Source organism: Spermophilus citellus (genome assembly GCF_964194105.1).
Source record: "Spermophilus citellus genome assembly, chromosome: 13".
NCBI classification, from domain to species: domain Eukaryota; kingdom Metazoa; phylum Chordata; class Mammalia; order Rodentia; family Sciuridae; genus Spermophilus; species Spermophilus citellus.
Window position 1 is genome coordinate 95,910,038 of NC_138193.1, and position 106,296 is coordinate 96,016,333.

General features: G+C 48.0%; 2 protein-coding genes across 2 annotated transcripts; one reads left to right on the forward strand and one right to left on the reverse strand.

Moving 5' to 3' along the window:
- Positions 1-35,354: 35,354 nt before the first annotated feature.
- Positions 35,355-86,660, forward strand: CIB4 (calcium and integrin binding family member 4; the record flags this gene model as incomplete). Its single annotated transcript, XM_081265394.1, has 7 exons — positions 35,355-35,408; positions 35,835-35,869; positions 45,657-45,753; positions 76,531-76,672; positions 83,906-84,015; positions 84,836-84,924; positions 86,503-86,660. The coding sequence occupies 7 exons, from the start codon at positions 35,355-35,357 to the stop codon at positions 86,531-86,533; spliced, it is 558 nt and encodes a 185-aa protein (XP_081121520.1). The 3' UTR covers positions 86,534-86,660.
- Positions 86,661-88,511: 1,851 nt separating this feature from the next.
- Positions 88,512-104,585, reverse strand: CIMIP2C (ciliary microtubule inner protein 2C; the record flags this gene model as incomplete). Its single annotated transcript, XM_081265164.1, has 4 exons — positions 104,446-104,585; positions 91,735-92,008; positions 90,422-90,534; positions 88,512-88,656 (listed from the first exon to the last, which is right to left on the reverse strand). The coding sequence occupies exons 1-4, from the start codon at positions 104,517-104,519 to the stop codon at positions 88,512-88,514; spliced, it is 606 nt and encodes a 201-aa protein (XP_081121290.1). The 5' UTR covers positions 104,520-104,585.
- Positions 104,586-106,296: the final 1,711 nt, after the last annotated feature.

A 106,296-nucleotide genomic window follows, 5' to 3' on the forward strand; every position in this document is an offset into this window, starting at 1 on the left:
AGCCCCGGGTTGGGCTTGGCTCTCCTAATGAGGAGAGAGGAACAACTGATCTTGGTGAAGTTGCTGTGGGGTCAGGCCTGCTCCTGCCCGTCACTAACATAAAGCCGAGTCTTTACCCCAAAGCTGCATGTCCTGCATCTGATGGAGCCCTTCTCCTAGATAGGGCCTCCTAAGTGGCCTCCTTCTCTCTGACAATGAGTACTGGCCTGTGATGAGCACAGTGGTCACTGTATATTGAGTTGTCCTCTGCATGGCTGTCTTGGTTTACATTCTCCCCAGCAATGTGTGAGATTATCCACTTCATCCTTCTCAAAACTTTTATTTTTCAGTTTTTCTGGTTTTGTCATTTATATGCTTCCCTACTTTCTACTCCTTCCCTTCATTTTCTCCCTTTTCCTTTCTTCAAAACCTCCTCCTCCTCCCCACACTTGGAGCAGGGACACAGGACAGACAAAGACATTACTGGGGTCTTAGGCAGCAGTGGTGACAGAGTGTGACCTGAAGAAAACCAGCTGCTATTCTCCAGCCTGGTGCATACATGTGTACACATGCATGTGTGAGCGAGTGTGCAAGAGGCTATGAGCCTTGGGCCTTTTTTATTTTTGGTACTGGGGAGTGAACCAGAGGAGCTTTACCACTGAACTACATCCTCAGCCCTTTTTATTTTTTACTTCAAGATACAGTCTCACTAAGTTGCTTAGACTTTCCCTAAGTTGCTGAGGCTGGCCTCGAACTTATGATCCTACTGTTTCAGCCTCCTGAATCGTTGGAATTACAGGTGTGTGCCACTGTACCCAGCCAGTCCTGGTCTCCTTCCTCTACTATTTCTCCCAAGTCTTCATGTTTCCCCTCCACTCGTCCTCTTTTCTACATTTGCCAAGTTTCATAGAATAATTAAAGCTAGAGAAAACCTTAGGCCCCCCAGTGCCCATGGGGAAACTGAGGCCTGTCCAGGGGAGCGAACACCTCCAGGCCTTGCAGCATATGGGCTGGAGCTGGCGTTCATGCCCAGCTCTCCTGACTTCTCAATCAGAACTACAAGGTAAGCTCCCTAAACTCACCCTCTCATTGTAAGAATCATGTCCCTTAAGACTGTCCTCTGCAGAAATTCTGGAGTGGCTGTAGCCTGTCTTTCCTGACAAACATGTGCTGCTAAAGAAAAAAAAGAGAATCTGGAGATATAGTCAACAGCCTCACAAATCTTGAAATCCTTCTTTGCAGGTTTATGGCTTCTGAGAAGCAAGCAGAGGCAGCCTGTTCTTAGCACCAAACACAATAATTATAATAGCACTTGCAATGATTAATCAGCCGGCGAGTACTGCGTGGTGCCTAAGTGTACATGTCAGTGTGTGTGCGTGTGTTTGTTTCTTGGGGTAGGGAAGAGGGCAAGAGAGGCAACTCTGCTCCTAGGGAACAGGCTTTAGGTGTCCTTCCCTCCGGAGGGACTTGGGTGGCTACCATGGCACTCTTCAGCAGTGTCATTTCTGTCTAGGGCTGCAGTTGTTTCTGCCAAGGGAGGAATCCTGAGTTCTGTGGTTCCAGCTGCTGGGCTCCAGACCATGCTGAGAGAAAGAAATTGACGAACAGGAGCAGGATCCAGGCCTGTCAACCAAATTAATGAGGGGCCTTACCAGCATGATGAACGTGGCATGGTGAGAGAACTTGGAATGTTCAGCCTGGAGAAAAGATGCGGGGGACATGTGAGCTGCCACATGAGGAGGGATTAGTTTTGCTCTTTGTGGTCGACAAGGAGCCAGTGATCTGTGGGGGTGATGTAACCAGCCAAGAGCTTTCAATAGAAGATGGAATATCTCCATGCCCGTGAAGAGAAATGAACTGCCCAGGATGGTAATAAGCTCCTGGTTAAGATGGATGTGAAAACATAGCCTAGTTGACCCTTTGGGTTGAGGCCATTTTAGAAGGATTCTAGGAGTTACTTCCAGGCCTGACACAAAGTAGGTCTGCAAGAAATGCCTTTGGACTTGTCTGATAGATGCATTGAGTTTGAGGCTGGACTAGATGCCCTTTGTGATTCCGTTGGGCTCAGTCCAATATTTTTGGAGCAGACTGTCTATGTGAGGCTCTTTGTTCCTCCAACCTGGAAATGTTGTCATTCCCTGGCCTCTGGCCACAGGAAGGGCAGCTCTGGGGTTCTTGCTGCTGAGCTTCCACTCCTCTGCTTTCTCTTGGCTCCCCCAAACCAAGCCCAAAGCCCATTCACAAACACCCTACATACTGCCACCTGCAGGGGTCCAGCATGTAAGGTCAGAGCAGGGTCCCTGGAGGCCCTGGCACTCCAACAGGGGAAATGGGCCTCTGGCAGGCCAATTAATGGTAGCTGATTCTATTAAGCAGATAGCTTGCTCCCAGCAAAGCAATTACACCTAATCAGCCCCTTGCAACAGTCCAAAGGGACAGCCATTTGAGCCAGACACAAGCATGTGCAGGAACATCAAAGCAGCCTGGGCACACCTGGCAGGCTCATCTAAGACTAGGGCTGCTTCCCAGGTGGTGACCTTGGCCCTTCCCAGGTTGTGTGGATCTCATACCACTATGGGGCCAGAGCATTGAGGAAATAGCAGTGAGGGAGTTCAAAGGCCGGGCTGAGACTTGGCTTTGCCACTAAGGAGCTGAATTTCATTGAGGAGGGACTTCTCAGGCCTTTCCTCAGTATCCATATCTGCCAAGTGCATAGAGTGGACTAGAGAAGATTCATTCCTGAAACCCTAGTCTAACCAGTCCAGTTGGTTTGGATTTTCATTCAGGTTAAAGTAAGCTGACCAGATAGATAAAAACATGTCTGAAATCTCCAAACATGGAAATGCATACTATTGGGTCTAATTATTCAGACTACCTTTGAAAAAATAATTGTAATAATATCTGTTAAAACATATAGCTGCCTTATTGATACTCAGTTTTCCCATAGAAATTTTATGAAATGTGTGTTCCCCAAGACACCCGGTTTAGTAGCTTCTGGGTCTCAGATTTGTCAGGGAAGTTAGGTCATGTTAGAATATGAAAAAGTAGGAAGAGGGGTTCTGGAAATTAGGGACAAGCAAGATGGAGACAAATGAGATACTGGCCATGGTTGGGGTATCTGTCAATGACAATTCAAATAGTATTTTCCTTTTCTAGAGGAAGAACTATCTGAAAGACTTTTGGAGCTGTCAGTATGTTAATTAGGGATTTTAAACATCAGTTCTTTCTGGTGCTAAAGTTCTGTGTTCTTTGGGCTGGTACCAATTAACTGGTGTGACTCAAACTTATCATCTGGGCATCCCAGAGGAAGCATCCAAAAGGCAAGAGTACCAGCTATGACCTTGGGTGAGCTATGGCTTTCTCTGAACCTCAGGGTCCTCTACTAGGATCTAAGGAGACAGGAGAGGTCCCATAGGACTTCCTCACACCGTGCTTGGGAGACTCCAGTGAGGTGGTGAATGAGAAATGAAGATGTGACTCATTCCAAGGTGACGATGTTGTTAGCAGTTGGGGCCCAGGGCCCCTGTCCCTCCTAGCCTTTTTCTCTGTTTTTATTTTTGTGACTGTGGCTTTGGGAGCAGGGTGGCCTTGCTGGAGCAGACCTTGGGGCCACCTGACTTCCAGCTCCTCTGGCCTTGGTGCTCTCAGATGGCCGGTGCCTGTGGAATTAGATGGGGGCCTTGGTCTGTCTTCTGAGAAGAGCCCTGGCACTGATTGGCAACCAGTGACCTTGCTGGGCCACATTCAGCCTTTGGGCCTTTCTGGGGGTTGGGAAGTTTATGAGAAGCAACCTTGATTCAGGACTAGGGTTGAGGAGAACAGATTCTCCAGATCTGTCTCAGTGCAGAAGAGAAGGAGGGAGGTGGCATGGGGGATACCAGAGCCCTGAGGCAGGCCTGGACTGTCCTGTGCCTGATGTTAACCATTTCCTCGGAGAGAAGCTATAGAGGAAAAAAACTACTTTATTCTGCACTTCCTTCTGGGAGTGATGGGAGAGAAAGCTAGCCTGGGAGAGTGTTAGAAAGCCTAGAGTCCCAGCTGAAGCAGTAAGGGACATGCAAGGTGCATGGGAGGGGTTTCAGATGATGAGATCATGGTCTCTCTGGTTTTGCATGGTCCTCAAAGCCAAACCAGCATTTCATGTCCTGCATGATCTGCCCAGCTCACCTCTCAGGTCTCATCCCTGTGACTCCCCTTAGGGGTCTTAGCTCCTGCCATTCTGTATTCTTTGCAGTTCTTCCACATGCACTAGGCTCTTTCTTGTCTTTATACCAGAAATACACATATCAGGGACATAGATGAACAGGCTTCATTCCTAGTTTACAGATGAGGAAACTGAGGCTCACAGTGAAGCAACTTGTCTAAGCTCTAACAGTTAAATAGATGGATCCAGGATTCAAACCAAGATCAGTCTGCCTTTAACGTCTGTCCTTTTCCTTCTCTGCCACATTCCTTCTCTAGAAAATCATGGAGGTTAGAGCCAGGCAGCAACAGGGAGAGGAGAGCAGACGGTGCTAGCAATGTTGGGCTGGCTCATAGAGTTTAGAATGAATGAGTCACATAAATGAATGAGTAGCTCAGAGAAGGAGCGGGATGGGCCAGGACCCTGCACCTGGGCTTACCCTACTCCCTTCATATAGGAAACAGGAAGAAACTGTGGACAGGGCCTAGCAACCCTAGCTCAAAAAGGGGCTGGGAGAGAGGACCACCAGTGAACAAGCTAGGGAACCATTCATGGTGGAGATGCAGAAGGGAGGACCAGAGCTGTCCAGGGCCTTGCCCTGACAGGGTACCCAGGCCCCAGCCTAGGCAAGGACTCAGGAGAGTTTCCATGTCTGTGCACAAAGTAAAGAATGCCTTTAAGCTGGGTGCCTGGGAGAAGACTGTTTCCACCAGGGCCTCTGGTGATCTGAAGGGGAAGGGATCAGCCGTCTCATAGATGAGGGTTGATCATGGCAATGAACGGAGCATGGGGCAGGGGGTACTGGGCTCTGTGTGTGTAGTTCTCTGATGCTCCAGAGATGGTGCTGTCCAATGATTCATGGAAACCACAGCATGTCAGGGAGATGGAGGTCAGCTGGGAAACCGCACTCAGGCGGAAGGGCACAGTGCCATCAGGGAGATGGAAAAAGTGATGTCGTTAAGGAACAATGTGCACCAAAGGAATGAGCTGTAACTGGCTGGATCTGAAAAGACAAGCGGGAAAACGGCTGCCAGAGGCCCAAGGGTGTCTGATGACGGCCTGACACTGCCCTGCAGGGGGGACAGACCCTCAGTCCCCAGGCTAGAAGGGACTTACCCTATAGGCTTCATGGTCCTTTTCTACCCCTGAATACCATGCCATGCAAACCCCTGGTCTATTAATAAATGCTTGATGAATTGAATCACGACAGGCCTCCTAGCCAGAGAACACTGCCCTGTTTCTCCAGAGCAGATCTAAGGAGGCAGCATGAGGCTGAGAAAGAGCAGAGTCGTGGGGTCAGCATGGTTGGGTGGTTCCTGCCCCTTCCCCTTCCCAGTGTGTAAGCTGTCTTCTAAGATGGGGCTCCTGATCCTCCTCGTGCAGGAGGTTGGTAGGATCAAGTCAGGCAAGGAAAACTACAGTCCCTTAAATTTGGATTGGTGTGTTGTGTCCCTCTGTTCCTTCCTTCCTGGATAAGGGGTGGAAAACCCACTCTGTATACCATAGCCCAGGAAGGAAGCCAGCCTGAGCCTTTGGAGATGTGGCAGGGGAAAGAGTTTCCTGTACCTGGCTGAGGGTGGGTGAGCTGTAGAAGGACTGGGGTGATCAGAAGCAGCCAGAGACTCAGCAGGCACTTAGAAGTTCAAATCTTGAAATGAGTGCCAAAGGGGACCTGTATGTGATAGGGGATTGAGCTGGTCTAAAGTCCCATTTAATAGATGAGGAAACAGAAGCCCAGACGACAAGATCCCAGGGTTAGCATGATCTGGCACTAAGGTCTGTCTGACAGCTCAAGTCCCCCATTGCTGAAAATTCTGATAAGAATAATCTCTGTGTAGCAAAGAGATGATGGAACCAATGATAATGGCTGGGAAACTGGATTGGAACAGATACCTGTGTCAGCCTTGGGAATCTGGAGAAATTGGAACCCATATTTTTGTTGTAGTCATAATTTCTGAGACCATGCTTAGTCCTGGGTGGGGCCCTCAGCTCACTTCTTGCTATGCAATGCCAAATTCTGCACAGGAGGATGCTCACCTGGAATTTGTGGATAGGGAGCTGCCTGACACTGGGACTTCAGACCATGTCCTGAGGATTGACTAGGGGAGAGAAATGGCTACACCAAGGCCTCTCTCCATTTGCTGAGCAACTTTCAAGAAATATACTCTCATATTTGCCTCAAAACTCAGTTTTAAGGGTACATATAGTACATATTTGGTCACACTGTCATCTCCATTCCTCCGGGAGGACAGATGGCTCCAAGGTTCTCTCAGACAGTAGATGGGGGTGGAGGGATACCTGGCTTATTCCCCACTACACACTATGGTCTGTGCATTTTCCTTTTCTTTCTGCACACGCCTCCTTAAGCAGCCTCAAAAGTTCCTCAAAGGGAACACTACGACAGGTTCCCTCAATAACTTTAACTGTAAAGCCTGCTTCACCTCCAGCCCTTTTGCTCTTGGGTCAAACCAACCTTCTCTCCAAAAGTGGGGAGAGGTTCAGAAAGGGAAGCCTCTGGCCTCCATATAGAGGGGGAAACTGAGGCATGCCTCTGACCTGAGCCTAGACCAGGTTCCAGCATCCCTGTCCCCAGGTCCAACAAGAGAGGCTTCGAGTGGTAGGGACGGCAGCAGGCTGAGAAGCACTGTTCTGTTTTCTTAAGCTCCCTGCTGGGACTGGGAACACCAAATCCTCTTTGAATAAAACAGAAAAGGGATTTTTAAAAAATCAAGATATTAACCTTCTGAAATTGGACACCCCCCATATAGAGATTAACTTCTTTCCTAAGCTTTTTTTTTTATTTCTATAAACATCTTAATTCATACCAACATCATGGCCAGCCTGGATTATAGCCGGATGGGGAGCTGAATGGCTTTGTCTTGGTCACACATGCACATGCACTAGCGCGCACGCGCGCGCGCGCGCGCACACACACACACACACACACACCTGGAGCAGCAGAAAGAGTAACAGAAGAGGAGTTGAAGAGCTGTGCTTTATTTCCAGCTCTGCCACTGAACCCTGGATCTCAGTTTCCTCCTTTGGAATGGGGATGGTTGGACGGGATGATTCTAAGAGTCCTGCCTGCCCTTTGGAGCTGTCCCAGCTGTATGGATGGGGTTCCCCTGTGTACTACTTCCCCTGCCCGTTTGTCTCAGAGCCTCTCTGATAGTCATAAACCTGGGGACACAAACCTGGGGGAGGCGGACAGGAAAGCACACGCTCTGGGGTCTGCATGATCAGCGCTGCTCATATAGCTATTCAGCTCTGCTGCGAATGGGACGTCACATGGGAGACACTGTGTGCGTCCCCGGGCAGCTGTAGGGGCTTCCTCAAATCTGCTCTTTTCCCTTTTGCTTCCCTCTTTTCAGTTTTTACCCTTCATCTGCCTTGCCCACTGAAGATGTCACTTCATATTTTCTGACACTGGGACTTCAAACAATGTCCTGAGGATTGACTCGGGTTCAGGTTTCCCTCAGCCCTATGTCACATGGCTCCAATCTGAATCCTCAAATGGTTCCCATTGCTTTTAGGGTGAAACCCTGGTTCTCAGTGTTCCTGTAAGGCCCTTGTGGAGCAGGTTGTGCCTACTTGCCCAGTCTGACTTTGAGGCCCTCCTGCCCTGCCCTGCCCTGCCCCTGGGTTTTTGGAGCCTTCTTGTAGGTCCCCAAACTCACCATGCTCCCTCCATGTTGGCCCCCATGTGAACTCTACTTCCTGTGATGGTCCCTTCCTCAGTCCCTCATGTCATGTTCCTCTGGCTGTCATCCTTCTCCCCTGGTGACAAAACACCATTTGAACTGAAAGATCTGTTGCATTATAAGCCCAAGAGTTTGGTCTCCCCACTAGACCACAGGCCGCAAGTGGGCAGGGACAGATTGGGACGCCTATTTTCTTCAACATGGTCCTGTGCACCTGTTTAATGCCTGGTTCCCAATAGGTATTTGTTGAATACATGAAGGAATGTCATTGAAATTTGCTCTTTAAACATACTTGAGATGGATCCTGTTACTTTCCGTGTAATCTGAACACAGACTTCCCTGAAATAGCTCCCTCTGGGTGGGCACCTGACCTTCCCTGAAAGTTCCTCCACTCCCCCGCCCCCACCTTTCTCTGACTCCTGACTTTCGAGATTCTCAAAACCTCATTTCTTTTTAAATCTTCCTCTGACCTACCAGCGGCATCACCCCAATCAAGCAACAGATTTTAGATGCACATTTTTCTTGTTCACCCACCTTCATTGACAAGCCCAGTCACTCCATGCCTTGATTTTGTTTTGGTTCTTGAGGCTGCAGCCAGCTGCAGTTATTCTCAACTCTTGATGGCACTGGAGAGGAGGGTCGTTGTGGGATAACCCTGACTCAGTGGGGCCCAGGACAAAAATGCTGGGTTTCTCCATGGTCTTGGGCCTGGGATAGATGGGGAGCCAGTGCGTTGGCTCTGGCTGGAGCAGGGTTCATGGGAATCCCTAGCTGACTCTCACCTTGGTCAATGTTCCTCAAAATATGTTCAAAAGGTTTCCTTGAGATGCTTCTGCAAAGGAAAGAATACTCTGCTCGGATACATCTGGGGAACTCAGTCCCACTCAGTCCTTGATTGCAAGCCACAGAAGCCAATTGTCTGAATTTAAGCTTAGAAAGGAGTTATTCTAAGGACATGAGGTAGCTCAAAGAATTTCCTGAAGGATCAGAAAATAAAGTTCAGGAATAAAGCAACTGGGAAAAGCACCCAAAGTCACATTGTAGCACTGGTTCCGGGAAGACCCCACTGCCACACAGGCACCTTAGCTTGGGCCACCAGCTCCACCAGCCCTGGAACCATCACCTCTGCTGTAGCCTCTGGAGACCATTGCCACACCCCAAGCCCCACCCCATCACTATGCTGGGGCTTCTGCTTCTTTGTATTTAATTCTTCTTTACAATAGTAGGTTAGCCACTTCCAGCTTCTGTACTGGGAGGCAGCCTCTGCCTCAAAACATAGGGGGACATCCTCAGACCTAGGCAGGGAGAGCAGGAGCTGGGTGGCCCAAAAGAATGACAAGGGTTCTTTACACTGTGGCCCTGATCTCCATTGCAATGCTTTAGGACAGGGATTCTAGAAGTGGCTGACCTACATTGTCCCAGCCCCTCTTGCAGCAAGAGGAGAGACCCATGACCTCATTCCACCAACCAGATGCATTCTCTCAGGCTTTGAATCAAAATGTCCCTTTGAGGACAAAGTCACCCCTGGTTGAGAACCACTGTCTAGGATTGGCTGGAAATCTGTAATCCATTTGTGGAACCAGGATTGGTTTAATCTGCTTTTCCAAATGGATTTAACCATGGGAAGCCTTTTTCTCTGATGCTCTTTGGCTTAGTTTCACAGGACTTATTTGGGGAAACACTGAGGACCTAGGTCTAGGTGTTTCTTGAGGGTAGAAGGTTGCACAGGTCCAGTGGTGCTCCAGGTCTTCTAGTCACTACCTCCTCCACCTGCCCATGTTCCTGAACAGGCTGGAGTCTCCCAGAGCCCAGCTTTGTAAAGGCCTAACCTCCAGGGAGTTGGTTGTGACTATGAGAAATATTCCCAGATCCAAGGGAGGAGCCTACAGGATATCAGTCGGGTTGTAGGGTCATTCTTCTTCCCTTAACTGTGAACTCACCCTGCAGACACAGGTATTGGCCTAACCACTAAGAATACAGCCTTGGAAACAAGCCTCCTCCTGCCTGTGCTTGTCCCCTGTGGCCCCCAGCACCATTTGACAAGGATCCCACAAGACTCAGGTGGGCTTCAGCCCAGTTGGTCTCCAATGTGCAGGCCCAGCCTCCCTGACCATAGTCCACACATTTTCACCAGGTCCATGCATGTTCACAGGTTCACCAGGCTCTGGATTCAGGGTCAAGTGCATCTGCCCCAGCCCAGAAAACATTCCTACCATGCATGATGGGACACAGGACCCTGAGGAGGAGCTGATAGAGTTGTCATTGACAAGACCATAGGTGCATGTCTCCTTGCACACTAAGCAGTCCCTTCTGAGGACTTCTGTGACCCAACAGTCTTCCCACAAATGGCTCAGTTCCTGCTTGAAGCTTCATCTTTGGACCTCCCTCATGTGGCTCATGGTCCCTTCCAGTGATCTTGGCTCTTAACCTTGGGGAACTGGTACAGTGAAAATAGAATGAAACCAGGGTTAGACAAAGCTGTGTTTGATCTACTTTGGGCATGTCACCTTTCTCTCTGAACTTCAATTTCATTTTCTGTGTAGATTTTTAAAAAGCACTCTCTTCTCCTACATGCCAGGATTCTGTATTTTAGGTATGACCCGTGGCTCCTGGGTGTTAGAAGGTAGGTCCCCTGATGCCTCCTGAAGAACTGAGGGCCCCATGCTTTGGGCCCCAGGGTGTATCTTCGTGGGGCAGGGGAGACAACTGGAGTATAAAAAAAGGAAAGAAAAAAAAAAGTCTGAAAAATGCCTTGGATCTCAACCAGCCAGAGGATGCGCCAATGGAAAATTCCTGCTATGTGTCAGAGGCCCACCTGGCCCGGGTGACAGCCAGCCAGACGCACAGGCCCCACTGCATGTTTAGACAGCACTTTCCTGCCCTGGCCAGAGATCCCCCTGGCCCTCACCAAGGCTTCTCCTGGGAAAAGGGGGTAGGGTGGTCTGGGGTCTTTGCCTGTGTTCAGCTGCCTGTATCTCAGATTCTGGGACTGGCTCGGGGAGCAGCATGGTGAGCTTTGATAGAAAAAGAGGGCAGCAGGAGGCTCAGGCCTGGCGCCTGCCCTAAGCCTACCTCTGTAACCCAGGAGTAGCTGTGTCCCCTCTGTGGGCCCCAGAATCCCTAACTTTATGGCATATTGAATGGACCTGAATGTCTACGGAGTCCTCACAGCCCAAACATCCTGCTGGATCAGATCTCCAATATCAGAGGGCTTCCTCCTCTGCCACAGCAGAGGCCAAGGTCGCTCATGAGCAGATCCTAGGGGAGACTCCAGCAGATGCCTTAGAGGCTTATGCTGTCCGTCAGAGGAAAGTGGCCACAGTTATCTGTAACTATGGGACTGACACTTTCCTGCCAGTGCACACTGAGGTTTGCTAAGGGTGAGGGCTATGGACCTGGGAAGGGCCAAGGGGAACCTGGAGCCTCAGGGTACAGTATTTGTACAACACCTTTGGGGGAGGTCTTTGAATCTAGGAATGCTCCAGAGAACACGGTGCATGTTCTTTTTCTGTTGGTTGGTTTGTTTTCCTATTCTCAGTGCTGGAGATTGGAGCCAGGGCTTCACACATGCTAGGCAAGTGTTCTGCCACTGAGTTGTACCACAGCCCTAGGCAGTGTGTTTTTTGGTTTCTTTGTTTTTTGATGCTGGGGATTGAACCAGGGGTGCTCTACCACTGAGCCACATCCCCAGTCATTTTTATTTTTATTTTTTTATTTTGGGACACGGTCTAAATTGCTGAGTGTTTTGTTAAGTTTCTGAGGTTGGCCTTGAACTTGCAATCCTTCTATTTAGGTTGCATGTTCTTACATGGGCTGGGCAGGTTTCTGGGCTTGACTGTGACTAGGATGGAGTGGTCCTCAGATTTGGCACAGATCCCTAGGGGAAAGAATTTAGAGGAGCCCACAACAGGTTTGAGCACGTTGGATAAGGTGGGTCTGTGGGTCTCCATCTCTTGGGAGTTTGATCAATCTGAGACCCTAACATTTTCCAGTCTGGGGAAATGGTCAGTTCACCAGGGTAATGCTACAGGGGAAATCCCTTGGTTAACCTGAAACCTGGCCTACACCACTTATTGGCTCTTCTCAGCCCAGGTTCCCATAGAGAAAGTCTCTCTCACTGCCTGTCACCACCCCACTTAGTGCCATGACATGAAATACCTCCCAGGGTCATCCTGGCTTCTGAACCCTGACTCCTTCTGGTTTCTGGTTTCTGCCCACCTGGGGACTGTTAACTCATGTTCTCATCCTGTTTTGGTCCAGATCCCCTCTCAAGCATGTACTTAAAGGGAAACTCTGGATGACGTCACACGCATATCAGGACGAGGTCACACTGGCCCACCTGACTTGCTATGGCTGGGGCTTGTACCAGTCCATTGCAGAAGGGTTTCCAGGCCTCACCCCAGCCTGCCCCTTGCTTCCATCCTTCTGTCTAAGGCTAGAGCTCTTTCTCCAGGTTCTCCCACTCACAACAAAAGAACGATCTCCTTCTCAGACCTTATGTCTATCTCTCTCAGCTCCAGGTTAAATCTTCCCTGTGCACAACCCAGCTACCTGGGGTCTCCCAGGGAGTTAGCTCCAGGAACATTTTCTTTCCAAGAGGCCAGCACTCAGGAAATCCCTTCTCCTGTTCCTTGTTCCCTGACAGTTTCCGACCCATATTTTCCCCCATTTGCATTCCTACAGCCTCCCCTGGGATCCAAGGCATCCAAAAATCTCTTTCTTGCCCCTCCTGAGGATCAGACTCAACACCACACTGTGTATCTTTGAAATCCCAGGATGCTTTAGGATGAATGACAGGACTGGGCATACAGGTGTGTAATATATATGTGCATGTGTGTGCACATGAGTGGACTCACATGATTTACCCCTAAAGAGAGCACAATCTCTCCCTCTTACAAAGGTCCTCAAAGATCCCCTGTTTCCCTTGGCCAGAGTTAGCCAGGTTAGGTGAGTACAGGTTCCAAGAGGACAGCTGAACGCCTTCTGTGTCATCACAGAGCAGGGCATGGCTTCCAGGAGCTCTGAGCCCTGCAGCAGGCTCTGCTGCTCCATGCTGCTTGAGTATCTGGAAAGGGAGATTGAGCTCTGAGTATTCTTACTGGATGTGGGGGGTGGAAGGCAGCTTAATCCAGCGGACAGGTCTGAACTCAATGGAATGATGTTTGAAAACAATCACTGGGTGATTGACTTACTTTTCCAGAGTGTTCCTTTGGTCTCACAGTTCAGGATTCATGCTGATTTATGGAGCACAGGATTCCAGCAGCTCTGGGAAGGCTTCTGGTTTCTTCTGGGCTGGAGCTCATGGGGAGAGGTGGAAACAAGGAACTGCACTGGAATGCTGGGAGTCAGGGGGCTGAGGAAGAGAGAGGCCCGAGGTGGGACCCCAGCAGAAGCCCAGTCATGCTTCTACCTGCCTTGGACCACAAACCTTTTGGCAAAGGTAGGTGGGATAGAAGCCCCAATTTCTGTTGCAAAGCAGGGCTGTGTTTGTTGGAGCCACAGAGAGACTATGTGTTCTGGGTACTCAATTTCTCTCATTTAACCGACGAGGAAACTGAGGACTCATGTAGGGAAAGCGGAGTGTGTGCCCAAGGGTCTAGCTAGAAAGTCATGGAGCCAGACTTCAAGCTCACATCTTCTAATCTGAAGTTGGTTCTCCCCATGAGTGCAGGCAGCACCCCTCAACCTCGGCAGGCAGCAGAGGAGGGCATAGAGCTTGCAGGCTTCAGGTTTGGCTTCCAGTCCTGCCTCTGCTAGTCAAATGTATGAATTGGTCCAGTGTCTGGATCTCAATTTTCTTATAAAGTGGTTGTAGTCAGTGATGCTCTGGGGCCAGTTCATTCGGGATCCTGAAAGCCAACTGTGAGTGTTTCTTCCCAACCTGTGTTTAGTGGCATGAGGTGGGCCGGCTTGAAGTAGGTCATGGCAGAACTGTGGCTACCACAGAAATGACCAAAGGTAGCTGGGTGTGGTGGCTCAGACCTGTAGTCCCAGTGACTCAGGAGGCTGAGGCAGAAGGATCAAAATGTTGAGACCAGCCTGGATAACTTACTAAGACCCTGTCTCAAAATAAAAAGTGAAAAGGACTGGGGATGTAGCTCAGTGGTAGAGTACTGCAGGGGTCAATCCCCAGTACTGGAAAGAAAAAAGAAATAAAAGGGCAAATGTTACAAGTCAAGACTTTCCTCCCTCTACACAGTTTGTTACACATTTTCCAGTAACCCCACATGTCCATCCTGGGGAAAGAGCATATACAAATAATCACCAACTTATATGAAAGGGTCTCACACATGTTGAAGTACTTACAAATATAGTCACTGACATTATTCAATAAGCAAATATTGAGGAGCCTGGCCTTCCCGTGGGCTGATGCTTGGGCCTCTGTGAGCAACAGAGTACTGGGATTGATGGGCCAGGGCTGGACCCAGCCTTGTAATCGTTATGACCTTGTGCAAATCCTCCCTCCCTTCCTTCCTCTCCCTGCTCATCTCCTCTCCAGAACCCTCCTAGGGATTCTGGAGAAGAAGCCAGTTTTGCTGCAGGTACCAGAAGTGCCTGGAAATTTCCATCCCTGGGTACCCCTTAGCCAGTGGGTGAGGGTGTGGGGGGCAGTGGGAGGCTGGGCCTGCAGAATAGCCTAAAGCTTCCTACTGCCGGGTTTTATCTGGTTCCTGCTTGGCCTCCTGCCCTCCCTGCCCCGTTTCCCCTGCTCCTGCCCATCTCCCTGGGAGAACTTCTTTAAAACATCCTCATCTCAGGAACAGCTCCTAGGAAGCCCAACCTGAGATATCTGCTTTTTTATTTTTCAACCACTTGTCAGTACTTGGCATGATGCCATGTCCCCTTTATTCTGCCTAGAATACAAGCCCACAGAGGCAGGGGCTTGATCAATTTTATTCACTCATGTATTCCCATGCCTGGAGCCATGTCTGTCACATAGTAGGTGACCACAAGATATTTTGTTGAAGAAATTTTCTCAGTTCTCACAATGACCCTGTGAAGGAAAAGTTTATCACCCCCATTTTACAAATGAGGTTGCAGTCTCAAAGAAGTTTAATGACTTATCTACATTGACACTGACCGTGTGTGGCACAGCCAGGATTCTAAGCTCTGCCTGTGTGACTGCAAACCAAACTCAGCTTTGAAACCCAATACCATGTTTTTAGTTTCCAGAACATTCCAGGATATTTTGTACCTTCTCAGTGCTTCTGAAACCGCTTCTTTTACAAAGATATATTCCTACTCACACTCTGAACTGACCACCACAGTGCCCTTTGAGCCCCTTGGCTCCCTGGACAGATTCCTTATGGTTCTTTCTCATGTTTGTTTTCTCTTTCTCTTCCTTGAAGTATGAGGGTAAGACTTAATCTTATTTATCTCTGCTTCCCTAGCACTTAATTTGGACCTGGTAGAAGTCATCAATCTGTGAATGTTTATTGCATGAAAGAAAGGAAGGAAAGCAGGGAGGGAGGGAGGAGAGGAAGATGGAGGAAGATGTTCTGCACTGGGAAAACAGAGAGAGTGACCCCCATATGGACAGGAAAGGTAGTGGGAGGTTGCTGTGGAAGCCAGGGGAGACTTCTTGTCGTGTGGTAGTGTGGAGACAGCTCTGATCAGTCACCCCTTTATCTTCGGGTCATGTTCTGGAGCAGAATGTAATCTGGTACCCTGCAGCCAGCCTAGTAGTCAGTAAGGGCTGAGTAAATGTTGAAGGAATGAATGATAATGTGGTATAAAGAATAAGACTCAATTTGGAGTCTGATTATAAGGTTCGAATTTGGTGGCCCCTTGTCCAGCTTTTTCTCCTCTTCCCCAGCAGCTGTTTTGGTCCAAGCATCATGTGTCTCTCCAGATATCACCTCCCTGTGGCTGTGCTTGGACAAGTTTTCTGTAAAGGGAACCGCCATTTCTGTTCTCTTCTGGCTTCAGCAGCCTTGTTGTTTAGATGGTAAACTCAGTCTCCATGGTTCAGCACAGGAGGCTCTTCCTGAGTGTGCAGTGATAAGAAGATGGATGTCCCCTGGGGCCAAATTGCCTGAGCTTGAGTCCTACCTAGATTACTCTCTAGCCATTTGGCTTGGAGAAAGTCACTTAATCTCTCTTTAACTATGTTGTCTCACCTATAAAGTGGGGATCATAACAGTAGTTACATAATTGGAACTTGTAAAGACTCATTGAGTTATTGCTTAGGATGTTCCCAGGTCTACACATGCTGACCAGCAAATGAGTGCCCTGTTTTAGCTTTTTTTGCTGCTGTGACTGAAGAATCTGACCAGAACAATTTTAGAGAAGGAAAAGTTTATTTGAGGGCTCATATTGCAAAGTGGCCAGTGCCCCACCAGTAATTTTTCTTGCGCAGGAAGGGATAAGCCACCTGAGAAAATAAAGTCTGAAATAATTAGCGAAGAAATGAAAGACAAAGTCAGAAAAATAGTTTTAAATGCAGAGCGCTTGATAGGTCCAGCCCACACAGGAGCTGGAGTTGAAAGTTAAAAAAAAAATGGCTCCTTCTTTATTTAAGAGAGAGCATCAAAAGCAGGGATAAGGTTTTAGAGGTGGAGTCTTACTTCATGATGTCTTGCAGTCAACAGGTTGATTGGCATCTTGGCAAGCCACACCCATCTCTGAGAAGCTGTGTGGCTACAGCAGGTCACCCCATCTCCAGTGCTGTGTGGGACCTGGCAGAGTTGAAGAGAAATTCACCTGTATCTGGGAGGTCTTAACCAGTGGGATTGCCACTGGAAGTTCCCAGATACCAGATTTTTCTATTCACTTGCTACAATGCCACACAGAGTTCACAGATGGCTCTCAACAGGCTCATGGTTTCAGAGGTCTTAGTCCATAAATAGCAGGCTCCATTCCTCAGGGCTTGAGGTGAACATCATGGTGGGAGACGGTGACAGAGGAAAGCAGCTCACATGTTAGTGACCAGGAGGTAGAGAGAGAGACTCCACTTGCCAAATACAAATATATATACCAAAGCATGCCCCAATTCCTACTTCCTCCAGCCACACCCCACCATTTCAGTTAATCCCATCAGGGATTCACTCACTGATTAGGCTGGCTATAACCCAATCATTTCTCCTCCAAACCTTCTTGCATTGTCTCACATGTTAACCTTTGGGGGACACGTCACATCCAAACCATAACAGCCCCTCTAGCTGATCCATCACCATTTCTGTACCACCCCCTCCACCACCTTTTGCCATTCATGTCCTCTCATGTCTGGGTAACTTTGTCCATACTGTCCCTTCTTGGAATATACTCTCTCCCATTCTTCTCCCTGGAAAGATTTTATTCATCTTCAAGTCTCAGTTCAGATGCTGCCTCTGTGTCTATTAAGTCTGCCTGGACTCTCCCAGGGTGTCCTGGGGGCTCCCTCCTGTGATGGCTGCATTGGAAACTGAGGCAATAATCTTATTGTGTTGCACTTGCCTGTTCATTAGTCTGAGTGCCTTCAAGTTCCAGGCCTGCTCCCAAGCTATTTAGCGTACTTCCCCTCATACAAATAGGTCCTGGTGAAGATCCAATTTTACCAAAATTAATCTATAAATTCAGTGACATCCCAATAAAAACTTAACAAGGGTTCTAAATTTACATTTTTACAAGCTAATCCTAAAAGTCATCTAGAAGAAAAAAATGGGGAAAATATCTAGGCAAATCTTGACACAGTAAGAACAACGAGAAGGGAATAGCCTATCTATAAACATTTACTATAAAGTGATCAATAGAGTGCTACTGGTATGAGAATAGATAACTTAATCAAAGGAACGGGAGTAAGAAACAGATCCATGGAAATCTAGTGTACCATAAAGGAACATTTTAAATTAGTAAGAAAGGACGAACTGTTCAAACTGACTAACTGGTTTGAGGACAATGGAGTTCCCACTTGGGAAAAAATTAAGTTAGATGTTATATTGGTGATGATTTTTCTTCCTGAAAAGAGAATTCAATTGCTTCAACAACCAGCAACAAACAATTAGAATTTCACATTAAAAATACAACACCATTTATATTAGTACCAGAAATAAAGAGAAGGGTGCAGGGCAAGAAAAGATAAACAGGCTGGCATATGTATAAATCTAACAAAATATGTATAGGATCAATATGAAGAAAACTATAACACTCTGATGAAGGAAAACTCTGATAAATATTCCATGTTCATGAACAGGAACACTCAATGTTATTAGACATCGGTTCTTCCCAATTTAATGTACAGACTCAACACACTCCCAATCAAAATCCCAACAAGTCATTGTGTGGATTTAAGCAAACTGATTCTACAGTCTGTACGGGAGGGCAAAAGACCTGGAATAACCAACACAATACAAAAGAACAAAAATATTCTTCAATAGATGGATGGTCAAACAAGCAGTGATACAAAAGTATAATGGAATATTACTCACTGACAAAGAGAATGGAGTTATCAAGTCTCAAGAAATCAGGGAGGAAGTATAAATATGTGTTGCTAAGTGAAAGAAATTAGTCTGAAAAGGCCATATGCTATATGATTCCAACTATATTACATTCTGGAAAGGGTAAAATTGTAGAGATAGTAGAATGATAAATGGTTTCTAGTGGTTCATGGGGAGGGGATGAATAGATAGAGTATGGGGCATATTTAAGGTGACAGAACTACTCTGTATGATACTACGATGGTGGATACATGGATGGCACCATACATTTTTTTTAATACCCACAAAATTGTACAACTCAGAGAATGAATCCTAATGTAAACTATGGACTTCAGTTAATAATAATGTGTCAACACTGGTTCATCAATTATAACAAATGTACCACATGAAAGCAAGATATTAATAGTAGAGGAAACTGTTGTGTGCAAGGTTGGGGTACAGTTGATAGATGGGAATTCTGTACTTTCTGGTGTGATTTTCTGTAAACCTAGTACTGTCCTAATAATATCTACTAAAATTTTATAAAGTAATTAATATACTTAGGAGAAAATTTAGAAGCAAAATTAACTGACAATAGTAGATTAATCATACATTCTGGGTTCCTCAGTTCCTTAAACTTCTAGTTTAAACTTGTCCTAATGTTCCTTCTGGATTAGTATTTGTCATTCTCAAAAGTGTATTGGGTCAGATGAATTTATTGGTCACCCTAGACAAAAGGTTATTTTTGCTAATATGTAAGAAATTCCTATAAAGGAACAAGAAAAAAAGATAATCCAGGAGAAAAGTAAGTAACATATATGAATAAATTTCACTTTTAATCTGTTTACTTTTAACCATATTTGAAGTGGGTTTCTCATAGAAAGTACATAATTGAACTGCAGTTTAAAGAAAAAAATCCAATCCAGTTGGAAAACTATACCTTTTAACTGGGATGTTTAGACCATTACATTTAATTTTTTATTACAGTATTTGAAATAGCTATATTAGTATACATACAGAGGAGATTTCAGAGTAAGAAATATTTCCAAGGATGAAGAAGGTCATTTCATAGAGATAAAGCAAACACTTCATCAAGAGGACATAATAATACCAAATATATATGTCCTAAAAAGAAAGTTTCAAAATACATGAGGCAAAAGAGAACTGCAAGGAGAAATAGACAAACTCATAATCAGTTTGAGATAGTAAGTCCTTTTGTCCTTATTTTATAATTTTCTATTTTTTCTATATGATAATTTCTTTTATTTCTTAAATGCTTACTCAAACTTAAGGTCTTTTTCAGATTAATTTATAATTTCTAGTTTCTCTGATATGAATTATCACATTTGATTAGCTAATAAGATGTCTATCTTGGCATTGAGCTTCCCCATCTGTTTTATAATTTTTGTCTGTGAACTCGTCTTCAACAGGAGTTATTTATTTTTCATGTGAGTTCTATAAGTACTCTGAATTATTAAAGCCTCCTTAGGGATAATTTCACTATGGTCTCCTATTCTTTTTTCAGGGAGTGGGGAGGAGAGTGTTGGCTTTTTTCTGACCCTCTGGTTACCAATTTCTGCTTCATTTCTGGTAGATAAATTTTTTTTAAATCACCCCTCTTTTTTTATTTCTCCTCCTTCACCTTCTTCTTTGTTTTTAAGCTTAGTTATATTTTAAAATAAAATTTTAAAAAGTTATACAACATCTCGCTGTTTGGAACAGGCTTGGGAAATTTCTGCATCTGATTTGATTTCGGTTTTGATTAGATGTCTTAATAGGGCTCCCACAGCAAAATCTTGAAGTCAGCCTTCACCCTCTTTCTGCTTCTTGCCCTTTGTCTTGGAATTATAAAATTATAATAAATTGGGGTTGTTTTTTTGAACTGAGAAATAAATAAGACTTTAGGATTACAAGTTGTGTATGCCTTTTTGGTGGAGACTAGAACTTGCTTTATGGGAGATATCCTTATGTTCTGGAATGTACCACTTAACTCTTTGAGCTCTATTAATCAAAGCACGAGTCTACCTGTTGGTCTTGGTAAGTATGGGAACTCACTGATGGGCCCTAAAGGAGATCACTTACTCTGAGAGGTATAGTACTTTAATACTATACAGTTTGTGAATTGGTCAAATTATGTCTCTGAGGATCATTCTATTTAGAATATCACCATCTCCTAATTTGGAATCAGACCATCCTATGCCTGAAATTACTGTGTTCTTACAAAGTTGTGTGGATTGCTCTGGGATCCTCTGCTTGTACAAGATAAGGAGCTGGGATGGAGAAGAATATGGGAGAGAAGTGCTCACTTCTCCAGCTGAGGTTGAAGCTGACTGAGGTGGTCCAACCTGGACCTGGGAGTTAGGATTCCACACGAGATGCTATTTTAACCTGACCCTCCCAGCTTTGGGGAAATGCCCTATAGGTATTTTTCTTGATGTTCCTATTATCAATGATATGGGCAAGAAGATAATTCTGACGTGAACAAGAGGGCTTGGATGTGAGAGGAAAAAACTACTTCCTCTGATAGAGTGGGGTGACTGAGACTTGGACTCTGAGGAGGGGGAAGTTGGGATAGGCCTGGCCCTGGAAGGAGCTTTCTCCTGAGGTGGGGAAAGAGCTTGTGAAGGACTTTGAAATGAGCTCTGGGACATGTGCTCTGGAGCCACTTCTGAGAACAAAATAACATGCACCCTGAAGAGTACTTCCTGTTTTCCCCAAGGTTGTAAGAAATTTTGTTATCTTGCCTCTGGCTGTAGTACAGAGTTGGGAGAAAGCTTTGCTTGTGCTCTGGGAGGAAGACTGAGACCTGATGGTTCTGGGGTACAAATAGGCCTGGGAGAGAGCTGGGCAGAGTGGTGGCCAGCGAGGCTGAGCAGGGAGCTGGCTGGAGCACACAGGGCTTGGCAGGCCATTTGAAGGAACTGGGCCTTATCTTGTAAGCTATGGGGAGCCACCACAGGATATTAAGAGAGATGGAGATGTGATCAACCTTGTATTACATAGAAAGGAAAAGCAGACTCTTTCAAATTTATAGACAGCTGCAGTAGATGTCTGCTGCTTTCATTTGCCCAGCACCTCTTCTGCCCCTCCGGTGACAACAGAACCCTCTCCCATGGGGAACATACCCCATGAGTGACTTGGGTAGAACTAATTGAAATCTTCCGCCAAACAGCGAGTGTGTTCATGACCCAGTCCAGGCCACTGGGAGGGCCTCATCGGGCCATGTGTGCTGCTTCAGGGACAGAACTGTGATTCAAGTTTGGCCCAACCAACTGGGTCTAGAACTTTCCAACAGAAATTCTAGAAAAGACCATCTTGTTCTGATGGGGTCTCTAAATGGACAGTATATGAATCTAGGGTTCCTGGTGAGCAGGGTGGCTTTCCGTCACATGGAGAGAAGATATTTGAGAGATGGCATGAGTCAGAGCCCTAAGGACACAGCTTGAGGCACAAGTCCAGCCATGGATAGTACTAGGTGCAAACAAGAAGGTGGAGGAAAGGACCCTAAGGACATTACTGCATTTCTAGATTCAGCCATCCATGAAACGTACTTGATCCTCCCTTTCACATGAGCCAATAATGTTTTTCTTGCTTAATCAACTTTGTTACATTTCTCGTACTTGCATGTTCTTCCTGCTTTGCTCTTCCTAGATTCAACAGCCTCAAGTCACATGACATCTGAGATCTCTTCCACCTTGTTATCCTCCTCTGGTCGGAGATATCCATGCTAGGTCCTTAGGAAATCTTTCTTTGTTTTTATTTGTTTTTGTACTAGGGATTGAACCCAGGGATGTTTAACTACTGAGCCACATCCCCAGGCCTTTTTATATTTTATTTAGAGACAGGTCTTGCCGAGTTGCTCAGGGTCTCACTGAGTTGCTGAGAGCCTTGCTAAGTTGCTGAGGCTGGCTTTGAACTCGTGATCCTCCTGCCTTAGCCTCCTGAGCAACTGAGATTACAGGCGTGCGCCATTGCGCCTGGCTCCTGGGGAAACCTTTCTAAGGGTTGTGTTACAATAAAGTTCATGATGGACTCTTTTCTGAAGAACTGGGATATAAGGTTGAATCTTGTGATCAGATGCTGCTGAGCCCTCTTGAGGGGTCTCTAGTCATGGCTACATATTATCTGAAGTAACCACACTTCTATAAAGCACAAGGGAGTTCTAGGGTCAGCACCTAGCGCAACCTCAGTTTCTAAGTGAGAGGGAAAGGAGCAAGAGGATCCCAGGGCTGCCCTGAAATAGAGATGAAACTACTCAATCATCTTAACTGGTTGTTAATGAGCTGATCCATAATTTAAAAGTAGCTTTAAGAAATGGCAAAAGGAGAGCCAGACATGGTGGCAGATGCCTGTAATCCCAGCTACTCAGGAGGCCAAGGCATGAGTATCACAAACTTGAGGCCTGTCTCAGCAACTTGGAGAGGCCCTGTCTTAAAATAAAAAAAAAGGCTGGGGGATGTGGCTCACTGGTTAACTGCCCCTGGGTTCAATCTCCATACCAAAAAAAAAAGAAAAGAAGGAAGAGAGGGAAGGAGGGAAGGAGGGAGGGAAGGAGGAAGAAGGAAAGAAAGAAGGAAGGAAGGAAGGGAGGGAGGGGGGGAGTGCAAGAGGAAGCAGATAGAAGGAGTACAAAATCAGACCCACCTGAACAGAGGTGGGGTGTGTGTGTGTGTGTGTGTGTGTGTGTGTGTGTCCGCGCGAGCAGCAGGGAATGGCATGTCCACTTCCTCCTGGGTTTCTGTAATCACTTTCATGAAGGTGTCCTGAGGACCTGGATTTAGACTCCTAGAGGATGACCCTCCAGGGCCTGTGGGGCTGGGCCCAACCTTACAAGTCCTGCTCTGTCTTTTTCCTGGCTGCTCTTTTCCTAGCTACTCAGTTACCCACAAAATTAAAATCAGATGTCTGTCATTTGGGTGCTCTTAAGTCTTATGGCCTTATAAGGCCACCATGCCTTTTAACACAGGGGAGGAGATGGACCAAGCCCTCAACCTGTCATACTGCGGGGACTTCGATATCCCATTTCTACTGAACTCATCTCCTTCCTTCCTCCTCCCTTTCTTCCTCTCCCTCCCTCCCTCCTGAGGCTGTTTTCTCCTTTGTCTTGTGTCAGGACAAGTATAAAACAGATCCTGTTCCTTGATTTCCTCAAAGTAGCCCCAGCATAAGGCATATGAAGCACATTTTTCCTACCTGTAATTGGGAGGGCTTGTGTATCCTAGCACAAAAACACCTTAAAGTCAAATATCAGCTGATTCCCTCTTCATGTCCCCACCCTCCCACTAGCCATTCCCCCTCCTTGAGGTTCCCCCCACCAGGCCTCTTCCCACCCCACCCCGACACTCCCAGAGCCTCATCTTTCTTTCTCCTATGCAGTGGCTCAGTCCCACCCCCTGCCTCAGCCTGACTCTGGGACAGTCTGTCTGCTCAGAAATCCACTCAGGACCAGTTTTAAAATTACTTTTTCCTTTACCACAATCAAATTATGAGTCTTAATTCCTTCCCCTACCAGCCTCTAAAGGCACGTAAAATCCATCCATAGTATGGATGCTTATAATCCTAGAGGCTCAGGAGGCTGAATCAGGAGGATCACGGGTTGAAAGCTAGCCCCAGCAACTTGTGAAGCTGTAAGCAACCTAGCAAGACCCTGTCTCAAAACAAAACATAAAAAGGGCTGGGGATGTGGTTCAGTAGTTAAGTGCCCTTGGGTTCAATCCCTGGTACTGAAAAAAAAAAATTCCATCCTCCTTTTGACATGAATCATGCCACACCTTTGGAGGGCAGAAGTAGCTAGAATGATTGCCGGTTGTTTAAATAGCAACTTTTATTTTTGATTGCTTCTCAAGAGATGCCCAGAGATGTCCCCACCAACCTTGCAGGTCTAGTTTGATACATCACCCCCACCTGGCCTCATCTTCTTGCTTATCACATGTCTATTCTCATCCTGCCTCTCTGTAGAACAGCCTTTCGGAAATAGCCCAAGCCCATGTTTCCTGCTTTCCTCTACCTCCTGAGCTAGACTGCCAGCCTTAAGCCTTGAGCCATAGGAAGGCCCTTCTCCTCTCCCAGCAACAGCTCAGAGCCCTCTGCTTTCCTGGGGTCAGTCCCTCTTGCCATTCTACCTGTGTGTGGCTGAGAGTCTCAGCATGTGGTTCATATCCAGGGCCCCTAACTTTGATAAGCCCCCAGCGCCCTGTGGGCCTAGCTCATGAGAAGCTAAAAAATATTCACCTGCCTCTGCTGTACCTTGGGCCCTGGAAGGAAGGAGTCATGCTGGAATTTGGTCTCCAAGATGTTGTACAAGCTGCAGACCTGATGTCCCCCTGCTTCTCATGCTGGACCAGAGAGTCTGGAAAAGGGCAGGGAGCCCTCAGAGGCAAGACTCGGGCCAGGATGGATCTCCTCTAAACTCCCTTCAAGTGGTGGGTAGCCCTCTCCCTTACTTGGGCCTCTTTCCCTCCCTGAAAACTAAGGGGTTGGACTCAGTGAGGCCCAGGGAAAAAACCCTCCTGGGAAGGGACCATCTTACCTCTGGAGTTCATGATGATATCTGGAGCAAGGTGCCTCACAAGACCAGAGGCTGTGCTGCCTGCTCCAGAGGGGTCAGGGCTGGGGTAGCTACTGGCCTGGGAGGCACAGGATGCTGGGTTCTGAGGAACTGAAGAGGCCTATGTGGCTGGGACGCAGTGGGTGAGAGAGAGTTACTCAGGATGAGGTTGGAGAGATAGGCGGACACCTTGGAGACCACAGTGAGGTGTCAATATTTATTCTAACTACAATGGAAGCCACGGAAATTTTCAGGGGGAGCTTGACGTGATCTATCCATGTTCTTAAAAGATCACATTCAGGCCAAGGGTGTAGCTCAGTGGTAAAGCCCTTGCCTAGCAGGCTCAGAGTTTGATCCTTAGTACCACAATAAACATAATATTAATAAATAAAAAGATTATGCTGCCTTTGTGTAGAGAATAAACCAGAGGGAGGTTCCAGTGGCCCCGGGGGCCCTGTGGGAAAGCTAGTGAAGGTGTCCAGGGGAGAGAGGAACATGCTTCAGAACAGGCTGATCAGCGGAGATGTGTGCATGGAACCAAGGCACATTTTGGAGGTAGAAGTAATAATTGTTGCCATTGATATGGGGGGTGAGGGTTCTGGAAAACTTGGACCTCTCAGCACCTAGTTAGGACAGGACCACTTCACTAGGACTCAGGTACCTGGCCATATGTATACCAGTGATTCAGCCTACCTCAGGGGGAGGGAGGGTTGGGTTGATTGAGGGCTCACCCAACTTTGCTTCCAACTTAGAAGGGACTAAGGTAGGAGCCTTGTGCCTTGCTCCCAATGGTGCTGGGAAGGGGAAGGACTGTGGGGGAGAGGAGTGGAAGCCTGTGGCAAGTAGTAGAGCCAGCCCCCCCAAGTGGACCAGTGCTGGGACAGAGCACCCCAAATACCAACAGCCTCTGAGCCCTCCACTTTTTTTCCCTGGCTGCCCATCCTCTGGGGTAGTGAGATTGGCCCTCCAATCTAGTTCCAAGAACCCTCTTTTCTAAAAGGGGCTCAGGGGGGTGACTTTCTGCTTCAGGGCTCACTGGCCAGGGCTGACAGATGACAACTCAATCAATTGGATTTGCCTGATTGGCACTCTTTGGGAATGGAATTAGAGGTGGGGTTGTGTGAGACAGGGGACGAGGGAGGAAAGCAAATAGGGGCTTGGTGTAAGAGGAGTGGGCCGTTTGCTAAATAAAATGTAAATCTGTGCTATGGTGGCTGCCAAGAAGAAAGAAGTGGCTGATGAAAACCATATGTCTCCGGGTAAGTGGAAGGAGCTCTGCTCTGTGCGCACGAGCACATGTTGAAGATGTTGCTGTTGGTCCTTCATGCAATGGAAAAATCTCCCATTTCAAAGAAAACAGTGTTAAGAGGCACTCTGAAACAAACCACATTTCGCAATTAAGTAGTTTACAAGGTCAGCAAAGGAAGGACAAAATAAGCCAGCTGAAAAGGTCTTGCTCAATGACAAAATTTGCTCAAAAGTTCAATGTTACAGGCTAAAACTGTAACTTAGGCTCATTCCATAGTGGGTTTTAAAAAAAAATTCTTTTTTTAAAATATTTTCATTTAGATACAGGGTCCCTTTGAATTTCTTAGGGCCTCACAAATTTAAAAAAAAAATCTTTATATTTTAAGAGCCAAAAAAGATGAACCTCGGCAGGGATGGAGAAGGAGATAAAAGTGTTTTAAGTGTTGGCGTGGTGATTGCATTTGCTGATATTTAAAAAAAAAAAGTCATTTTTTAAAAGTGTGAATTGTATTTTTACTTTTTCTAAATTGATCCTGAGGCAAACTAAAACCAAACAGACAAACATCACTACTGTTCACTCTTAGTCTAAGAACAGAGTTCTAATTTCTTCCTCCAACATTTGGGTTCTACAATGATGTGGTTCCAACCTGAATTTCCCTCCACTGAAGGCTGTTGCTGGCTGGCCCTGCCCCCAACCCTGTCCATCCTGTTTGCAGGCTGGGCCTGCGAGACCCTGTGGTCCCCTACTTCATTTGCCTTGTGATGCTCTTCCTACTGGCTATACAGAAAAAGCCCTTTTCCTTACTCTCTCTTTCTCTCTCTCTCTTTTGTACTAGGGGTGAACCCAGGGCCTTGTGTATGCTAGGCATAAGCTCTACCACTGAGCCCCATCCCCAAACCCTTGTTAGCTATTTTTTAAGGTTTTCAATCTCCAAATTCTACCCATTCCACTCTAATTTCCATTTGATTCTCTTGATTCCAGTTCTTCTGGAAATTTTCCATCTTGTCATCTATTTTCTTGACCATATTAATCGCAGCTATTTTAAAGTCTGGATCAGAAAAGTCCAAGATCTGGATCACCTGTGGGGCTGTTTCTATTATGGAGATGGTTTTGGGCTCCGACTGATGTTACCTTTCATCACAGAGGATTTATTTTTGCTTTCCGGAAAGCAGTTAGGGGAGCGGAAGGTCATCCTAATCCAGTCTGGGATTGAGCTGGTCTGACGCTGGCGGTTGGACTTTGTGAGGGCTGCTCTATTTCTGGTTCATCCTTCTTCCTAATGCATAACTTCTCTGGGGTTCTCACTGAAAATCTGGCTTGTTTTTCAGGGTCGTTTCTCATGGGTGGACCTTCAATTCTTGGTCTTCCAAGCCTCATGTTGGTGCCAATAACTGTGCTCAGTTATCCATCTTTTAGCTATACTCCACCACTTGGGTGGGTGCTAGAAGAAAGGGGCCTTTAACCTTGACACTGACCTGGTGTGCTTCTCTTCTCCCAGAGACCCTGGCCCTCAGGTCTTGCTTGCCTTGCAATTTGAGCTCCAAGTTTGTCTCCCAGCTCCCAGGAGATTGTCAAAATCATCCACTCAAGTTCTTGGTGTCTTAATCTCTCCTTGCTGCTTGGTCTTTAGCCCCTTGGTCTCCAAATCAGCATCTGAAGGGAAGAGAAGCATTGAATGTCGCCTCCATACATTTCCTCTCTCTCTGGCTCCTGATCTCTTCAGTTCTGGCTGTCTTCAAACAGATGGCTTTTGTATTTCGTCCAGCTCATTCCTGATGGGAGGACTGTCCTCTAACACAGGGCTCTAACATCCCAGGAAGTGAAATGCTCTGTCCACTGCATTCGAATGCCACCTCCCCGAGGGCAGGAACTGGTGTCTCCTTCCCCACTGGGATCCCTGGCTGAATCCCCATCCCCATAGCTTTAAGTGTCACCTGTGTCTAGACATTTCCAAAGGCCTGTCTGCAGCCCAGAGCTTGGTTCTGAGCTCTTAAGCCCACCTATCTAACTGCCCCTTGTCATTTTCACGTGTCTATCACACAGACATCTCAAACTCAACACGTCCAGAATCTTGTTTTTCCACCCAAATTTGCATTTCCTCCTCCCAGGCTGCTGTAGGTCAGAACCCTGAGGGTCACCATTGACAGTTTCTGCTCCCTCCCCTCCCACAGCCCATCTCCCAGTGTGGGTCATTCCACCTTGAGATGTCACATGAAGTCATCCAGTTCCCGCCTTCTTGCCACCACACACTGCTCCCCTCCTGCAGGTTGTTTCGCAGTCTCCTCACGGTTCTCCTCAGAGCCACATGGCCTCCTTCCAACATATTCTCCAGCCACCCTACAGCCAGAGTGATCCCTTGAAAACCAAAATCTGATTATGTCATTTCTCGGCATAGCACCTTCCAATGACTTTCCATTCTTTTAAAGGAAAGCTTTGAAGATAAACCCTCAAGGATCCTGGGGGAGCCTGCTGATCTGCCCCCAGCCCCCTCCTGGGCTCAGCTCTTGACCCACACAATGGCCTCATGGTTTTCTTTGTTTTTCCAGCATCTCAAGTTTCTTCCAGGGGATCCTTCCCAGTCTTCTCCTTCCTGGAGATACATTTCCCTCAGGTCTGGCTTAATGTCCCTCTCCTCAGAGGAGCCTCTCTGACTCCTGAGTAGATGACATAGCCCTGTTAGCTCACTGTCACGTGTCCCCCACTCTTTAGTCACAGTGCAGGGAAACTACACAACCACTTGAGTGATCATTTAATCCATTTCTCCCCTACTGCCTTCTAATCTCCTTGTCACCACTCCATCCCCAGCATGAACAAAGTGCCTAGGACACTTTAAAAGAGTCTTAAGTAACTTTTTTTGAATAAATGAACATAAGACAAGGACAGCAGATGGCCAACCCCAAATCCCAGCCACCCAGCAGAGACAGACTGAAAACACTCAGCAGAGAGGGTGGCAGGGAGCAGACTTTAGTTAGCAGGTGTCTAAGAGTGTAGCCACAGAAATAAGAAATTCTAAACCGCTGTCTAAGGCAGTGTTCTTTATTGCCTGGTGGAAAGCACTGGCCAGGGAGCCCACAGCTCTGGGTTCCAGTCCCAGCCCGGCACAAATCAGGACAAATAGCATTTTTATAATGCTTCAGGTTTACAAGGCATTTCCACCGATAGAATCTCATTAGACCAGCTCTGTGACCTCCAGCAAGCAGCTTTTAGAGACCTGGAGGGACGGAGGAGATGGGCCAGGTTCCCAGAGCCAGTTGAGCTGTGGTCTCCTGCCTGTGTTCTTAGGCCTCAGTCTGCATCTGTAAAGTAAAGGTGCTGTGAACTGATGTCTAAGGTCTGTCTGTGAAATTCTAGAATTAAGAATTCTCAACTTTTTTGAATAAATGAACCAGAAAGCAAGTGTTTGGAGTCTCCTTTCACATCAAATAGCCATCCCCACTTTCAGCACAAGTGGCAGGGCAGACTCAGCAGAGGCCAGCAATCCCAGGGCTGATGCAGCATGATGTCACATGAAAACGGACCCAGGAACAGGATGTTTGTGTGGATTGTTTGACAGCTGACCCTAGACAGCAGGTAGGAGGCTGAGAGAGAGGCAGGAAAGAGGGAAGCCCGGCTGGGCATCCAGGTGTGTCAGGTGCCCTCTGCCTCTAAGATCCTGACTCTTCCTGGACCTGCTAAAGCCACAGAAGCCCTCCAGAGCTGTCACCCAGCAGTATGGGCAGGAAGCTTTTCTCCACCAGCTCCCACCCCCACTGGCTGCAGCTCTCCCTGGAGTGTTACTCTGAGCTTCTGGGATGTTGTTTACCCATGTGATGTGGAGCTGTCTTAATAGAGAAAACACCAGGCCAGAAAATGAAGGCTCAAGAATCCTCGAGGCAACACTGTCAGTGGGAGGCGGATGAAGCTCACATGGACCCACCCACCCAAGCCGCAGTGCTTGAAACCAGAGTGACGTGGGGCACCCTGGGTCTGATGCAAGATGAAAAGGGCAGGGTCACCCCTGTCCAGAGCCCAAGAACATTTCCTTCCACATGCCCACCAGTCCTCCCTGTTCTCTGTCAAGAACTTGCATCCTCTTTTCTGGGGAGATTTTCTGTATCCTGGGCCATTGGAACTTGGGCATGTATGTCGGGCAGTCTGTGTCAGCAAAGCCTTGGGAAGCAAACAGCAAGGCAGTCCCTGAGTGACAGCTGGAGTGGCTGCTGTGGTGGAGGTAGCAGAGAAGCAGCCGGTGACATATGTGCCTCTCCCCCTGTGCAGTGAGCAGGGTTCCCTAGGGCTGGCAACTGGGATGCTGCTGGTGGGGACACGCTGGCCAGCCTCCCTGGTGGCATGGTGCTTCCTTTTGTCCTTCTATTATACGCCCCAGTCTCTCCTTCCCTCAGCCTTCCCTTCAGACTCCCTAAAGTCTGGTTTATTGATGGAACATTGACTGCTTTTCAGCCTGCCCCCCCCCCCATGCTGTAACAATTCTACTTTCCCTTCCCCAGGCAATGCAAATGGGAGACAAGAGAGAAACTGTGTCTTATGGGAAGGTGGGGGAAAGGACACAAAGACTGAAATTTCAGGATATTATCTGTCCATATTCTCCACACCTGGCCTTTTGGGTAATATGCGCATGCGCTATGGGAGTCCATCGGGTCCCATTTAGCCCCGGGAAAGCGCTTTAGTGAGCTCTGCAACCTGTTTAGGCCCTCTGCGCCCTAACCCTTGTGGGGTTGTGGGAACTTCTTGGTTACTGCATGCTGCCATCCAGCCAGGGAAGCCAACAGCCCTGCTTTGGGCATTCCCCTGCCGCTGTGCACCTGCGATCAAATGGTGCTGGAGCCGCTGCAGCGTGCGTAGGAGCCTAGAGGTCCCTTTGCCTCTGCAAAGCCGGCTCCAGTGCCAAGTTCTCTGTGCTCCAGGACGTTTCTAAGCACCATGGCCCCATCTTTGGGTAAGGAGCACAGGGCTGTCTCGCTTCCTCTCTGCGGTCTTCATCCTCTCTGTCCCGAACTACTAGGTGGCCCTGCCATTCTCGAGTCCAGGATGTCCCCAGAGAAACCAGGATGTGCTCTCCCCTCAGGCCTGTACCTTTCCACACCAAAGCAATTTAGAAATTCCTTTCTATGGACAAAGCATAGCTTTCCAGCCTGCTGGGAGCTCAAAAGTCTAGTCTAGGTTCAGAGCCAGACATTGACCAGCTCCAGCAGGCTCTACCCTGGTCCCAGCGCTGAACCGCTGCTGTGGGTGGAGCCCCCAGGGCTACAGGACTTGGCCACAGCCTCTCATTTACACTTTTCTTTAATAATATTTATGGCGGCTTACTGTGAGAGAGGCATAAAGGTAAGATTTAAACACCCCCTGACATTTTTAAAATAACAGCTTTGAGATCTGATTGACATACCATACAATTCATGCTTGTAAAGTATATACCCCAGTGGTTTTTAGAATATTCAGATTTGTAACATCATCACCGTCATCTAATTTAAAACAAGTTCATTACCCCAGGCTGGGGGGGGGGAAACCTACCTATTAGCACTTACTCCCTAATCTCCCTCCCCCCTTAGCTTCTGAAAATTTATTTTTTTTCCTAGAAAATGTTTTTTCTTTGTCTTTAAGGACCCAGCTCCGCACATGGGCTCTGGTGGAGGAGGTGGGCCAGTACTAGCAGGTCTAGATTGGGGAGATAGGGGGTGTGGGGGGCAGGGTTGGTCCTTCTATGCTTCATGAGATCGACCCCTGAGCACCTTGCTGTGGATGGCACAATTTACACACTTATGTGGCTTCACATGGAGCCCAGGAAGCACATAGTGTTGAAGACACTTGCTTCAGAAATATCCCATGGCTGTGGCCTCTACTGTGTTTCAGCCACAAACTTCTTAATGGTCTTGTCCTTGGGCATGTATCTGGTGCAGCAAATAGGCCTTTTTGGTAGGACCATAATTCCTTCTTCCTATTCTTCTTCTTTTTTGGTCATCTTGGAAGCAAGAACCAAAGAGTGCTGTTTCTATTTTTGTAGCAAAAAATGCTACCATGACTGTTCTTATATAAGATTTTTGTGTATACTATACTTTCATTTCTATTAGGTCTGTACCTAGGAGTAGAACTGTAAGATCATAGGGTAACTCTGCTTCATATTTTGAGAAACTTCCAAAGGTTTCCAAGTGGTGGCACCATTTAACAGTCCCACCATTAATGTGTGACCATTTTCTCCACGTCTTCACTCACATTATTTACCTTTATTAAAACAGCCATCCTAGTGGCACAAAGAGGAATCTCACTGTCATTTTGACTTCTATCTATCTCCCTGATAGCCAATGATGTTTTTAGTTTGCTTATTTGTCTTTTTATTGTTGATTTATAAGAGTTCTTTACATATTATAGATACATTTTCTTTTTCAGTGTCTGTTGAAAGAGATATCTAAATCCATGTTGGAGAAGGGTTTGCAGTTTGTAGAGTCCATTGCACGGTGACAGAAATCTTACAAAGAATCCATTCTGTCCCATGCAGACCCTAGAGGGTCTGTCCTTCCAGAAAGCCTGCTCCCTGCTCAATCACACCCCTTTCAAAATCCTAGTTGAAGAGGAGTTCGGGAGATGTAGGGCACTGATGGGGGAGGGTGCAGGTTGGTTAAAGGCAGAATCACAGGGGGGATTTTTCTTTCTTTTTTTTAAAGGAGTATAAGCTTTTATTTCTTGGGCAAATGAGATGGTACATTAAAAAGCATTTGGGGATTGTAAAAGGATATGCAAATACAAGGTGACATTCTTATTGTTACTATTGTTATTTGTGGGAACTAATGAAAACCTTCTCTAGGACAAAATCCATAAAGCCTGTGGGGGCGGGGAGGGGTGTGTGAGTTCCAGAGGATGAAAGCTAAAGGAGAGAGGAGGGGGCAGAGTTGGCAAACCTTGGTGTGTGTGTGGGGGGGGGGCAGAGGGGAGAGAGGGGGGAAAGAGACCTTTGTGATTTCTGGCACATTTCTTTACCACTGGTCTAATCATTTACTTAATGTTTTTCTTTAATGGGCTCCTATTTCTTTTAATTAAAGAGATACATGTATAAAGGACATTTTATACCACTTATAAATGATGAACCTGCATCATTTTCGGAATGGAAGTTACTCTATAAAACAAATATGAAAAACAAACATTGTTATGCAATTCTGGCTGGATCCTGCAGCCTTCTGGGCCTGGAACACTGTCCCCATCTTCTCGACCTGGATCGTGGCTCAGTCAGGTGTCTGCTCAGGTGATGCTCAGAACCACCGGTGCTCCAGCAGCAGCCCTCCAGCTTGGTTCTTGCTTTCTGTTCTCATAGCTCCATGACACCCAAGGCTGTGGGCTCCCGTTCATGGGCTGTCTCCACTGCCTAGGCCAATGCATAGGAGCTGAGCCAGGACCTCAAATCTCTGGGCTCCTTGGTTTTTGTTGTCTTCCTTTGAGCAAATGTCAGCCAGCTGTTAAAGGCACAAGCAGCTGGTGTCTAACAGCCACTTGCACCTCATGTAATCAGGAGAACCCAGCAAGAATGAAGAAGGAAGTGATCTCAACAGTCCCCTGGCCTTCCTGGGTTCCCCACTCCATGGTTGGGAATCCCTAGACCTGCAACTTGCCCATGCCAAGGGTGTCATTTACCCTCACCAGTTTCCTCTTTCCCCTGATCAAAGGATCAAGGATACCCCACCAATCTCCCAGAGCTGCTGTCTCATAAATAGAGCCAGCTTCTGCACACAAGCCTGGCAGATAGGAGCTGCTCAGTTAATGGCAGAGTTTAGTGGGAGAGGGGATTTATTTGCTGGTTTTGCCTGCTGAAGTCCTGCTCTTCCTCCCATGCCCAACCTTTAGAAATAATAATATGATTTGCCCTTCATTGAGTTCTCAACCTGCACAGTATCTTGTTAAAAAAGAATTTTACCTACATCATTTTATTTCATTCTTGCAATAATTATAAAGCATAGATTTATTAGTTCCATTTTGCAGGTGGAGGGATTGAGGTCTGGAGTGGCTTTAGGATTTTCTCAGACTGACCCATCAAGGAGAGACGCAGCCAGGCCTTTCATATTTCAAAGTCCATGTCCTCAACCACCATGTACAGTCATTGGAATGCCACTGTGTACACAAAGCCCTCTGCCCACAGTGTCTCCTCTTCCACATTCTTACAACTCTGCACTGTTACCTCCGTGTCCTCTGCCTCCATCGCCAGGGTATATGCACGTGCTCGGGGTATGGGTGTGCAGTCGGCGCTCCCCAGGGTCAAGTGGAGTCCTGGGCACCTTGTGGATACTTGGACTGGTGTCTGTTGAGGAAATGAAGGAACGAGAGCTCCAGGCTTCTCCTGCCAGGCTGTCTCTGGGGACAGAGTGCAGCTGCATTTCTAGAAACACAGATTATCTGCACCAGAAAGTCCCTGGGCTCTTCACCTAGGACAGCATGGGGAGCATCTGCCCCAGGTCAGGGAAACAGCACCTGTCCTGGAGGGTGGCTGTTCAGACCACCCAGGAGGCAGAGGAGGGGAGGTGGCTTCGGAAGGACCCTCCTAAACTTCCACGTTGATGGCTGTACGGTCATTTTCTCTGTTTTTCCCAGTCCTGATCTTGACTCCCTGCCTCAGGAGATCAGAGGAAGAAGAGAGAGTGACCTGGGGTGTTTCTTCTACCAGCTATTGGGCCAGAGCTGGTGACAACTCTGTTGTCAGGACCCCCAGGATTCTGAATGATCCTGGGTGACTTCCCACACCTTCATCTCACCTCAGTGCAGAGCTCCTGTATTAAGAACTCTTCCTGTTATCCTAATTGAATGTGGCCTCTGTTCTTGCAGGGACCTGACTGATGGCATGGAAGGTCCTTATTCTCTGTGTCCCATGCCTGGCACAGTACTGGGACCTGGCTGTCACATTTATTGAGAGCTTACTATGTGCCAGGTATAGTATCTGTATTGACTCAACTAACTCAACTAACCCGCACAGCAGTCCTCTAATTATCATCTTCACTTTAGGACACTAAGACACATAGAAGCTAAGTAGCTTGCCCCATGTTACATGGTCACCAGGTGGCAGATTTAAGATTTGAACCCAGGCGGGTTGACTCCAGAGTCAACAACAGTGTGAATCTCGAGACCACTGTTGAGCTACCTTTCTATTTGTGGTTTGGGGTATGATGTCTCTTAGCCTGGGGAACCTAAAGAACCTGTCTCTGTGCCAACTTGGGGTCAGAAGGTGGAACTTGGATCACCACGGCAACCAGATCAACCGGTGTACCAGCCGGTGAGACCTTGGGGCCAAGGTTCTACTGCTGGCAGAGAGAAGGCTGAGGTTGGCATGGGACAGTGTTTGAGATACCAGATGCATTGGGAGGACCTGGAGGAGTACCAGGTGGGGAGATGGGAGTTCTGGCCAGAGGTGGGAGCTTCCCAGAGCAGGTGGGATAATGGAGAACTCTTTCCTGAGATGCTAGAGTTTACCAGGCGGGAAGGTGGCTCTTGCCTTTGCTAAACCTGCATCCATGTGGCATGAACCAGTCCTGCACCCCCCACCCCCACCCCCATCTCCTGCTCCAGAGCCCAGGATTTTGGCCATGTCTCTGATCCCCTCTCTAGGTCTGCAAGGAGGAGAGAAAGGCATCACCTCAGACTCTGCCACCACATGAGGTGTCTGTTACCTTGGGCTGTAGTGCCTCCATGTCCCCAGTGGTGGAATGAGAGACTGGGCTTTTCTTTCCCTGCTCCAAAGCTCTCCACTCCCCAGGGGACCAGGAGGGGCTGGACTGAGTGACCGGCCACATCTCTGATGTTTTTGCAGGCCCTGACCTTCCTGACCAGAAATGAAATTCTGTGGTGAGTAGAGGCCCCTGTTCGCCTTTCCCTTCCCCTGAGCTGGGATCTTGCCTTCGTCCAACCTCTTGTTCTAAGTGTGATTCTTGCTCAGAGCCACATGGCCCTGGCCTGCAGCTGGGGCAGACAGGGAGGGACAGACCCAAGCCCTGAATGGAGAGACATCGGACTTCAGGGCTTTTGCCGCCACCCAAGGCAGCGGTTCTGTAGGATCACAGAGCTGTCAGGGCCTCCTTGGGACAATGAAGAAAATGAGAAAAGGACTTAAGAAGTGGAGGGCTGAAACCCATTCTGGCCATCTATGGGCTGTGTGAACTGGGGTGCATCCCCCTCCCTGTCCTGCCCGAGCCTCTCCTCCGGCCCCTTATGTGCCAGACACCATGGAGGCAGTGGGCGTGGGATGGGAGGTCGGGCCCTGTTCTCACACAGATCCCTGCCCAGTGTGGAAGCCTCCTGGCCAGGGCCACCATCATCCTGCATGGAGATGTAGCATGTGCCACCTACCATGGGACTGTGGTGAGAGTGGATATAATGAGAGGTGTGCACATGCTTGGCCCAAGCCAGGTGCTCAACAAAACCTGTTAGAGGGATAACGGACATTTGGGGGTGGATGGGAATTGGGGGAGGTGGGAACGAGGAAACCATTTAAACCCTGGCCTATTCCCTCTTGATCCCTCTGTTTTCTCTGCTTGAGCTAACCCTCCCTGGGCACCATGTCCAGCCTGGTGGCCATAAGCATAAGCCTCTCCAGGTACAAATAAGGATGAGGGGTGGCCAGGTAGCAGAGCTGTGGAGACCAGGGGCAGTCACAGGGCTGGGTTATTTCCCTTTTAAAAACAATATTTGCATGCTTTTTTCAAAAACAAAAAGCATCACAAATGCCCCAAAGACCCATATTCTCCTACCCATAGAACCTTTATTGATATTTTCTAGAAAGTAATACATGAATAAAAATAAAATGAAAGGAAATAATATTGTGAGCATGGCTAGAAAATTTAAATAGGATAAAAATCCCCAATGAAAAAACAAGTGTTTCCATTTCTTCCTCCCAGTTGTTCTCCCTGACACAGCCCCAGTTACCGGCAGTTTCTCCCCCAGGTTTCCAGAATTTTCCATGCACATGTCCTTCAACAGTTTTACCCCATGCGTCCTGTAGCATTCATCTCATTCATACTATTCTGCACCTTTTTTGGTGGTTGTTGTTGAAGTTTTCCTCTTGGCCAGTTTTACAGAAAGCACATAGAGATCTGCCTCATTCTTTTTTAATGGCCATGAATCATTCCCTCGTGTAGATGAACCATAATTCATCGCCAACCCCTTTGTTATGGACACAAGTTGTTTATAGTTTCCAGCTTTACAAATAATTCTATATTAAGCATTTATGTATAAATATCCAACAGGTGAGAGTCAGTCCTCGGAAGACATTCGTAAGCACAGAGCTGCTAGGCAAAGGGTAGATCATTTTAAAAAGTGATAGACCTCCCAGGGGTTGCACGGGCTTGTCCTCTGGGCAATGGAGTGTGACCCAGCTGCTCCTCCTTCCACCCCCAGGGGCTTTTGAGTGGCATCTTTGGAAGGTAAGGATCTGATGAGAGAAAGGAGAGGAGAGAGGGATTTTCTCTGGTGGATAAGGCCCTCCCCTTGCCTTTGTTCTGCACTGACCCTGAAAAAGGTCCTTGGAAGCAAGCCATCCCTAGGGAACCCTCTTCGGAGCTGCTCACCCAGGCCTTGAGGTGGCCTTTGTTCAGATCCTGTTTCCAGCCTCTTTCCAGCCCTGTTGTGATCTCTTCCCATGAGAAGGGTGCAGTTTGACCTTCCCCCGGCTGCCAAGGAAGGCACCACTTCAGCCCAAACTTCTCCAATGAGCATCTCTCTAAGCTTTTTCTGGCCCATCCCTTCTTTTGGCTCCATTCCTGAGCACAAGAGGCCCATGCCTGTCCCCTCTGCCTCCTAGGAGGCTCCCACCTTTCAGGGCCATGGAGACCATACATGGGCCAGTGCTGGCATGGTGTGGGACTGCCACTGCTTAAGGAAGGCAGAGGGGTCAACTTCTATCTTGCTTCTGTATCTCCATATTGGACACCTTTAAATAAGACAGATGAGACAAGCACACGGGGGTCAGAAACTCCAAGTTGGTGGGGTGATACTAGAGAGATCTCTGTGGCTTTCAACCAAGGGCGGCTCCAGACCCAAGAGATCACAGGCTGAGGTTGTGCAGCTGCTGTCAAAAGCTCTGAGGAATGGAGGCAAACCAGCAAGGCTGGAGACGCTCAAGTGTTCTGGTTCAAAATGGGAATGACATTCCACCTGGCATTACCCTTGCATCAAGAGGACCCAGGTGACAAAGTGCTAATATACTGCATCATGGGACACCATCCTTAGAGAAAAGGAGGAGGAGCAGGATGTTTGATACAGAGCTGTCTCCAATTAAATTAAGAAAGCAAAATTCAGAGAGCTTCAAGTTAACATGGAAAATACAGCATCTTCTGTTTCTCTACTAAAAGAAAAAAAAAACCTATGAGGATAAAAGGAACACAAGTGATAACAGTAGATGAGAGAGGTCAAAAAAAGTTTGAAAAGTTCAAAGCAGATGACCCATGATCCAGACTTAACTGAGGGAAAACTGAAAGAGAATTGCCTGAAGGGGTTGGGGTGACAGAATCAAGAACCCAGAGTCTCAGGAACCTCTGAAATCCCGGATGCCAGGGTCAGGTGAAAACAGGTAGATTGAAAGTTGCATTGGATTCATTTCTCACCCTGCAACCCACATGGCAGCCCTGCCCTACCACAGGGGAAGACAGGAGCTCACTCTCTTAAGAGAGAGCCACACAGGCTGCTGACTGAGGACCACCAGGCACGTGAGCAGGGGGAGCGTTTGCCTGGCCTTCAGAGTCTCGCTGTAAGCCTGAAAGGAAAACCAGGGGACTCTGGGTATGGCAGAAGGAATAAAAGATGGCCTACACCAACTAAGTCAGTCATCATGACATTTCAGAATGCCAGAGATAATGAGAAGGTCTTTCATAGAGGAGAAAACGTTGATTGATATGGTGCATTTGGACTTAGGTTGGAAGGCAGTGCCTAAACACCTTCAAAATTCTAAGAAAATTTTTCCAGCCTAGAATCAGCTAAACTGTGAACCCAAGTGAAGGTGGAATAACAATATTTTTGACATGGAGATCTTGAAAAAGATGTTTTATAGACTTTCTTTGAGAAAGCTTTTGGAGGTTGTGCTCCATTCAAACTAGTAAGTAGCCAAGGAAAAAGAAGACATTAGAATTCAGGAAACAAAGGATTTCAACATAGAGGAAGACAAAATGCACTACCATCATGATAGTGCAGGGAAGCCAAGGGGCAGTGATGATCAGTGGGGCTGGAAGGCAGTTATCCAGATTAGAACCAAGGAGTCAGGGTGCCAGTAGTGGTATCCCAAGAAAACAAAATGAATCTACCAATGTTGATATTATAACTATGTTGAGAGGAAACTATAGTTCTGCAGAAAGTTTGGGGATGAATCTGAGTGTGGTAGCACAAACCTATAATAATCTCAGCTACTTGGGAGGCCAAGGTTAAGAGTTCAAGGCCAGCATGAGAAATTTAGTGAGAACTTGTGTCCAAAAAAAAAGAAAGAAAGAAAGAAAAGAAAAGAAAAAAGGAAAGGGATTGGGCTGTGGTTCAGTGGTAGCTTTACACTTGTCCCTGGGTTTAATCCTCAGTACTGGGAGGGAAAAACGCTTGGGGACAAATGAAATAATGATAGACACACTGAAATTTAAGCAAAAGAAAAACAAAGTCATTATTAACTCTGGGAAAAACAAAAGGCCTTGAAAAAAAAAAAAGAAAATGTAATCATGTTGTGCTATGGAACTTAGCTGTGAGCAATGTTTGAATAATACATATAATAATAATAATATAAACACTGATTTTCTTTTTTTGTGGTGCTGGGGATCGAACTCAGGGTCTTGTGCATGCAAGGCAAGCACTCTATCAACTGAGCTGTGTCCCCAGCCCCTAAACACTGAATATTGATTCAGGCAAATTGTTTTATATTGGGAGGCTGGGGTAAGGAGAATTATATATAGGGAAAGAAATACTTTTTTATAATAGGATGTCACAGGATAATATCTACAATAAAAATATTGATAAATGGCAGTATTGGTAGAGTATTTAGCACTTGCAAGGCCTTAGGTTTGATTCCTAACACCTCCAAAACCAAACAGAGCTAAGAAATAGCAAACTGTTCATAAAATGATGCCTCTGGAGGGCAGGGGTAGGGAGGTGGTGTGGGGTACTGAGCATTAGTAATTTTAATTGTAAGCTTTAGAGTACTGCTTGTGTTTTAACCATGTAACCGTGTGACTTTGGTAAGCTAGACTTGTGAAATAAGAGCTGTTCCTACATATACACTGGGAAGGAAATCATCCCTGGAAGGACACACATATGCAAGGGTAGCCCTGGGAGGTGCCCAGGGTCCTGCACACAGGCTTAGTGTGGGTGCGTTGTCTGTGAGGGGAGTAGCTTTGACATGGATGCCCAGCTTCAGGGCAGGGACTCAGGAAATGATGCCTAGGAGAGAAAAAGGCCAACGTGGGCTACCAAGGTCAGGGTAGGCCAGACCCAAGCTATCACTTTTGAATAACATTCCTATGTGGCTTCTGATGACATGTCATGATTTTCCGATGAATGTGACAGAGAAATGTGGCCTGAATGTTAGTACAGTTGGATAGAGGGTTGAACAAAACTGACCAAGAAACCAATGGGTAGAAATAATCTTTGTGGGGAGGTAGCTAACATTTTTCTACCTCCTTATCTGAGACTTGTGTAAGGACATAAAGGCCAGGTCACCAGATCTGCAGATGATACCTGCTGGGAGGAGCAGACCACAGCTGCTGGGGCTTGGCTCTCCAAAAAGGGACTCTCTGCTCTAAACTTCCTGGCTGTGGGACTTTCTTCCTCAGGTTTTGATCTCTGAAGGGGCCACCTCCCTTTCTGCCTAAGCTTCAGGCAGCTGCATCTGACTTCTGTTTAATCAGCTGTCCCCAAAACCCCAACTCCCAGATGCCTCTTTGGGGCTAAGGCCCAAGGGACTGAGGCCAGAACCTCCAAGTCCCATTGAGAGCACATGTGGCTTCATGGACAGGGCTCAGCCTGATCTAGTCCAGACCTTTGTGGCTGGGGCCTGGTCAGCCTGGCTCAGGCTGGACTCTGGGGACATCACCAAGGGATCTCTCCTGCTGCCTTCTTGGGTTGACTGTGGGTTTGGTCTGGGGTCTGAAGCTTTGCTCCTAGCCCAGCTCAGGACAAACCAGTCACCAGGTTGGCAGGTCTTCCTTCCTTTCCAGTGCTGGAATCACACCAACCCAGGGACTCGTACATGCTAGACAAGTGTTCTGCCACTGAGCTACACTCCCAGCCCCAAAATTCAACTTTTCTATTTTGGTGGTGGTCCTGGGGAACATAACCCAGGGTGCATATCTGGGGCAAGTACTCTACCACTCAGCTACACTCCTATCCCCTATGAGGCCACCCTTTCTTCTTAGCACCCTGGAAGTTCCCAATTCTTTACGGTCTCCAAGCCCTGTCCTGGCCCTGTCCTGGCCCTGTCCTGGCCCCAACCTGACCCTGTCCTGGTATTCCTGACTTCTCCCGGAGCACCTGGTCAACAGGTGGAGTGTTGCAGGTTTACTTCCTGGGAGCTAAAAGCCTGAGTTTGAGGCTCAACTCTGCCCCTTCCCAGCTGTGTGTCTGTGATGAGTGTCTTACCCTCCCTGAGCCTCAGATGAGAGTCAGAGCACCTAATCTCATAGAGTCATCATTTGGAAGGAGGTGATTAAATCTGCGTCATTGTGTGTGCAAGGCCTGCACAAGGCTCATCACTGAGTGGCAGCCGCTGTTATCATGGTATTCCTTTCTGCACAGTGACTCAGAAAAGCAGAGACTTGCCCAAGTACACACAGCTTGGAAATAGCAGATGAGGGGACTAAAAGCCACATTTTTAGGCTAAAGAAGGGCCATTTATCAAGTATCTGCAGGCCGTCTACAGATCAAGGAACTGTTGATCCGTGGGGTGGGGAGAAGCCCAGAGAATTGAGCCCAGGGAAGGACCAGAGAAGAGGAAATTGGGGCTCGAGCTGAATGAATCTGTGTTCTTGGTCTTGCAGGCACAGTAAACCCTGGGAAGCTTATAGAATCTGCAGATGCTTGGGCTCTGTGCTGGCCTGGAATGAGAATCTTGGGAGCTGGTGGGCTTGGATCCTTTTACAAGCTCCCCCCATGAGTCTAAGAGGGACCACATTGAGAACCACTAAACTAAGGGTCTCAGAGGCAAAAGGGTGGTCCAGAAACCAAGAGCCATAGATGCCGAAACTGGAGGGAGCGCGAGGGAGAGGGGCGTCTGTCACGGTATCACTGAGGCTTTCATTGTATTGAGGGGAAACTGAGGCCTGGAGGAGCTCAGTGGTCAAGGTCACATGGAGGGCCGGCGGTGGAGCCAGCCCGGAGCCGCAGATAGCCCTTCCCTGCCTCTGAGCTAAGTGTGGAGGGAGCCCCGCCTGGGCGGCTTGACCGCTGGCAGGCTGAATGTGTGAGTTTTTCAAATGGCTTTGACTTCTGAGTCCATTAGTGATTAATTCAGAGTTCCATTTGGAGCAGGCTGATCCATATTTGGAGGAGAAGAACATTTTGTGGCAGCTGAGATGCAGCCGCGATTCATCTGTGGGCAGCCAGCCCATGTGGCAGCCTGGGAAGGCCTGAAGGGGCTCAGGGCCCTCTCTCCAGTCCTCCATCCCAGGAGCCTCTCCTCTCACCTGGGCAGAGGGGATGGACCCTTTGGAGGTGAATAGAGCAGCTGGAGGGCCCAGCTCCCCTCTGTATCTTCCCAGTTGTATGACCTTGGGCTGTGCATCCTCTGAGCCTCAGTTTACCCACCCATGGGATTTGTAACCTGTACGCTGCTCCCACATGGGTCTTTTGGGAGATTCAATGAGGCAATGTGTTCGAGGGTGCCTAGCACAGTAAGCATGGGGGGCAATGGCAGTGGGCCCCTTCTCTTTCTCTCAGTGGTCCATCCCATGTCCTCTTCTCTGGGCTCCTGGGAAGAAAACATTTTGGTGTAGCAGCCCTGGCCTTTCCACTGTATGACCTTAGGCAAATGATTTTTACCTCCTTGGCCTTCTGTTTCCTCATCTGTAAAGGAAATAATGGTCCCTGACTTGCAAGATTGTCATGATAAATGAGAAACCTCCACGAGGTTTGGCAGTGCTGTGGGCACCCCAAGCTGCACCCCACACTGTGAGTGCAGTTGAAACATGCAGGGTCACGGGGGGAGTTTATTTTTAATTAGTAAAACTTACTGAATGTTGGCCTGCTTTTTATTATCATCCCACACTGGCAATTCTAACAATACCAACAGCAAAATACTCCTTTTGACAGAAACCCACCTCTCCCACTGCCCCTGTCCCTTAGAGGCCACTAGGGTCCCGGCAGTGATGGCTGTCCTTCCCTCCTTGTTGACCTGGCCACCCACATCTTGTTCCAACTCATTTGAGGAGAGTGTCTCTCAGCCTGACACCCTGCTTTTCAGCTCCCTCCCAAACTTGGGCAGAGCCTCTGGTCACGGCTCAGGGTCCCTTGCAAGGTCAGCAGGAGCAGGATGCTCTCCACAGATACTCACATCCCTGTCCCATGTCCACTTGTAAGGCCCTCCCCAGAGTCAGCCCAAAGCCATTGAAGGAGACTGCCTCACTACTGCAGTCAGGCTTGGAACATCTGTCTGCCCAGAGAGTTCCCAAAACTCACCTCTGGTCACACAGCCGGTGGGAGAGGATCCGAATGGGTCTGCCTGCCTCGTCTGTCAGGACCCCAGCAGGAGCAGGTGGCACCTGGCTGGAGGTTTCGAAGATGATTTAAGGTGCCTTTTGGAGGTAGAGATGACATCCAGACACTAGTCATCACCACCCCTGGGCCTGAGGCACCCAACTGAGGACTTAGAGTAGTGGCAACTGGTCACTTGGTCCTTGGCAGAAGGAACATGGATATAGCCAGAATAGGGTTGAGGCTGGGAGGGGAGGGAGGTTGAATCCTGACCTCTCTTTCCTGCTGGGGTTTCTCTTGGGCCAATGCCTGCTAGAAGCCAGAGGGCGAGGAAGCTGGGGAGCAATTGGTACAGGATCTAAAGGATGCTTTTCTGTTCAGTAAGCTGTGACAAGAGGAGTGGCTGGAGGACAGAGGTGGCTCTGTGTTCCCCTTCTGGTGGGTCCTGGGAAGGCTTCCTGCTTTCCCCCTGAATCTCTATAAAATAACTCTCCAAATTCTTCACTTGGTCATGTGTCCTAAGTTCCACCGATCAAAGGTTCATTTGAGTTTATAAACCGTGTGCCCCAGGAATGTCATGAGGGGGCTATCGGTCACTCACGCTCCTAAGTGTGAGTTGGTCTGCTCAGATTACTTGTCTCCTAGCACTCAGGTGAGATCAGAAATGTACTGGGAGAGGAGAGGAACAGGAAAGAAGTAGAGAAGGGTAATTTTGAAGCACAAAGGGACCATAAAGGGAGTCCAGAGACCAGGCCCAGCTTGGGCTAGACGGCTCCTCTTATCACAGTCTAATTTGGGGTTCTGTATGGCCAGAGGGCATGGGGACACCTGGAGAACAGGAAAAGGACACAGATGGGCATCAGATGGCTCAGGGTCTCCTCTGAGGTCCCCTGTACCACAGGCCCCCTCAGGTGCCAGGCGCGATGCTGACATTCCACATACCTCCCCCATCAATCCCTATAAATGTGGGAGGGGACTCCTTACCCCAGTTGAGAGATGAGGAGGCTCAGGTGGGTCAGAAGCTTCCTCAAGCTCTCAGAGCTATAAAGTGGCAGAGTCAGGATTTGAACTTAGGTCTGTCTGGCTATAGAGAATGTGTTTTTAACCAGCCTGTGGTTTCCCCGTCTACCCCACACACAGCCCTAGCCCTTCCTCTCATTCACATTGAATGTGCACCATAGCCCTTGAAAGAGGTGATTAATTGCCCTTTTTCCAGAAGATGAAGCTAAGGCTCAGAAGGGTTAAGTAAGTTGCCCCAGGTCACACAGTCCTACTGGGGCAGTGCAGGACTGGTGTCCAGTCCTCCTGAGTCCAGGCTGCTACGCTTTTCTCTCTATAAGCTGCCTTGGTCACTGTTCCTACAGGCCCAAGGGCCTGCTTATAGATGAGGACTAATGGTCCAGGATGGAATGAGAGGGACAAAGGACCAGGGGTCATCCTCTCTTAGCCTAAGGCAGAGTTCCGCTTTACCCTCTGCCTGTCACTTACAAGCAAAGTCCCCTGGACTGGCCTAGGGCCTCATACAGAGAGGTGGGTGATAGGGACAATCTGTGCTGTGGTCTGGTGCTTGCCACCCAGTGGGCCTGTGTGCTGTGTGGCTGACAGGTTCTACCCCTGGCCTGCTCATGCCCATCATATGCTGAGGATGGGGTGGGCGATGGCCGGAAGAAGGGGACCCTGGTGTCTTCATCTCTACCTGAGGGACTAGACCAAATCATAACAGAAGGCCCACCAGAACTAACACCGCAGAGTGTGTCCCAGGTTGCAGAGCACTACGGCTCACCTTCCCTCATGCTCTGCGCAGCTAACACCCCCAAAGACATGCTGGGCACATGGGTGGGCTCAGAGGTGTCTCTGGGATGGAAAGATCCATTGCTGCCCTTTCTATGTCACTTCTCCCAGAGATCAAGGAGACAGGAGGTGGCCTGCTAATTGCCTTTCCTGCCCAATGGTCACATGCCTGTCACCTCTCTCTCTCCAGCATCCACGACACCTTCTTGAAGCTCTGCCCTGCAGGCAAGTACTACAAAGAGGCCACACTGACCATGGACCAGGTCAGCTCCCTGCCGGCCCTGAGGGTGAGTCCAGGAGGGAGGTGGTGACACAGGGACCTCTGAGGGACTAAAGTGGAGGGGGGGCAAGATGGCCCTTGATGCTAGGGATGGTCAGCTGGCAGCCTTGCTTGAGGGGCTGTGGGACCTCCAGGCAGAGGGCCCAGCAGGATGTGGCTTCCAAACACGTCTCACCTGCACCTAAGCTCCCCACCTCATGAGCCCTGGGGTGGGACTGGGGTGCTGATCCTGTCATCTCTCAGATGAGTCAGACGAATGTGAGACCTGCCAAGTCCCACAGTTGGAAGGTGGTGGCCTCCCCTGGAGGCTCTGGCTGGCCCTGCTCACCAACCTCCAGGCCTGTCCGGGATTCCCTAAAAGCCTCAGCTCCCGCCCCACCCCTTGTGGTCTTGACCCCCGCACCAGCAATTTCCCTTTGCTATCCTTTGTGCCCCCAAGTGGGGTGAGTGGGCAGGTCGGGATCTATGCAGGACTGTGAGGCCTTGGGCAGCCCAGGTACCACCTCAGGCCCTCTGCCCAGCCCTGCCCAGCCCTTCTCCTTTTCTGCTCAGGCCACTGCAGTGGACTAGGGCTTTTCTGGAGGAATCAAGAATTTTCTCAGGTTCTTCCTCAAAAGATAGGAGAGCAAGACTTAGAGCCAGGATTGACCTCCCCATCAGACTACTTCCCTTTCCAGGTGTGACTAGAGAAAAGGAGGACATTGGCATTTTTGCTCTTGCCACCCTCTGCTTCTCTCCCTCAATTTAGTCATCCTCCCTGAGCCAGAGGTTCCTATTAAATAAAGGGGTGAGTCATACCCTCTTCTGACTTTCCCCACTTTTCCTGGGATGAATCCTACATTTCATACACCCAGGATGGACACACACACACACACAGCCCTTGCTATGGGTGCATCCTAGGCAAAGCACTTCCCTGGGTCTTGGTTTCCTCACCTATAAAATGGTGGAGTGGTGGGGTGGCTGGGAGTCTCCAAGTGCTGCTAAGCTCCTTGCACGCCGGCTGGCAGTGTTTGCAGGAGCTGCCAGCACTCGCCCCACCTCCCAATCCTTTAGGAACAATTTTTGGAGCCTTCATCTCCATTACGAAGAGGCACTACTCTTTCCCCAGGGCAGCCCAGTGGAGCCCCGGGGGGCACAGTAGAAGGACTCCCAAATCACTCCTGGTATTTAATTAAAACGTGTGCCTCCTGAGAGGCGATGGCAGGTTAACAAATCACAGCGCTCTCAGACTTCCCAATTTGTCATTCAGATCTTGGCAGAATAATGATTTGAGTTTGTCATTGTACAATGAGAGCCCATCTCCCCTTCTGTCTGGAACGACACAGGTTCTGATTGCTGAGGGTGCTGGGACCCAGGAGCAGCAGGCTGGCTCCTGAAGGAAGGACGGGAGTGGGGACACACGTAGACATTCAGCCAATGGCTACACTCAGGCTCCTAAGTGACAGGCCTGGCTCTAGGACAGAGACAGAGATAGAAGAACACAAAACTGGAGCTTCAAATGGAGGTCGGAATGGAGAAGTTCAAAGAACTGAGAAAGAGGGGACAGTTGGGGGGTAGCTGGGAAAAGCTGGGGTGAAGTGAAACTTAGAATCCCCAGAAAAGCCAAACCATTGAAGAATGTGCCTACACCAGAAACTAAACAGGACGTGCATCTTTGGGGCACCCCATACTCAATTCCACAACCCCACTCCCACACACCTGTGCTCGACACCCATGTCTAGCACCATGAGTTAGACCTGGACATCGGCTAGGACCTGGGGCTCAGGGTCACCCGAGAGGCAGGACTGGATAGCAAGCATCTGCCCACCCCGATGGGTCAGTGCCAGGCTCTAGTCAGTGCCAGGCTCTGTTTCCACCATCACCTGAATATTAAGACTGGAAAGAAACTCCAAGTCCACCCAGTCCAGCCACTGTCCACTGAATACAGGGTGCTCCCCACCCTAATTTTACCCATGGAAACCTGAGGCCCCAGAAGGATGACTCACCTGTGGCCATAGGAGGACAGACCCAAGGCCACCTCTGCTCATGGGGAAGCAGGCAGGACTCTGACCCAGGAGCCTCCTCTCCTACTTGGGCCTTGGCGAAGCATTGACCTTGTGCCTTGGGACCCTGGGAGAAAGATCTGTCCTGGGGGCTGACTCACTTCAGCAGACCCTGGTCCAGCAATAGTTTTGTCCCAGTGTGGCCCAGAGACTCTGTTCTGTGCCCCCAAAGGAGCGAGCCCTGGCCTAGGGTCAGGAGGGCTGGGGCAGGAGGGCTAGGATCTGCAGGGGCAGGATGAGCCTTGTCTTTACATCTCCTTCACGCTCCTCACCCACTCCTCCCTCAGGCCAGGGTCGGGAGCCCATGGAGGGTGGAGGACCGCAAGGCTCGAGAAGGGCAATTGGGGCAAGGTTGTCCCCACAGGGCTGGGCCCAGAGACTTTTTCTGGAGCACCAGCCCCCCTCCCCAGCTTGTTCATTGGAGAGCAATTGAGAAATAGGGTCCTGGGCTACAGGATTTTAACTTTACTTTTTAATTTTTGAAACTCTAAGTGGACATTATTTTATTCTACTTTATAACACTTGTTGTAGAAAAACTGGAAAACACAGCAAAGCAAAAAATGAGATGAAAGTCATCCATTAACTCACCTCAAGGGATGATGGCCATGGCCATTTTGGCTTATTTCCTTCTGGACTTTTTTCGAAGCAGATATGCTGATAACGAGTGGGATTGCATGGACTTTTTTTGTATGTTGCTTTCCCCCTCCCCCACTGTGGTTTATCTGTTGCTTTCGCAGATGGTCTGGAGCGGCCAGAGTTGTCTCATGAATTGAGGCCCCCGAGTCACTGCCACATCTTGAGAACTAGGGGGCAGGGCATGGGCCAGGAGGGGAGAAACTGGGCTTAAATTCACTTGTTAGCCCAAAATGTTCCATAAGAGGAATGACTGGGGTACAGGGATCAAAGGAGCAAGCAGATGCCAGCCCAGGAAGACTGGTGGGCAGGGTGGGTGTAATGCAGGCTGCCCTTGGAGGAGGAGAGGCCTCCTCTAGGCCTCAGGCATTGGTCCAGGTCCCAGCATGGTGCTGGTTTCTCAGCTATGCAAGGGACACTTTTATAACCACCAGAGCTGTCCAGAGGGAGTGAGCTCCCTGTCACTGAAGAGGACCAAAGAAGGCCAGTCAGTCCCTTGGCAGGGAGGTTCAGGCACATACTTGTACCAAACGGAGGTTGGACGAGATGCCTCAGGGCCCTTCTCACCCTTGGAGTGTGTGGTTTTGCCTCTGGGGCTTGGTCTTATTCTCTTTGTCATTTACCACAGTGTGTCCCTGACATTTTACTTTAAAAAAAAAAAAAGTTTATTTCGAGGAGGGACTAGAAATACCAACTTTCAATTTTGCCAAGGACACTAAAAAAAAAATATGTTATCCACCATCACCATTATTTCACTTTTTTTAAATGTTCATTTTAAAACAAAAATGTAAGAAGCATCTCACCCCAGAAGTAAGAACGATTCATTCCAAACGCATCTCTTTTTGTTTTTATTTTTCTCCCTTTGTCACCAGTTGTTAACAGCTTCATCACTGACCTGGTTGCTGTCCCTAAGACTAGTTTGGGGCAACTTAAACCTAGAACTCAAGTTCCCCTCTGCATCTTTCTAATCCTGGACTAAGCAGAAAGCTTGCTTCCCCAAAGAAGCAAGAGAGGCTTGCTAGAAGGTGGGGGCCGAGTGGGTGGGTGTCCTCTGCGTCCTGGGGACGGAGCTGTGTGACTCACATTGCCCAGAACCCTTCTTTGGAATAGGCGTGGGGAACGGGGCCCCAGGGATCTCCAGGGACTGATATAACTTGGCTCAGGGGCTCGTGTGGTCTGGGAAGAAAGTTTTATTTTCTTAACTTGGGTTCCTCCGTGGAAAAAGTGGGGTTGTTAATGTCAGGAGGGTCTGTGGGTCCGTGGACAGCCAGGTGAGAGAAGGTCCTGGGTACAGAGGGTGGCCGGGACCACAACCTTTTCCACGCAGTTTGGTGTTCTTTTTGTCTGCTGAATTTGACGTCTTTAAAAGTCAATTAGAGCAACGTTTCTGTAAATAATGATCTTGCTTTCTGTAAACACGATGACTGTGGCATGGTGTGACTCAGGTTTCGAGTTTCCAGGCCCAGAGTGTCTTTGTGTCCACTGTGATGGCCAGCGCAGGCCTGAGGAAGCCCTCATGTTTAGAGCGGGTGAAGAGGAGCTGCACACTGACCAGGCCACTTCCTTCTCCTGCCCCTCCCAGCTCCCACCTCAGGTTCTGGCGAGCTGATGGTCTTGGCCCTGACCTACTAGTTATCCCAGCACCAACCCTGTCTAGGCACCGAGAGGTTAGGAAGCTGCCCCAGGTGTAGGAGGAGGAGCCAGGTGTGGCTTCTAAGGCTTTAGCTCCACCTCTGTTCTATTTCTCCCCCTTTCTGAGCCCTACTGAACTGGGGCCTGTCTGTCTAGAATAGCTGCAAAGAACTCACTCGAAGGACTGAAACACATCAGAAAGTCCTCATGTTTATTCAGAACTGAAGAAATGGCCAAAGCAGGAGGCGTAGGAATGCTCGTATCTTTTTTTATTTAATTTTAATTTTTTTGTTTCAGTTTTTAAATCAAAATTATTTATGCACGCTGGGAGTTGAGATGCCCTCTGAGGGTTGCTCCATATCCCCTTCTGTTAGGCAACCATTTCAGCTCTTACCTGATTCTCTTGGTGTTTACCTCTATATCTCCAAAGGAAACAACCATATTACTTTTTTTTCCTGATAGTTCAGCCTTTGACTTTCCCCTAGAGAAGTTGTTTAGCTCTTTCCCCTCCCCCTATGCCCATCCTGCACATAGTTACCCATTCCCATAACCTCCCGCTGTTATATGATAATTTGGAGTACAGCAACATTCAGTATTGTATTTGTCAGTTTTTTGTTACTATAACAAAATTTAAATACTTGAGGCAGGCTACTTATAGAGAAAAGAGTTCAGTGTTGGAGGCTATAAGTCTAAACATAGACCCTGGCAAGGCCCCCCCTTTACTATATCCCATCCTGGTGAGAGCACATGTGTATGTTTATGTCTGTGAAGTCTTTCTCCCTCTCCTTGTAAAGCCCCCAGGATACAATCATGGGGGCTCAACCTTAATGATCTTGTCTGATCTATTCAGTTCCCAAAGGCCCAACCTCTAAATACCAGAATGGGATCAAGAGTCCACCCTCTCAATACCATTAATATAAAACTTTGGAAATTAAACTCCTATGAGATCAGGGAGACAAAACATACCAAGTGTTTACATTATTATGACTGCATACACTGTTCAGAGCTGGGCCATGAAATAAACTGTTTACCTTCTCTTTCTGGATATAATAATTATATTTGTTTAGTTTTTTTATGTACAAATACTAACGTCAACACCAAACCTCTTCAACTGTCTGAACCTCCTCCAATAGCATCCATAAGGGAGAAGTTTTCTATACAGTTCATTTTCTTAGAGAAATTTATCTTGGAGCCTTCCAACTGGTTCTAATCAGGACGTGGTTTCCCTCTGAGCCTGGTGTATGTTATTTTCCTGGGATCTCCTTTCCCGACTATCTCAGGTGTTTTCATCTCTCCCAGGGATCTTGCATTTCTTGTTTTCCTCTCTCCCTTTACTCCTCTTGTTTTGGTGGAGTACATCCTTTAGTAGCTTTCAGATAAAGGGTAAAGGAGGTAAATATTTCAGCACCTCACATATCTGAAAATGTTTTTATTCTCCTTTGACACTTGACTGAGAAAGTTTAGATGGAGTTGAATTTGGGGTTGAATGTCACTTTTCTTCAGAATTTGGAAAGCATCACGACTGCATTTTAGCTTTCACTATTGTTCCTGAGAAATTCAGAACCTTTTTGTTTCCTGATTTTTTTTGTATATGACCTTCTCCCCACCCTACCCCCACTCTCTGGAAACTTGCAGGCTTTTCTCTTTGATTCCAGTGTTCTGGAATTGGCAACAGTATTCCTTAGTGTGGGTCTTTTTCCCTGTGTGTGAGGCACGCAGATGACTCATTCTCTCTGGAAACCCAAATCCTTCAGTTTAGGGATATTTCCTTTAGTAACTTCCTGGTTAATTTTCTCCCTCCCATCTTCTCTGTTTTATCTTTCTGAAACTCTAATATCCTGATGTGGTACATCCTTTATTTTTATTTTTCATCTCTCGTCTCCAGTTTTTAATAATCTCTCTGCTCTTTTTTTCTGGGAGATTCTCCCACCTTATTGTCACATCTAAGTGGCCTTTTCAGTTCTGCCATCATGCATTTAACTTCCAAGAGCTCATCCCTGTTCTCTGGACTGTCCTCTTTTGAACAGCATCCTTCCCTTTTTCCTGGGTTCAATGTGCTCCCCAGGCCTCCTTCAAGGTGCTTTACCCACTTGCTTCCTGGGCTCCTTGGCTTCCATGCCTGAGCCTTCCTTGGATATCTCATAATCGAGAGTGGGGAATGGTTGTCCTTTAGAAAGCTGTTTCAAAGTGCAGTGAGCTGAGGGCCATTTATTGAGGATTCCCTAGAAACACAGGAGTGATGTTCTGCATGCCAGCGTCCTAGAGCCAAGTCCAGAAAAAGGGCCGGAGCTGTCTGAAAGTTCAGCATCCATTTATTTATTCAATCCCCAGTTCTCAGCTGTGTCAGATGTCCCCCAGGGTAGAAAGTCACTATTATGCTCTCCCCAGAGAAAAGCCCTCCCCACTCCAGAAGGGCTTGGTGGCAGGAGCTCTAGGACTCCCACTGCCTCAGAACACTTGCCGCCAGCCCTCCTGGTAGCCAGTCTCTGTTTCCAGTGCTCCGGGCTAGGGACACCCGTTCCAGGTCTGTAAAGGATTCCAGGGTGTACATGAGAGCGATGTCACCCTTCCCCAGTGTGGGCTTAGGGTCCTGCTTTCTCGCCTCTGCTGGTCACTTGTCACCTGTCCATCTGCTTCCCAAGTGTGTCACTGTGCTACTGCTGTTGTCCCCTCCTATGGTCTCTGTATCTGTGGGTTATGCCTCCAGAAATTCCTTTGTTTTCATTTTCATGCTTGTCAGAGGGGAGTGAGGTCACCTGCCAGTGTCATGGTTTCTGGTGTACAGTAAACATTACAAAACCCCCTCTCCTCACAGTCATCCTCTCAGAATCTTCTGTACCCTCAACAGTGGCCCCCCAAACTCTTCTGCTCCCGGCTCCCGGGCTCCCTAACATCCCACTTGATTGGCATCCTCAGAGCCCAGCTCCTGTGTGGGCCTCGTTCCCATCCCCACACGGGATGCCCAGGAGCTAGGCTGCTAGGGAGCTTCCCTCAGCCTCAGGCAGGACCTGCGCAAGGACCCTGGGGATTTGTCCCCGCTCTTCCCTTCACTTTCATTGCCCAAGAGAAAATATCATGGAAAAGAGATGTTTTGTGGAGAACGTCCAGGGAATAGAGGCACTTGAACTTGGTTCTTACCTGGTCGCCTAGAAGGGGTTGTTGTGTATTTGCGGCAGATTGTACACTGAGTAGGGTCGTGGAGCCTTACAGGGCTCTTCTAAGGAAATTCTGGGTGATGAACAGGAGAATCACCCACCATGGGTGTTTTACAGAGCTCAGATTCTGGACCCTAGGGCCAAAAGCTGGGGCCTGGATGGGTTCACTGAGGCTCCTTGGTGAATCTGGTCCCTCCTAGAGACACCTCAGATGCACTGAGTCAGGGTCTCCTTCCCACTTCTTATTGGGCTGAGAGGTTCCCTGGAGCCAGGCATATCTTGGCAGGATCAGGAAGGACTTCCTCGTGCTATCCTGGGGCCAGGCCATGGCCAAGGCCAGTGCTGGGTGCTCCAAGCACCCACATATAGACTCCCCCACAGCACCCGGTTCAGCCAGACCCCTGTCCCCAAGAAAACCCTGATGGCTGGCCCAGTGAAAGTGCTATCATAGGTGACAGTCCTGCTTCATCCTGCAGAACTGCAGGCTGGAAGGGGTTCCCGAAACTCTGTGCCATGGGAGATGGCACATCTGAAGAGTCTGAATCCTCCTGTCCCTGTTCATCTGGGAAGGGAGGGTAGGGAGGAGACCGCACCTGGGTACCAGGGGTCTTTCTGATGCCTTTAAGGATCAACTTAGTCACAGCTTTGACATGGCCACCACGTCACTGTACCTCCCAAGTGTAGACAGGCCTTCAAAAAAAAAAAAAAAAAAAGGCCAAAGCCTGCAGATGGGCCATTCAAGGTAAAAGGGCCAGTCAGAGGCCGAGCCAAGGTCTGAACCCAGGCCCTGCCCCGCCCCCAGGCTATATTCACGCTCTGCCCTCTGAACTCCTTCCACGTCCTGAGGAAATGCCACGTCTGAGGTTTGGCCCTTGATGAAGAGCTGACCTGACCCCCTAACTCCCAGGGGCCCAGGGCAGCCCTCCGGGCGCACTGAGCTAAGCCAGGGCAGAGAACTGTGCCAGAGGCAGCCGGTAGGGGAATCTCTGATCACCCACAGCCCAGGCAGGGACAGCTGGGCCCCGTGATAATCCTCAGGCTGTATTTAGGCCACTGCCCAGCGCCCCCTCCTCTCTCCCTTAGATATTTTCCCCTGTTTGCTAAAAAAAGCAGCAGATTGAATGGATGCATTAGTTCATTTCCAGCCCCAAATGTCCCCTGCCCTGAGTCACATGCTTCCTGGTCACAGGTTGCTCTCACGCTGCCTCATCTGATCTCACAGCATCTGTGAGGCACACAGAGGTGTTTTCCCATTCTACAGGCAAGGAAACTGAGACTCTGAGAAGTCAAAGGCATGGCCCAAAGCCACACAGTTGCAAAAACACTCTCAAACCCCAGACTTCTATTTGCTCTTCTCCATATTCTAGGGAAGACGGAATCGAGGCCACCAAGCAGATGACACACATGCATACATGTATGTGTCAAAGGCAGAATGAAGAATGGGGAGTTGCTGACAGCCTGGGTGGTTGATGATGGTGATAGGCCCTGCAGGACCCATCCTCAGGCAGCACACACGTGTGTCCCCGTGCTGGGTGGCCTGTAGGTCTGCAGGACCCCTCCTGCTCCCAGCACCCAGCCTTCCTGGCTCCTGCAGCAGGCCTGGGAATTGTCCGATTCCCAAGTCCCCAAGCCAGGCCCCACCCCTAGTGCCCAGACTCCAGAGTGGAACAAATGTTCCACTGAGAAAGAAGAGAGAACAAAGGGCCCAGCCTGGTCTCCCAGGCTCCCACCCCCAGGCCCCACCTCCAGGGCCTGAGGTCACTGAGCCCTTCACCCATCAGAGAGAAGCAGCTGGATCTCTGAGATAAATAAATACTGGGGGCTGATCAGAGATCCAGACCCCCCCAGATGGAGCGGGCAAGCTCAGCTCTTTGCTCACCCAGGGCTGCAGGGCTGCGGTCCTTTCAGCAGAGCCCAGGCCAGCTGGCTGCCTCTGCTCTGCTCCCAGCAGCCCTGAAAATGTGACTGTGCCTGGCGCTGTGCAGGATGTCACCCATACATCATCTCATTTAATCCTCAAGGTAACTGTGCAAGGAGGGAGTTGTTATCCTCATTTACATCTGGGAAGCAGATCAAAGGGGTTAAGCAACTCATCCGGCCCACAGCTGATGGAACTCGGCAGCGCTCAGCCCCCCAACCCGCCCCAACCTCCCGCCCTGTGGGGGGGTCCCGGCTCCCTGATGCCGAGTCAGAGCTGTGAGGGCAATTTGGCAGCTGGCTCCCTCCTTGCATTTTCAAGCATCATTAGATCTTTTTCTGACAACTTCATCAGTTAGCAGGGCTCAGAATTGGCAAAAATCCTTATTTAGACATTCAGCCAAAGAATTAAGAAGAGGTTTGTTTCAGAAAAAGCTCAGTGATGTAGGAGGCAGTCTCAGTGCTGGGCTGAGCAGGCAGCGGTGGAGGGATGGGATCTGGCCTCCAGCCTTGGCCTCTCCAAGGCACCCCACCATCCTGGGCATGTAGCGCTCTTCTTGGGGCCTCAGTTTCTTCAAATGGGTGTGACAACACCTTCCACACAGGTAGTTAGGAACACCTGGGAAGGTGAGGCAGCACTCTGGTCTGCTGGCTGAAAGGCCCCGGGGCCAATGCTGCCTCTTTACTGGTCTTGACTTTCTGCCTGGACCCCAGGACAGGGCATAGATGGCCTGCACTCTAAGCTGGGAGTGTGTGGAGCAGCCTGCACAGGATCACCCCTGCACCGTGCAGCCTGGGATGGGGGATTCTGTACCCTGCAGCTTGTGCAGCCTGGGCCTGCTGCAGGGGGTGATGGATAGAACTGCCCACTCTGCAGTCATTGGGTACAATCAATGACTCAATCCATGTTTCACATTGGGTGGGGGCAGGAGCTGGAGAGGCACTTTGTCTTCAGTTGTTTAGAGCTTGACCATTCCCATCTCCTCCCTCATGTGCCACATCTGACTGGACCCTCCGGTCAACCTGGGAATTAGCTCTGCAATTCTGGGAGGGGAAAATTTGGGCCCAGAGGTGACTAAGTGACTCACCCACAGTCACCCAGCTGGGACCTGGCAAGAGCCAGAACTCAAACCAGGACCAGGGACCAGGGATCCAGCCCTCCTGCCCCTGACCACATTCCTCATTTCCCGGGAGGTTCCTCTCGCCCTGGCCTTCATTGCTTCCTGTATGGTTCCGGTTCCGCTTTCCCTCAGGACTCCCTGGAGCAGGGCCAGTTATCCTGCTGTGAAGCACGGGACAGCTGAGGCAGTGTGGTCTCCTGGAAGGACAGCTCTCGCTTCCACTCGGCCACACACCACCACGTGCATTTCCCTGCAACAGGGACGAGGAAGGGTGGCCTGCAGGTGAAAGGAGAGTCCAAGGTGGCAGGGCCAGCCTGCGGTCCTGGGACCCCTCCAGCCCAGGCTTCCTTCCAGAGGAGCCTCCTAGGACTGTGTGCATGACATACTTGAAGGATCATCTTCTGAAATTCCCCAGGAGCACCTAGAGAACAGGCAGCTGAGGGCCCGGTTGGTAGGACTGGGGACACAATAGTGCAGCACCCAGTCACAGTCCTGCACTCAGAGCATAAGACAAACAAGCCCCATCTCAGCTTTTCAAGAGCTCCGGTCCCCAGGGCCTTCTCGGCCTGCTGGCTGGAGGCTTTATTCCACTCAAGTCTTTGCTGATAACTTCATTTGTGCCCCCAGAGACCTCAGACTTGTTTAAAAATAGAAAAATAAACAACATTGTTCCTGAAGTGCCCCCTCCCCCCTCCAGGCCTCCTAACGAGGTGCTGGCTGGGCCAGCCCAGGGCTCCGTTCCCAGGGTTTTTGACCCTCTGCAGGCCTCAGGCCTGCTGCTGCCTCCACAGGGACTTGCAGCTTTGAAGGGCTTCCTGGTGGCCTAGCCCATAGCGTGGGGGAAGGGGAGATGCCTGCCTGGTGCTGTTGGTATCCACTGTGCACACAGCTGGGGTGGGGGACATTCACCCAGGTGCAGAGGGACAGGCCAATCAGGGGGAACTTTCCAGGGATCTTCCCCTCCTCCTTGCTCTGGCCTCAGCCCCTCCCAGAACCATAGGTCTCATCAAAATCTGGCATTGGCTAAAGCTCCCCAGGATGCAGCCCATGAAGTCCCGTGGGCCCGACAGGATTGTCTGCACTTGAATGTGCAGGTTGTAGATGACATCAGTTTTCCCCATCTGAAAAATGGACCTAATGACTCTCATTAAGAAGCAGCTCTGTCTACTTCAGAGTGTTTTTATGAAGGCCGTGTGCAGGGAGAGACGGCAATGCCAACTTGCTCCAGGGAGAGACGGCAATGCCAACTTGCTCCAGGAAGGTGAATGGGACAGTGGGCACATCCCTGGAGGAATGGCATCTGAGGAGGGTGGAGCTGTGCTTGATGAGTCTCTGTGGGTGAGCTCCAGCCTCCCACCAGCGGGCTCCAGGGAAGGAGGGGTGAATAGTCACCAGGCTAATGGAAGAACCCCAATTCCTCACACCAGGAAGGTGGCAGAGAAACTGAGGTGTTCCACTTGCAGAAGGACTTGGGGGACCATAACCCTCTTTGTATTTGCTGGTGGACAGAGGAGGAATTAGATTTGGCTCAAGGGTAGCACTCAGGTGAATGGGAGAAGTGACCCTCAGGGAAATGTTCAAATAGAGAAAGCAGGCGCAGTCAAGAAAGTAGAAGTTCCCTGTCACTAGAGGCCTCCTGGTGTGAACTGGCTGCTGTCCTACTGGGAACAGGGTCTGTGGGCACGGCCCACGTGCCCAGGACTAGAAGCAGACATTATCAATGCCTTTCCATCTTTGAAGTGTTTTGTGCCCTGAGCCCAGCTGGGCTCTAGAAAAGGGGTCACCCTTCTTCCTAGTTCTGCCTGAGGCCAAATACCAGAGGGAAGTAATTCCAGGGCCCACCCAGTATCAAAGGAACTAAAGCAAACATCAGTGGCCAGGATCCCACTTCTCAGGCAGCTGAGAACTCAAATGAGAAACAGCTTCTCTGCAAAGATGGCTGGAAGCACTTGCTTCATCTGGCTCCCAGCATCCCCAGGACCTGTAGAGGCAGGACCCTCCTTTCTCCTGTACCCATGAGCCACTCACCTTCAGGGGCAGTCAGGGAGGGAACAGCTGTCATGCTGCTTGGAGCAGGGACGGGCTCCCTCCCTGCACAAGCAGCACCCCATCTGGCCAGCTGCTCTTGCTTGCTCTTTCCCAGGCAGATGGCCTCTGACACGGGAAGAGTCACCCAGGCAAGGGAAGGCTGCCCAACAGAATCAGCAGGTGGTGGTGGCTCCTGCTCCTCCCTTGAGTCCCATCCTCCTTAAAGAGGCCTCTGAACAACAAGGACCTTGGTGGTGGTGGTGGGGGGGGGGGGCTGAGGACCATTGTGCTTTCTCCAGCATGCACAGCGAGAGGATGGAGGCAGCACAGGCCAACGAGGCTTAGAACCTTGCGGAAGCATCAGTGGAAATGCTCACTGGTCCTCCAGCCTTAGCCACATCTTTTGGAAAGGTACAGACCTGGATGCCTTACAACACAAAGACCACAAGAAGAGCTGGGCCTGTGTGCTACTGAGCTTCTTACTCACTGAGCTTCCTAGAGCCCAGGTTCCTGCAAGGTCTTACAGGAAGAGTATCCACTTAGCTGGGGTGGCAGGGACACAGTCACTCAGGGGTGGTGGTTTTTTCCATTATGATACCGGGTCTTTCTGGGACATACTCATTGGAAGCATGGGTCAGACCTGGGATCAAATCCTTGCTTTTCCTCTTGTGTCCTGACTGGATCTGGAAACTGGGAGTCCAACTCCAGAGAGGGAAACAGGAAAGAAGTAAAAACTCCTGTCTGAGATCCTAGGAAGAAAAGTTGGTTTGCTTCCTTAGCATATTGTATCCCAAGCACACATCTTTTCTTTTTTTTGCTTGCTTTTAACTTATTGTTCGAATAGTAGGTCAGCATTCAAATGGTTTCTAAAAAGCAATTCCTTAGCACCCCACCACTCTAATGTTAAGTTTTCATTTTCTATTTTCTTTTGCCATCTTTTTCCCTAGGCAAGCTTTATTTTATAACACTGTAGACATATATAGATACAATTTTATTTTGTGCTTTTTCCATCAGGAACAAATGCTTTTTTCACATTGCTACATAAACTGTGTAATTATCATTTTAATGGTTGCATAATTGCATTGGGTTCTGATTTACTAAACCATCCCCTCATTGCTGGACATTAACATTGTTTCCAGGGGGTTATTTATTTATTTATTTCGCTGCTATAAAAAGGTTGTGTGCAGTAAACATTCTCATGTATAATTTTCTTCATTTTTTGAAACTATTTTCTTAGTCTAGATATCCAGGTTCTCCTCGGAGGCAGTCCACTCTGGGAATTTGAACTATGCAACCATTGAAATGATAATTATACTGAGTGTGTGGAAACTTAAGAAAACAGTGATACTTGGTGGGGGTGGGGAGAATGCACAAAATGAAAAACATGGACTCTCAAGTGTCCTTAACTCAAATCAATAATAAAATATAGAGCCCTGTGACACATCACTGGAGACCTCCTTCCAAGTTGACATCACTGCCTAAAGGTCACTTTACATGTCGGTTTTCAATAGGCAACTGTGTATGTGTTGTCATCTAATCCATTTTTCCATCTTCCCATAAGAATATCCAATAAGAATGTCCCCAGAAGCACTGTGCTGACAAGGGCCCAGCACTGCTGGCACTGCAGCTAACGCCGGGGGAGCTCTTTCAGCATCTCTTGCTGAGTATGTAGCCTGCCCCAGCCTTGGTCACCTGCACTGCTGCGCAGCTGGGGCCACACCGGGGAAGAGATGCAGAACTTCATGTCATTCCTGCGACAGATAATCAGCTCAAATGCTCATTGTCCTGAATGCAGCAATTTGCAGGACATTTTCCACTTCTACTCTGGTCCTCCGTGGGCTGGCACCAGCACTGGTCATAAGCACATTCCTTGGCGCTCAGCCTGACCCACCAGCTGGTCCAGAAGCCAAACACCTCCATGTGCTCTTTTGCCATTGTGACACAAGTTTCTCCCAGTGTGTGCTCCTTAGAAGTATGGGCCAGACACACCTAGGGTCAAATTCTTGCTTTTCCTCTTATTTCCTCCCTGCTCCTTGGCTTTACAATGGAGGGGCAGATATTTACTCCTCGGGTGGGGGAAAGGACTAATGGGAAAGGATGGGTAGTGTCACCGAACAGCTCAAATCAGTCTGAAGCCATCAAGACTCTTGTGCACAGTGGGGGACACCAGGAGCGAGTAACCAACTGCTTCTATGAGCAGTAGGGGAGCCCTCTGGGTCGCTCTCTGAATGTCCATTGCCTGGGCTGGCCTTGGTGGACGGCTTCCTCCCGTGATTCCTGTCTTCTGTTTTCACTGCCTATAAAACAGGTATGCCTTGTGTTGAAAGGGCTTTTTATATTGGCTGTCCAGAACTTTGTTTGTATTTTCCAAAGAAAACCATAGAAACTGTTGTTAAGTTTCTCACCTGAGCCCTGAGAACCCACCCTGATCACCATGCAACAACGTTAAAACAGAGAAACCACCTCACACTAAGAGTCAGAGGCCAAATGACCCTGGGAACCTCCTGCCCTGAGAGCAAACCTAAGTCGCAATGGCTGTGAGCCACCTGGCCTCCATTCTGGCCTGTGGGGGTTCATGGCCCTGCCCTGGGCTCCTGCTCTTTTGTTTCCGGGGACTGTCAGGGATCTGCATGGGGAGCTCTTGCTGCTTATGTCCCTCTGCCTCCATCTCTGGCAAGTCTGCTTCTCTTCTTCACTTTGTATTGATCCAGACAAAACTTTTGGTCCCTTTGCTGAAATCCACAGATATTCCCTCCTGCCAAGGATTCTGTGAACTGCGGCCAGCACCACTGCAGGCTGGGGAGAGGTTGGGTGGGTCCCAGGAAGCGCACAGTCTTAGAGCTCCATCCCTCATCTCTCCCTCCATCTGTCTTCTCCCCTCCAGCCTGCTATGTCCCCGTCTTGGCAGCCGGACCCTCCTTCCAGGCCAGCCTCCTCAGAGCAAAGGGGCCCTTCCACTCACAAGAACCTGCCCCCCACTCCCCGCCCCATGCCTGCGGCTTCAGAATGTCAATAGCAATATTTCTCCCATTGTCTTAGTAATTAGATAAAATGGCAAAAATACAGCATTGAACTAGAGAGTTGCTCACATAACACCAGCACTTTAATGGGTTCCCTAGGAGAAGTGGTTTTCACTAGAAGGCAGGAAGCAGAAGTAAATTTATTTATTTTCTAAATAAATCTGTCAGAAATTGGAAGGAAGGAAGAAGTTAAAGGACATGTTTGTAGGAGAGACCATTTGTCACAGGTGGAATTGACTGTGAGCAGCAGGGAGAGGTGGGAGGGGTGGGCCCACATGGGTCAGAGGCGATGGCCCTGCAGGGTCTGGCCACAGACCTTCACATGGGGAGAGGGAGGCCAGGTGTCTGGGTGAAACCACTGTTTTCGGGACAGGTATTCGCTCTGTGCTCCATGCCACCTCTCCCCACGGCTCCCATCTCCATTCTCTGCCCTTGCTAGGTAGGAGGCCTTGTTTTGGTGGGAACAGGAGCCACCTGTGAAGTCAGCCCTATGGCATCCAGCATCTTGTCTGCCATTTCCCAGCACTGTGAGATTGATGGGGACTTTGGAATTGACTAAGGATCAGCCACTCAAAAATCACCTGGAACTTGTGAAGGTTCAGACTCCTGGGCCCAACCCAAGGTCCTGACCCAAATTGCCTATGGTTGGTTCATCTGAATTGTAGGAAAAGTCTTCTATGGGCTCAGAGACACAGCCAGCGTGTGGGCATCTGCGATCCTCTACCCTCATCTGCAGCATGAGGCAATGCACAGTTTGGTGACAACCCCCTTCTCACCAGAGCCACTCTCCTTGAGGCTCCTGGACACCTCACATGGAGGTGATACCCACATCAGCCTGCCAGGTCAGCCATGCCTCTGGCCAGGGTCAGCAGCTGACCTTGAGGAGGCAGAATTTATATTTCTGCCACCCATTAGCGGGCAGGGTGAGCCCCTGACAGCACGTTGGCCCAGGTAACAGCCTTGCTTGGGAGTTCAAAATGCACAGCTCTGTCAGGCCTGGGGTGCTGGTGATGCTGAAGGGAAGCAGGTGAAGTGGGGATGGGGTTTTTGACTGGGGGTCTGCCAATACTGGGTGCTTTGCAGATATGATCTCATTTGATCCCCATAAACCCCATGAGCAAAGTTATGATTCTGCCCATTTTTCAGATGCGAAATGGAGAGGCTCCATAAGCTGCCCCAAAGCACCCATTTGTTTTTAGCTTATTGTTACCCAGGATCTGGAATATTGTTAAACATGCTATAATGTATTGTAGAATTGATCCCAAGATGTTAAAATGGTCATGTGCAAATGTGAACAGACCCTTATCCAGAACACAGGTAAGTTTTGTTTTGCCTATAGCAATATTGAGAAGCAAGCAAAGCCAAGTGAGGGGACAATCAACTTTCTGGTTTTCTATTTTTTTTCTTTATTTTTGCACTAATAAAAATTGGAGATTCTATAAAGTAGTCAAAATCTTATAGGTGTCAGATAAAGTAGTTATATTAACTTTTAAGAGTCGGCCTGACTCCAGAGCCTCGGCTTGATCCATTTTTTACCCCAAATCTCCCACAGCGCAGTGCCTAGCCCCCTGAAAACTCAGGCCTGCAGTTCCCTGAGCTCCACATAGGAGAGGTGCTAGGGCAGGTGGCTTTTCTGGAAGGTTCTTCAAGGCAGTAGCTCGTACCCATGGGCCTGGGATCTGGGGAGAGACTGGTCTGATGGAGCTGAGCCAGGCTCAGGTCACATGGACCCACGGCTGTTTAATAATATTTAACATTTTTTACTGCCTTTCTCCTATTTGTTCCATTAGCAATCTGACTCCAGCTGCCGGTAGGACACATCCCTGCCAGGCCATCTGTCACCAGGAGACAGTTCCCACAAGGGCCTCTCTATGTTTTAGACTTCAGGAAGGTTGAACATCTGAAACCCAGAGAGGGTCCCTTTTCTAGGCTCAGCTGCTAGGGAAGATGCCTCCAGGGCCTGGCTCGCAGAGGAAGGCCTCACCTGGGGGGTTTCCCACCTTCCACCACCCCACCCCCCGCCCTGGCTCCCATACAGGGGAACAGGTCTATCAGCCAGTAGAATCCATAATGCTCAGTAGAATCTGAGCATTTCAGAATCATACTGAACAATCTGGGCCTTCGAGGGGCTTCAGAGTCATGGTCAGCCCCACTCTCCTACTTAACATTCATCCATTCTGTGAAACACGGACTGCCTGGAAGGGGAGGAGATGTTGGAGGAACATGAGGCAGGAGGAGAGTCCACCACCTCACCTTGCTTCTGATTCCCCTGCCGAGAGCTTCTCCCCAGAATCCTACCACATCTCCCTTCCACCTGCACTAGCCTCGGCTCCTGCTCTAGGCTCTGTATTCTGGTTTCTCCTTCCAGATCCTTTTCCCAGATCCTACCACTCAGCAGACACTGCCTTGTCTTAGCTATTGTCATTACACTTGGCTTATACAGTAGTTCCCCCTTATCTACATACCCCTTTTCCACAGTTTCAGTAACTGAAACTGTGGAAAAGGGGTATGTAGATAAGGGGGATCAACTGTGATCTGAAATGACCAACAGTGATCTGAAAATTAAATGACAAATTCTATAAATAAGAAATTCATATGTTTTGAATTGAGTGCCCCTGTGAAAATTGTAGTGAAATCTCATGCAGTCCCATCTGGGGTGTGAATCACACTTTTGTCCAGCGTATCCATGCTGTATATGCTACCTGTCAGTAAGTCACTTAGTATCCTTCTCAGTCATCAGAGTGAATGTTGAGGTACCACCGTGCTTGTACATGGAGGGTTTAGTGCTATCAAGTTTCAGATATCCACTGGGGGATGAGGAGGGTGACAATGCTTGACTTAGACTCTTCTATGCTGTTTGTTTCTGAAAAGACTTCTGCAAGTGCCCAGGGAAGAAGTGGCATCTTCATTGTTTTGGTGTCCCCAGGACCTAGCTTGGTGTCTGGCACACAGTAACTCATACTTATGCATCTGATTCAAGAAGTTCAGGTTACAAACTTTCTAACTTCATTCCCTGACAAGGAAGTGACATGTTTACCCCCTGGCAACTGGTTCTCTGAGCAACTACTAGCTGGCAAGGACATGGCACTCAGGGTAATGCCTCAGACCTCACTTGTTCTGTGTCTAGGAATGTGGGTTTAGGACATTTTCTTGGGAAAAATAAATAAATATGCTAGGGAGTCAAGAGTATCTCTTTAGAAAAAGCATTGACATAGGAATTTGAGTCCTCACAAGGCTCCTCAGGGCAGGGAGGGAGCACAGTGACAGGGAGCCAGTAGCTGGTAGCCAGGGACCTGGAATCTGAAGAGTCACTTTCCTGCTCTGGACTTGTGGTCTCTCTTTGCCATGTGGAGTGGTAATGCCTGTCCTGTCACCTGTCCTGCTACTTGTTTGCAAGATATTCACAGCCTAACCCAATGCCTGGCACACAGTAGGTGCTCACTTGTGTTGTTTGTGAACTGACTGTCTGTGACCCAACACTGCCACCTTCTGGTAGAGTTACTCTAGTGCTGAAGGGCTACTCCTGGTTCAGACTGAATCTAGGAATTTCTCCTGGGCACAAGGATGGGAGCTAGAAGAGCTATCCATGAGGGCCACCTCTCTCTGTCCTCAGGTGAGCTCAGCAGCTCCATCCACCTGTGGTTTCCAAGACACTGCTCCTGATGACAAGCTCTTCTTCCATTTCCTTGGGGACAGCCATTTACCATGGTGCTGTTAGTCCAGGAGCACAGGGTGGGCTGGGGACTGGGGCTATAGCTCAGTGGTAGAACACTTGCCTAGCATGTGCAAGGCCTGCGGTTCAATCCCCTATTTAAAAATAAAACAGAACAAAACAGGGTTGTTATGGATTCTACTGGCTGATAGACCTGTTCCCCTGTGACCATCACCCTCCAATGGAGACAGGACCTTTCATTTAAACAAAAATGATATTTTTCTTTTTCAATATAAACAATTAATACTGCTAATTCCCTTATATATGCTGGTTTCACTGAAAAGCACACATTTTGATATGTTGTGCTTTCATTTTCATTTAATTCAAAATATTTTCTAATTTCTCATGTTTTCTTTGACTTTGAAGGTTTTCAAGCTATCTTTTCATTATTGACTTATAATTTAATTTTTTATTGTCAAAGAACATATTTTATGTGATTTAGGTCCTCTTAAATTCATTGAAATTTGCTTTATAATCCTAAATCTGGTCAAAGTTCCAAGTGCATTGGGAAAAATAAAATGTGTATTCTGCTATGTAAAATGGAGATTTCTATAAAATGTTAATTAGATCCAGTTGGTTGACAATCTTTTAAAGTCTTTTACATGTTTAATGAATTTGAGGGGAGAGTCTACTTGTTTTATCAATCATTTGAAGAGAAGTATTGAAATTTCTGACTATAATTATGGATTATTGTTGGGCATACTTCTATAATTCCAGCTACTTGGGAGGCTGAGGCAGGAGGATTGCAAGTTTGAGGCCAGCCAAGAACTTGTTCAAGGCCAAAAACTTGTGGATTTTTTCTTTGAAAAGGATTTAAAATAAGGGAAAATGCCTTTTCTATCTACCCACATACTTATCATTTCTGGTGTTCTTTGTTCCTTTAGGTAGATCTGGCTTTCCTTCTGCTATTTTCCTTCTGCCTGAAGGACTTTATTATTTTTTGTAGCTCTAGTCTGCTGCTGCTGGCTTCTCTCAGCTTTGGTCTGGGAGAAAAGGTCTTTTTGCCTTCAGGTCTGAAAGATATTTTTGTAGGGTATAGAAAGAATAACAGGACGAGAACTTTCTGTTTGTTTCAGAGAGTTCAAGATACAGTTTCACTGGCATCTAGCTTGCTTGGTTTCTACAAGGAATCTAGTATAATTGGTTTTTTTTTTTTTTTTGGTTCCTATCTACGTGCCCATCCCCTGCCTCTTTGTTTGTCTTTATTGAGGATTTTTAGCTGGTGATTATTCTGTGCCCAGTTGTCATTTTCTTGAAGTTTCTTCCGCTTGGTATCTGTGCACTTCTCCAAATGTGGATGTTATGGATTTCATTACTATGTGTTATGTCTTCCTCTACCTGTTTTCTTTCTTCTTTTTCTCTTTCTTCCATTCTTCCTCCCTTTCCTTCCTTCCTTTCTTCTCCCCCTTCCTCCTCCTCCTCCTCCATCTTCTGACAGGGTCTCACCCTGTTGCCCAGGCTGGTCTCAGTCTTCAACGTGGGCTCAAGCAATCATCCTGCCTCCGCCTGCCGTGTAGCTGGAACTATAGGCGTGAGTCTGCGCACGGTTTCCTCCACCTTCTAGAACACAGGTAGGGTAGTTGTAATAGTTATTTTAAGACTTGAGCCTGCTCTCTCATTTGTGTCACTTTGGGATCTGTTTCCATGAGTTGATTTTGCTGATTATGGGTCTTACCTTTCTGCTTTTTCTGCACGACTGGAAATTTTTTATTGGATGCTAACAAAACATTATAAATTTTCTCACATTAGGTGCTAAATATTGTATTTATTTAAATGTTATGAATTTGTTCTTGAAAGCAGTTTTGTTATTGAGGTCACTTGATCCTTTCAATGCTTGCTTTTTAAGGTTTCATAAACTGGGTGCTTTACACCTTGCATTCAGCTCTCCCCGGTGTCAATGTCTTGCATAACCATGATAACATTTAGCAAAAATAAGATTTTTTTTTTGGTACCGAGGATTGAACTCATGGGCACTATACCACTGAGCCACATCCCCAGCCCTATTTTTTAATTTTATTTAGAGACAGGGTCTCACTGAGTTGCTTAGGGCTTTGCTAAGTTGCTGAGGCTGGCTTTGAACGGGTGCTCCTCCTGCCTCAGCCTCCCAAACCTGCAGGATTACAGGCATGCACCACCGCACCTGGCAAAAACTTAGATATCAAAATTGGTGCAACACTCTGAACCAAATCACAGACTTTGTTTGGATTTTACCAGTTTTTCCACAAATGTCTTCATCTGTTCCAGGAATCCCATGTTGCATTTAGTTACCATGTGTCCTTAGTCCCCTGTAATCTGTAACAGATGCTCATTCTTTCAAGATTTCTTGGAGAGCATTGGCTAAATGTTATTGTATTTAATTTGTGTGTGTCCTGTGATTAGACTGGGGTTATAGATTTGTGCAAAGAATACCACAGAGGCAAGTGCCCCCTTCATCATATAATGTCAGGGGTTTATGATATCAACATGATATATCATTGATGGCATTAATAAAGGTCATTTGGTCATTCGGTTAGGGTGGAGTTTCCAGGTTTTCCACTGTAGTTATTTAATGAACAGAGCTGGAAAACATAGGCAGGCATACTAACCCCCACACACCACACCTCGGTATTTAGTTTTTGTATCTATCCATCTGTATTTTAGTATATAAGTAAAATCCCCACGAGTTCATATTGATGACACTGACTAACCCAATACCGTATCTAGCTTTGCTTATTTGTAATTTATCTGTTGTTTGTTTATCTATCTGTTCAACCCTAGCCTACACATGGTCTCAGAATTGCTAACCCACACCCTGTGAGAAGCAAATTTCCCACCTGGAAGCACAGGGTATATTTATTCTTCTGGTCTGTCTTTACAGAACCCAGCTAAACCCTGTTTGCCAAAGGTACTTGGACCGTTCCTCTTTTTCCCCGGCCCTCTCAACGACTTGTCACCACACATTTATGACACAGTTACTTTCATTTGCCACAGATTGGTCTTTCATCCTGGGCCCAACAGGCTTCCTCTTCTGGTTTTCTTGTTTATTTGCATCCAATCAAAGTTCCTGTGGTGCCCAGTTCTACTGTTTTACCAAACGCACAGGCATGGATCTACCACCAGGTGGCACCCTGCAGAGCAGTTCCTTTGCCCTAAAACTTTCCTCTTGAGGTGCCCTTGTATTCATCTCCTCCTACAACCGCTGGCAACCACTCATCTATTTTATATCCTTATATTTTGCCTTGATAAGAACAGACTCATATAATACATAGCCTTCTTCGTCTGACTTTCTTTACTCAACAAAATATATTGCAGAACCTTCTGCATTGTTCCATGCATCGATGGCCTTTTCCTTGTTATTGCTGTGCCTTTTTCCAATGTCTGGATATACCTCAGTTTATTTACCCCTTCACCTGTTGAGGTGTGTATTGATTGTTGTGACTGGACTTTTTCTTATGATTTTTCAGTTTTAGTTGACTCAAATTTATGAAGTGTTTCCTTATGGTTAGAACTTTTGTATACTGTTAAGTGATCTTTACTCTGAGGTCATGAAGATATGCTCCTATTTTCTTCTGAAGTTTTATTATTAGTCATAAACACAGTAGGTCCCTGATCAATCTGGAATTGATTCTGTATATGGTGTGAGGTAGGGATCAGGATTCGGTTTCCTCCATGTGGATATCAGCTAACCTCCACACCCCTTACTGAGAAAAGAACTCCTCCTCCTCAGTGCAAGGCAGTGCCATCTTGATCTTAAATGAGAGGGCCATTTGTGTGGATCTGTTTCTGGGATCTCTGTTATGGTTATATGTTGGTTTGTCTGTCCTTGCACAATATTACACTGTCTAAATCAAAATAAAGCCCCAGCATCGATCTTGATATCTGGTAATATGGGTGCTTCAGCCTGTTTCCTCCTCTTCAGGGTTGCCTTGGCTATTAGAAACCCTTTGCATTTTTATTTGCACATAAGGTTTAAAATCAGCTTGTCAATTTCCACCAAGAACCACTGCCTGGAAGACTTTACCTAGACTTTCAATAGCTCTATGGATCTATTTGGGAAGAATCAACATCTTAATAATATTGAGCCTTCCAATCCATACAAATGGTATATCCAAGGGAAAATTTTAAAGACACTAAAGTATAAAAGATTTTGGTGCAACCTCTTTTAGGACACAGGATCTGCCCCTCAAACTTAGCAGTGCTTCCCTCAGTGAATCTGTTCCAGGTAAACTGAGGCCTCTATTCAAAACTGAGGAGTGCTAAGCAACTTAACCAGATTCTGTCTTAAAATAAAAAAATAAAAAGGGCTGGGGATGTGGCTCAGTGGTTTAATACCCCTGGGTTCAATTCCTGGTACCAAATTAAAAAAAAAAAAAAAAGGAGGCATGCTGACCACTATATACTCCTCTCCATGATTACCCCATCCACCTCTTTCTTTGGTTTTATTTGTATTTGTTTAAAAATACAAATATTAATCATATTATTCTAATAAGGATTGGCAGTAGATAAATGAACAAAACTAAAATATTATTCAAGAATAATATACACTAGAAATTTAGAAAATTTTAATGGCAATGAGATTTTAAATATAATAATATTTTTTGATCTCTTTTAAAAAATCAAAGTGCATCAGTGATATCATTATTGAGTCACTGGTATATTTTTGTGTGAATTTTTTCCAGCAACTGTAAAAAGCTCTTTTTGACTAAGAGCTGGTTGGAGAAATGGTGAGGAGACATTTTTAAGCTAAGTCCAAATATTTTCCCTCTGACTTCCATTTTCAAATCAAATCTCTTGTTCAATAACTTTGAGAAGATCTTTTTTTTTAAAAAAAAAGTTTAATATTTTGGCAGGAACCACAATCTTTTTTTAAATTAACAAACTGTAGTTTTTGTTTCAAAAAAAAAAAAAAAACCTCCCAGCATTTTATCATGTGCGATGGAGGTTGTACTGCTGAGTTACCTGTATAAATTTCCACACTGACATGTTTATATTCTCCTTGTTCAAAATGCCTTGAATCTAGGGTACATGTTATTCTTGAAATGGAAGCATTACTTTGTCAATTGTCACTTCCTTCCTCCTCTGGAGAATTGAAGACTTTTAAATGAGTGTGAAATTTTATGCAGACTCTAACTCTCTAGATAGATTCCAAAATTTATTGGTTCAGCTTTTGGATTGTTAACATTATAGCATTAAGATTCTAGAATCCAGCAAACTGGACCTGTGATGGCTAATGACTCTTGATCCTTCTGCTGCCCCTTCCTGGCTGTTCTGTCTGCCCTGTGGGGCTGGGCTGTTGGGCACCCTGGGACACAGGCTGAGCTGTCATTTAGCTCAAGGTAGAGAGGTACTGAGGTTGCATTAACTGGGTTCTTAGAAACTCTCCTTTTGCCTGGAGCTATATGTGTTCTAAGTGATATCTGGTCACAAGGGGCTCTGTGTCTGGGGATATCCCTCTGGATATGACAAGGCAGAGAAGTTGAGAGAAGAAAGCGGTCCCCTGTTGGAACAGAGACAGGCCTGGGACAACCTCCTGGTGTTTGCCTGTGGGGCCTACAGAGAGCTATACCAGCCGCCCCTTGGTGCCCAGCTCATCAGTGTTCTGGTGACCCAGCCCAAATTAACAGCCTGACATCTGCCCTGATGTCCTGCACTGTGCTCTCCTTCCCCCTTCCCCAGTCTGATGGCTTGTGTCACTTCCCCCTCTCCTCCTGGCTTCCCCCTCCTGCACCAAGAGCTCCTGTGGCTCCTCCAGTACTTCTCACTTAGAGTGACAGTCACTGTGGCTAGCCACCCAGTTCTCACGGGCCACTTCTCTGGCTTCAATCTACGCTCCAGTTTTGTACTTTGGGACACAATGAAATATTTATATTCAAGAATGAATTTTCAGAACTATTTACAAGGTTCCCCACATTTTAATGGTCACACTGCCAGCCTCCCTTGCACCTTTCTCTTTCGAGGTTTAATGGATATAAGACCCCAAAGAGGAAATAGGGTGGGGTGGGCACAGGAGGCCTGGGTCCTGGGCTGGCTCATCTACTCACTGACTAAGTAAACTTGGGTATGTCCCTTCCTTCCCCAGAGCTACAGTTCCACATCTATGAGAGGAGGAGGTTAGTCTGTATCAGAGATCAGACATTTTTGATGGTGCAACCCCCACCAAATTAAAAAGAAATGTGACACGTCTTCACAACACATGCATAGTCCTTTAGGACTATATATATTTACTACTATACTATTGTAGTATAAATATGCAAAACAAAAAATTAAAAGGAAAGCTAAAAATCACATAAAATATTTTAAAGTAAACTCCTTGTATTATATGTAACAGAATTTCTTCCTTGCACCATTTTATTTTTTTGCATGGGATTAACAAGTGTAGGGAGAACGATGTGGTTGGATTGCTTCATTGTCCTTCAAAACCTTGCTTTAATGCTTTGAAATAGAGCTGTTTAGAGGTCTGGTTCTAATTTAGTTGTTTTTTTTAAAATTGACACATAATGTACATATTTATGGGGTGCAGCTAGGTTAGTTTATTTTTAACAGCTGTCTAACTGGTCCATAGGGAAGAAATGTGCCACGGGCTGCGTGAATAAATCATGGCATTCATTTTTATCCCCATCCACCAACTAAATGCTTTTTATTGAAATTAAGCTACGAATTGTCTATCATCCTTTATATCAGTCAGTGACTCCAATAACTAATTGGAAAGCATTGCGTTTTTATATTTTTAACAAATGTACTCAAAAATCCACCGACACGCTTTATTTAGAAAATTTTCAGACAGGCTACAAAAATCTGTTTCTAATATTTTCAGGTATGCAGATGTAAGCATTTTTTATAGGTGACACCATGTTTTTTTTAACAACAAAAATACCATTTTCAAAATATTCTCTTCAAAACATGAGTTTCTTTGGAAAAGAATTAATGTTCAAATGAGTCACCTAATTTACCTTGAAGAGTCCAATAAATTTGAGTTCATTTTAGTGAACAACACAACAAATACACAACACACACACATGCACATGTGTATGTGTGTGTGTATATATATATATATACACACACACATATATATTATTAGTAAAATTTATTTAGCAATATAATAGGTATCAAAGAGTCACTTGTCATTGTAAAAAGCTCAGCAAATTTGGGACACTTGTCTTTTTTTTTTTTTGGTACTGAGGATTGAACCCAGGAGCACTTGTACCACTGAGCTACATCCCCAGTCCTTTTCATATTTTTTGTATTGAGACAGCGTATCGCTAATTTGCTGAGGCTGGCCTTGAACCTGCAATCCTCCTGCCTCTTTTTATGCAAGAAAAACATATCCCTCATCTTTAAGTTTGATGGGTCCTCTGCCAAGAGATGACCAACAAACCTCTGAGTGGTCCAGGAGATTTTCCCTTCTGATTACAAATCATTCCATACATTTTAAATATATTTTAAACTCTTTTTTGTTTTAGAAAAACTAACCATATCAATGCATTCTGTTGTATTTTCTGTACTTGCATGTATGTGCGTGCATGCGTACTGTGCTAGCGATTGAGTCCAGGTCTTATACATGCTAAGCAAGCACTCTACCTCTGAGCTGTATCCGCAGTCACCTGGATTTATCTTCTTAGCCGCAGTAACCTGTGGGAAATCCTATAGGGAATTAGTTTCACACGTGTCACCCTCTCTTTTCATCATGGAGCAATCTTTCCATCAATGACTACACTCAATTTTACCCATAAATGGCGTTTTTATTAAAGAAGCAATTTACTCTTCAATGCATAACACCTTTTTCTTTAGTGGCTTGCAGTAATGTGGTTCTTCATGTATTTCATTACTGAAACAGAATCCAGTAAACCATACTGGAATCATCTGTATTTTACCTAACATCTAGAAAAGCTTCTGCAGTGTGAAATCTGTTCTAATGCTTATTTCCCACATCTTCAACAATATTTTCTCTGCATCTTCCAATGGGCTCACCATGTTGGTTTATTTTCTTACTGCCATCAGATATCACCCCAACTGCCCAGCTTCCACTCACTACAAAATGAAGGGGGTGCATGCGTGTGCGCGTGCATAGATAAGTCACGCGATATGAGTCAAAGGAGAAATGAATTGGCCTCCTGGCAACCATCTCCCTCCCATCACTTCTAGCAAACTCAAGCAATGGAGGAGGCCCCAGGGAAAGGAAGATTATATCTCATTTCCTGGATGAAAATGTGCTTTGGCAGTGAGCTTGTTGACCTGCTTTGCACCTGTCTGAGCACAGAGAATTGATGCAGAGACTTCTTGTTATATCTGACTGGATTCCCCAGGTTTCCATCTCTTAGAGAAAAACTGGTATTTTGAGTAGGAGAGGGAATGGCGCTGACACTTTCTTGTTCACTTGAATTTGCATTGTAAGCATTATCTCCAATGCGTTGTCCTTGGTAGGAATCTTGTTAAGTCACGTATCCATTTGTGAGAAAAGTTAATGTAGTTAAAAATTGCTAAAGTAATCTGCAAAGCTACTTAGCTTGGTCCATGTGACCTGGAACACGTCACAGTAGATAAGGCTTATCAGCTTTAATTGAAGGCATCCAACAAAGCATTTCTGGGGATGTTGAGGTCAAAGAATGGAGGATCTAGGTGGAGGGGAGCTTGTCTGGAGGTTCTAGAGGTCAGCCTGGATTCCCCTGGACCCTGGCCACACCTGCAACATATATTTGTGAGATTTGTATATATATTATAAATTTTTATAAAATTGTGTATATATAATACATGTAATGGACTCCCACTGATGGGGGATCTTATTTACATGGCAAATTTCTATGTGTTTTGCTTACTAAGGTGGCCACAACAAAGTGCTATACACTATGTGGCTTAAACAACAGAAATTTATTGTCTCATAATTTGGAGGCTAAAAGTCTAAAGATCAAGGTGTGGACAGCATTGGCTTCTGCTGAGCACCAGAAGGGAGGTGCTCCCCCAGCCTGCTAGTTTGCTGGCAATGTTTGCCATTCCTTGGCTTGCAGAAGCACTACCCTGAGATCTACCTTTATCTTCACATGAGTTCTCCCTGAATGTGTGTCTTGGTGTTTCCTAATTTCTCCTTTTTATAAGGACATCAGTCAGATTAGGGGCCCACCTTCCCTCATGTGACCCCACCTTAATCCAATGAATTACACCTACAAGAACTCTATTTCCAAATAAGGTCAAATTCTCAGGTGTTCTATATTAGAAACTTCAACATATGAAATGAGGAGGGGACACAATTCAATCTATAATACTGAGCTACACCTCAGATGTTCCAACACAGGATCTTAGAGGGTAAGAGCTTAGAAGTGTGTGTGTGTGTGTGTGTGTGTGTGTGTGTGTGTGTGTGTATTTCATGCACTCTCTTGAACAAATTTTCAAGCACACAACCCACAATTGGAAACTAGACTGTACAGCAGTCTAAATCTAAATCTCTAGAACATACCCCTCTCACCCAGCTGAATCTTTGCACCTGGCTTACATGAATTCATGTTTTTCATAAGAACCCCAGGTGACTAGATGCTCACTAGTTTGAGAACTATATAGCCACCTGAGATGACACAGAATGTCTCCCACACACCTCAAATAAGTAGAAATATGAATAAAATGAGATCACACATTTGAATATGTAGTTGAGTTCTAAAGGAATGAAAGAAAAAAAATCACACACTAAAAATGAAGCAATCTAAACCAGAAAGCAGAGCATTGACTGAAGCTAGTACAGCCCAAAGGAGCTTCAGACAGGGGTACTGAGCCCTGGGGACTGGCTGAGCCCAGATAGATGCCCACAAAGAAGGTGACAGCCAACACATGTTTGGATCAGAGGAACTGGGTGAACCCTTTTGCATGAAGCCTGGAGCTTAAAGAGATACCTTTGTCAGTGAAAGGGGGACTCAGAAAAATCAACCAGAGTTGTTTCAACCATCTAGAAATTTGGAAGATTAAGGAACTAGTGGCCATTCACATCCACTGAGGCACATATAAGAAAAAAGGGATTTTGGTTGGGGTAGAGGCAGCAGGTATTGGGGTCATTTTGGAAGAAGGGAGCAGAGTTGGGTTCTGATAAGATTTGCCAGCAGATGATAAAATTTTAGAACAGGTAAGGGCTGGGCCCCTGAGCAACTGGGGGAAGGAGTTCCTGGAAATGAGAATGAATTAGGGGCACTAAGAATCAGTGGAGGAGGGTGCCAAAGATGAACTTGCCACTTGTAAAGATTTCCAAGATTGTTCTCTGCAGTTCCCCCTTAAATCCAGTATTAGTCAGTTTTCCATTACTGTAACAAAATGCCTGGTATAATCAACTTAAAAAGAGTCAAGAATTGTTTGGCCTCCTAGTTTTGGAGGTTTTACTCAAGTGTTGGTTGGCCCCATTGCTTTGGACCTGCAGGGAGGCAGCACATCATGGCAGGAACATGTGGAGAAGGAAGCTGTTTGCCTCATGACAGTTGGGAAGCCAAGTCAAGAACAATAGAAAGGGGCTGATTCCCACTGTCCTCTTCAAGGGCACACCCCCAATGACCTAAGACCTCCAAGTGGACCCACTTCTGAAAAATTTCACCACCTCCTGATGGTGCTAAACGGAGGACCAAAATTTTAACAAGTGGGACTTTGAGGGACATTTAAGATCCAAACTATAGGAAACCCTCATGAGGTCTGCCCCCCCCCCCACTTTATCCCAAAGCCCACTCCTGGGCCTTTAGAAAGAGTAGCAAGCAGTCTCAGCAAGCCGCATCTGAGCTGGCAGGAAAGCAACTGGAGTGCTATTTGCTCAGCAGGCCCAGTTTAGGGGAGCCAGGATTTCTAAAGTCACCCTTCCTCATTTGGGGACTTAGTTTGAGAAATAGTTTTTTTTTTTAATGAAAATTGCTATGCAAATTATGGTATCTATTTCAATTAGGTAACAACTATCAGCTCTCATTTGCTGGTTGGTATTTATCAGACACTGTGCAACTTGAAACCTACCCTGCTTAATCCTCATGACAATCCTATTAGGCAGATACAGTTATAGTCCCACCCTATCTTGTAGATGAGAAACCTCGGGTTCTGGGAGCTTATGTAATTTATCTAAACTAAAGTCACTCAGTAGTAAACAGTGACACCGGGACTGAAAACCATGTCTGTCTTGCTTCTAAATGATATGTCAACAGCAGCTTATTCTGAGGGAGTTGATTACAGATGAGGTTTGTCCTATTCTTATCTTTTCATTTTCCAAGCTTTCTACATAAAATGGAGACAAATTAATAGCCATAAGAAAAAAAAACAACACAACGCAAAAATAATAATAAAGCCTTTGGAATGTGTAGGCAAGTGGAAACAGTAGTGAGGAGAGTGATGTCAGGTAGGGGCTCTCATCCCTCATCCCAGGTACCCCCATCATACCCGGGGTCCTGGCTCACTGAGTCAGCACCTACCCCAATCTTTAGGTTGTTGCTGTTTTCTTCTCAAACCCAGGACAGAGTGCTTGTGACAGATGGGAGAGGCTCAGGGAGGCATGACCCCGACCCTGATAGGCCTCCCTCACTCTCCTTCTCCCCACCCACAGGTCAACCCTTTCAGAGACCGCATCTGCAAAGTGTTCTCACATAACGACGTGTTCTCCTTTGAGGATGTGCTGGGCATGGCCTCTGTGTTCAGTGAGCAGGCTTGCCCCAGCCTGAAGATTGAGTATGCTTTTCGTATCTACGGTGGGTGCTGTGGGCGACTTGTGGTAAGAGGGGGTGGGCATACTTACCACATCTGGAATCCAGCAACATCAGTTAATTGATGGGATGGTGTTGACTGGGGTTTACTTGGGCCTTTGTGGCTATGTATCATGTTTCTCAAGTACTAAGGAATAACAAAAATAATTGAACTCAACCTCAATGGATGGGTGCCCTCCCATCCATGCCATTCAGGTCAATGGAGTCATTGGTGTTGATATGTGGTGGTAGCGCAAGGGTGGGCCAGAGGGAGAGAGAGGAAGAGAATGACAGATGAGTAGGAAGGGGTTATGTTTACTCAGCAGAAGGAGTGTTGGGTGAGAAGTTTAGAAACATGAACACTAGAATTAGGTCAACCACAAATGGCCAAGCAATCTTGAACACATCATTCCACTTCCCTGGAGCTTGGTTTTTCTCATATTTAAAATGAAGGACTTGAAGTAGATCAGCTCTGAGGTCCTTTGACTTTATTTGCGGGGGGGGGGGGGGTCTCTGATTCTGTCTGGGATAGTCTCAGGGCTCTGCTAACATTCTGCTCTTCACCAGGTAAATGTCCCCTTACCACAGGTGGCACACCGGGTACTCTCAAAAGAAATCAAAAAGAAATCTTGAGAAGAGGTCAAACAGGGCTATGTGCAAGGCTTTGAGTGCATTGTGGCTTACATATACAGACTTGTACAATTCAACATCACTCTTTCCATTTGAGCTGAGACACGCATCTTCTCCTGTCCTCATGCATCCATGAGCCAAATTACACAGGCTGATAAAAACCCTGAATTCATTCTGACTTGAAGAACCAGAGTGTTTAGGACAACTAACCCCTGAAAAGTAAGAGGAGAGTTCAGAGAGAAGGAAGCCAAAGAAAAGAGCCCATGTTTTTTTTTTTCCATAAGCTCAGCAAAGATCTCTTCTGACTTCTAAATTATATATATATAATTTAGAAGTCAGAAGATATATATATATATATATGGGCACAAACGCAAAGCAACTTTACTAAGGATAAGAAACTGAACTAAGATTTGAGGAACTACTACATTTTAACAAGGCCCCCTGATTTGCAGTCTGAGTCCAACAAATTGCCTACTAAAGGCAAAAATTAAGCACTCTTTGGAGGAATATAACAGAATACAGAGTCTCCACAGCAAACATCTATAATATCCAAAATGCAATCCAAGATTACACAATATACAAAAATTTTCTTTCAAAATTAATGCATTCTCAAGAAGGAAGACTGACTCTGACATGATCCAGGTGTTGAAATTAATTGACAAGCATTTTTACATGGCTATTGTAACTGTATTTTAGCCAGATTCTTTAAAGAAACCTATCTAATAGTGAGGGAGAAAGAAAGAGATAGAGATAGAGATAGAGGCAGAGATAGAGATAGAGGCAGAGATAGATGAGGGGATTGATTTTGATTTCAGGACATTTTAGTCAGCTTTTTCATTGCTGTGACAAAAAGACTTAGCAAGAACAACGTAGAGAAGGGAAAGTTTGTTTGGGGCTCATGGTTTCAGAGGTTCAGTCCATGGTCAGCCAACTCCATAGCTCTGGGCTCAAGGTGAGACAGAAAGTCATGGCAGAAGGGCATAGAGGATGAGAGCAGCTCAGGACATGGCAATGAGGAAGCACAGAGAGTGCTGTGCTCACCAGGGACAAAATATAAACCCTAAAGGCATGCACCCCGTGGCCGAATTCTAGTCACACACTACCTGCCTATGATTAACCTCTAGTTAATCCATATTATTGGATTTATGCACCGATTAGTTTAAGGCTCTCGTAGCCCAATCATTTCTTCATCATCTCATACATGAGCTTTTGGGAGACACCTCATATCTAAACCACAGCAGGATGAAGGTGGCCAATAAGTCGCATGGTTTGCTGTCTACACACTGGATAACCAGGAAAGCTGTTGGTTTAATTCAGTCCAATGCCTCAAGAATCAGTGCTGATGTCCAAGGATAGGAGAAGATAAATGGCCTGTTCATATAGGAAGAGTGAATTCTCCCTTCTTCTGTCTTTTTGTTCTACTGGGCCACCCTTTAATGGATTGAATGATGCTTACCCACATTGATGAGTATGATCTTCTTCACTCAATCTACCAATTCGAATGCTAATCTATTTTGGAAACATCCTCACAGACACCCAGAAATAAAGTTTTCCCAACTATCTGGGCATTCCTTAACTCAGTCAGGATAACACATACAACTAACCATCACAATAACCATGCCCAGTGATGCAAAAGCAAATATACTCAATATACACATAATTAATTAAAAAATAAGAAATCACAGCAGAGAAATAGAAACTATAAAAAAGAATGAAATGAAAATTATAGGACTGAAAAACAAAACAACTGAAAATTTCAATGAATGGGCTTAGCAAAAGAATTAAGATGACAGGAAAGAATCTGTAAACATGAGTAATCTAATCTGAATAACAGAACAAATATTGAGAGGATTAAAGAATAGAGCCTTAGACATGTAGGACAATGGAAAGATCTAACATATATTCAATTGGAATCTCAGAAGGAGAGGAGAGAATGAATAGGACAGAAAAGATACTTGAAGAAATAATGAACCACATTCCTAAATTTGATACAAGACACAAATTCATAGTGAATTCCAGGAAGGATAAGTAAAAATGAAATCACATACCCAAAGTAGCCCCCACCTGTCCATGACACTCTTCCTCTTTCCTTTCTTGCAAGTATTTCTAGAAGTCTTCAGAGAGTTCCCACTGTTTTCTGCTATTCTCTGTCATTTTTTTCCCACCACGGGTGGCAGCTGTACGAGCTCAAGCCCCTGCCACACAGTTCTGAACAGGGCAGCTCCTCTGGGGGAACATGGATCCAGGCTCCCTGTTCATTCTTGACTCAGCCAAGAGCGTTCAAGTTACAAGTCACAGAGATTTACCCACATGAAAGGAACTGATAGGGAATCACATTATAATCATTTCCATTGTTGAATAAGAAATTTTCACAAACTTAAAGGCTTTAGATGACACATGTGAGTGATTCCACAGTGTCTGGGGGTCATAAGTCCAGGCATGGCTGAGTGGGTCTTTCTCTTAGGGTTTACAACACTGTCATCAAGGTTCTCTCTGGGCTGCATTCGCTTCTGAAGAGGAACAGTTACCTGAAGCTGGCTCAGGTTGTTAGCAGATCCATTTCCTTGCTTCCATAAGACTTTGGGCCTTGACCTCTGGTTGGCTATCAGCTGGAGGCTGCCCTCACCTCCTTGCCACATGGGCCTCCCAACATGGCCACTTACTCTTCAAAGACAGTAAGGGAGAATGTGCTTTGAGTCACTTTGCTGTCAGATGTCTTACATAGCATAATGTGACCATGAAAGTGACTTTTCATCACCTTGGCTAATTCTATTGGTTGTGAGCAAGTCACAGTCCTCACCCATGCAAAATAGAGGTGTGGATCATGGGTGGCTAGGGACACTGGAGTTTGTCCAGGCAGTATAGAACCCGAGGAGAAGTGAAGTCCCTCAGGGGCTAGGATGTAGCTGGGAAGCAGCCACTTTTTCCTCGCCGTGGCTGCCTGGTCTCTCTCATCTTCTGCTCTCTAAGAACTTCCTCTTTCTCAGATCTGATTTTTATGCTTCTGTGCCCGTGAGACAAAATTGATTACCGCCAACCCCATGTGGCCTGTGGGCTCTTCAGGCATCTGTTTCCTCCTTCATTTTCTCAGCAGGTGCTGATTGGCTTAGCCAAATCAATGATCTGCTGCCCTGGGCTGGGAAACCAAACTTGCTCCCCTACATCCAAAAAGAAACAGAGTCGTGAACAAACATGGTCTGAGAAGTTGGCTGCTTGGGTTGGGGACACTTCTCAGCAATGATAAAGTAATACCCTGGGCAGATGTCCTGAAAGATGTCTGCTCTGCTGTCTTTCCAAGGTTTCCAGAACCAACCAAACAAAATCCCCAAACCCCTCAGGGGCTTTAAGAGCAGGAGGGCATCTCCAGGTTTCCAGCACGGGGGCTGAACCATGGTCAGCTCTGAATCAGGGAGAGCTGCATGACTGGGTCAGGTCAAGGATCAGACACCACACTGCCCTCCTGTGTCCGTGGAGCCCAAACAGGAAAACAAAAAGCTCAACACCTCCATGCAAATCGGCTTGCAAATAGATGCCAGGGGACTCATAGATGCCAGGCTGCATCAGAGGCACCCGGACAAATCTCTTTGGATTCAGAAGATTTGTGGCTTCACAAGCTGTCAGCGAGATTAGAAATGGAACTCGTGAATCCCTGTACCTCATGCCTGGCACATGGGGACTGCTCAGTAAGTCCGGGTGGTCGAGCTCTACAGTGAAGGAAGAAGAAAATGAATAAAAAGAAGGAAGAGATGGCAAAGTCAGGAAGTACAGGATGATCATAGTCAGGGTCACGGTGACGATTCGCAGCAAAAGTCCAAGACTAACTCAATACTCTCACTCCTGGTAACTCCTGGTGTAGCCTGTGGTCTAGCAGCATGGGCACTAGCACAAAACCTGTTAGAAATGCAGATCCTTGGGCCCTTCCCACACCCACTGAATCAGAATCTGCATTTTTAGCAAGATCCCATGAGATTCTTTTGCACCTGAAAATCTTAAGAAGCACTGCTTTAGCTCAGTGATTCTCAAACTTGGCTGCACATTAGAATCACCTGGGAGTTAAACAGAACAGAACAAAACAAAAAAACAGGTGCTTGGGCCCCAGCTCCAGAGACTTGATGTAATGGTATTTGAGTACTTCCTGGTGTTTCTAATATGCAGCAGAGTTTGAGAGTTATTGCTCAGTCTGCTACAACATCAGTGTTACATTCAGTCACTCTTCACACTGCTCGTGTTAAAAAAAAAAAAAAAAAAGCCTGAAATCAGGCATTCCAGAGTTGGGGCGATGACTCCAGGTGGCAATCAAGGACCCAGGCTCCTTTAACCTTCCTAATCTTTCAAAAGTATGGGACCACAGTCCTCATGATCACAGAATGGCTTCTCTGCCATTTTATCTTCATTCTAGGCAGGAAGAAAAGGGGACGAGAGAAGGGATAAGAACAAAATGTGCGTTCAAATACATGGGTGAATCCATTTTCCTTTCACAAGCTAAGAACCCCACCCAGAAACTTTGGTTTATATTTCATTGGCCAGAACAATGTCACATGGCCATCCATAGCAGCAAGGAAAACCGGAAAGTGACATATTTTAAGCTGAACATGGTATCATCTGGAATAACATTTCTGTTAGTAAGAAGACAAAGAGGGGGGGCAATCGGTCAAGAATTCACCAAGAAATTGCATCTCCCTGGATCTTACCTCCTGGCCTCCAGTTTCTGCTTTGAGGAACATTCTAGCCTCCAGCTGATAATCCCCCATCTCTCCACACTTCGGGGAGATTTTACACGTTTCAGAGACGAATACCCCAACCACAACCTTCTGCTCCAATCAGCATAGTCCCCACCAGTTGTGGATTCCCCTTGGGCAAAGCACTGGTGGCAGATCTTTCCACATCTTTCTAAACCTGACCCAGCCACAGAATGCTGGTGATTGGGAGAGACAAGGGAGGAAAGCCCAGTTCTCCTGGGGATAGCAGTGAATGCATGTCCCCCTCAGCCAATGGGCCAATTTTGATAACAATACCTTGTCAATTGCAAAGAGCAAGAATTACAGAGACATTGAGACGATGATGGCAAGAGTCTTTTGGAGGGACCTGACGGCTGAGCCCTGACTCCACCAGTTTCCTAAGCATCCTGCTGTTGGTGTTTCCCAAGAGAAAGTCTCCACCTCCTCCTGAGGGGTCCAACGCTGCAGCTCCTAAGGCTGCTGGGGTGGCATGGGCTGGGACCTGGCCAGTGGCCCAGAGCTTCCCGCCTCTAGCCCTTTCCCAGGCTGTTCTGCCCTTGCACCCCCAAAGGAGAGGAACTGTCCAGGACTACATTTGCTCCAGCAAATTATTCTGTTTCCAGATGGCTTGGGACCAAAGCCATGTCATTTGCTGCAGTCTCTGCATATGGGAGCTGGGCCAGCAGGATGCCTGGGGACACTGCAGGGTCTCAAGAAGAGAATTCGGAGTTTCTTGCCAGTGGTGCAGTGTCACTGCAGCTGTGGCTGCCTCCAGGTCCCTCTGCCCCTTTCACCTGCTCTGAGCCATTTCCTGTGGTGGATGATGCAGAACTGTGAGCAGAGAATCTCCACAATCCACTCGGGCCTCAGTCTCCAATTCTTGGGGCTGATAAACATCCAGCCAGGGAAAAGGCACTGCTTAAGGAGCCAGGGGTCAGTTGTGCCCTCCACATCTACATTCTGCCTTCGGAAACAGAGATGGTGACTCTGCCATTGAAAGACTCTGTGGTACCAGCAAACTCTGGACATCAAGTTCTCTAATAGCCTAGTATATGCCTATCCAGCTCCTGTTCTTCAAGGTGGGACATTACACAGTCCCTAAGGTTTGTATTTTTAGTGCTGAATAATCATCCAGTGATGTCGAATTGAGTCCTTACAGTACAAGCATTGTCTTCTGTGTTGAGCACCTTCTGTGTTCCAGACCCCATGCCAGGTGGATGTGACTCCTTATTTAATCTTTGCAGCAACTTGGGAGGTACTACTATTATTCCCTTTTTCAGATGGGGAAACTGAAGCTCTGATAATGAATTAGGATTAGATTTGGTGGTCAATGACAGGAAACCCTAAGCAGGTCTAGTTTAAATAGGATAGCTTCTAAAACCACTGGGAGCAGATGAGGGGTGAGTTCATAGGTAAAGCACTTGCCTAACATACACAAGGCTCTGAGTTCTGAGATGAAGATCTCCATAGCACGTGGTTGACTCAGGACTTGGGGGTCAACCTAGGTGAGTTTGAATCCCACCTTTCCACTTTATGGCAGTGTGAACAAACCATATGACACCTCCATGCCTCAGTTTCCACTTGTATAAAATAAGAGTAATAAAAGGTTGATTGTGAAGATTCAGTGACTTAAAATAGGTCAAGTTCTTGGTACAGGCTTGAGCATGTATTATGCACTCAATCAATGACTATTATTTTTGCCATGTTACTTAGCACTTAATTGTCTATAGCTTGCCCATCTGGTCATGCCTTGCCCTGTGGGCCTGCCCAGGTCCCCCCGTCTGAGGTAGTTGGGCCCTGCTCAGCTTCCCAGAGGCTGATGGGATTCTGTGTCTTGGGCTCTGGGACTCAAGGCCCACAACTCCCATCACCACCTACCTCCTCTTTGCAGATTTTAATGAGAACGGCTTCATCGATGAGGAGGACCTGCAGAGGATTGTGCTACGACTGCTGAACAGCGATGACGTGTCTGAGGACATGCTGATGGACCTTGCACACCACGTGTGTACTCGAGAGCTGAAGGGCAAGGCCTGGGTGCCTGTGGTTCAAAGCCCTTGGGTATCAGACCACCCACTTGGGAGGAGACCCAAGGCTGAGCCTCAAGCAGATTGGCACACTGGCCTTTGGACCACTTATTCCCTGGTGGCTTCCAAAGGGGTGGGCAGCACAAGGTGCCTTGAGGAGTGGGCACACAGGTGGAAGCAACTACCTCCCAATTGTCTGTCCTTCCCCCGAGTCTCTTCCGTGGTCCCCAGAGCCACGTGCCTGACCCTCCAGTCCGGGGCCTCCCACCCACGTGGGTTCCTGCAGGCAGATAGACCAAGAGCAGCTGGACACATAACAACATCCCCTCCCCACCTAGTCCCAGAGCCACACGATGTCCAGATGTCCTAGAGTGACCGTGAAAAGCCTTCCAGTGTTTCTGGTCTGAATGGGAACTAGAAGGAAAGAGGCAGCGTCACCACCATCTTCCCACCTGACTGAGCCCCTAACAGTGCAGGGCCCCTGTCTGTGACCAAGCGATGGGGCAGGTGGGAGGAACCCCTGCCCTCACTATCAAGATGGTGCTGGAGAATCTTCCTAGGAGTGAGAGTCAGCCTCTGAGATCTCGGATCCTTAGTGCACACTGCCTTGTTTCTCTGGGGGTTGGGTGAGGGGTGAGAACCAGCCTCACAGGTGGGACAGGGGCCCCAGGAGATGAGTGTAAGCACCTGGCAGAGATCCTGGCATTTGCTGTCCCTTGGCACAGGCATTTTTCTCCTTCCCCCCGCGCCCCGTCTCATTGTCACCAGGCTCCCCTCAGCCTCCTTCCCCTGGCCAGGTCCTGAGTGAGTCAGACCTGGACAATGACAACATGCTGTCCTTCTCAGAGTTTGAACACGCAATGTTCAAGTCTCCAGATTTCATGAAGTAAGGAGTTCTGGAGGGGAGGGGTTCCCAGCATGGTGGTGGGTGGGGGAGGGCTCAAGAAGGGCCCCCAGTCTCCCCTTGGCCAGTGGAGCATCTCAGTCTCCCCAAGGAATCACAAGTTTCCAAGGCACTTTGCAGATTCTTTCAGGATTAGTAAAGCTGCAGCTTCTGAGGAATTAGGCAACCCCGGGGGACCTGAAACCCAGAGGGGAGGACTGGGTTCCAGGGCTTTGCAAATGATGGGAGTGGTCCAACCTCAGAAGTCCCTGGGCGGCCAGCACACCTTCTCCCAAGAGCCACTGCGCTGCAGGACTGACCTGGGAGCTTGCCTTTGCCATAGTTACCCTGTGTCCCAGGAAGGTGGGGATTTGTACAGGAAAGTAAAGGTGCTGCTGTAAGATGCTCATAGAAGAAGAGAAACTTAATGAGATAAGCAACCAATTCCACTTCCGAGATGAGAGCAGGAAGGAGACTTAATGGCCTTGTTTGGTCCGGATCCCCTGAAGATGGCTGGCCATTTCTGTACTTCCCTGGCTGTGTTTTCCAGTCCTTTGGGGATCCTTCAGTTACAGGAAGTGCACTCCCTCTAGAGGCAGCCCAAGTTGGGATGAAAGAGCCCTTACAGGGCTGTTGAAATAGCATCGGTTGACCAGTGTCTTGTACGTCTGCCCCTGTTCTGCCCCTTGGTCTCATAAACTAGGAGATTTTGATAGAAGGGAAGAATGCCCACTCAAGATGGCTTAATAACCAATTCAAAAAGAATAGAGGGGCTGGGGTTGTGGCTCAGGGGTAGAGTGCTCGCCTAGCACGTGCGAGGCCCTGGGTTCGATCCTCAGCACCACATAAAAATCAATAAATAAAATAAAGGTATAAAAAATATTTTTAAAAAGAATAGAGAGCTGGGCCTCATAGAGCACCTGGACAAGAGCCCCCCAATAACTGCTCCTCCACCTCTCCCCGGGCATCTCTGCTTCTGTCCTCACTCCTCTGCAAATCAGCAACCTCTGCTTTTTCAGACAGGAGACCTTCAATGGCCTCCCTACAGTGGCCAGGATTCTCTCTCTTTGGGTTTGAATGACCTTCAGTGACTCCTCAGTGATCTCTCTCAGCTCTAACTCTGAATTTCCAGAGAGAGGGAATTGGATTGGCCCAGTTGAATCAAGTGGTCCCCTCTGCTTCCATATACCCGGATGGGGGCCAGAGTTCCCCATTCCAACATGGCAGCCAGAGGGCTTGTAGCTTGGGTGGACCCTAGAGATACACACTTGGGGGACACTCCAATCAAAGGTAATTCTTCTTCCTCCACAACATGAAATTGGACCTGGCGTCCGGTCTGCCTTGTATTTCTCTTTGAGTCAATCCCATTTCTTTCCACTGGTTCCAGCACCATCAGGTTCTAAAACTTTTTGCATTCTAGTGTTGCTAAAAGAATCTTAAAGAAGTTTCATTTGGGCCATTAGCCAGAGAAAGGGACATGAGAGGTGGGCTAGGGAGGACTCCAGGACCAAAGAGAGCCCCGAGTTGGAGGGCCCCTTAGAACCCCAGGCTCCAGATGAGCCTCTGGATTCTTCCTTTCAGCTCCTTTCGGATTCACTTCTGGGGATGTTGATGTGCCACAAACTCCTGATCCAGCAGCCTCTCGGAGACCCCTGGAACCCGCCCCTCCAGGCACTGACATCTGACTTAAAACATGACTTTGGCCCCCTTCCGAATATTATTTTCTAAATAAAGCAAAGGAAAACCCTTTCTTCAGCCCATTAATCCATTGCTTTTGGAACACAGGGTCAGACACAAGAACGTGGCATTCAGAACTGCTCATTCTAAGGCTTCAGTTTGCCAACGACGCCGAGCGAGCTGGGATGGCAATCTTTTGAGGCCAGGGTTCAAATCTCAACTCATGTCAGGACAGGGGACCAGGCCAAGTGGGATGAAGTTCATTAAGAAAGAATTTGTCCTTTTGTCCCTTTGCTGGACTTCTCCACCCGGCATCTCCCAGAGCAGAGTGGCATAGAGATGTGCACATAGCTGTCATTCCAGCTGGCGCCTGGCTTCCTTGTCCTCATCCCATGAAGAAGAATCTTGGCCCCACTTGGCAACCCCAGGCCCTTGGGATAAGACCACGTGTGACCAGAAACCAGGGTTTATTTGCTTTGCTATTCAGCCAAGTGCAGGGATGAATTTGGCCACTCCAGAGACACTTGGGGGCTCAGCTGGTCAGGGACTTTGGGACACAGAAGCAGCCTCTGTGGGGACTTCAGGGTCATCAGATACCCACCTGATAGGCACGTGGATTTTCCTTATTTGCCCTGTCCTTGGGAAGGTGGTTAACTCTGGCTACAGAGGAAAGGCTGTTTCACCTCACGTGCCCTTGAACCCTGCTGTAGCCCCTTAGCCTCTGGGTCCTGACTTCCTCAGTCAGGGGCAACAGGGCCCCTCAAGCCAATCCAGAAGGTGGAACTTTGGGGAAGCCCTGAAGTTCGATTGCACTCCTGAGGTCCATGCCCTAAAGCCTGTCTACTGAGACTTTGTCACGGTGTTCTGCTCCCTGCAGGAGACTCCAGGGGGTGTGAAAAAGCAACCTAGTGAAAGCAGATACTCCAGGCGTTCCAAGGCCACCGGAACCCACTCCAGGGCAGGGCAGGTAGAGGGTCCTGAAACAGCGTCCTTGAAGAGTAGCTTAGTCCTGGGTCACTCTCTCCCACTCCCTTCTAGAAATGGCCTCAGGGTAGATGCCAAATCAGCTTGTCTCTGCCAATCCAGGCGGAATGCAAGAAGTAACTGCCTCAAGCACTTTCTTCTCTAAGGTGATGCTCCTCCACAGTGTCCTTCAGGGTCCCAAAGTCTGCCCCTCAGTCTCCATATAGGTCAGAAGTAGAGTATATAGTAGAAAAACCAGGGCTCAGGACAGACCTGGGTTCAAATCCTGGTTGGATCCCTTCTTCACTGTGTGTGCTTGGGCAACTTTCTCAACATCTCTGGACGATGTCTTCATCAGTGAATTGAGGTGAAGAACATCTTCCTCACAAGTTACCACATGAGTCAAACAGTGCTGAGCCAGGGCTCCCTAGAGAATTCTTTCCCACCTCACACCCAGTGTAATTGTTCTGGGGCTACTTTTTTTTTTTTAATGGATAGCATGCCTTTATTTCACTTATTTATTTTTATGTGGTGCTGAGGATCGAACCCAGTGCCTCATGTATGCAAGGCGAGCGTTCTACCACTGAGCCACATCCCCAGCCCAACTTTGCCCTCATTTTCAGATGTGCATTTCGGCTTCCTTGATTACACCAGTAGAAACACAAAGGAGGTCTATGTACCTGAGTGACCTGCCACTGAGGTTTGGGTGCCCTTCCCCCTTTGGTTCTACCTGCCCCAGGATGCAGCTGGGCACTGCTGATCCTGGGCTTGAGCTGAATTTTCCATAGACTCTTAATACACCTTGTAGAGTGACCCTCGGGGCACTTTCCCATCATGGTGAAATGCCCCTAGGACCCAGGGGAGAAGTGCATGGGATAGTCGTGGCGAAAGATTTTATTCCAAGCAAGCCAAGCTAGTCAGGCTGAGGCTGCAGGGGTCAGCCACTGGTATTATGATCTGTACTCAAAGTAGTAGTCCCTCCTCTGCCGCTCTTGTGCAGACACCCGCTTCCCCGATGGGAAGGTCTGGTAGGTCCTCAGGTTCTCAGGGGAGTTTCTTAAAAGGTACCACTTCTTCTTTGGGCTCAGAGGAGGCCTGGATGTGAGGAAGGAGTTGGAGTCAGGCAGTGTGGCCAGGAGGAAGGGTGAAGAAGGCCCAACAGGCCATGCCCACCATCAGCCCGCGCTGGCCCTGCTGGCTGCTCATTGGTTTAATCTGATGAGTCACCCTGACTTGAGAGGAAAGTGATTTGTGTTTACATAGTAGTAGAGTGGTTAAGAATGAGGACGTGGGTGTCAGACAGAACTGACATGGATTCTGACCCTATCTCCTGCTGGAAATGGACCACTATTGGTATCACCTCTTAGCTTTTTTTGAGGAGTAAACCAGCTATTGCATACAAAACACCTAACATAACACTGGACAAGAAGAAAACCCTCTACAAGTGTTACAAGAAGTGATGGTGGTGATGGTGGTGGTGGTGATAGTGATAATGGTGGTGATGGTGGTGGTGGTGGTGGTGATAGTGGTGGTGGTGGGGGGGTGATGGGAATGGAACTCCAGAGGGGACAGACTTGCCCCAGGCAAGAGAACTGACCCCAAACCCTCATGCTCAAACACCTGTTGATCATCTGCCCTGAGCATGGAACCCTCAGCAGCACAGGCTGCCGGCACTTTAGAAAAGAAAGAGAGCTGGGCTTTCCCCAGCTCCCTGCAGCTTCAGGAGGGGCACATCCTGGAAAGAAGGTCCCAAGAGGCAACCTGTCCCCAGGACAGGCTCACTGTCTCCAAGGACTCACAGACCCAGAGCTGTCCCAGGCAGTGGAGATGGTCAATCCAGAGTCTAGAGTTGGCCACAGGAGGAACAGTTGCCTTTCAAACCTGGCCTTCAGCTAGCCAGGCCATCCAGCCACAAGGCTCCGAGGCAGTCACTGAATCTCAGGTTCCCTGTTTATAAAATAGACCCATCTACCCCACAGGCACTTCCAGAGGCAGACAAAGTCGTGTCTCTAAAAATCCATTAAACTGTATGGAAACAGCTGTGGCTTTATCTGAACAAGGTAGCGAGGGCTGGGGCTCCTGATAGGGTCAGCACGGTTTGGAAACCTCAAATCTCTCCACTGACCTCCTGACGTTGTCCCTCCCCAAAGAGTGGGGCTGTGAGGGACGGGGAAGGAAGGGCTGGGAGGCTAGCGAGGCATCAACCACCCTCCCACCTCTACCACAGGACATCACTGTGGGTGCCTGTGTGGCAGGAGGGAGCCTGGATCAGCTAGCAGGGCGGAGCGCTGGCCTTAGGAGGAAAGCCGCTCTCCCAGGTCAAAGCAGATGTGGAGGATGGGCTGTGAGAAACTTTTATATTTTGTTGGATGCCCAACTGAACTTTCAAGATATTTCCAAGTCCCAAGTCCCGGGTGAGGGACTGCAGCCCCGCCCAGAACAAACCCGGTCTGGGCGGAGCTGGGGACGGATTCCTCATTTATTGAAGTGCCCTCCGTGTCCGCCGGAGGGCAGCAGCTCCCTGCCGCTCCACATATGGACCAGTGAAGCTGCAAGGTTGGCCTTGCCAGGGAAAGAGTCCCCAAAGATCAGTGAGGGTGCTTCTAAACTCCCCGTGCATCTGATCGGGATGGCACTTTTCCTGGTTCTGCCCATTCAGGTTCCTGGCATCCCTCCTAAGGCTGCAAAAGCCAGGACTCCCTTGCTCTGAAGCTGCCATTTGCACGGCAGGCACTTTAAGGCAAGGTTGTAAATGCAGGTCTCAGCCAAGGTGCTGCAAAACCCTGGGTGGGAGCAGGTGCCTTTGGGGGGTGTTTGTTCAAGATGTGTCAGCGTGGATGGGGAGAGAGCAGCCACTCACAGGTCAGTAGGGATGGGGTACCGTTCCTGCTCCCTCACAGGTAGTACAAAGTAGGGGACCCGAGGCACCGTGCCGGTCTTGTCTAGGTAGTACTTCCGCTGCTGCTGTGCCAACTGCAGCCCGACCAAGGAAAAGATGACAGATTGTTAGTGACTTTAGGCACATGCCAGGCTGTACCTAGGCAGACGCAAAGTAGTCTCCTCTAATGTCCCTGGGGGAGTCTCCAAAGCTCCTGGAGTCCCACCACAACTGCTAACCCCCTGGTATCCTCTCTGAGCCTCAGTTATTTGCCCATCTAATGGGGATAATGACACAGACACACACACACACACACACACAGACCACTTTTGCTGCAGAGAGTAGACAAGGACCAGCTAAGATAAGGTATGAAACCCCAGGTGAGCAGGGGCATGCACACCTGCTGTCCACACCAGTAGTGTAAGCTTCTCTTCCTCCCTCTCCTCCCCTCCTGGACAGGGCATGTTCTGTTGTGTGAGCCAGGGTGGAGGGAAGGGCTGTCACAGACTCACTGAGATGGCCCCATGGCTCTTCAGAGTTTGAGGGCATCTCATCATCCTGCCACTGAGGAAGCTGCCTTATCCCTACAAATCCCTTGCCCTGGCACCAGGTGGCACCTGTGTCCTTGCAATCCATCTGGGAGGGACATTTGTAACAGAAAGTGATGCAGAGAGTAGCATTCGGGGAACAGCACAGAATAAGCCCACACCCCACCAAGGGGTCAAGTCCAGCTCAGGCCCCCTGGGCCCTACCGGGATGGCTTCCAGAGCCACAAGGAGCAGGACAAGAGCAATGGGGGTGTTGGGGACTCTGCTTCTTCCTCCTCTCCTCCCCCTAAGTAGTTTGGTATAGTTTGGAATAGGTCCCTCAGGGGACCTGGGGACTGGGGAGGGTCACTGGGCACAGGGTCCAGGTGGGTATATCAGTAGACTGGACCCGGGTAGGGAGTTTTAGTGGGGCCTTTGCTCGTGTATTTTCATCCTGTGGTGAATCTTAGGCCTTTTGTTTCAGCGAGCAGGGGTTCATACGGCCGGGTACTACAAGGGACAGATGTCAGGTCAGGAACACCTCTGGAGGACCCAGCTCCAGTGGCAGTGGGAATGAGCAGGAACAGGATCCACGGGAGCCCCTGGGCGGTGGAGGTCAGGGAAGCAGAGTCCGGAGGCCTCCCCACTCCCCTACCCAAAATCACCAGGTTCCCTGCTGGCCCAGGGGCTCTCAGAAAGTAAATCAACATGTCCCAGCCCTGCCATTGTCCCTCCCCAACAGGGGCAGCAGGTACGAGGGCAGTTCACCTGGTAGAAGTGAGCAAGCTCTCTGGATCGGTAGGCGTCCAGGTTGAAGCGATTGTAGCTGGGCAAGTTCAGGGAGCGGTCCCAGGTTTTCCAGCGGTCAATCAGCACCAGATTGGGGTTGGGGGAGAAGAGGGTGGGCAAGTGGCCACCACTGCTGAGGGGAGAGCCGCTCTTATCCATGGCTGCATTGCGGTGGTCCTGGAAGTACTTGAGGGTGATGGTACCGTAGGGAGCGCCGAAGGAGAAGTCAACACCAGGGACATGGCCTTGGTACCTGCGGTAGCAGTGGGGGAGGGGGAGATGCAGATCAGCAAAGAGCTCCAAAAGGCCCCCCGAAGACCTGAGGGGTCTAGCGGCCCCTCTGGTGTTGGGAGGGCTCCTGAGGTGCACTGACCAGTTCAGGTCTTTGGGGAAGGCCAAGTGGACAGGAACCTGGGACTCTTCCTTTGCACCAAGGTCTCTGGGTGGGCATCTTCTACACTAGGGGCCTACCCAGGGACCAGAACACCCTTGCTGCCCCTCAGTCAGCTTGTAGGCAAATCACTGTCCCTCAGTGAGCCTCCATTTCAGCCTGAAGATGTGGGGGACCTCCTTCAGCCTCGGCATGCCGTAGTCATCTCATTATAGAGTTGAGAGACAATAGGAAGCTACTGGGGGTACAGCTGATGAAATGTCACAGGTGTTAGATTTGTGATAGCTAAGGCCTAGGATTGAATGTCCCCAACACCTCAGCTTCACTTGGTGCTATTCAGATGGCCTGGAGGCCTTGAACACACTTCTAGAGTGCCAACAGTCCCCGAGGAGCTCCATCACCCTCTGCCACCACGGAAGCCCAGTGAGAAGGACAGGAGATAAGTGGAGGCCCTTGGGGACACAGGCTCTCTCAAGACCGTTGGTTAAATGAAGCTCACATGGAGAGGGTGAGTCAGCAATGTCCAGAGTGTGGGCAGCGACACTTGGCAGACACCAGAAGGATGCTTTTCCACTCAGCATAACCCTCAGGCTCCCGTTGAGCTCCCCGCCCTCTGAAACCTGGCTTTCCCCCATGATGCCATTGAAACTGCTCCTGAAAGTGACCTTATAGCTTCTGACCTGGGGACATTCTTTATCATCCTGGGCCTTCCTGCAGCTGTGGGCATGGCTGACCTCTCCTTTCTGGAAACGCCCCTCTTGGTCATTTTCTCTTGGTCTCCACCCACACCCCGATGGTTCCTTCCTGGTCGCCTCATGATCCTTGTCTTCTACTTACCTTTTAAGTGCCTCGTTCCTGGGATCTGTCCTGGTGATGGCACGCATAGCCTTAACCACCACCACGTCACACCTCACCTACATTTCCAACCTGGGGTCTCCTCTAGCTTAGACTGCTATCCACTAGACCTTCCCTGGACATCCCCCAGGGGGATCTCCCACCTCCATCTTCCCCAACAGTCTGGCCCGTCTCTGAAGAGTCCCTCCTCACTGGCCAATTCAGAAACACAGGCATCCGCCTCCTCATGTCCAGTGGTCACCAGGTCCTGTGGCTCCATCACCCCTCATCTGGACTCTGGCTCTCTATTTCCTAACTGCATGCCCAACCCTACCACTCCCCACCCCAGTCCATTTTCTATATTTTGATCAGATTGAACTTTCCAAAGTCACATCCTTAGCAAGGCATCTGAGGCTGTCTGGGATCTCACCTTTGCTTACCTCTCCAGCCTCAGCAGCCACCCTACACCCCAGTCCTAAGGAGTCACGGGATTCTCTAGCTCACTTGCTCTCTCTCTTCTTCCTGGTCTCTTCTCATGACCCTCCTAAGTCCTTGCTGTGTGTCTTCTGCCACCAGGACTTGAATTCTGTCTCTCAACCCCTTCTCTTTTAAGACTTCCAAACATAACTTCTAAAGATTGCCACCCCTCCTAGGTCTGGGTGGCATCAGTTCCTTTTTGCACCCTGAAGTCCTTCTTTGAGCCGCATCTCTCTGTGCTGCTACTGCGTCTTTACATCTCCTTGTGTCCCCCACCAGACAGCGAGCATCTCAGGGCCAGAGCTTGCTTGTGTTTTACTCGTCCAGGTAACACAGGGTCTCAGTACCAGGTCTGGCACATGGGATGTGGGTAGGAAATTGTTTATTAAACAAATAAAGAGGAGCTGGATGGCATGCCTGTGGTACCTGTGATGTCCACAGTTGGACTTAAATGACACCAAAGACTACTGCTCATGCTCCGGAGACCTCCAGCACATGTCCTAAGACCCTCATCCATGAGACTCAACATCCTCCCTTCTCTAATTCCAGTGTCCTAACCACCTGCACAACACTCCCAGGGAAGCCCAGGAGTGCTGGGAACCAGCTCTGCCCCTCTGCTGAGACATCTCAGGTACTCATTGAGCCCCGGAGGGTTGGAGGTTGGATCCTCAGTACCTCTGGAAGCTGCCTTGGGCATCAGTCTCCTCACTGAAAGGGAGGGTGTTGGCTTAGAATTAGGTGGTCATGTGTGGTTTCTTTCTTTGAGTCTTCAGGAAAAAGAAGAAAGTTAAGCAGAGGGACTACTGAAGGTTTCTAGGCCATTGTCTGCTGTAGGCAAAAATATCGAAGGCCCTCCTGCTTCCTGGTGCCACCGGCTCCCTGCTGCCAGCTTCATGGCCTCGCCCCAACCTCTCTCCTCATGTTCCTTGACTTCATGGGCATGCTCCCCTGGACACCATGACCCCACTGGTCCTAAAGTTTTCCCATCTCAGAGCTCTTCCTGCCAATGGCCATGCCTCATTCTGATTTGGGAAGATGGGGAGTTGGGAGTTCTTGTTGCCCCGCCCCATGAGCCTGCATGGTCACCTCTGTCACTTCCAGGAGACTCTGTCCAGAGGTTCCCCCCTTGGGTATCTGTAGCCCATCTCCCCTGCTGTACCCTCACTCCAGGCTTCTCTCTCTTTGTCCCTCCTTCCTCTCTTTTATCTCCTTCCTTCTTGCCCCCCTTCTCAAAATGGAGTCTCACCATGTTACCTAGGCTGGTCTCAAACTCATGGGCTCAAGCAAGCCTCCTGCCTCAGCCTCTGAGTTGCTGGGACTACAGGCGCACACCACCATATCAGGCCCTCTGTGCCATCTTTAATGTCTCCTTCTCCCTTGGCTTCCTCCCCTCTGCCTAGAGATGTGTGTGAGCCTTTTTAGATTGCAAAATTCCTCAGTATACCTCCCGCCCTCCCACACACTACCCTTTCTCTTGATTTCCTAATCTCTCCACAGAATACCCTGTACCTTCTGCCTTTATTTCTTCAACCTTTACTCTTTCTTGGCATTCCTTGGTCTGACCTCTGACCCACCACTTATACATGAACCTCTACTTTTTAAATTACGGTCACGTAAGGCCATCCAATGTCCTTGGTTCACATTGTCTCTCTGCAATATTTTCACTAATGTAGAAATTTGTTTGAAAGAAAACATATCCTGAGAAGTAGAGGCAGAGTTCCTGAGAGTGTTTCACGCTGTAATTGAAACTTCCTAGAAATATAGATTCAATAAATTGAGAGGTCAAGGCCAACAGAGACAAGAAGATTCAGCTTCCTTTTATCCTGAGTCCTGGTATGGAGAAAGCTCCAGGCCACCCTTGCTCCTGCATATTGGAGGCAGAGGAACTTCTGAGTGGTGAGTTGAAGGGAGAAAATGGGCCACTTGTAGCCCACCCCTCTTTCCTCTTTTCTCTCAGGAGCAAGGTTTGCTCCCGACTCCCCTTTATGCCAGAAATTCCACAGGAACAGGCTCCAGCCCTGGATGTCTCAGTATGGGGTTCGGTGCATCTAGGACCCATTCTCTAATATCAGCTCTTCCTCTCTTTTCAGCTGGTTCAGAATACAGAGAATAAAAGAAGAGACACTGGTTGTCAGGTGCTGCCAACTCTCCACAAAAAAAAAAAAAAAAAAAAGCAACAGAAACATAAAGAGAAGAACCTAGCCCAAGAAGGTCATAGGGGTAATGCCAGGCCTTTCCTAGCACTAGAGAATTCAGGAAAGGAACACTCACAGGCGCTTCCTGAAAGTAGCGTACAGTGACTACCCCCTGCCAACCAAGAGGTGCTCAAAAGAAAAAAATCAGTAAATTAATAACTAAGTAATGTGGATCTTCTGTGAGAATGAGGGGTGGTGATCTTCAAACCTATTTGAGAATAGAACTCGGAATAGCAACCAGGTGAGCGCTGCTTGCAGAGCAGAATGGAAATGTTATAAAACCTGTCAAAGTAAAAATAACGTAAGCAACCAAAATTGGGGGGTGGGTGGAGGGAGAAGGGAGTGCACTTACTAAGAATGCCACCAAGCAGTCAACCCATGACATCAGAAATGGAAACATGTCGCTAAAAATACAGAGCATAATGACTGTCACCCTTTGATGGCTTTTATGCTCTCTCCCTTTAGGGGGATCTTTTAGGGATTAATATCTCTTGTGATGAGTTGACACTGATCTAAGTTCTGCCTATTCTTCCATTTTATTTCAGCTTATTTCTCTTAAATCCTAGGAAGATCAAATTTCATGCTTTTCATTTTGAAATAACAAATAGGATATAATCGTATTTTCATAAAATTTGCTTTCATCTACTTCTCCTTCCACTCCTCCACCCAGTCTTTCATCTGAATGCAAACCTAAAGAGAGACGTGGTGTGAAGTCCCTCAAATGGTAACCCTGGTGAATTCTGAGTATTTGGACTTAACGGTGATTTTTTGTTTTCTTCTTTATGTGCATGTCATTTTTAAAAATGGCATTAAAAGTCACTTTGTTGGGAACTCACTGTGTGCTGGCACGATACTAGGTCTGATAACACTCAGCTTCTATGCTTGCTCAAGGGTTATGGAGTCATGAGGGTATGTCCTATGTGCCAAGGCTGTGCCAGTATCAGCAGGACCAGATCCAACCCAAGTCCAACCTAGTTCGAGGCTCTCACACTGTGCTATGAAAAGAGGAAGGCCATTCCCATGGTGGGTGACAGGCCATGGATATTGCTGTACCCCTCCCCACCCCGCTCATCTTCTGGTGTTAATGTTGCCCTGGGTCCTCTTTCCTTTTCAGGGATCCACTCTTTCCAGGATAACTCATCCACTTGAGATCTCCCTCACACCAGTGGTGCCCAGATCTATGTCCCAGTCCCCCATAATTCTCCTGGCAATAGATGCATACACTCCATTGCCCACACAGGGCCTGCCCAGCATTGCTGAAACCAGCCTGCTTCTCCTCCTTCCCCAGTTAACACCACCCAGCCCACCCTTCACCTAAGCTAGAGACCAGGACTGGGTGGCTCCACCATCCTCCCCATCCATCACCCTCCACACCCAGGGCTCCTTCCATCTCCCGCAGGTGCCCTTGAAGCATCTTCTTTGCCCTCTCCCATCCCACTGCAGCGCTCAACTGACAGTCTCCAATCTGCTAGTAGGTCTCCTAGGCCAAGCATCGCCCCCTGCAGCCTGCATCCATACTGAGACCAGAGCATCTTCCTCGCCTCTTCTCACCTCCCCATGGGTGCCCCAGGCCCAGCAGCAGTACTCACAGTCCTGGGGCCCTTGTGCCCCCAGGCCTCCGAGCCTGGCAGGAGTCTCTCTATCTGGAATGCTGTGCACCTGGGCCTTCACCACCACTCAGGAAAAGCTAGCCCTCTCTGCTGCCTTCCCAGACCGTACCCCCATACCTAGCATCTATGCTCAGGAATAGGCTTATCATCCATCCCCAAGTTCACATTCCTGTCCACGTGAGTCCACCTCCTCTGCTAATTTGCGTTCTCCCTGATCCTCAGCACCCGGCATATGACAAGTATTCAAGAAATGCTCGCTGGTGGAGGGAGAAGTCCAAAACCCCCAGGTAGCTCTGATCATCAGAGAGCTCGAAGCATCCACCCACAGGGGCGTTGGGCTCCTTGGAAGAAAGAAGCTATAGAAACATGACTTGTTCTTGTGATTCTTCTCTTCGCCACCCCCAAGCTCTCTGCCATGCTCCTCCTCTGCTCCCAGCTTTCCTACCCTCTCTGAATGCCAAGATATTTGCATCCTAATAGAATAGAAGCCCCCTCCTCCGCAGCGCTCCCAAGTTCTGCCTGGTTTTCCTTGCATGTGGCACTCAGTAGGCACATCTTGGCAAGCTAGGTCTATATCCCTTTGTGTGCCTTAAGCACAGTAACAGTAGAGCCTTCTATGGCCCTGTTTTAGTGGGCTTTGTGGCAGGCCCAGGTAGAAAGGCCAGAGAGAAATGGCGGGTTTTATAACTAAGCATCCAGCAGTCCCATGGCACCATCAGACCTCCTTTTTGACCTCTTCGTCTGCTCCAGTCCCTTGATCTGCCCCTGAGTCCCTCCATCTACCGACACACAAGAGACAGGAGCCAGGCCCCTGAGCAGTAATCGCATGTGGATTCTAACACCCAATGTGGATAACTGTGTGCACAAGGAACAGTCCCTTTCTGCCTCTTAATAGCACGGTTGGCACCATAGCTACCATTAAAATTAATTACCACGAGCCGTCAGGGATCCCACGAGCAGTCTTATTAACTAATTAACTTGTTACTATTTGGCGTGTCCCCATTCCATGTGCAGCCTCTGCTCCACAACGCCTCCTGCTGCAGACAGTTCTGACGGGAACCTTCCCCCCCACCACCCCCAGCAGAACCTGTGGGCTCCCTACGGCCTACAAAGTTAAGAACAACTGGGCCAGCTGCTCGGGGAGTCCTGACAGGGGCCTGGGGAGAAGTCTTTCTGGCCTTGTCATCCACTCTCACATGGCAGCTTTTCTGCTCTAGCCAAATAGGTCATTTGCTGCTTTGAAAGCACATCCTGCAGACATTAGCCTGTGCTTTTGCTCACGCCATGCCCTCGGTCCAGAAGCTCTCCGAGCACCTCCACTGTGGGCTCATCCATTTTCCAGCTATCTTTCAAATACCCTCCATTCCAGGGAGCCTCTCTCATCCACCCCACAGCCCCCACCTGTCCTCGCCCATTTGATCATCTTTGCTATTGAGCTTCTCTGAAGTCTCAGTTTACAGTCTATTGTATTTGTAACATTCTGCACCCTTGGGATATTATTTCTTTCTGAATTATAGAGTCCCTGGGGAGAAAGGGCCATGGTTTCCTTCAATATGCTAACCTGCCATTCCTCAAATGGTAGATGCTCGGTAAATATTTATTAGATCCAGCTGACAAATGGAGACATGTTTTTAAGGTTTGTCTTCAGGAGAGGAGGGTCCCTGTTACAAAAACCAGGTTTCCCAGGGCTCCCAGCCTTCCTTTCTTAGGGGCTCCCCAATTCCTCCCAGCCGTGTGAGAGGCAGCAGTTACTATAATCCCCTCCCACTTCCTTGAACAACTGAGAGATGAATTTCAAGGAGGAGACAGGGACTGGCCTTGGGACAGAGGAGCAGGACAGGGCTGAGGGAACAGCATGGCCTGTGGGCCTTCTGAAAAGAAGGCAGAAGGGTGGACGGAGGCCCCTGTGTGCACAAGGAACAGTCCCTTCCTGAGAACAGGCGGCCCCTGGAGGTCAGGGATGGGACTTGGGGTCCTGCAGGGACAGGACCTGGAAGACAGGTGCAACCTTAGAATTTAGTTTCTGCTCCTGTACTTTGTACTTCTGGGCTAGAATGCGGGCAGGCTCTGCTCTCACAGCTGGGAATGAGAATTGACAGAAAGTAGCTCTCTGCTGGGTCTCAGTCAGACCTTGCAGCCTGGGGCTGGAGGCTGCCAAGGAGAATGGGACATGTGGAAGGCCCCACAGTGGGGACTCTTTTTTTAGGGAAAGGGTGCTGGAGATTGAACTTAGGGGCACTCAACCACTGAGCCATATCCCCCGCCCTATTTTGTATCTTATTTAGAGACAGGATCTCACTGAATGACTTAGCACCTCACTTTTGTTAAGGCTGTCTTTGAACTCTCCATCCTCCTGCCTCAGCTTCCCATGCTGCTGGGATTATAGCCATGTGCCACTGTGCCTGGCACTGGGAACCCTTTTTAGAAATGCTTAGAAAACAGGCCCACACCTGCCCCTTCACAAGGGTCCTCTGCATTGCAGAATGCCAGTCATCCTTATTCCTGGTAGCATCTTGAAATCACCTGGAAGAATTTAAAAACTCTGATGCCTGGGTGAGTGGGCAATGCCCAAACAATTATATCAGAACCTCTAGATGGTACCTGAGCATGAGTATCCATTAATGCTTCCCAGGAGATCCTAACATCAACATCTGGGCACACAGCCCTGCATCTTCCCGGGTAGATGAGATGGCCTTGGTTTCATACCCCAGGACAAACTGGCCTAGCACCAAGGCCTGCGCTGGAATGGAAGGGGCTTGAGAGATGCTCCTGCCAAAACCTCTTTCCATTGCCCTGCTGGAGCCTCACCCCTGAGGGCCGAGGCACGGGCCTGGGGAAATGGCAGAGGCAAGCAATACTGCAGGTGGCTGGCATGAGTTTGCACCAGCTTCAAGAGAGTTATTTCTAAATTTTCATGAATGTGTCAAGTCTGTTGTCTAAAAAGTCAGTATCGAAGAGGAAATAGTGGGGAATGATACTGGCCAAATTATACTGTTATATCACGTGCATGCACAAATATGTAACAACGAATCCCGCCATTATGTATAATTATAATACACCAATAAATATATGGAGGAAAATCCATTATTAAAAATTAAATCATATAAAGTTACAATTAAACAAATCATATTAAAAAACAAAGGTAAAATGTGCCCAAAACATCACTTCCTAATCATTTTACACTTTACTACTGTCTGGGCTCTCAAGGTCATTTATGTCTATTATATCTTAGATTACCAATACAGTGTCCCCTTAATTGGTTGGGCGTACATTCCAAGACCCCCAGTGAATGCCTGAAACTGCAGGTAGGACTTTGAACTCTCTATATGTACTATGGTTTTTCCTGTACATTCATACCTATGATAAAGTTTAATTTACAAAATTAGGCACAGTAAGAGATAAACAACAGTAATGGTAAATAGAATGATTATAACAATATACTGTACTTAGAAGTTAATTCAAACTTATGCATTGTTTATTTCTGGAATTTTCCATTCAATATTTTCAGACCACAGTTGACATCCAGTAACTGAGACTACAGAAAGTGAAACCTCCATGAAGGGAACCACTGTCCCTTATGATGATGTGCAGCTGCACATCACACCAGCTCATTTGGGGACACCATGTTGCTAGCTACACCTTGAAATCAGCCGTGGAATATTTACATGGGTGAAGGCTTTTTTCCTCCAGAGAAACCTTTATCAGCATACCACCGGGTACTTGTGTCTGCTGTACACAGACTCTGGGCATGGGGCACAACCATCTTTGTAAGTCCACCCTCCTGAGAATCGTGATTATGGAACACACTGGCATAAGACCCAGCTCAGTGCACGTGTGGGCACCGCTGCCAGTCCAGGAAGATAGAGAGAAGGGCTGGATATGAGTCCTCCTGTCCTCACCCCTGGTGAGAGTGGCTGGGTGGAAACTGTGGGCATCAGGGGCAGTAGCAGGCTGGGCATGAATGAACGCACTGAGAGCCCAGGGAGCTTGGTGGGAAGCAGGGAGCCAGGCAAGGAGCCACCCAGGCCTGACCTGCAGACAGGACGCAGACGCTCACTGAGGCTGGTCTCATCCCTTAAAAAACCTTTAGCCTCAGGGACTCTGACCCAAGAGATCCCTGTCCACTGCAGGTTGGCCCCCAGGCCAGGCATCTTCAGGTACTGCTCCTGGAAAGGTGCCAGGACTTGTGTTGCCCAGAAGCAGCAAGGAACAAAATGGAACATCCTAGTCATCTATCTGAAGACCAGCATCATCAGCGTCTTCCACCACTGCCCACCCCGGCCCCTAGCCTAACGACAGGCCTTGAACATCTTGAAATTGCAGAGATCTAAGAATAATAGCTAACAAGTACCAAGTCCCAGGCTTTATGCATATTAACTGATTTAAGACTCCATTAATCTGCACACCATTATTATCCCCATGTGACAGGATAGATAACTTGCCTCTGAGTAAGGAAGGGATGGAGTCAGGATTCAAAACAGGCAGGAAGGTTCCAGAGTCTCTCAATGTCTACTCCACTCCCTGCCTGCTGACTGAGGGAAGCAGAATGAGAGGCTGTGGGAGGGATGGGTAGACACTGGGGTGACCTGGGGTATTTGAAATCACAAAGTCGTGGCAGGACAACTTACTTGCTGAATGCCCTTGAGCAAACTGCTCATTCCTCATCTGGGTTGTGAAGAGTTTTGTTTTGTTTTTAATGATTTGTATGAGCTGGGAGTGTAGTTCAGTGGTAGAGCACTTGCCTAGCATGTGCAAGGTCTTGGGCTCAATTCCCAGCACTGCTAAAGAAGAAATAAATAAAATAAAATTAGGGTTTGTGAAGGCTCACACAGTGTTCAGACATAGGGATTCATGGTACTACCACTGGGCACCAGTGACTGGATCCAGCCCACCTTTACCATGACCGGCATAGGGCTCAGGCAAGACCCTCAAGACCCCACATCTGGAAAAGGAGGGAGCTGTCTGATCTCTGAGGTCCTTACCAGGCAGAATATCCTCTGCCTCTATGAATAAAATTGCAAAAGGGTTGATTTGAGTGTCAGAAGAAACTGGCTATGCTATAAAATCTGTGATTAATGTTTGAAAAAACACACACAAATAATAATTTTCCAAGTGTGGCTAGGAATCTTGGATCCTTTCATTTAGAGAACAAAATTGCAATAAGTAGCGTTCAGAAACATAAAACAACTCTTTAAGGAGAGCACGTCCCTCCCAGAAAAACCCAGATGAGAAAGCTAAGGACACAGCCTCAGCTGCTCAACCCCGCCCAGGCCAGGCTTGAAGCCATATTTTTGACATGTGTTATCATCATTTCCATATCAATCACAGGACAGAACAAGTGCTCGAGGGACTGCAGACAAGTGGTGTGATGGAGAAGCAGCCTGGGATTTGCTTTTGAAATGTGCAGCTCCCATCTCTTCCGGACAGACCAGGGAGCCACGAGGCAGGGTTTGCAGGTGCACCAGGCCTTGCCACATGGCAGCAAATGGCCAAGAAGTTGGGCAACAGAAGACCTTCCAACAGAGACTGTGGCAGGGGGGGGCCTAAGAAAAATAAAATCTCAACGTATAAAACCAAACCTCATAATAAACATTCCAGAATGTTGTGCAAACACCACCAGCCAAGGCAGCAGAGATGGATTTGCACTAAATCTTAGGTATTTACACGAGACTGGGAGCCCCTCAAAGGACAGCCCCTTTCTGACTTGTTTGTCTTTGTCTCTCCATAATCTTTTTTTTTTAAGGTGGATACAATATCTTTATTTTATTTTTATGTGGTGCTAAGGATCGAACCTAGTGCCTCACATGTGCTAGGTGAGCGCTCTACCATTTGAGCCACAACCCCAGCCCCTAGTCTCTCCAAAATCTTACTGCAACACCTGGTATGCCCAAAGTGAATGCCTCAGAGAATGAATAGGCAAATTCTAAGTCCCCTTTTCCAACACTCTTAGCTTGGCTTCTGGAAATGATAAATCAGCTTTGTCTGGTGGGAATCAAAATAGCTTTGAGCTGTCCAAGACCCAGAGAAAGGTCCTGTCCACAGGAGGGCTGAATGAAAGCTAGAGCCCCAGCCCTTGGATGTAGCTACTTTTGCATGCACAATCTCTGGAAATGATGCTAATATGACAAGCCCCTCCATGTCTTGCTTATTCAGCTTGAAAATGAGCCAAACTTCATACAAAATATACTGTGAGTCTGTTCACTTTGCAGGAGAGAGTATGTGGGTATTTTTTTTTTTTTTTGTCTTTTTCCACCCATTTGGAGATCCTGTCTGTAGAACTCTCAAGGCATGAATTTCACTCACTCATTCTATACCAGCTTGCTGATACTGGCCAGGTGGCTTCTCTGAATCCAGTCCCTGCCCTCCTTACCCATGCTGACTGAGAGGAAAGATAAGACAATCTTATGTCCTTAGAAGAAGGGAGATTTGGAGCAGAAATCGCACACTTTAGGAGAAAGGGTCAACGAATAGGAGGGAACAATTGGACTTGCATTTTAGATGTTTGGAGCTTGAAGACACTCAGAGAAAAGAAAGGGAGGGCTGGTGCTGCATTTGAAAACGCTAATGGGAAGGCAGCTCTCAGGGCTGGTGCAAGAAGCTCTCAAAGAAAAAATTCTGTGAAGATAAAGTGAGATCAGCGAAAGGAGTGGCCACAAAGTCAGGTGAATAGTGCACACTACCATCCATCAACTACTGCCCACCCAACCCTGCCAGATTCTGCCAACGGGCACCCACCAAATCTCCTTCCATCCTTCAGCCCACGAATCCTAATCTCGCCCGAATCCTGGGTGCCCGGCACGGTCCTGCTACTTTCTGGGGGGCTCCTCATGGTCTATGTGTTCCTGACTAGTGCCTCAGGGTCTCCGAACCCTCAAGCTCCCTCGTGCCTCCCTCTCCTCCCGCTTACTCAGGCCCTCACTGGCACGAGGTCCGGTTAGCCCAGGCTGGCTCTGCCCTTGCTCTCGGCACCGACACCCTACTAAGGGATCTGGAGAGCCCGCTGCTGCTCACAGCCGCCCGCTGCCCGCTCACACAGCCCGCACCCCCAGGTTGGCCCCGGAGCCGGGAGGCGTCTTCCGACCCCGGAGGCGCGAGGGGCGGAGTTTGCGGACCCGGGAGGGGGCGTGCCGAAGGGGCGGGGGCGGGGCGCGGGACTCGGTCCTGCCGGCGCGCTGCGGCTTACCCGGGCATGAGGCTGGGGGGCACGAAGGCGGCATTGAACTCGGTCAGTAAGGTGCCGGCGCTGCGGGAAGCCATGGTGGGTGCGGTGAGCGCGCGGCTAGCCCCGGCGCTTCGGCTCGTGCCCGGCGGTAAACAGCCCGCGGGTCACCCGGCAACTGAGCGCCTGGCAACGCGAGTCTGGCCCCAGAGACCCTCGCATTCCGGGACACTGGGTCCTTCTCGCTGTTCCCTCCCTGGAGCAGCCCCGGAGCGCCCCGTCTCTATCGTGCTTTGCTCTGACCACCCCCCACCGCCCCAAAAACCGAGCTTGCCCTCAAGCCTCAGTTTTCACATCCACGAATGGGCTCAGCTGCCAAATGGAGGTGGAAATGCAGTGGAGATGTCCCAAGTGCCCTATCACGGCGGGTCTAGCGGTGACCGGCTTGGAACGCTATGGTGGGAAAGGACAGGCGGCTCACCTGGCTTTAAAGGAGGATCAGGCCCAGAAGTCATCCCTCCCACAGTGCCCCAGTTCTGTGGGGGTTCCAGGAAGAGGCTCTGCAGTAGGCCTCGCTTGGTGTGTTTGCTTAGGACTATAATTTAAGAGTGTGGAGGGGGCGTGTGCATGCCCTTTGGGCAGAGGGGCATTTTTCTCATTAATCTCTCCTTTCTCCCTGGAAACTTCCTCTCCCCCTCCTTTTGTTCCTCAAGCTGCTCCACAAAAGTAGTTTTATAAGTAAGGGTCAAAAATCAAATTACAAAAATGTCTGGGTCGGTGATTTCCATTAGTCTCCAATCCACAGTTCACTGGGGCCCTGGAGTCTGCAGTGTTGGTGTTTGCCCCACAGAGCAAATCATCTGAGGATCCCTGTGAGCTTTGCTTTATCTTAAGCCTCCCTGGGGCTCCACATCTGGACTTCTCCAGGCCACCCTCTTATCAGCCCTAGGCAGTGTGCTGGGCAAGGCCAGAATCTTAGGTATTGCAAGAGGGTTAAGTGGATGGGGACAGCTTCCAAAGTGCCATGCTGTCTGTGACTTAGACCCGGACCCTCCCTCCCTGGCAGCAATTCTGGAATCAATTAAGAATGCCTGCAGTTTGCCTTCATTGCTCACAGTCCATCTCTTCCCCTCAGAGGTCAGATGAGAAGCATCACCTGCAGAGTTGGACTCTGTAAATGGCAGCTGGTGAAGACCACAGACACTAATGAGCTCACAGGATGCCATTGCAACCAGAATTCTCCAGAGATGCTCTCTGACAGGTGACAAGGAAACTGGAAGGAGCCACAGGCTTGCAAGAGGCACAAAAAGCAGAACTGAGGCCTGGTGGGAGAAGGAGCCACAGGGATATGAGGGGAAGGAATGGCCACCCGTCCTTCAGAATCCAGTCATATCTGTATTTTCCTGAAATCTCCTTGGGGAACATGCACTACAATAAGAAAAATGTTAGGAAAAAAAATGTTGAAAGAGCAATCCCGGACTCAGATGTGACTACTTCAGGAAGGCTTTCCAATGACCCCGATGGAGCTGCTCACAGCTCCATTACCCTGTGCCCACTTGTGTATATTTTAGTCCATTCAGCTCTTCCACTTGGGGTTCAGCCCAGTATCTGGCTTGTCTCAGAAGGGTCAGCTAACTAATCTGAGATGCTATGTGCCATTTTACAGATGCAGAAAGTGAAGTTCAGCAAAGCTCAATCAATGCCTTGCCCAGGGCAGATTTGTGCGCTTTTCCTAAAGAGACACAGGGCTAAAAGAAGTCTTCTGAAATTCACCCCTTTCAGGAGAAACCTCCAAGGACCTCAGGAAGAGATGGATTCTTTTTCTATCAAGTACTGCTAAGCCTTATAAACACAGATCACCTGACCTCATGGGTG